Here is a 144,179-nt window from a genome sequence, read left to right on the forward strand (position 1 = left end):
CATGTGCTGCAGTGTAAGTCACTGTGCGGACACCAGCGCAGCGGTCACCCCGTACAGGAAGGACAGTGTGATGCAGCTCCATGTTCTCTACAATACTCGCAGCATCCTGAAGGTCCACAGTGAAATCGTCCTGTGGGCGTGCCCCCTTTATCATTCATTTTGGGGTTTTGGTGTATGATTTTCTTTTGTAAACAGTCACCAGTGAGCCGGCAGCCCGCGAGGAGCAGCCGGCGGCCCGCGAGGCATGGTCAGTGAGGAGCAGCCGGCGGCCCGCGAGGCATGGTCAGTGAGGAGCAGCCGGCGGCCCGCGAGCCGTGGTCAGTGAGGAGCAGCCTGTGAGGAGCAGTCGGTGGCCCGCAAGGCGTGGTCAGTGAGGAGCAGCCGGAGGCGTGGTCAGTGAGGAGCAGCCGGAGGCCCACGAGGCGTGGTCAGTGAGGAGCGGCCTGTGAGGTGCAGTCGGTGGCCCACGAGGCGTGGTCAGTGAGGAGCGGCCTGTGAGGAGTGGCCTGTGAGGAGCAGTCGGTGGCCCGCGAGGCGTGGTCAGTGAGGAGCAGCCGGAGGCCCACGAGGCGTGGTCAGTGAGGAGCAGCCGGAGGCCCAGGAGGTGTGGTCAGTGAGGAGCGGCCTGTGAGGAGCAGTCGGCGGCACGCGAGGCGTGGTCAGTGAGGAGCGGCCTGTGAGGAGCAGTCGGTGGCCCGCGAGGCGTGGTCAGTGAGGAGCAGCCGGAGGCCCACGAGGCGTGGTCAGTGAGGAGCAGTCGGCGGCATGCGAGGCGTGGTCAGTGAAAAGCAGCCACTGGCCCGCGACAGGCAGTCAGTGGCCAGTGGTTTATGTGGAGTAGTCAGACATTCTCACACCAGTCACTAGTTTTGTAGTCCCTCCTCGCCGCGGGCTGTGATCCCCTGGACTGACTGCTGTGCTGCCCCTATAGTCACACAGTAGTATTACACGTCCTGTGCGTGCTGTGGCATCCTGGGAGTTGTAGTTTCATTTACAGCAGACTCCCTTTCTGTAGACGCGCTTATAATGTAATGCAGCTATCGCCCGGAAATATCACGACACTCACAGCTATCCCGTCACTGCATTCAGAATATCCCCTCACGACGCAATCTCCTTTTTTCATACCCCTCTTTTTGGCGCCTGTCCTACACTAGCGTCCACTGTACCGGAAACGGAAGTCCATGCGTTCCACCCAGTCCTCTGCAGGAGTTTACCTTTGGAACTTCCGGTTTCTAGTTGCTCGCTTCCGGTGTATAATGTCGGACTCGGAGAGCGATGAGGAACGGCCGTTTTCCATCACAGGGTTTCTGTTCGGGAATATTAACGAGGACGGACAGCTGGAGGATGACTCGGTGCTGGACAAGGTGAGGAGCCGCTGCGGGGCGTGTGTCCGACACTCCAATGAGATTGTGCACTCAGCATAGCAGGATGACAGCGCTGTGCTGGGGCTTGTAGTGCACATGTCTGCACCGGCGGTCGGGAACAGTTTTCAGCATGATGCTGTGGTGTCTGTGCTGAGGTCAGGGGGTCCTGTGCCCATCACAGTGCTGCAGTGGGGAGTTACTGCCATCACTCCTGTGTTGTCAGCCTCTTACAGGATATCATGTTACAGTGACTACACCATACCTATTATCCAAAAAGTCTGTTGGGGGCGCTGTCGTGCGGAAGGCTCCCATGAGGATCTGTGAGTTGCCCTGATCAGAACAGATCTGGATGGGCGTATACTGGTAGGGGAGGGGATAGGATGATGGTGGCAGGTAGATGGATGCTGTAGTGTGGTGGGTGCAAAAAATCCTGAAAGGCTGAAAACTGTGAACCCCTAGATGTATCCTGCTTATAATGGAGGGAGCACAAGTCTGACTCCAGTGCAGAAGCTTTGGCTGTCTTCATACCATTAATGGGGGTCTCTGGGTGTCAGTATGGTAGGTGAAGGGGGGTGCTGGATGGATTGTAACCTTCTTTCGGAGCTGAATGTGCTCTCGTTGATAAATGTTGGGGACGGCTGGTTTAGGTGATGTTAGCTGTCTCTTTGCCAGCAGCGATCACATCATCATCACAGCGAGACTCATCGTGCAGAGAATTGTCACAACTAGATCAGATGAAAGGAGATGCCCACCGCATCTTTTTTTCTAAAAATAAAATAACCAACAAGTGCCCAGATAATGCACCAGATGATCTCCTGTTCCCCTGCAGAGTGACCTGTCCCCTGCCCTGACCAGTCTGGATTAGTAGATTCCCCATGGAATAACCATTCGGAATCTTGTGCCACGTGTGGTGCTTTTCTTCTGTTGTTCCAGAATATTTGTGAATAAATGAACAACTGGATGTCACCATTCGCTGTGTCGCTACATAGTCGGGTCCTGGCAGTCCTGATTGGACAGTGCATGCCCGTACAGGGGGACACATATCCAGTTGTCAGATGTTTCTAGGAGGAATGACAGAGGAACGCAATGACACAGAGGTCAATCAAAAGAGAGTTGTTGCTGCACAGGGAGTACAATATTTGACCAGGCCATGTTTGGGCAGCGCAGTGGACAGCACACAGAGAATTTGCATCCTATGAGCAATTTACAGACCAGAATACTGCATGTGATTGTGGGCTGCTCCATCACCCGTCCGCAATGCCAACTAGTGCACAGACCAAGTTATCTGCAATTGTCAGATATTCATATCCCGATTATTACAATGGCCCAAACCTGGCATTAACCAGACGTCTCAGGAGAGGTGACAGGCCTTCTTTACTATTTGGTGCACTATATACACCTATATCTGACCTTGTAGTTGGACGTCTTACCACTCTTACCTACAGGAATGGTAATTGGATTAGTTTACTCATTTTCAGTGCAGTTGGAGCCATTTCCTCTCCAGTGTCTCCTGTGGACATTGCATTTTTATCACATGAGATACAAATATCTTTTACTAAGACGTGACTGTGTCATATTTTTAGGAGTCAAAGAAGCACCTTGCAGGGTTGGGAGCTCTTGGCCTTGGAAATCTTATTACAGAAATCACATCCAGCGCGGACGACACCACAGACACCGAAGGGGTGAACTTGGATGAAGACGGTAATGGCATTGACACAAGGCATTCTGTGTATGTCAGCGGTGTATGTACTATTCCCGAGTAGCATACTTGTAAAATTGTAGGGGTTGTCCAGTAATGAAAAAATACCTAAATAAACTTTAAAGGGGTTGATGAACTTTCCATAAGACAGCTCATCAATATGAGATCTTTTAGGGGGACAACACCTGGAATCCCCCCCCCAATCAGCTGATCTCTGCTCTGGCCACCGCTGTATGTAGGCAATGGATCGCAGCTTTATAAATTGTTTAGTAGCTGCTGTTTACTTCCCATTCACTTTCTACTATAGTTCTAACAAACCAGCTGCAAGTATCCGCTCTAGTTCCCGGCTCATTATTTCCACTTTGTTTTGTGTTCGACATAGGGGAATGTTTCATGTTATGTGTGTGAAGGGGCCTGGCTGCACAATAGCTAACCCAGTCCCATTCTTAGTCTTCGCTTGCCAACACCAGAAGCTATGTAATGTAATGGCTACAGATCGAAGGGGAAGCTGCTGAGACTCGGGACCAGAGTTTCTATCTGAATATCGGCATCTTTCGACATTAAAAAAAAATTAGGCAGCTGAATACTTACATGAAGATGTGCTCTCCGCAATTTTTTTTTTGTTATTAAACCTCTACATATATAATTTTTATTTTGCGAATTATAGTCTTTCTTCTTGTAAGTCCCACTGTCTCTATTGTGCAGGTTGGGTTAAGAGCACTGATGACGCGATCGACTACTCTGATATCAATGAAGTGGCTGAAGATGAATCTCGAAGATACAGGCAGGCTATGGGAAGTCTCCATCTCTCCCGAAGAGCAGGTACATGCTATTGTCATCGCAGGTGATGTGACCATAGAATTAGATGTGCTAGTTGGGGTTTTGATGGAATTTGTGCTCTAATTAGATGATGATGACGACGACTATGATGCGGACTGTGAAGATATTGATTCCAAGCTAATGCCACCTCCACCTCCTCCACCAGTGACCTGTAAGAAAGACGAGGAAAAGGGAGCAGCACCAATAAGTAAGTGATCATGGATATAGAGATACATGATCATGGATGTGTGCATATATATATATATATATATATATATATATATATATATATATATATATATATATATATATATATATATATATATATATATATATATATATAATCTGTGGTGGGAGAGTCTGGAGGCCACCTCACCTGTATGAGGCCTTCAGAGGTTTACACCAAGAACTTTGATCTAATCCTATCTCCTACTTCTGCCCTGTTTCACACTATGCAGTCTCACATAAAGAGAAGCTGCTGTGTACATTCTTTTCCCCTCCATTTTCTCAGGGCAATATTTACTCTTATCAGCTTCTTTTTGGGACTAAATTAAACTGTTACTTCAAAAGGTGAAAAAATACTACAACCCCTGGCAAAAATGATGGAATCACCGGGCTCTGAGGATGTTCATTCAGTTGTTTAATGTTGACCGAACTGTAAGAAACCGCCTAATGGAAATGGGATTTACATACAGAAAAGCTAAACATAAGCCATCATTAACACCTAAACAGAAAAAAACAAGGTTACAATGGGCTAAGGAAAAGCAATCGTGGACTGTGGATGACTGGATGAAAGTCATATTCAGTGATGAATCGCGAATCTGCATTGGGCAAGGTGATGATGCTGGAACTTTTGTTTGGTGCTGTTCCAATGAGATTTATAAAGGTGACTGCATGAAGAGAACTGCAAATTTCCACAGTCATTGATGATATGGGGCTGCATGTCAGGTAAAGGCACTGGGGAGATGGCGGTCATTACATCTTCAATAAATGCTCAAGTTTACATTGATATTTTGGACAGTTTTCTTATCCCATCAATTGAAAGGAAGTTTGGGGATGATGACATCATTTTTCAAGATGATAATGCATCCTGCCATAGAGAAAAAACTGTGAAAACATTCCTTGAAAGAAGACACAGAAGGTCAATGTCATGGCCTGCAAATAGTCCGGATCTCAATCCAATTGAAAATCTTTGGCGGAAGTTGAAGAAAATGGTCCATGACAAGACTCCAACCTGCAAAGCTGATCTGGCAACAGCAATCAGAGAAAGTTGGAGCCAGATTGATGAAGAGTACTGTTTGTCACTCATTAAGTCCATGCTTCAGAGACTGCAAGCTGTTATTAAAGCCAGAGGTGGTGCAACAAAATACTAGTGATGTATTTGAGTGTTCTTTTGTGTGTTTGTTTTTCATGATTCCATAATTTTTTCCTCAGAATTGAGTGATTCCATAATTTTTTCCCTCTGCTTGGTCTGAAAAAAATTACCCTTACTGAGTACCACATTTTTAATTTTGATTTCCTTTAGTGTTTCTTAAAGCCCTAAAGTTGCCATTTGAAATGACTTTAGTTTTGTGCCATGTCTGTGATCTGCTTTTTTTCAACAACATTAAACAACTGAATGAACATCCTCTGAGCCCGGTGATTCCATAATTTTTGCCAGGGGTTGCACTTTCCCTAAGAACATAGGGGCTGATCCATTAAGGTGTTGCGCATGCCTGTCTTAATGAAGAGCTGTCAGGAGTACAGTGCGCCAAATTTATTAAGAGCCACTTAATGGATTTGGCATATTTTTCAGTAGCATGTCCTCACCCGAAATGCCATTGCAGCCAGAGACATAAGAAACACCATCACTTTTGCTGTATTTGACGGGCTGGTGCTGCCCTGCCCCAGCTCCACCTATTTTTGCGAAGCTACTTCACACTGTCGTGAAGATGTCACAGTTGCAAAAATTTTGCTCAACTACGCGTTGTGCAAAAAAAATTGCGACTTTTTAAAGCATTTTACACCAATTTTCTGGCCTAAAAGGTGTGTTGAATCTGGGCCAATTTTTTTGCAAATCCTATAAATATTCACATGCTGCAGAAGTTATGAACAAACCCTGTCTAGACAAGTTATCAACCATGTATAGAAAACCAGTCATTTATCTATAAAGTTGAGTTCTTTGTCCTTTCATGATGTGGACTGAACCCTTAAAGGGGTATTCCCACAATTCAAAAGTATCCCTTATTAATAGGATATGGGATAATTTACTAATCGCTGGGGGTCCATATACTTTAGAATGGGGCTTTGCAGAGTCGCATATGAGTGGAGCCGAAGTACATGTGCTTAGCCTCCGCTCCATTCACTGTTTAAGAAAGCTGCGTGCTAAGCTCTGCTATGTATAGGAGACAGCTTTCAATTGCGGTTATGCCTTTCTTAAAGCTGAATTCTGCTTGTTTTATGTAGCCTCTGAAGAAGGTGATGGAATTATTCTTCCTTCCATTATTGCACCATCTTCTGCTTCCTTGGAAAAGGTGGACTTCAGCAGTTCATCTGATTCTGAATCTGAGATTGGTCCTCAAGAGCGCGGACAAAGTGAGAAAAAGGAGCGAAAGTTGACTTTACCACTTGCTGGCATAATGCAGAGAGATGGCACCAAGCCTCTTCCCAGCGTCACTGAACTCTTCCCAGAGTTTAGACCTGGCAAGGTATTTTCTACCATTATTGTTATTTTTATGTCTCTACAAGCTCTTTTTTGGATGTTATGGAGCAGCACAGTGGCTCAGTGGTTAGCACTGCAGCCTTGCAGATCTGGGGTCCTGGGTTTAATCCCACCAAGGACAACATCTGCAAGGCGTTTGTATGTTCTCCCCGTGTTTGCGTGGGTCTCCTCCGGATTCTCCAGTTTCCCCCCCTACACTACAAAGACATACTGATAGGGAATCTAGATCGTGAGCCCCAATGGGGACAGTAATGATGTCTGTGAAGTGCTGTGGAATTAATGGCGCTATATAAGCCAGCAAAATAAGATATCTTTATAAGGACTTTTCATTGTGATGGGATGAAACTATTCCTTACATGTTACAGCTGATTTGTTTTCCGCCCACACTTGGCACGCAGGTCCCCATAACTTACCGTGTGAATGCGGTGCCTAATAGGGTGAGCAGTGATGCACATGATTCATAAAATAAGGCTATATCAATAGTAAACTGCGTTTATAGTGAGTGTTAGTTCTTCTAATCAGCAGTTTTATTTTGCCTACAGGTTTTGCGCTTTCTTCGACTATTTGGACCCGGGAAAAGCGTCCTGTCAGTTTGGCGCAGTGCTCGCCGAAAACGCCGAAAGAAGCACAGAGAATTAACCCAGGAAGTTCAGGCAAAAGAAGGTGAAGAAGCCGAGGCAGGGCCAGAGAAGAAGTCTTGTTGGGAATATGAGTATGCTCCAGCACCACCACCTGAGCAGTGCCTCTCGGACGATGAGGTACGACGACGTCCTGCGGCTTATCCTGATGACTGCTGCGCCTAGTCTTAGGAAAGCGGTTAATGAATGTCCTCCTTTTATCAGGCCGCCTTCTTTGTTAGGATCAGTGGATGTCTAAAAAAAATGTATTACATTAGTGCATTAATTTGTCACCCATTTGTATATTATACCCAGCACTTGTCTGAGTGCATATAATGTGTTCTGTTTAAATGAGCATATAATAAATACTTGCTATTATATTTAGAGGGTAGAGATTTCTTTCTAGTGTAACACAAGCAGATTTCTGTAACTGCAGCAACCAGAGCTTGCTCCATTTGCTGCAGTTTAACTATCTAATGCTTTTGTCAATCACTTCAATCAGCATTAAAATTACTTCATTGCCGGTGCACGTCCGCACCCATCAGCCCCCTGTGACGTGATTGTGGAAACTGATGGGTTATCATGGCAGCCTGGGGCCTGCCAAAGACCCCCGTAACTGCCACCGGAGTTCTGCTGTGAAACTCGGCTACAGGCTAAGGTTCATAGGAGAACCGTAATTTCACTATATACTGCAGTTTACAGTATACACGATCGGATGATTGCAGGTTTAAGGTTTATGTACATCACTGCGGAATATGTTAGCGCTATATAAAAATAAAGATTATTATTGTTATAGGGTTGCTAAAAAATAAAGTGAAAATTCTTGCAGCTACCACTGGAGGCAGCAGACTGATTGAGTTTAGTGTGTAACTATATGCAGTTTGCTCTTGTACTCCCTCTAGTGGCAGCTGGAGGTATTCTGCATATTTTTTGAGGAATTTCGATCTGTGTAAGGTTTTGACACTCAGTTTAAAAAAAAAAAGAATATTGCCTACAATAAACGTATAATAGTAAATTAAATAGCACAGAATTTTTAACAAATTTACTTAAAAAAAATGGTATTTAGGGTGGTATTTCATCTTATACATGAAAACATAACCTGGAGGTATCGTTACACTTTAGGCATCCTGTGTGTGTAAAAGAGGAGTGACACTATTCCTGGCCATCATATGACTTGCATCCTAGATTTTAGCACTTTTTCCCTCCGTTTTGAAGCCTCAGCGTTTCCTCTTTATGTCCCCTGGCTTTTTCTCCCCTACTTTCCTTCTCATTGGCTTTCCTAGCCCTGCAGACGGACTGTAGACAGATCTGAGCAGTTTGGGAGAGTGAATGATCAGTAACAGGCGACAAAGAAAAGTGACCGATAAGTGGAGAAAGAAGCAGATTTCTCTGATAAGAAACTTTGTAAAATGTCTTCTCTTCACTTGTACTATTGAATTATGAAGAAAAGTGTAGTTACTATTCAAGCTTCATCAATTAAACTTATTTTTTACAAATCAATTGAAATTAAACCAATTATCTGATGCTTTCTGCAGATCACCATGATGGCTCCTGTGGAGTCCAAGTTCTCCCAGTCTACCGGGGACACAGATAAGGTTGCAGATACAAAACCCCGAGTAGCAGAATGGCGCTACGGCCCAGCGCAGTTGTGGTACGATATGCTGGGAGTACCTGAAGATGGCAGTGGATTTGATTACGGATTTAAGCTGAGGGAGGAGAACAATGAAGACGATATTGCTCCTGATGCTGACAATGACATAAGCGACCAGGTTTGTGAATAAATCATTAAGCACCGATTCTAGGTCAAAATGTTGCTACATCAGGATCTTATAGATTTAGTTTCTATTTAGAAACTGGAGGAGTCCACAGAGACAAAATTTCAAGATGAACATTTCCTGATGGTAACGCAGCTTCAGTGGGAGGATGACGTGATCTGGAACGGGGAGGACGTGAAGCACAAAGTAACCAAGACACAGAGAGCCAGTTTAGCTGGTTGGCTCCCCTCCAGCATGACCAGGAATGCCACCGCTTACAATGCCCAGCAAGGTGCCACCATCTAGAGCAATTATGTCAGTAGTAGGAGAGGTAGTTACTTATTTGCTGATCTAAGGAGTCTTTCTTATTTTGTGCAGGACTGAATCGAAGTGGATCACTGTTAAATCTGCCAACGCCTTTAGTGCAAAAGCCAACCATTCCTGGTTCACTCATCTCTACCAAAGGGAAGGAAAAACACCCTCCCGAGCAGCAAGGTATAGTATGGATCATGGTTATGGGACAGGTGCAAGTCAGAAATGTTACTGATAAACTTTGAATACTTCCAGGAAAATATAGGGGTTTTTTATATTTAATCGGATTTAATGCATCCCATTAAATAATGGGATGCATTAAAAGAGGCATAGATGCTCATGAGGAGAACATGATTTTACCTCTATACAAGTCATTAGTGCGACCACATTTAGAATACTGTGTACAGTTCTGGTCTCCGGTGTATAAGAAAGACATAGCTGAACAAGAGCGGGTGCAGAGAAGAGCGACCAAGGTTATTAGAGGACTGGGGGGTCTGCAATACCAAGACAGGTTATTACACTTGGGGCTATTTACTGTGGAAAAACGAAGGCTTAGGGGTGATCTTTATTACTATGTACAGATATATGAGGGGACAGTACAAAGACCTTTCTACTGATCTTTTTACTCTGAGGCCTGAGACGGGGACAAGGGGGCATCTTCTACGTCTGGAGGAAAGAAGGTTTAATCATAATCACAGACGCGGATTCTTTACTGTAAGAGCAGTGAGACTATGGAACGCTCTGCCGCATGATGTAATGAGTGATTCACTACTAAAATTTAAGAAGGGCATGGATGCCTTTCTTGAAAAGTATAATATTACAGGTTATATATACTAGATTCCTTGATAGGGCGTTGATCCAGGGAACTAGTCTGATTGTCGTATGGAGTGGGGAAGGAATTTTTTTCCCTAATGTGGAGCTTAGTGTTTGCCACATGGTTTTTTGCCTTCCTCTGGATCAACATGTTAGGCTATGGGTTGAACTAGATGGACTTAGTTTTTAAGGTTGAAGGAAGACTATGTTACTGTGTATGTTCCTTGTGTAACTTTTCTGCACTGTAGCGCCATGAGCATACAACATTTCTTCTTATGATGCAGATTTTTTCACATCAAGGAGTAGTGTTGGCTGCATGCTGATGGCTAGTACTATAAGGGATTGTAGCTGCCACGTAGTCACGGCACAGTCAGACCTGGGCTAGACAGAGACTTGTGTTCAGATTGGGCTTTGTGTCATGCTAGGTATGGAAAGAACCCAGCTTACAACGATGGGAAAAGGGGAAAAGCCCAGCAACTAGGGAAAGAGGGAGTGGAGACCCCTAAGCCGATCACACAATACCCTGACTCCCCTATCGTTCCTAAATGTGTTCCCCACTTATCGCCGAGCAGGATACCTTAGCCCTGGCTGACCCTAGGTAGGGAGGGGGAGGGGTGAGCACTAGTCAGCACCCACTGCAACTAAAGATAAACCAGGGAAACAGACAAGGGGATACACTTAACTTTGAGAAGACACCAGAGAGATCACGACTTCAATCCACAAAGGAACTCAAAGGAGAATCTAGCCGACTACTTGAATTCAGACCTGAACAGAACAGAGGAATTTACTCTATCACCAGCTACTCTCTGGAGAAACTGAGTGTATTTAAAGATCCAGCAAGGGTGTGTCAATTAGCAGCAGAAGGTGGAGAACACCGCTGGGTCCTAGAGAGGGAGGGATGATGACAGGATCAAGAAGGTGTCTGCAAGGACAAGCGCAGAGACCTTCTACAGCCGGATCCAGAATGACTGTCTGTCAAACCTGACACACCCGTGACACTTTGATGTTGGGAATCTGTTTCCACAGATGTTTACTTTGCTTTTCAGCATCCATTGAAGAAGATCGCCCTTGGTTTTCAATTTTTCCCATTGACAATGAAGAATTGGTGTATGGACGATGGGAAGACAATATAATCTGGGATGATCAAGCCATGGACAGGATTTTGGAGCCTCCTGTGTTAACATTAAACCCCAACGATGAAAACATTATCCTGGGTTGGTAACTTTTCAAGTACATTTATCATATACTTGTCGTTAGGAATTCTTCTATATTCAAGTTATTTTATGAACAGAAATCCCAGATGAGAAGGAAGAAACTACATCAAATTCTCCCTCTAAGGAAAGCAAGAAGGAGTCATCTCTGAAGAAAAGTAGAATTTTATTAGGGAAAACTGGTGTAATCAAGGAGGAGCCCCAACAGGTAAGGGGGTCATCGCTTAAAGGGATATTCTAGACAGAGTCTCCTATTTAAAGCAGTACAAACAGCTACATTTTGTTTGCAATCTCATTGCTAGCTCTATTTTCTCTTGTTCTACATCTGTGGAACGTGGTGCCTTATGATGTTCAGACCTGTAAGGGCTCCATAGTTTATTACACTAGGACTCCCTTATTAACGTCATACTGACATAACAAAGCATCTCAGTCTGTACGAGTAATAATTGTGTGATGTGTCCTCTCACAGAACATGTCCCAGCCGGAGGTAAAGGATCCCTGGAATTTATCCAATGACGAATTTTACTATCCAAAACAGCAAGGCTTACGAGGAACATTTGGAGGAAACATTATCCAGGTAACATTATGCTCTCAATTCCTCACTAAAACATTGATGCTAGTACTTAACGTAGTGATCTTTGCTGCCGAGACCTGATTTGGGATTGAAGACATGTATAACATGACTATGGGTCTCCGTGGACCGCGATGTGCGTTAACCTATATCGGGAGGCATTCAGACATTGAATGCAGACATTGCTCTTGTTATATATAGAAAACTGTGGACGATGTATGCTCATAAATCATAATGGATGGTAACTATATTGAGAAGCATTGTTGGAGATTGCCTTTCTTTTTTATGGGTTATAACCTAGTGTCTTTACTACATCACTCATTAGAATAAGCTTCCTGCCGTATTCATTATCTTTATATAGATGTGACTAACATAAAGGTTTTCTCTGTTACTCACATTCATCCTTTCCTTTGTGTCAGCACTCGATACCGGCAGTAGAGCTCAGACAGCCTTTCTTCCCTACACATATGGGACCGATGAAATTAAGACAATTCCACCGTCCGCCATTGAAGAAATATTCATACGGGGCCCTGTCTCAGCCAGGAGCACACTCGGTGCAGCTTCTTCTTAAACACATCAAGAAGAAAGCAAAGGTAAATTATTAGGGCTTAATAAATCATATTATGTCACATTTCTTTCAGGTTTAAATCCACCTGACATTACCCTGTGCAGTAAGCAGGCGGCTGGGAAAAGTATCTCCTCTGTATTGTTCAATGAAATATTCAGCACAATATTGCATTCCATTTTTATAGTTAGTTTTTGTATTTAATCTCATCCTCTACTGGGCATTAGATGAGAGAGCAGGAACGCCAGGCGTCTGGTGGAGGAGAGATGTTTTTTATGCGCACGTCACAAGATCTCACAGGCAAAGATGGAGATCTCATTCTGGCCGAGTACAGTGAAGAAAACCCTCCGTTAATGATGCAAGTTGGAATGGCAACTAAAATCAAGAACTATTACAAGAGGGTACAAATTCTAATATTACAGAAGTATTTGTAAGGTTTTAGAAGAACCTTGTTTTCTGACCGTCTCAGTCTTTAATAGAAACCAGGGAAGGATCCTGGCGCACCGGACTGCAAGTATGGAGAGACCGTATATTGTCACACCTCACCGTTTCTCGGCTCGCTGCATCCAGGGCAACTTTTACAGGTATGTGCCACCACCCATGACAGGTCGGGGCATTTCCGGTCTGAGCTTTCACTAAACTTTTTTTTTTTCTTATTTTTAGGCATTTGAAAATAATTTGTTCAGATCTCCAATCTACTTGCACAAGATGCCCGAAACAGATTTCCTGATCATTCGAACCCGTCAAGGTTATTTCGTTCGCGATTTGGTGGACATTTTTGTAGTCGGCCAGCAGTGTCCTCTCTTTGAAGTTCCCGGGCCAAACTCTAAGCGAGCGAACACACACATTCGTGATTTCTTGCAGGTCTGTCCCTCCGATTTTTCTTCATTTTTTTATTTTTTATTTTATTTGCATATTGGCCAAATGATGGAGAAACCGTTTTGCTCCTGACCTGTTACAGGTGTTTATATATCGTCTCTTCTGGAAAAGCAAAGATCGACCGCGTAGAATTCGTATGGAAGACATAAAAAAGGCTTTTCCTTCCCATTCAGAGAGCAGCATTAGAAAGAGACTGAAACTCTGCGCTGATTTTAAAAGAACAGGTAATGTCTCACCCCTTTTATGTTTTGTATCCTTGATTGACAACAAGCTGATTTGTCACCAACAATCAAAGCTGAAGGGTGAATACAGCATTCATAGGAGGAGCTAGACATTCATGGCGCAGTGTGTACCCTTAGTGCTGCCGTCATAGTGAATATGACTATATAGTATTTTATGGTGGATACATAAAATTCCATTATTTTTTGCATTCTAGGGATGGACTCTAATTGGTGGGTGTTGAAACCAGATTTCCGCTTACCAACAGAAGAAGAGATTCGTGCCATGGTATCTCCTGAGCAGTGCTGTGCATATTACAGCATGATTGCAGCTGAACAGCGTTTAAAGGTCAGTAAGTTGTTAAACTGTAGTTTTGGAAAACCCCGGTCCCTGGGCTGCAGTTTGTTTTTAAATTCAAGTCTGTTACGTTCAGAAACTGTCTCAATTCTAATGCTCTCTGACTTGCCATTCACTCTTTTTGAGTGGGTGTTTATTCATTAGCATTTCGCCAGCACTATAGGGGCTGGATCTTCCTTTCCCTCACTTCCCAGCATACATTGTACCTGCCATGGTCCAAGGCCCTGTCTGCCCTGAACTAAAAGCCCTCATTTATTTTTTCTCACAAGAAGTTTGTCTTTCTGCCTCTGCTCTCCTGTTTGTCAAACACCCATCCCACATCCTGTAACCTGTCTCACTGTCTCGGCTGCTGGAAACAGATTACATAACAAACAGAAGGGAAGCACTTAGTTGGTCGGCACTTTGGAATGGGTTTTCAGGGGTAAAAACCACATTAGCGATGAAATTACATTAAAGGGGTTGTCTGGTCTTCTGATAAAAGTCTGCTGTCACTTTATGTGACTGCAGACTTCTGAATCCTTACAGTATGTGATGTGCATGCTGTCAAGATTCATCGGCATTGCTGAAGAAGAGCGGGTGTTACGTGACCACAAGTATGCAATTTGCATCCCTGCAGTCACATGCTGACTAGACATGCTCTGCTTCTCTCACTTGTATTGATCGAGGCCAGGCACGTCTAGTCGGAATGTGGCCTCTTGTATACAAATCTCATACTTGCAGCCACATGACCGGCAATACTGGTGAATCCTGCAGTTACATGGAGTGAGTATATACTTATCGGAAGACCAGACAACCCCTTTAAGGTGTCAGAAAATACTATGGGAATGGAGCATCAAGTTGTATGGATGGATTTTGAATATTATGTGGACTGTTAGCTACTGACATAGAGGTAGTGAGAACAGAGATGGGCAGCAGAATTGAGGAAACAATTTGAGGGACAATAATGGATTTGATGGTAGGCTAGAAGGCAGAGCAGTGTTATAATCCATGAATATACGTGGGAAGGACAATGGGAGGAAAATAATATTAGGTTGGGGATGATGTGCTTACTTTTCATTTAAATGATGAGTTCTAAGATGGTCCTACAGTGATTGTGATGGTGGGCTCTTCTCGTGAGGCAGATCTATTCTATCCATGTGTCTGCCTTATTGATTGGGCCATACAAGTATTCCAATGGATTATCATGTCCTTGCAGGATGCTGGCTATGGAGAAAAATCATTTTTTGCCCCAGATGAGGAGAATGAAGAAGACTTCCAGATGAAGATAGATGATGAGGTAAGTGTGAGTGGAAGACCCTGCTGGCCCTACGGTGCACACATCCTGCAAGTGTTGGCCTTTTTCCTTATCTTTATGATGATAAAGTAAGCCATGAAAAGTGAGAGTATTGTACTTTTATTGGTGGCTGGAACTCCAAATCCTACGTGATCACTTGTATATGGACAGGTCAGGACTGCACCTTGGAATACCACAAGAGCATTTATTGCTGCAATGAAAGGGAAATGTCTGCTGGAGGTGACTGGAGTTGCCGACCCAACCGGTTGTGGAGAAGGATTCTCTTACGTGAAGATTCCTAACAAACCAACACAGCAAAAGGTTAGACGTTTACGTACTACATGAGTCACATGGGGATTATGTAAACCTTCAGAAGATGTAGATTTGAATAGATTTGCATGCTTTTTCCGCTCTTTGTGGAAACATGAATGACCTACTTTCCTTCATATAGGTATAAGATACAATTATTAATAATGATTATTTAATGTCAGTGCATATAAGTGCTTAAAATAGATAATTTTATTAATGATGTAATTTTTTACTTCTCATAATAGCAAGACGATAAAGAGCCACAGCCGGTGAAAAAAACAGTGACCGGAACTGATGCCGATTTGCGTAGACTGTCCTTGAAAAACGCTAAACAGTTGCTCCGCAAATTTGGAGTTCCAGAAGAAGAGGCGAGTATGGAAATTAAAGGGCGATAATTGTCTGAGAACCATATGTGTCTGTGATGGGTAGGTTACTTGGAACTGATGAAGATTTGGAGGTTTCCTTGTTCCAATCAAATAAGTCAAACCGATACAATATTGATTATTAATCCACTGCTTGTTACAAAATATCGATCTCAATATGTGTTATGTTACACATTACATGTTTTATGTATATCCGTCTCTAATTATTTATATGGTAAAGTACACATCTTTACAAAGCAGCATCTTTCAGTCTTATTCTTTAATTTTCTTTACAGTTCATGGTTAATCTCTTTCTTGATTTATTTTATTCTCCAGATTAAGAAGCTGTCTCGTTGGGAAGTTATCGATGTTGTGAGAACAATGTCCACTGAGCAAGCACGCTCTGGTGAGGGACCAATGAGCAAATTTGCTAGAGGGTCACGCTTCTCGGTGGCAGAACATCAAGAACGATACAAAGAGGAGTGCCAGCGGATATTTGATCTTCAGAACAAGTATGTTGCCCGAATTTTGCTCTTCTACCATAAGTGAATTCGTTTCAAGCTTCTTCTTACAAGTTTTGTAATATGTTAAAGTTGAAAGAATCCATTAAGCTCATGGGTAGGCTAGGGCCACACACCCTTACTATAGCCTAGAGCAGGCTTCTCAGGGAGTGAGGCATATAATGTCAAACAGCTCTTATGTCCTGGTCTAACCTCCTGCATGATTAGAAAATAGAGCACTGATGACTATCACATTTCAGATGAGGTCGCTGTATGGGAAGGGGCAGCACAGCTGAGTTTAGCTGTGTCACATTACAAACCCTTCTATCAGCTCGCCTCCTATCATAGCACTGTCCACTCTGCTGTACTGTCCCCACCCCCACACTGCCTGTTCTGGAGATGAAAGCTCACAGTTGTCAGTAATCACTTATGTCTGCTGTGCTCAGGTCAACTTGTACTTTCTCTGCAGTGAGATCAGGCTGTCTTTCATATAGCTCACACATGAGTAGCCTATCTTTTCTGGGCTATTCCTGTGTGAAATGTAATGACACGCTGCTATACTCACTGTAGAGCAGTTATAAGTTGCCCTGAGAACAGCAGATATAAGTGATTACTGACATTTTTAATCTCTCAGCACCAGAACAGGCAGTGTGCGGTCGAGAGGCAGTACAGCAGAGGTGACAGTGCTATGAGAGGAGGAGAGCTGATAGGAGGATTTGTAATGTAACACAGCTAAACTCAGCTGTGCTGCCCTCCCCCCCCCCCCCCCCCCCCCACACTGACTAACTGACCTTATCTGAAAGGTGATGATCATCTGTGCTCTACTTTCTAATCATACGGAAGGTTAAACCAGGAGATCAGAGCTGTCTGACGTGTTTCACACACTGAGAAACCTGCTCTAAGCTATGATGGAGGTGTTCTTTTTTTTCTCTAGTGTGTTTCTTCCTTTTTACGATTGGTCAGCACCATACAGGGAGAGGAAGTACACGCCCCTAGTGAAAACTGTTAAACAACGCCCACTTGGACTTAGTGAAAATTAACTCATTAGGTGCCAAATACTTTGATTGCTAATATCTCGGCAACGGTGCATTTAAAAAATGTTTTATTCCATTTTGCAGCCAGTGTTATATTTTATCACCAGTTCAACATGAAAAATTTGGTGAAAGGTCCTCTTTTAAGGCAGGCTAAAGTCTTACTAGCATGGCTTCAACAAGGTGCTGGAAACATCCATGATATGAAGGCATCGTTTAGTTACAGCAGCTTTGTCACCTGCTTACTCATGCTTAAAAACTTCAGGTCAACCACATCCAATAGGTGCTTTACATGGGTGAGATGCAATTAGCCTAATTAGACCTAACATCAATATATTATGTAAAGGATTGACAGATCTCCGGCATAAATGATATCGCTCTAGTACTTGGCACCAACGTGTGATTGGCAGGGGACTAAGCGATGTGATCCTCTTTGATGGGATCCTCCCTGAAGTGATCCTCCCTGATGTGATCCTTACTCTCACCTTTCTAGGGTCTTGGAGTCTGCAGAGGTTTTGTCCACCGACACAGATAGTAGCTCCGCTGAAGATAGTGACTTTGAGGAGATGGGGAAGAACATTGAGAACATGCTGCAGAATAAGAAGACCAGTTCTCAGCTGTCTCGAGAGCGGGAAGAGCAAGAGAGAAAAGAGCTGCAGAGGATGTTAATGGGGGAAGACAGTGGGAATGACAAAGAGCGGAGCCGAAAGGACAAAAAGGACAGAAAGGGGTTTTGTGAGTATTGTTATTAAGGTCTTAAACTGCAAATAGGATAATATTCCCCCAAGCAGCAATTCCCTGCAGCGGCCATATGGCTGATTTCACTGAAAAATAGACTGGGATAACCGGAGCAGGAGCCGATGAGGTTTGAACATTTAGATAATGGTTCTTTAATTACTTTATAACAATTCCTGCTGTTGGATGAATTTCTGTGAACTGCTTGGGCAATATATCTGTCCATTCTGCAGACTACATCCATGTACTGGTTCATAGGGTAGGAATGAGTGCCATATTGTATTTTGTTGTCACCTTTACCACACCTAGCATTAGTTTTGCAGAACTTTTGAGCCTTTCCAAATTTTTATTTACTTAGGTAAGGACCCCCGATGTGGTCAGTAACTTATTCTCTTGGGTACAGGGGCGGGTACTCTAGGAGGCTCTCACAAGGATGATGACACTGCTTCAGTGACCAGCTTAAATTCAGCCGCTAGTGGACGTCGACTGAAAATCTACCGCACATTTAGGGATGAGGATGGAAAAGAATATGTCCGGTGTGAGACCGTGCGCAAACCAGCTGTTATTGATGCCTACAGCCGAATTCGTACCACTAAAGATGATGAGTTTATGTGAGTACTTCCATTTTCAGGGGACTCCCAAGGGTGTAATGACATTTTTGTGAAAAATTGCATGTTTTTAGATGTTACCTGACCCTGGTTAATCTGTGTTAAAGCCGGAAATTTGCCCTCTTTGATGAACAACATCGTGAAGAGATGAGGAAAGAAAGGCGAAGAATCCAAGAGCAGCTGCGAAGACTGAAACGTAACCAAGAAAAGGAAAAACTAAGAGGTCCGCCTGAGAAGAAACCCAAGAAAATGAAGGAGCGTCCGGATCTGAAGGTTGGTTGGTCAATGGAGAAAAGATTGTAAATTGCTCAGATGTTGAACGTGAACTAGACAGATAATTCCTACTAACTAAAGAATAGCATATTTAATGTACATAATGTCACCTGTTAAACCTATATCCTCGATCATCTGTCCTTTTATTTTTTTTTCATGCAGCTAAAATGTGGAGCTTGTGGAGCTATCGGACATATGAGAACCAACAAGTTTTGCCCATTGTACAACCAAACCAATGCTCCTCCATCGAATCCAGTTGCAATGACTGAAGAACAGGAAGAGGAGTTGGAAAAAACCGTGATACACAATGACAACGAGGAGCTGATCAAAGTGGAAGGAACCAAAATAGTTTTGGGCAAACAACTCATTGAAAGGTATGGCAGTGGCTAAAAAACACACAAGGCTTTGCGCTGTGTTGAAGAATATTCTTCTGTTTTTCACATTGCTTTGCGTTTTCTAGGAGAGTGTCGCAGTGTGACTTGAGCCCATTATCAATAAATATACTTTCTCTGTCGCTTAATTGGGGGTCACAGGAAACCATGGGTGTGTTTTGCTAACACGAAGAAAAACACTTGAAGAAAAAAGGCGGCTCCTCCACAGGCTACATCCGCCTACCTAACAAGTTTTGCTCAGTGTCACGAAGGAGGCAGAGACAGGTTTGGGTCTCGGACCTGTCTCCACCTATGTTATTTTCTACATTGTATTAATCTTTTTATCCTTTAGGTAGGGAAACAGAGCAGGTTGGCCTCTCTGTAATCCCGACTTAAGACAGAGAGAACAGTCTGCAAAGAGGCAGACGGTACCCTCTTTTGTCTGAATGGTAGGACCATCTCCTGACACAATCGGCGTTCAGGTAGTGGGATGGATCAGTCATTGCCTATTGTCTCCTTCCTGCTTGCCCCTCATAGCGTGGCATATTTCACAGAGCAAAGACTGATTCAGGGGGTCCAAGACCACAAAACAAAGCTCTTAAGGACAGACAAGTATAACTTCTTCCCCTGTTCTTCTACGTTGTGCTAGCTAGCCTTGGCCCGCACCCCCTGATGCCATCATGCGCCAATATCTTTCCATTCCTGATCCCCTTCTATTTGCGACATTCATGTTTTTCTTAGGGCGTACTCTCTCTGCCTGTCCTCAGAGGACCCCTGCTCTTCCCGTAGAGTTTCCTGTTGTTCTCAGGGCTGTGGAGTCTGTGTCCATTTTGCTGGAGTCGGTATAAAATGGACCGACTCCAACTCCTAAAATATATAATAAATTGAGTACAGTGGTTCAATGCAGTTTGTATGGAATATTTTCTTCATAAGAATTTGGGAAAGTTATGAAATGTCCTATAAATGTCTGTCCTATTCCTGATCTAAGGGTCTAGATGTTTAGCGGAGATGAATCTGTGCTACAGTAAATTTATCACTTAAACATGAGCCATGTATGAGGGAGTCTGATTCGGTGTCATGGAAATTGAGGAGTCGGAGGTTTGGCTTACTGACTCCACAGCCCTGGTTGTTCGCTTGACATTCTCTCTGTTCTGTTCTTGGTAGCGACTTCCCTGGTGCCCCTGCTGCAGCTGGGTCTCTAATTAAGTCCCCGGCTTTTGTTGCGGCCTAGCCCGCTCCAGCGGGTCATGCCTCCACTCTTCCCGCATGGGCTGTCTTACTCGACGGTCTCTTTTTTTTTCACGCCACGGTTTATGCCTGCCCCTTCCTCGCCTCTGGGTGTTGCCCTTTCTCCAGCACGCTCTCTTCAACAGGAGCTGGCCCCTTCCCTACAGGTGTCATTACAATCAGTGGCTGAACTGACTAAGGTATTTCAGACCTTGATTACCATTATGAATCGTCTGCCTTTCTATATTGCCTCCCCCGGTACTCTGACCACTGCCCAGTGTGAGACAGAACCACTAGCTACTCTACACCCACATAGCAGATCGAGTCAGCGTTCCAAGTGGCCTTGAGTGATTTTTCTAGGTCTTGTCCTCTTTCCACGCCTCCCAGAGTGCAATTGCCAACTGACTTACCTGTCTCCTGGGGCTCATTCACTGCAAAAATTGGACCATCATTCGGAGTCTGACTCAGATCTGGAGACTGATCAGGCGCTAAAGCTAAGAGATATGGTTAACAGTCTTGTTTGCACTATGATCCAATCTGTGAATGTAAAGGAAGCAAATCTCTTTCCTCCTGCAGAGACAGTGTCTTTCAGGATAGTTAGGTGTACCACCAAAAGTTTTTTGAAACACACAGTTCAGCAAAGTGCTAGACAAGGAATGGGCACACCCAGAGAAACATTTCACACAAGTGAAGACCTATGTAGCTAGTATACCCTGTTCCAGCAGCTCTCATCACGACCTGGTCTCCCTCTCCTTCAGTGGACCCCCCAGCCTCTCAGTAATCCATGATCACTACCCATCCACTCTGACCCAGCTTCTCTCAGGTACCCATGGATAGACGTGTGGCATCCTTACCCAAATCTGCATTTGATACTGTGGATTCTGCATTGTGCTCAGCCTTCCCTGCTTCCTGGGTTGCCAAAGTAGCTACTGGCTGGGGCAAACACCCACAAAAAGGCATCTTCTTCGGGCATCGACAACTGAGTTGACCACAGAGTAAGTTGCCTACATGAGCAAGTATCTTTGCTCAACCTCATTTGAAGCCACTGGCTGTTCTGCTCAGGCTTCAAGCAACATTGTTGTGGTCCGTTGCATACATTAAGTCATGGAATGCGGACTCCGCATGCAAAAGGTCCCTTATGGGCCCTCCCTTTCAGGACTCTTGACCTGTTCGGTACTAAGCTGAACAAGATCATCTTGGACGCCACTGGCGGCAAAAACAACCTGCTTCCACAGGCTAGACAGAGTGCCCTCTGTCAAGCGCAAATCACATTAGTTTTATCCCTTTCATCCTTCATTTTTATTCCTACTGCCAGAGTGGCCTGCCGCCCCTCAAGAAAAGAAGAGATCATCCTTCAAGCCAGCATCATCCTGGCATCCAAGCGGTCAGTTGGATAATTCCTCAGAACCAGAGGCAACAAGTTTTCCTCAGTATGACAGGGCAACCCCACCCGGGAGCCATCTTCAGATGGGCTGCCATCTTCTCGTCTAACAAGGTGCATGGCTCCCATAGATAACCTCTCTGTGACCCTAAGTGTCATTTTCTCCTCAGGATACAAACTTGAATTCGCTGCTCTTCCATGTGATCGATTTTTCCTATCTTGTCCCCCACACACTCTGTCCTTGATTTCCATTTCTTTCCAGGTCATCTTCTCCTTTCGCTGATTAGGTGTTATTGTTCTTGTTCCTCAACAAAAACACTTCAGAGGTTTTTATTCAAAACTTTTTGTTGTACCCAAGAAGGACTGCTCGGGCCAACCCATTTAGGACCTGAAACTGCCGAACAAGCGGGTCTGTCTACACCATTTCAGGATGGAGTTTCTTCAATTTGTCATAGCCTCCATGAAATTTCTGTGCTCAGTGGACATTCGAGATGCCTATCTGCACATTCCAATCAGTCCAGTGCGGAAAAGCTCCTCCTCTTCGCAGCCTATCAGTCTAATTTCTAGTTCATGGCATTCTCCTTCGGGCTGGCCATGTCCCCCAGGGTGTTTACAAAGGTCATGGCCATTTTGTGTTTTGGGAATTGTGGTCATACCCTACCGGGGTGTCATAGTTATTAAGGCTCTCTCTTACCCAGTGAACCTAGAGAGACTACAGATCACCCTGGGCATGCTTGCTTTAGATGGATTTTCAAAAACAAAGACCTTTCTGATTCTTGTTCAACTTATCGTCTTTTTGGAGACACTGTTCGACACGGTCCTTGCGAGAGTTTTACTGCCCAGAGGACAAGAAGTCTTCTCTCTAGATTGCCATCCACTCTCTTAAGGCGTCCCTCTCCATTCCCCCATCATTTCTGCATGAGCATCTTGGGCAAGATGGTGACTTCCATTTAGGTGATTTCTTTTGATCAGTTCTACCATGCCCCTACAGCTCGCCCTTCTCTCTCTTTGGGGTAAGACTGTCTTCTCTCTTTATCACCTTTTCCTTTTCACACACATCGCCCACGTCAAGCAGTCACTGGTCTGGTGGCAGGATTCACTCCTCATTTGCCTTGGCTCTTTTTTTTTTCCAATCTATTAGCAGATTGTGAAAACCGACATCAAACTTCTTCATTGGGGTGGTGGTGCAGAGGGAGGCCAGAAGTTTACCGTCCAGGGACACTGGAAGAAACACAAAGTCCTACTTTCCATCAACGTCATGGAGCCCAGAGTCATTTCTCTGTCCCTTGTCCATTGGAAGGAGCAGCTGTCAAGTCTCCCCCTGTCCTGATCCAGTCTGACAATGCCATCCGTAGCATACATCAACCATAAGGGTGAAACCCAAAGTAGTTCAGCCATGGCAGAGGGAGGTCTCACGGATCCTTGCACGGGCAGATCAAAGAATTCTGGCGATTTCAGTTAACCACATACCTGGAGTGGATATCTAGGCCGCAGACTTCCTAAGCCGTGAGAGGCTAATTGTGCAGACTTCAACCGGCCGTCTTTGAACACTTTTGCCTACCGTTGGGCACTCCAGACATTGATCTGATGGCTTTCAGACTGAAATACAAGGTCCCTCGGTTCATGTCTAGGTCTCGCAACCCTATAGCAATTGACTTAGGCACACTGGCAATCCTATGGTCCCAGTTCTTTTCTCATTTATTCCATCCTCTGCCCCAACTACCAAAGTTGCTCGAGATGATCAAATCAGAGGGCTTTTCGTCATCCTCATGGCACTGGACTGACCCAGAATATCTTGGTACGTGTTTCCGTATTCAGCCATCACTCGCTGGATTTGTTCTGCCATTCTGTAATCGTATCGGGCAAAGGACAGAGTGCCCCCCACTTGGGGCTATAATTCACTCAACCCAGGTGATGGGGGCTTCTTAGGTGGTTTGCCATCAGACTTCTGTTGTGTAGTTCTGTAAGGCCTCTACCTGGTCCTCTGTTCACACTTTCTCCAAATCTTCACACCTTCGTGTCAGCTGTCACAAGGCTGGGTAGAAAAGTGCTGCGAACGGCAGTTGCTCGGGTTTTGCCATTTTGTACCAACATTCCTCTGTTTTTCCCACCCCTGAGGACTGTTTTGGGAGGTTTCCTGTGTCCCCTAATGAAGCACACGAGAAAAAGAGAATTTTTTTTAGTACTTAAAGTAAAATATCTTTCTTGTAGCCTTTATTGGGGAACACCGCTCCCACCCCTTTTTTTTTGTCTTGTTAAGCGTGTTTTTGTGGTTATTCTACATTGTAGTTTCTTTTTTTGTTGATGGTATTCTAACTGCTTTTTCACTAACTGAGTAGCTTGGTGCCAGTAAGCAGGTGTAGCCTGCTGGAGAGGAGCCGACTTTTTCTTTAAGTGTATTTCTTAGTCACAGCAGTAAACGCCAGTGATTTCCTGTGCCCCCTAAGTGGCTATGAGAGATTTTATGGTAAGCACCAAAAATCCCCTTTCTTACATAGGAATTTATTCACACCTTACGTTTTTGTTTTCTTCTAGTGCTGATGAGGTTCGTAGGAAATCCTTGGTCTTGAAGTTCCCTAAGCAGCAGTTACCACAGAAGAAGAAGAGAAGAGTGGGAAGCACTGTGCATTGTGATTACTTAAATGTAAGACCTTTAACGTGATTCATCTGTTTGAAATGCATAATCTGTGTTTAAAAAAAAATTAGAGCCATAATCTATTCATGACCAGGCCATTCTTTCCCCCACAGTTGCTGACTAGGCACATTCTTTGTTATTTTCGTACATGCACTTTAACGGCTCTAACGTTTTTCTCGTTCACTTATTGTTTGCCAAAATGTGTCTGTTTTACAAATATTTTGATTTATTTTATTTTCACAACCATAAAAGACCTCTAAAGAAATTATATTTATATTGTATAACTTTTTTTTTTTTGACGGGGGTGGGGCTAAAACAGATTTGAACTGTCAGTCTCACTCCTATTTTTTCTCTTGCTGTTTTTTTTTTTTTTTTTTTCATTTATTTTACACACTGTACTATACGGTATTAAGACATTTGAGGGTATTTTAACATATTAATACATCCTTTTGTATTGTTGGTGTTCCTGTAATTGAGGCTGGTATATTGGGCCTAGTAAGAGGGAAAATTCAGCCTCATGCCTGCATAGCAGAGCTTACTGGGTCTCGTAGGACCCAGCAGCTCCTGATCTCGTTAAACCCAAACGATCATATGACCGCTGTGACCGAAGGAGGCAGCGCTGTCAGTGCTTTCAATACTGTATATGGAATGCTTTTTCAGCTTTCTGTATGCATTGATCAGAAAGGTAGAGACAGTAATAAACACTCTGTCTTCCCTATGGGGAGTCTGGCTGTGTCTGACAGCTGGTTACCTTCTGCAGCAGCTGTACAACCTTGTGCAAGCAGCTTACTCTGCATTGACATTTTTAAATGTCAGTGCAGAGTAAAGTGTGGACCGCCTGGACGTATAATGTTTATGGGCGGTTGGAGAGGGGAAGGTAGCATGCACTGTGTGTGCATCGTGTCACATTACACAGTCTCACAACAAATGTGGCATTTACAGTTCTGCACAGGTGTTTTTCTGCCTCATTGCCTTACTCACAGCAGTAAGTTTAGTGGTTTTAGGTGAACCACAATATGATGTGGACAATAATGCATGTGTCCAACACAGGGCTGTGGAGTCGGAGTCTGTATAAAATGGACCGACTCCGACTCCTAATATATAATAAATTGGGTACAGTAGTTCAATGCAGTTTGTGGGGAATATTTTTTCATAAGAATTTTGGAAAGTTATGAAATGTCCTATTCCTGATCTAAGGGTCTAGACTTTTAGCTGAGATGAATCTGTGCTACAGTAAATTTATCACTTAAACATGAGCCATGTATGAAGGAGTCTGAGTTGGAGTCGGTGGCATGGGAATTGAGGAGTCGGAGGCTTGTCTTACCGACTCCACAACCCTGGTCAAACACAGTATTGCCCTTTGATTTATAGGGTTTTTAGTGGCCTGTGTAATTCTTATTGTGAGTGCTATCCCTCTAACTGATATAGAAGCTGATAAGCATAGAATTACACTGGTGGAACAGTAGCAATAGTCCATCATGCAAATACCACGTCAGCTTGTAACAGTAATCTGCCGTTTTTAGCATCCTGTAATAGGGCTATATACATATTGCAGCAGATGTAGCTGTGTTTTCCTTGCTATTTACAATATTTCACTTTGATATGTGATGTCACTTTGCATATTCTTCACATGGACATGGTCTGATGTGATTGAAATGTAGAAAATACAACTTACATTGTGATCCTTTGCGTGTCCTTTCAGCGACCCCATAAGTCAATACATCGTAGAAGAACCGATCCCATGGTCACCTTATCATCAGTCCTTGAGTCCATCATCAATGACATGAGAGACATGGCCAATGTAAGTTTCATAATTTCATGGAGGGACAATGTAATTGCAGTAAAATCAAAGCATTAAGAGACTTCATTGTTTCTTTGCGGGTTAAAAAGGTGCAAGCAGCCTTTTAAAAGTCGAAGGCGAAACGTTGATATACAGCGAAGGAAATAATTATTTGATCCCTTGCTGTTTTTGTAAGTTTTCCCACTGACAAAGACATGAACAGTCTATAATTTTAAGGGTAGGTTAATTTTATGTTCAATCTGTTTTATTAAACATTTTACAAACAAGTAGTATATTATATGAAAAATTGTAACAATATATAGAATCATAAAAACATAGAAAATATTTAGTATTCAAAATGTGAATACCACTTTTAACAGTAAATCAAATATACCATGGTAGACAATAACAGTAAACATATGGCGAACGCCAACAAGGTATTCAAGAAAGAAAGTACCCTCTATATTATGTAGAAGAAAGATATAGGATAAGAAGAAGAGGGAAAGAAAGACCAGGGTAAAAAAAGGGGGGGGGGGGGGACAAGAAGGGGTTATGGATGAAGGGGAGGGGTCCTTTAAAATCATGTATATATTAATGCACAAATTCTTATGTAACTGTAAAAGTCAGCGGAACAAATTATGGAAATCAGGGGAGACCTGAAATAAAATCCATCCACTCCAAATCCTTCTAAATTTATCGTTTGTTCCATTGTAGTCTGCAGACAGCTCCTCCATTCTACACAGATTAACCATTTCCTTATACCAGTCTAATATGTCAGGGGGGTTTGTAAGTTTCCAAAACCGCGGGATTACCATTCGTGCTGCTGTGAGACAAAACCGAAAAATATCTCTTTTCTGAGTTCCTATTGAAGAAGGTAAAATTGACAAAAGAGCTATTTGAGGGGACCTTACTGCACTGTTTCCCGTGATTCGTTGATAACTGTCAAAAACCTTCTCCCAGAATGGCTTTATCTTAGAGCACTCTCACCAAATGTGAATCATAGAGCCCACCTCCCTCTCACATCTCCAACATACCTCTGAAACTGCTGGATATATTGCATGTAGTATAGAAGGGTAATGATACCATCTCGTAAGTATTTTATAGTTCTTCTCTTGTGCAATCTCAAGGGGTAGGTTAATTTTAACATTGAGAGATACAATATCCAAACAAAATCAAGAAAATCACATTGTACAAATTAGAGACATTTATTTGCATTTTGCAGTGAGAAATAAGTATTTGATCCCTCTGGCAAACAACACTTAATACTTGGTGGCAAAACCCATGTTGGCAAGCACAGCAGTCAGACGTTTTTTGTAGCTGATAATGAGGGTTGTGCACATGTCAGGAGGAATTTTGGTCCACTCCTCTTTGCAGATCATCTCTAAATCATTAACATTATGAGGCTGTCGCTTGGCAACTCGGAGCTTCAACTCCCTCCATAAGTTTTCTATGGGATTAAGGTCTGGAGACTGGCTAGGCCACTCCATGACCTTACTGTGCTTCTTTCTTTATCGCTTCATTGGTGGACACAGGACCATGGGTGTATGCTGCTGTCGCCAGGAGGTTGACACTATGCAAAAAAAGGAAAATAGCTCCTCCTCCGCAGTATGCACCCGCCTACAGGCACTAAGCTCACCAGTTTAAGCTTAGTGTCTGTAGGAGGTAGACCTGGATCTTTACAGATCCAACCCTGTTGTGTTTATTAACCTTTCTTTTTTCTTTTTCAGATACAGCATACTACGCCTGTACTCTTTGCAGTACTAAGTGGCCCGCAGGTCTCACTACGGCCTTCTGCTCGACCTGCAAACCTCCCGCCATGCTGGCACACCAAGATCCCCCCGCCGCTCAGGACGTGGTAACCCCCTCCCCTCCGGAGTGGGCTGTTGCTATATCACAGTCTGTCTCTGACCTCACCAAGGTTTCTCAATCGCTGGTGCAGGTCTTAGTACCCTTGTCAGAACATTTGCCTATGCTGTCCACGGCCACCAGCGCTCCGAACGTCCCCACAGATGATTCGCAGGCACCCCTGCCCCCTCCTCACAGGGGCAAACTGACAGCACGTTCTCACAAGCGGATTCACGCAAGCTCATCCTCCAGCTCTCCAGACTCCAAGATGCTCCCTGCGTCTCACACCTCTTCCCCGGAGGTCGCCCAGGGATCTAACTCTGCTTCAGATTCAGACTCTGGTTCTGACTCAGACCAGTATTCCAAGGTCCTGGGCATGATAGACAGCCTTATAACGGCTGTCAATCAGACTCTGCATGTTACAGAAGACGAGAGCCCTTCCCAGGACTACTCAGTTTCCTTCAAAAAGATTAAGCGTCCTGCACGCACTTTTTATAACCATGCAGAATTTGACAGTGTTTTTCAAAAGCAGTGGGAGCATCCAGAAAAGGGCTTTACAGGAAAGAAACAGTTAAACATCCTATACCCCTTTAACCATGACCTTGTCAGCAAATGGACGGAGTCACCATCTGTGGATCCTCCCGTCTCTTGCCTTTCCGCCAAGGCGGTACTGTCTCTTCCGGACGGTTCCTCCCTTAAGGATACCACGGATAGACAGGTTGAGGCCCTCACCAAGTCAGCCTTTGAGGCTGTGGGCACCTCCCTCTGCCCTTCCTTCGCCTCAACTTGGGTATCAAAAGCGGTGTCCGCCTGGGCCAAGCAGCTCAGACAGGGCATCCTGGTAGGCGCCTCCCTGGACGATCTGGCCGACTTAGCTGATCAGATCGGCCATGCCGGAAAATATCTACTTAGAGCGTCCCTCGACTCCGCTGCATGCTCAGCCTGGGTTTCCAGTAATCTCGTTGCCTTACATAGAATTCTTTGGCTTAAAGCCTGGAACGCCGACCCGGCTTCCAAAAGATCTCTAACTAATCTTCCTTTTCAAGGTTCCATGTGGAAAGAAAAGAAAGGGCGCATGTGTAGACTCACAGGGCTATTTAAATAATTTAAAAAGTGCCAGTACACTCACCTGTGATGGTTGTGTACGTCTACACAACCAAGATTAAGCGTGTGATTAATGAGGCTCCGGGTCACCTCTATTTGTAGTACCGTCCTGTCGGTGTTTGCCTCGCAACACCGTGCTCCTCAAGTGGTCACACGATCCTGCCGGACCAGATACCACGTCACCGCAGGTCCTCAGTAGTTTAACCCGGTGGCTGGATAACCGCAGGTCCTCACACATCCAAATAGACAAGGCTGCTCCTGCAGCTTTGGCTCCGTACGGAGATATTTCACAAGTAAACAATGGGACCCCACCTGATGAAGACGGCTTAGACCGTTGAAACGCGTTGTGGCAGTGGTATTGGAGGAAGAATAAAAGTCTGTTGCCATCTATTAAATTGTCCAGTATTCCTTTGGCGCTCCCTGAGACCGCTGCACCATTGTTTACTTTTCAAGGTTCCAGGCTGTTTGGATCCAAGCTAGATCACATCATCTCCGATGCTACTGGGGGTAAGAGCACCTCTCTCCCCCATACCAGACCCAAACGCCCTTTTCCTAGGAGATGCCCACTTCAATTCCGGTCCTTTCGTCAGTTCGTTCAACCGAACTCCTCCTCTCAAAAGGACCGTACTCCAGCACAGCGGGACAGTCGTAGACCTTCCTTTAGGCCCACGCCTAACTGGCGCCCAAAGAGTCGCTCCTCCAAGTCCTCTGGATCACGATCCAACAGGTTTTCCTCAGCATGACGGGTCACTCCCACCTGGGACTTCTCCCAGGGTGGGCGGCCTTCTCCTTCTGTTCACAGATTCTTGGCTCCCGGCAATAGAAGATGCCTGGGTAAAAGAAATTGTGACTTCCGGCTACAAAATAGAGTTCAATTCCAGCCCACGATCACGCTTTCTCAGGTCCCGCCCCCCACAACCATCTCTGCTTCCCGGTTTCCTCCAAGCCATCACCTCTCTTCTGCGCTCAGGAGTCATAGTCCCGGTTCCCGTTCAGGAAAGGTTTTCCGGTTTTTACTCAAATCTCTTCGTCGTCCCAAAAAAAGACGGCTCACTACGTCTGATTCTGGACCTCAAACAACTAAACTGACATGTACGCATCCGACAGTTCAGGATGGAGTCCCTCAGGTCGGTAATCGCCTCGATGGAGGCCGGGGAATATCTATGTTCAGTGGACATTCAGGATGCATACCTTCACATCCCAATCTGCGCGTCACATCAGAAGTTCCTACGCTTTTCCTTCAAGAACGCGCATTACCAGTTCACTGCCCTCCCCTTCGGCCTCGCCACAGCCCCGAGGGTTTTCACGAAGGTGATGGCGACAGTTATGGCCATTCTTCGAACAAGGGGAATTGTAATCATCCCCTACCTCGACGACCTGTTAATCAAAGGCCCCACGTTCAAGGACTGTCTCCACAGCCTACAGATCACCTTGAACACTCTCTCCCGGTTAGGCTGGCTGATCAACACGGACAAATCCTCCCTGGTCCCATGCCAACGCCTAACCTTCCTAGGGATGCAGTTCGACACGACCTGTGCCCGGGTCCGCCTTCCGAGGGAAAAGATAAACTTCCTACGACAAGCAATCCACATCCTCTCCGACCCAGGTCCACACTCCCTTCACCTATGCATGAGTGTCCTGGGAAAGATGGTAGCGGCCATGGAGGCAGTTCAGTTTGCCCAGTTCCATACCCGGTCCCTTCAACTAGCCCTTCTCTCAGCTTGGGACAAGAATCCGTCATCTCTAGATCGACGCATCAAGTTACCTCCTCAAGTAAGACGGTCGCTAACCTGGTGGTCCCGCCCTTCTTCCTTCAGACCCGGGAGATCATTCCTTCCGCTTCGCTGGCAGGTGGTCACGACCGATGACAGCCTCATCGGTTGGGGGGCAGTTTTCCTACAACACACGGTCCAGGGCCGGTGGAGTCCCCACGAAGTCTCCCTTCCCATCAACATTCTGGAGATAAGGGCGATTTACCTGGCGTTGCGTCACTGGCAGAAGATCCTGGCAAGGTCCCCAGTCCGGGTACAATCGGACAATGCCACGGCCGTGGCATACATAAACCATCAGGGAGGAACGCGCAGCAATCCCGTTTTAAAAGAGGTGGCAAGAGTGCTACTTTGGGCCGAGAAAACGGTCCCGGCAATCTCAGCAGTCCACATTCCAGGGGTCGACAATTGGCGGCCGACTTCCTCAGTCGGCAGGGCCTCGCCTCAGGAGAATGGTCTCTCCATCCCGAGGTGTTTCACCAAATCTGCTTGCGGTGGGGCACGCTGGACGTCGACCTCATGGTGTCCCGGTTAAACCACAAGGTCCTGTCCTTTGTAGCTCGGTCCCGCGATCCACTAGCAATCGCTCAGGACGCGCTAGTCATATCATGGTCACAGTTCCAACTGCCCTCTCTCTTTCCACCTCTACCTTTGATCCCTCAAGTCATCAAGAAGGTCAAGACAGAGGGAGTACCAGTTCTCCTAGTAGCCCCAGATTGGCCCAGACGCATCTGGTACGCAGATCTGGTAAATCTGCTTGTCGACTCCCCCTGGAGACTACCAGACCGTCCGGACCTCCTCTCTCAGGGTCCTATTCTTCATCAGAGTTCTCGTTCTCTGAATTTAATGGTATGGCCGTTGAGGCCGCGGTGTTGAAGACGGCGGGCTTTACTGACAATGTCATTCAGAACCTAATTAACGCCAGAAAACCCGCTACCTCGCGCATATACCACAGAACTTGGAGAGCCTTTTTTCATCACTGCGAACAAGATCAACTGATTCCTATGTCCTTTTCTTTGCCAGTCATTTTGGCTTTTCTTCAGTCTGGCCTAGAGGCGGGACTATCTCTCAGCACTCTCAAGGGCCAAGTTTCGGCCTTGTCCATTCTATTCCAACGTAGCTTAGCTAGCCGTCCTCAGCTCAGGACCTTTCTACAAGGGGTGGCCCACCTGGCGCCCCCCTATCGCCCTCTAGTGGAATCATGGGACCTTAATATGGTCCTAAGCGTCCTACAACAGCCTCCTTTTGAACCCATTCAGGACATTCCAGCCTCTCTCCTTTCCTGGAAGGTGGCTCTTCTGGTGGCTGTTACCTCTATTAGAAGGGTCGCAGAACTCGCAGCCCTCTCTTGTCGGTCGCCTTTTCTGGTATTCCATCAAGACAAGGTAGTGCTCAGGCCGGTGCCTTCCTTTTTGCCAAAAGTGGTTTCCGCTTTTCACATTAATGAGGACATCGTTTTGCCTTCCTTTTGCCCTGCTCCAGTGCATCCACGGGAGAAGTCTCTGCACAAACTGGACCTGGTCAGAGCTCTACGTGTGTACCTTTCCAGAACGGCCTCCCTTCGGCGCTCGGATGCCCTTTTTGTCATCCCTGAGGGGCATCGCAAGGGTCTCCCTGTTTCCAAGTCAACCATCGCCCGTTGGATACGTTCGACCATCTTGGAGGCACATCGCATCTCGGGCAAACCTCCCCTTCCCGGAATAAGGGCTCACTCCACCAGGGCGGTGGGGGCCTCTTGGGCGGTTCGCCATCAGGCTTCGGCCTCTCAAATCTGCAAGGCCGCAACGTGGTCTTCTCTTCACACCTTTTCCAGGTTTTACAAGGTCCACACTTATTCTTCAGCTGATGCCAGTCTTGGACGGAAGGTCCTGCAGGCGGCAGTTGCCGAAGTCTGACCTAGTCTGTGACTATCTTCTGTTCTCCCACCCAAGGGACTGCTTTGGGACGTCCCATGGTCCTGTGTCCCCCAATGAAGCGATAAAGAAAGAGGGATTTTTGGGTACTCACCGTAAAAATCTCTTTTTTGGAGCCTTCATTGGGGGACACAGCACCCTCCCTGTGTTTGGACCTATGTCCTGTTGGCCCTGTTGGGCATCTCATTTAGTTTTTCACAGTTGTGCCCCGTTGGGCATTACATAGTTCGTTTTATTGTGCTTCTTCTGCTCTAGCCACTAACTGGTGAGCTTGGTGCCTGTAGGCGGCTGCATACTGCGGAGGAGGAGCTATTTTCCTTTTTTTGCATAGTGTCAACCTCCTAGCGACAGCAGCATACACCCATGGTCCTCTGTCCCCAATGAAGGCTCCAAGAAAGAGATTTTACGGTGAGTACCCAAAAATCCCTCTTTTTGAGCCACTCCTTTGTTGCCTTGGTTGTATGTTTTGGGTCATTGTCTTGCTGCAACACCCAGCCACGACCCATTTTTAATGTCCTGCGGAGGGAAAGAGGTTGTCACTCAGGATTTTACGGTACATGGCTCCATCCATTCTCCCATTGATGCGGTGAAGTAGTCCTGTGCCCTTAGCAGATAAACACCCCCAAAACATAATGTTTCCACCTCCATGCTTGACAGTGGGGATGGTGTTTTTTGTGTCATAGGCAGCATTTCTCTTCCTCCAAACACTGCGAGTTGCGTTAATGCTAAAGAGCTCAATTTTTGTCTCATCTGACCAAAGCAACTTCTCCCAATAACTCACAGAATCATTCAGGTGTTCATTGGCAAACTTCAGACGAACCTGCACATGTGCCTTCTTGAGCAGGGGGACCTTGAGGGCACTGCAGGATTTCAAACCTTTAAGGCGTAATGTGTTACCAATGGTTTTCTTGGTGACTGTGGTCCCAGCTGCCTTGAGATCATTAACGAGTTCCCCCCGTGTAGTTTTAGGCTGATCTCTCACCTTCCTCATGATCAAGGATACCCCATGAGGTGAGATTTTGCATGGTGCCCCAGATCGCTGTCGATTGACAGTCATTTTGGATTTCTTCCATTTTATTACTATTGCACCAACAGTTGTCTCCTTCTCACCCAGTGTCTTGCTTATGGTTTTGTAGCCCATTCCAGCTTTGTGCAGGTCTATGATCTTGTCCCTGACATCCTTAGAAAGCTCTTTGGTCTTGCCCATGTTGTAGAGGTTAGAGTCTGACAGATTAATTGAGTCTGTGAACAGGAGTCTTTTATGCAGGTGGCTATGTAAGACAGCTGTCTTTAATGCAGGTAATGAGTGGATTAGGAGCGTCTAACTGGTCTGTAGGAGCCAGAACTCATAATGGTTTGTAGGGGATCAAATACTTATTTCTCATTATTTATTCTCATTATTTATCTAATTTATGCAATGTGATTTTCTTGATTTTTTTGGGGATATTCTATCTCTCAATGTTAAAATTAACAAACCCTTAAAATTATAGACTGTTCATGTCTTTGTTAGTGGGCAAACTTACAAAAATAGCAAGGGATCAAATAATTATTTCCTTCACTGTACGTGATTTACAAGTAACTCGCTATGGAGCCCCAGCCTAAAACTATCCTGCAATGCAGAATATTATCTTAACCATTCTAATGCAGAGATGGACAGAAAACTATATTGATGTTTTTTTTGGATTGCTTAGATGCATATTTTTTTTACGTGTTTTTTCTTTTGAAGACATACCCTTTCCACAGTCCTGTAAATGCTAAAGTAGTGAAGGATTACTACAAGATAGTGACAAATCCCATGGATCTACAAACATTGCGAGAAAATGTGCGCAAGAGAATGTATCCATCCCGTGAAGAGTTTCGTGAGCAGGTGGAGCTAATTGTGAAGAACAGCATCCTTTATAATGGTGAGGGAACTCCTAAATCATCTGTACGGTTTGATTCTATATTAGGAACCTTTTTTTATAATATATACATATTTTATTTTATTTTTTAAATTTAGGACCTAAACACGCGTTGACCCAAATTTCGAAAGAAATGTTGGATTTGTGTGATGAAAAACTTAGAGAGGTAAGCCGCTAACATTCTAATAATGATGATACTGATACAGAGAAGTCCTGAATGAATAACTGAAAAAAGTACTAAAAAGAAAATAAGATGGAAGAGTGGAAGTGTGCTGATAGTACATAAAACACGCAATACAGAAAAGCTCCAAAAAGGAGTCCCAGGAATTGTCCCAGAAAAAAAACAATAATCGCCAATCTTCCCTATAGGACTTGTGGTTTACAGTGAAAACTCCAATCCTTGTAGTCACAAGAACCGCTGTAGTGTGACTTAGCTATATGACTTCCCTGCTTGTACAGTTACACTTCTGAGATAATGCTGGGCCCCCGGTCACGCTAGTGATTTTCACCTCTGGTTAGTTTTTACAAAACTACAGTCTTTGCACTGGAAATTCTCCCCAAATGAGAGAATCATCTTGCAAAATTAATAAATAGGTGTGTACAATAAATCATAAATCCTACAACAAGAGTACCACACACCACAGAGAGAAAATGTATTTATTTAAATATATATATATATATATATAATATATATATATATATATATTCATATATATATATATATATTCATATATAGAGTGTGAAGATATCAAGGAAATATCAAATACATGAGTGGACTTGTAAGGGGTGAAGGTATAGTATAGTAGAATATCAGATCCTATAGTCAAGAAATAATGAATCAGTCCATAAAAAATGCATTGTAATAAAATATATACTCAAAGAAAGAGATCCATTTCAAGTGAAGTGCTAATGCATTCATACATATATAAACATGATTCTACATAGGATAAGACATGATCAGTATTGAAATCAAATACCCAGACCAACACTCACAATGATCGAGCCCCGATGTTCTTTTCGCACACGGCTTTCTCAGGGGGATGTCATCAATCATTATTTGACTATGTGATCTGATAATGTACTATACGCTCACCCCTTACATGTCCGCTCACATTTGATATGTCTCTATTAGAGATGAGCAAGCTGAAACTTTAAAACCGAACTTCTCCTGGAAGGAGAGAGAGAGATCGATCTTTGTGGCGTCTGGTCATTTTGCAAACAAGTTGAGAGTAGTCTGCTGAGGGTCTAATATAATGGATATGAATAGGTGAATGGGGGGAGAGAAAGATGCACAGTGGTGTGAAAAAGTGTTTGCCCCTTCCTGATTTCTTATTTTTGTGCATGTTTGTCACACTTAAATGTTTCAGATCACAAAACAAATTAAAATATTAGACAAAGATAACACAAGTAATCACAAAATACAGTTTTTAAATGAAGATCTTTATTAAGGGAAAAAGAAATCCAAACCTACAGGGCCCTGTGTGAAAAAGTGATTGCCCCCTTTCCCTCTTAAAACATAAATTAACTGTGGGTTATCCCATCTTTGGTTGCCTCCTTTCCCTCTTAAAACATAAATTAACTGTGGTTTGTCACATCTTTGGGAAGCTGAGTTAAATTTCCCTAGCCACACACAGACCTGATTACTGCCACACCTGTAATCAATCAAGAAATCACTTAAATAGGACCTGCCGGACAAAATGAAGTAGACCAAAAGATCCACAAAAGCTAGTCATCATGTTGTGATTCAAAGAAATTCAGGAACAAATGAGAAACAATGTAATTGAGATCTATCAGTCTGGAAAAAGTTATAAAGCCATTTCTAAAGCTTTGGTACTCCAGCGAACCACAGGTAGAGCCATTATCCACAAATGGTGAAAACATGAAACAGTGGTGAACCTTCCCAGGAGTGGCTGGCTGACCAAAATTTCCCCAAGAGTGCAGCAACGACTCATCCAAGAGGTCACAAAAGACCTCCACAACAACAACCAAAGAACTGCAGGCCTCACTTGCCTCAGGTAAGGTCAGTGTTCATGACTCCACCATAAGAAAGAGACTGAGATAAAAAGCATGCCTGTCAGAGTTCCAAGTCGAAAACCAATGCGGAGAAAAAAGAACATAAAGGCTCGTCTTAGTTTTGCCAGAAAACATTTTGATGATCACCAAGACTTTTGGGAGAATACTATGTAGATTGACGAGACAAAAGTTGAACTTTTTGGAAGGTGTACAGTACAGACCAAAAGTTTGGACACACCTTCTCATTTAAAGATTTTTCTGTATTTTCATGACTTTGAAAATTGTACATTCACACTGAAGACATCAAAACTATGAATTAACACATGTGGAATTATATACTTAACAAAAAAGTGTGAAACAACTGAAAATATGTCTTATATTCTAGGTTCTTCAAAGTATCCACCTTTTGCTTTAATGACTGCTTTGCACACTCTTGGCATTCTCTTGATGAGCTTCAAGAGGTAGTCACCGGAAATGGTTTTCACTTCACAGGTGTGCCCTTTCAGGTTTAATAAGTGGGATTTCTTGCCTTATAAATGGGGTTGGGACCATCAGTTGTGTTGTGCAGAAGTCAGGTTGGATACACAGCTGATAGTCCTACTGAATAGACTGTTAGAATTTATATTATGGCAAGAAAAAAATGATCTAAGTAAAGTAAAACGAGTTTCCATCATTACTATAAGAAATGAAGGTCAGTCAGTCTGAAAAATTGGACAAACTTTGAAAGTGTCCCCAAGTGCCGTTGCAAAAACCATCAAGCGCTATAAAGAAACTGGCTCACATGAGGACCGCCCCAGGAACGGAAGACCAAGAGTCTCCTCTGCTTCTGAGGATAAGTTTATCAGAGTCACCAGCCTCAGAAATCGCAGGTTAACAGCAGCTCAGATTAGAGACCAGGTCAATGCCACACAGAGTTCTAGCAGCAGACACATCTTTTCAACAACTGTTAAGAGGAGACTTTGTGCAGCAGGCCTTCATGGTAAAATAGCTGCTAGGAAACCACTGCTAAGGACAGGCAACAAGCAGAAGAGACTTGTTTGGGCTAAAGAACACAAGCAATGGACATTAGACCAGTGGAAATCTGTGCTTTGGTCTGATGAGTCCAAATTTGAAATCTTTGGTTGCAACCACCGTGTCTTTGTGCGACGCAGAAAAGGTGAACGGATGGACTCTACATGCCTGGTTTCCACCATGAAGCATGGAGGAGGAGGTGTGATGGTGTGGGGGTGCTTTGCTGGTGAAACTGTTGGGGATTTATTCAAAATTGAAGGCATACTGAACCAGCATGGCTACCACAGCATCTTGCAGCGGCATGCTATTTCATCCGGTTTGCGTTTAGTTGGACCATCATTTATTTTTCAACAGGACAATGACCCTAAACACACCTCCAGACTGTGTAAGGGCTATTTGACCAAGAAAGAGAGTGATGGGGTGCTACGCCAGATGACCTGGCCTCCACAGTCACCAGACCTGAACCCAATCGAGATGGTTTGGGGTGAGCTGGACCGGAGAGTGAAGGCAAAAGGGCCAACAAGTGCCAAGCATCTCTGGGAACTCCTTCAATATTGTTGGAAGACCATTTCCAGTGACTACCTCTTGAAGCTCATCAAGAGAATGCCGAGAGTGTGCAAAGCAGTCATCAAAGCAAAAGGTGGCTACTTTGAAGAACCTAGAATATAAGACATATTACTCTGTCGCCTCATTGGGGGACACAGGACCTTGGGTGTTATGCTGCTGTCCACTAGGAGGCGACACTATGCTTATCTGAAAAAGATTAAGCGTGGCTCCTCCTCTGCAGTATACACCCCTGGACGGCATCAGCCATCTTCAATTTTTGCTTAGTGTCACAAGGAGGCACACCTCAGACCTTCACTCGTCCCTCACTTCAGCACGGGATTACAGATGAAGAAAAGAGGGTCTCTATATAGACCCCCGGCATGGCTCCTTCCCCTGCCCCCTACTACGGGGTGCACAGTTGAAGTTGAGATGGCGTAGCCACCATGCTGCTCCTTCTCCGGCCCCTCGGGTCAGGCTCGAAGTTGAGAACCCCCCTCCTTCCCCAATTCCCTCGGTCTTGGTCCGAAGTTGAGGCGAGGACAAAGCCCCCTGACAGGTGACAGCGGCACCCTCCCTAATCCCCCTGGGGGTATTAGGTTGAGACACCATCAGGTAGGGCCTGGACGGCAGCATCTGCAGCTCTCACCAGCCAGCACCCTGCAGCCGAGAACCAGCAGCAATACAGGAACCCCAGCTTGACTGCGGGACCCTGTAGGAGCCGGGGGGAGTGCAGGCAGCCATGGCACACACAGGCACAGGCCTTCACAGGCCCTGCACCTGCAGCAGCTTTTCATGTTAAGCGCCTAAGGGGGACTCTTTTCAGAGACCCCCTTCCACTTATGTCCCCACCGCCATTCTGCCTCTAGATCCGGGGGTGTCCGGTTCTGATCTGACCCCCCCCCCCCCCCCTCCGGACTACCGCGCTGGCCCGGAGCCCTTTTGGGCATAGAAAACAAATTTACACAGCGGCTTCGGCCTTGCCGATGCCGCCGCCCATTTTCCGCCCCCCCCCCCCCCCCCCCCCCCCCTCCGGATGACGATTTTGACTCACTGCGGTGTCAGACGGGGCGGATCTAGGCTGCAGGGCGCGCATCTCCATAGCAACTGCCACCCTTGCAGCGTTCCGCCCCCCTTCTCCTTCATCTCTGCAAGCAGGAGAAGAGCTACGTCGGCCATCATAAGCTGCAGGACGCATACAGGCCTGCCAAGTCTCCGGGGAGGCACAGGACCAGGCTCTATCAGCGCTGTTCACAGGGGCACATTGGTGGGGTAAGTTCACAGTCTGAGTTACCTCAGCTGTGAATTTTATTACTCTGTATCCTCCTCTGCACAGTTAGCCCTTTTGGATAGCCACTCCAGGTGCACTATGCCGGGCTCAAAGTCTAAGAAAACCAAGCAGGACTGCTTTTACGCTTTCTGTACAGACTGCAGTAATGCTCTTCCCAGCGGCAGCACATATCCGCATTGCAAGGATTGTGCTCAGACTACTGTGCCGGAGTCCCAAGCAGCCCCTACCAACCCTTCAGTGTCTGATGCTACGCTGGAATGGGTCACTCAAATGTCACAATCTATGACACAGTCCATAGATAACATGACCTCCAAATTGCTTCAGGCTCTGCAAAGCCATACCTCGACTATGAATGCTACCCAACAAAGGGAAAGCCGGACTCAGTCACATACTGACCCAGGCACATCCATGTCAGGGTCAGGACGCAAGCGCACCCACAGGTCACGCTCATCTGCGTCATCCCATAGCACACGGTCATCCCTGTCTAGGGAGAGATACCGTAGTCACAGGTCATCTACACAGTCCCCTACCAGGGACCGACATTATATTTCTCCGCACCAATCCCCGTCCAGAGAAATCCCCCATTCTGAGTCACCTAGGAGACACCTTAGTGATACACAGGAGTCAGAAGGCATCTGCGATTCTGACTCAGACAAGGAAACTGATGGATCCCTAACTCCAATCCCACCTAGCAATGCAGCGCTAGTTGAGGACATAATCTCGTCCATACATCGGGTGCTGGACATCTCTGATCCGATCCCGGACGCACCACAAAATAAGATTTCATTTGAAGGAGCTCTGAAACCACCTAAGGTTTTCTTGGATCATCCAGAATTTAAATCTATCCTCACAAAACAATTCTCACCGCCTCACAAGAAGCTTAACAATCGCAAGTTTCTGGAGGCCCGTTACCCCTTTCCAAAGGAAACCACCAAAGAATGGGCAGACCCACCAGCAGTGGACCCCCCAGTCTCCAGACTGGCAGCACAGGCACTTCTTTCACTGCCAGATAGCTCAACCCTTAGGGATGCAGCAGACAGGCAGGTAGAAAGTATGGCTCGCTCAATTTGCGAAACCACAGGGGCCTCCCTACCCCCCGCGTTCGCTTCAGTCTGGGCAGCCAAGGCCATACTGGCTTGGGCAAAAAATCTACAAACCGGCCTCCAAGCTCCTGCCCCTGAACTGTCGGACAAAGCAGTTCAGATAGCAGCTGTGGCAGATTACATGCTTCATGCAGCTCTGGATTCTGCAAGGGGTGCAGCGGCCGCAATTTCACACGCCATCGCAATTCGGCGTATCCTTTCGCTGCGTGAATGGAAAGCGGACGCAGCCTCAAAGAAGTCCCTCACGCACCTTCCATACCTCAGCGGTCGACTCTTCGGTGAAAGCTTGGACACGATGATATCCAATGCCACAGGGGGTAAGAGTACCTCTCTTCCCCAACTGAAACCCAGGCGCAATTATAACAAGCGTAACCAAGCTCGCTTCCGATCCTTTCGGAACTCTTCCGGCTGGTCCGTTTCATGGCCACCACAAAATAACAGCCGCTTCACACGCAGGGAAGACTCGAGGCCAACACAAAAGTCGGACAAATCCTGGCAGTCAAAGGCAGGCCACTCAAAATCAAAGAGAGGAAAATCTAAGAATTTCTCCTCATCATGACTCACGGACTCAGGAAGACACTCCACCTGTAGGAGGCCGACTTTTACTCTTTCATCAAGTCTGGCTACCTATTACAGAAGACAAGTGGGTCAGGGAACTAGTGTCTTCAGGATGCTAAATAGAGTTCACTTCCAACCCACCAAACAGACTCCTTATATCTGTTCCCCCAAAATCGCCAGTAAAAGCTCGCGCCTTCCACCAAGCGGTCTCATCGCTTCTTCAAGCACGAGTCATAATACCTGTTCCCGCTGCCGAGCGCTTCCAGGGGTTCTACTCCAATCTTTTCGTAGTCCCCAAGAAAGGAGGAGGGGTACGCCCCATACTAGACCTAAAACAACTCAACAAATATGTACGAGTACGTCACTTCTGTATGGAGTCCCTCCGGTCAATCATTGCATCTATGGAAAAAGGAGAATATCTCGCCTCCATAGACATACAAGATGCATACCTGCATATACCGATTGCGCCTGCCCATCAGAGATTTCTCAGGTTCGCAATCGACCAGGACCACTACCAGTTTGTGGCTCTCCCGTTCGGATTCGCCACGGCTCCCAGAGTGTTTACTAAAGTCATGGCAGCCACCATGCACGTCCTACACTCCAGAGGCATAGTAGTCTTTCCATACCTGGACGATCTTCTCGTCAAGGCTTCTACCTTCAAGGACTGCGAGCTCAGTGTCTCTATCACAATCGACACTCTGAGTCACCTGGGTTGGTTAGTCAACCTACAAAAGTCATCACCAACCTCAAACCAGTCTCTGACATTCCTGGGAATGCTATTCAATACCTCCAAGGGCCTAGTGCTTCTCCCCAAAGACAAGGCACTGCCTCTCCGTCTAGGAGTTCGCACCCTTCTCGGCAAACCCCTTCGATCTCTCCGGTTTGCAATGAGAGTCCTTGGCAGGATGGTGGCAGCAATAGAAGCGGCTCCATTTGCCCAGCTTCACCTCAGACCTCTCCAACTAGACATTCTCAAGTCATGGGACAGGAACCCTTCTTCTCTCGACAGGAAGTTCCAGATGACGTCGTCAACCAGGAAGTCCCTTCACTGGTGGCTCAACCGGACCTCTCTAACAAAAGGGAAATCTTTTCTCCCAGGTCAATGGAAGGTCCTGACCACCGACGCAAGCCTAACGGGTTGGGGCGCAGTACACCTACACCACAGAGCACAGGGCAAGTGGTCCCCAGCGGAAGCAACCTTGCCCATCAACATCCTGGAGATTCGCGCCATCCTCCTGGCGTTGAGAGCCTTCCATCACTTACTGGCAGCCTCTCACATCAGAGTACAATCGGACAATGCCACGGCCGTGGCATATGTCAATCACCAAGGGGGAACCCGCAGTGCCAGAGCGATGCGAGAGGTGACACGCATCCTTCACTGGGCGGAGAAAACGAGCTCCATTATCTCTGCGGTCCACATTCCGGGTGTAGACAACTGGGAAGCAGACTTCCTCAGCTGGCAAGGAATAGACTCGGGAGAGTGGGCTCTCCATCCCGAAATCTTCCAACAGATCTGCCATCGTTGGGGCACTCCGGACGTGGACCTAATGGCGTCTCACCTCAATGCCAAAGTCTCCAACTTCATGGCCAGAACACGCGACCCGAGAGCGCTAGCGGCGGACGCCCTGGTCCAGGACTGGACCCAGTTCCAGCTCCTGTACATTTTTCCACCTCTCCCCCTGATTTCCAGAGTGGTGAGAAAGATCAAACAGGAGGGAGTTCCAACCATCCTAATCGCACCGGACTGGCCCAGGCGTACATGGTACGCCGACATCGTGCGACTCACAGCAGACGTTCCCTGGCGTCTTCCCGACCGCCCGGATCTTCTGTCACAAGGCCCGTTCTACCACCAGAACTTAGAGGCCCTCAATTTGACGGCGTGGCCATTGAGACCTGAGTTCTAACCCAGGCAGGTTTTTCGCCAGACGTCATTAAAACCATGATCAGAGCTTGAAAACCAACCTCTGCCAAGATCTACTACCGTACCTGGAAAACTTTCTTTACCTGGTGCGAATCTCGTAACCAGACCCCACTCCCTTATTCCCTACCCAGGGTGCTCGGTTTTCTCCAATCGGGTCTGGAAGCCAGACTATCCCTAGCCTCTCTTAAGAGCCAGGTGTCAGCTCTTTCAGTGCTTTTTCAAAAATGCATTGCTCATAAACCGCAAGTAAGAACATTTCTCCAGGGGGTTTCCCGATTGGTTCCCCCCTACAGAAGACCTCTAGAAGCGTGGGACCTCAACCTGGTGCTGACAGCATTACAGGAAACACCCTTTGAACCCCTTAGGGAAGTCCCACTCCATCTTCTATCCCAGAAAGTGATTTTCCTCGTGGCAATCACCTCGCTACGCAGGGTGTCTGAACTCACGGCACTCTCCTGCAGACAGCCCTTCCTGATTTTTTTCCAGGACAAGGTTGTCCTTCGTACGGTTCCATCCTTCCTTCCGAAGGTTGTGTCCAGCTTTCATCTCAACGAAGAAATTTCACTACCATCCCTCTGTCCGGTTCCAGTTCATAGAGTGGAAAAGGCTTTGCATACGCTTGACCTTGTCAGGGCACTGCGTATCTATGTGTCTAGGACTGCGCCCTTCCGGAAGTCTGATTCTCTTTTCCTTCTTTTGGAAGGCGGCCACAAGGGTCTACCAGCTTCCAAAGCTACCCTTGCCAGGTGGATCAAATCCACTATACAAGAGGCCTACCGCCTCAAAAATTCACCTATTCCCGCAGGTATTACGGCACATTCTACACGTGCGGTAGGGGCCTCCTGGGCCATTCGGCACCAGGCCTCGGCACAACAAGTGTGTAAGGCTGCCACCTGGACTAGCCTACACACGTTTACGAAACACTACAATGTTCATACCCAGTCCTCAGCAGATGCGAGCCTGGGCAGACGTGTTCTGCAGGCGGCGGTGCCCCAATTGTAGGGACCCGTCTACACAATATTCGTCCATTGCTTCCCACCCAGGGACTGCTTTGGGACGTCCCAAGGTCCTGTGTCCCCCAATGAGGCGACAGAGTAAAGGAGATTTTTGTGTACTCACCGTAAAATCTCTTTCTCTTAGCCTCTAATTGGGGGACACAGCACCCACCCTTTGCCCGTTCCGGGCCGTTAAGTTGAGTTCTCATATTGGTTTTCCTTTGAGTTCTTACATAGTTGCCTTCTTATAGGCATGGTTATGTTATCTATGTTACGTTCCTCCTACTGCTTTTGCACAAAACTGAAGATGGCTGATGCCGTCCATGGGTGTATACTGCTGAGGAGGAGCCATGCTTAATCTTTTTCAGATAAGCATAGTGTCGCCTCCTAGTGGACAGCAGCATAACACCCAAGGTCCTGTGTCCCCCAATTAGAGGCTAAGAGAAAGAGATTTTACGGTGAGTACACAAAAATCTCCTTTTTCAGTTGTTTCACACTTTTTTGTTAAGTATATAATTCCACATGTGTTAATTCATAGTTTTGATGCCTTCAGTGTGAATGTACAATTTTCAAAGATATGAAAATACAGAAAAATCTTTAAATGAGAAGGTGTGTCCAAACTTTTGGTCTGTACTGTATGTCCCATTACATCTGGCGTAGAAGTAACAAAGCATTTCAGAAAAGGAACATCATACAAACAGTAAAATATGGTGGAGGTAGTGTGATGGCCTAGGGCTGTTTTGCTGCTTCAGGAACTGGAAGACTTGCTATGGTAAATGGAACCATTAATTCTGCTGTCTACCAAAAAATCCTGAAGGAGAATGTTCAGATATCTGTTTGTGACCGTAAGCTGAAGCACACTTAAGTTATGCAGCAGGATAATGATCCAGAACACGCCAGCAAGTCCACCTCTGAATGGCTTAAGAATGACAAAATTAAGACTTGGATGGCCTAGTCAAAGTCCTGACTGAGATGCTGTGGCATGACCTTAAAAAGGCGGTTCATGCTTAGAAACCCTCCAATGTGGCTGAGTTACAACTATTTTGCAAAGATGAGTGGCCAAAATTCATCCAGAGCGTTGTAAAAGGCTCATTGCCAGTTATTGCAAACGCTTGATTGCAGTTGTTGCTGCTAAGGGTGGCCCAACCAGTTATTAGGTTTAGTGGGCAATCACTTTTTCACACAGGGCCCTGTAGGTTTGGATTTCTTTTTCCCTTAATGATAAAGACCTTCATTTAAAAACTGCATTCTGTGTTTACTTGTGTTATCTTTGTCTAATTTTTAATTTTGTTTTGTGATCTGAAACATTTACGTGTGAAAAACATGCAAAAGAATAAGAAATCAGGAAGGGAGCAAACACTTTTTCACCACTGTATATCTTTGTGGCATCTGGTCATTTTGCAAACAAGTTAAGAGTAATCTACTGAAGGTCTAATGTTATGGCTATGAATGGTTGTGAATAGTCTGCAGCCCCTTTATATATCTTACAGTGGGCTTCTCTGAGAGCCCATCTGTCAGTTCACTCCCAGCTCTCAAAATCAGTGATTGGCAGCATTATATATAAGAGTGTGTTGACCAGGGCATTAGTATCAAGCCATCAAAGCGAAGCCGCTCACAAAGAGTTGTTTTCATGAATTAATATTATATGAGGGTAAAACATCACTGAATGTCTGCACTGAGGCTTACTTATATTTGCACACATTTAGCACTGGAAAACTTTGCTAGGGAGCTTGCCCACTACAAACACAGGACGGCATCCCTGAGATGCGGGAGAGGGGTCCAGAAGATACAGAATCAGTAGTGTCAGGCTTCATGAATAGCCTTTAGACATTTTAGACGGTATCATGAAGTTTCTCTTTCTCGCAGTCTTTTAAATGAAAGGACAAAACTTTATATGATAGTTCAGTTATGGAAGTCTCTCTGCACCGGATGTAAATCCTTCCAGGCATGATACGATGATGTAGAGGAAATGACAGCAAGTCCTATGAGAGATCTGCATTATCCAACAATGTTCTACCTGTTCAAGAGTTTCCAAATTCCCCTTTACGCCCACAGCAAATATCCTGGTGATCTCATGCGGAAGTCACAGGACGCCTGCTTTAATGATGAGTTCTCCTAACATGGCTATTTAAGTCAGTCCTTGTATTCTCCATGAAATAACAACTCTGCGGCTTCTTTTCTTTGAGCTTTGTGTTGTGTCATTCCTCTGTTATTCCTCCTAGAAATTTAGGAATAAATATATATAACCAGTTAGATGTGTGTCCCTGCACAGACTTAGGCTATGGTGACATGTGTCGTGTGACTCTGAAATTGCAGCGACACATTGCAGCATTGGATATAATGATTTCCTATGGTGTTGCATCGTGACCTGCGATATACTGCGACTATGACAGTCACATATGTTGTCACATGTGTTGGATGTTCTGTCGCACATGACACACTTGCCATAGACTTCAGTTGCACGAAATGTGATTTACAGCCAAATTAGAGCAACTTGTCAGAGAGCGACTGTCATCTGACACATATCGCCCTGTGACCCCAGCCCTTTACTGTCCAATCAGTAAATAATGCTTTCAGACTGTAGGGATATGCCCCTTTGACAAGAGAAATGGCAACATGTGACTTGTATTGAAATCTATGATGAGTCGTGTGTGACTTGCGACCAACGACCTTGAAAATCCAACTCGTTCACGATGTTCAAAAGCATCCATACAAGTCTGAAGGGTGACAGAGACCTGTCATTTACTGGCTGATGTCTCTGAAGTATATAGGTTTATAAGAAATGCACTTTTGTTAACAGAAAGAGGACAAGCTAGCGAGGCTGGAGAAAGCCATTAACCCATTGCTGGATGATGATGACCAAGTTGCCTTCTCCTTTATCTTGGATAACATCGTGACTCAGAAGATGATGGCGGTGACAGACGTATGTTGTATTTTTAGTTTTCTCCACAATGTTAAAATACATACATATGTCTATACATTTTATTGTTGAAGTTGCCTCCGCTGGAGATGGCGAGATTTTTACTACACGACTTTAAATGTAGATAGAGATCCTTGTCCGAGGAACACTTTTCATTTGTTTTACTTTACCATAACAAGTGTGATGATTGTTGGTAAAATAGAGGACATAAGGGACAAACTTCTGTAAAATCCTTCTATTGGTCCAGATAACGTCTAACACCTTCCTTCTCATCTACAGTCATGGCCCTTCCATCATCCCGTCAATAAAAAGTTTATTCCTGATTACTACAAAGTCATTGTCAACCCGATGGATTTGGAGACAATTCGTCAGGTTAATTATTAGTTTATTTTATTTTTTGTGTTCTTCTAGTTTTATATTTTTAAACAACTCATAAACAGTTTAATAACTTATCTTTAACTGTCTGTGGCCATTGCATACACGTCTATGAAATAAGTAGATTGGGCTATAAACAGAATGTATTCTGCGTATGGTATAAAAAAAAAACAGCAGGAACAAGCAGAAATTTTATAGGAATTCTCCATGTCCTAATTAATAACTTTTTTTTTTATTTGTAAAACTAAATGATTGCATTTATTCTTGGTCCAGAATATTTCCAAACACAAATATCAAAATCGAGAAATCTTCCTGGCCGATGTTAACTTAATCTCCACAAACAGTATGAAATACAATGGTAAGTTATGGGTGATCACCCTATTTTCGGCTGTTCCAGTTTGCTTGTATGTCAGACAGAGCCAATGTGAAAGATGTGTAAAATTTATGAAATTTTGCTCAAATAAAATGTTGATGAGGAGGATGGGACTTTATCTTTAGTTTATTTTATACGTTTTGTGATGTTACTATGTTCATTGTGTAATTACACCATAACTTATTTTATTCACAGGGCCAGACAGTCCGTATAGTAAAACGGCACAGGAAATTGTCAATGTCTGTAGCCAGACTCTGGCTGAGGTAAGCTGTGTTTGGGGGATATTAAAGCCAACCACACAACACTATGACCCCAATTCAGCAAGACCGCCGTTTTTTCACACTGATCTTGACAAGGGGGCATGTAGGAGTCAGATGGAGTAGGATTAATAAACCTAAATGAATCCGGCACGTGCTTGACGACTATCTTACTCCAGTCTTTGACTGGAGTAAGATTCCTGGCGTAATGCCTCAGCTCGTCATGACTTAGACAAACTGTGGGGTCACGCCCCTGTCCTGTCCTAGCTCCGGCCATAGTGGAACATCCAAGCACAGGATACAACAAGTATTAAGGGGTAGGTGTGAATAGGGAAAAGAGGTCAGAATAAACCAATGGTGAGTGCCTATAAACTCGCCCTCAAAGATAACCCCTACAGTTTACACCACCGGAGGTTGGCAGCCTAGGAAAGACTCGCAAAAAGGTGCCCTCGCTCACCTCATCTCACCCTGGGAATCTCTAGGGGACCCTAATACACATAAACATCCGTATAAGCAAAAACTCCCATACTAAAAGGAAGACAGACATCGACAATAGAAAAGATAAGTGACTATCCCTTATAATTCAATCCTAAGATACACATGGTGCTAATACATATTTAAATGATTCCTAAATGCCGGATTTGTAACTATAATAAACATGATGCCATGGCTACTCAGTAATTCCTAGATGCCAAAACAGACATGATACCATAGCTACTCAGATCGATGCCATATAGCTACCAATCCACCGCAACCTCGACGTGTTTCCATATCATGGATAGTGCTTCATCAGGAGGGTGAAGGAGGTAGTAATTTATACAGGAATGAGGTGATGACGCATGGGTGAAAACACTTGTTAAGAACTTGCAAACGCAAACATTTTGTAGCTTTTGACTTAACTTTTGAGTTGCGCAAAACTTTTGCAACTTTTCAAAGCTTTTACTTCAGAATTCTGGCAATATTGCTTTGATGAATCAGGAGCCATATTGTTTGCTGATTTTTGGTCTTTGTTTCCTTTCCTTTCTGGACCAGTATGATGAGCACCTAACACAACTAGAAAAGGACATTTGCACTGCTAAGGAGGCTGCCCTAGATGACGCTGACCTAGATAGCCTAGATCCGATGACTCCTGGACCTTACACTCCCCAGGTCAGTACTTGTGTGTCTGGATATTTTCCTACATGACTGAAGCCATTGTGTAAGTTTTCATTGTCTGTCTTGCCATGGCTATGTTGCCTACCTATAAGGCATTTAACGGTCACATGACAGGTCTTAAAATGGAAACAAACAATCGTCTCATAAATGAGTTGTACACTACTTGGACAACCCCTTCTTAAATGGTCGTGTCTCCAAGTACAATAAGAAAACCTTATACCTTAACCTGGCGCCACCATTCCAGCGATGACAGTGCCAGGTTTCCCGGCGCTCATGTGACATTTTTCACATCTGCTGCCTTTGGTACTTCTTCTGTTGGGACGTCCACTCTAACTGAATATTGATAAGCAGCAGCTGATTAGTGATCGTCTGCAGTGCTCCGGTGACATGACAATGAGTGGTCGCTGATTGGGGGCTGCTCATCAATATCCCATGAGTGGATGACCGCTCTGATGAAATAATAAAGACAGCAGCTATTCAGCGATTGCTGATTGGCTGCAGCGTTCACATTACTTAACAGTGGTCATGTGAGCATTGAGAGTCCTGACGCAGACATCTCTGGCATGATGCTGATGCTGGCGATAAGTATAAGCTTTGCTTATTTTACTCCGGGGACTCGGGCATCTATGAAGGGGTTGTACAAGAAGTGGACCGCCCCTTTAGAGGACACATGGGACAGACCTATTGTTCATTATCGGGGTTGCTTACCCAGCAGGTTCCTTTGCTTGTTGCATTATGTTCCCAGCCATTCATTATGCATGTGTTAAGTTACAATCCAAATATGCAGCATACTGTGACGCAAGGTGTAGGAAACACTTAGTGCAACACAAAGGGAAGAGGGAAAAGGGTGAGTGGAGACCTCCTAGGCTGATCTAATATCACCCTGTCTCACTTAATGTCCCTATATTGGCTCTTCACCAATCGCCGCACGCGAACTTCGCCCTGTCTTTCCCTGGCTTTTGGCCCTGGTTAGGGAAGGGAGGGGGATGAGTGCTAGTCGATCCCCACTGACAACTAAAGACAACAAGGTGAAACAAACAAGGGAAGATTAGCCTAGCTTTAGTTGACTTCAGAGAGATGAACACCCATCCTCATAGCTCCAGAGAGGATGAAGTAATGCACTTGCTCCGAGCCTTCACAAAGGGAAATGTGAGTATCGCCGACACCTCCCTATAGCAGACAGCAGGTATTTATACACCCAGACCAGGGTGTTAATTAGCCAGAGGGAGGTAGCCGCTGGGTCCTAGACAGACAGCCTCTAAGAAGGTGTCTGTAATGCCAAATGTAGAGATCTCCTGCAGCCAACAGCAGGGCGACTGTCTGTCACTTCTGACACACCTGTGACACATACTGGTAATGTCCATTAGCATATGTAAACTTGTTAGTGTATTTTTCTATTACATGGCAGCCTCCTGACTACTATGACACAAACACGTCGCTGAGCATGTCCCAAGAAGCTCCTTTCTACCCAGATGAAAGCAATTTATCCGCCACAGAAGCCGCCACTGCCTCCCTGGAGAAGAGAAGCTTGGTGATAATATATTTCCTTTATTATATGTTTCTACACTAACACCAGGGATTATTTGTATCCTTTTATTTTTCACTTTATTTTTTTTAGTAGTTTTGTCATTCCTACCAAAAAAGGTATTGCTTGTGTTTTCTGTAGGGCAAGCTTACAGCCTGTATTCACCTCTCTGCAATTAAAGGAACCGGGATCACATTGATCATGCAGTCTTATCTGCTGGCAGGACATTAAAATACAAGAGGAGCTAAACAAAATGATGTGTGTTTGGGGGGGAAAAATAGTGTTGGATTTTACTCATTGAAAACGCTACACTTTTTATTCTTAAAAAGAATCCGTCACCAGGTTTTTGCTTCTCCATTTCAGAGTGACATGTATAGGGACAGAGACCCATCGGTGCAGATGTATCGGTCCTCTGAATGCTGAGCTCTGTAGAACACCGCCCACATCACTGATTGGCTGAAAGCGGCCAATCATCAGTGGGGGCGTGGATGCACTACCTGGAAGCAACTTTATTAGTCTTCTAGTGATAATGTCCCTCTGATACAACAGTCATTTTATAACAAACTACAGCAAGCAGCCCAATAAGTGACACATCACTTGAATCAGTGTCTCCGTCCCTACATTGTGCTGCTTTCAGATTGGGTAGCAAAAACCTGGTGACAGGTTCCCTTTAAGTGTTAAGTGGGTGGTCCTAATCAGTGATAGACAATTGGCTCTGTATGCCCAATTATACAAGGAAGACTCAAGCACTGACTAGACCCCTAAGAATAAAAAGTACAGAGATTTCAGTGAAAAAAAATTCCCATATACCTATATATAAATCTGTTCAGCTTCTCCTGCTCTACGACATGCTTCCCAGAGATTGCATAGCATTTTTAGGCTGACCAGTTCCGTTTAAGAAGAAAGGAATTGTTTTAGCCGTCAGTAAGAATCAGCGCTCTTGGACCTCAAACGTTAATATGTTTGTTCTTTATCTGCAGATGAGACTTGGAAGAAACCGTCTAGGGGAAGATGACTCTGATGTTGACATAGAAGGATTTGAAGATGATGACGATGGGAAACCTAAGACTCCAGCCCCTGTAAGTTTCTCCTAAAGGTGTTTTGCCCAGTTTTCAAACAAACTGACTTCATTACTTTTTTTTTTTTTTTTTTTTTTTTTTTTACTTGTTTCCCTTAAATTGTCTAAGGAAATTGAGGATATTGATGGAGACTTGGCAGAGGAAGATGAGAACATAGTGCAGCTGCCTCAGGCCAGTGTTTTGTATGAGGATTTACTGATGTCTGATGGTGAAGATGATGATGATGGAACCGATGAGGAAGGAGATAATCCCTTCTCATGTAAGTACATTGTGTTCATACACAGTAATGATCTGTGTAGTTCAGATTTACTTTTCATCATGTAGCCGATTTTGTCACTTAATTATCGTACTGTTCACATAGATATCGCAGGTCGGGGTGCACAACCCTCGGAGGCCGGCAGCTACTGTGCTGCTTTCTAACCAGTAAGCACTTTCCTTGTGTGCACAGGAGGGCGCTCACTGCTTGTTACAGCAGCAGAGACTGTATGAAAGGAGCCTGGATTAAGCAATCAGCTCTCTTCCTGCCGGTAACAAGTGCTGACTGATTACGGAGACGCTCCGATCACATCCCGGCTCTGTGTGGCCGCAGCTCCTGCACTGGTGACAGTCACTAGCTATGCTCATCCCGGATTCTAGAGCAGGAGGCGTAGGTGCTGAGGAAGAGGGATGATTCTCCCCCACCTAGTCTCTCCATGGCTGTCTCATTCCTCTTTATGCTGAGGATAAAGGCCCCGATTCATCAAAGCTTTTACACCAAAAAACTGCTGTAAAAAGCTGTGAACAGTCAAAAAAAACGTGTGCAACAATTTTGTGTCTTTTGAGGTTTTCATGCCATCTTCGGTCAGCTCTGACAAAGTGGGCAGAGCTTTTGGCGTGGTAACCCCTCCTCATCAAATTCACAATCAGAAGAGGCTTTCCTTATACCACAAATCATACTTCCGTCCCTGACTGAAGTAAGATTTGTGTCGAGGTGTTAGCCTCTTAATCAGATGCCTTGCACTCCACGCCGCACCTTCATCAAAACCAATGTGAAAAATGCCAGTGTTGATGAATTGGGGCCAAAGAATTTACTATTAATTGTATTTCAGTCACGGGCATTTTACCAACATCTGTTCAGTGGATTTGTGACCAAAGTATATGATGTGCTGCATGTAGCTAATATTTGAGTGTTGCGTGTTGTGCATGTGTCTGATATGTAAAAACCTGCTGACACGTTCCCATTCATTTTTATTGAGACCCCTTAAAATACAAAGATATGACGATTCGGCCTTCAGATCAAAAATGTTGTGCAACCCTGTCTTAGGGAATTTAATGTTGCCAAATTTTTAACTTTTCTGAATTCTTACTATTTTTGCTGATCTATTTTATTTAGCCATCCAGCTCAGTGAGAGCGGCAGTGACTCTGACATTGAGTCAGGAGGAATTCGACCTAAGCAGCCTCACATGATGCAGGAGAACACCCGACTGGGGATGGAAAATGATGAAAGTATGATGTCATACGGAGAAGGACTGGAGACCTCACAAGGGATGGAAGACAGCAACATCAGGTTTGTCTAAGAACATAATGTAATATTGCATGTGTTGAGCTCACATTAAACTATTCTTTAGCGCGCACGTCTACATTAGGAATAGTATATAAGAACTCTTAACAAACTGCAAAAAAAACTGATTTACCAGAAAATGACAGCGTCATCCGTACACCTCTCCTGTCATTTCCAACTCTGAATGAAACCTAAAGCAAGAAACAAAATGTAAAAATAACAGAGATTTCTGGATGTCACTGAGAAGGTGACACAAATGAAGTGGACCACATTGCTCCGGCAGACCCTTATATCTAAAGCCTTCCTAAGATGGAAGTAATGAAGCACAAGTACTGACACTTGAAGATCCTTCTTAAAAATAGATATCATTTATTAATCTCCTAATATAAGAAAGTTGTTTTTTTATAAAAGGTGACAAAGTTAAAAATTTACACTAAATACAAAAAATGTATAACATAAACAAATCAATGATAGTTTATCCAACACCTTGAATATTGCATTTATAGTCCATGAGGGGCCCATGCAATAAAATTACTCTGGATTTTACTTATTTGTTTTGTGTTTTTCTGTTATGCATTTGTTTCAGTTTAGTGTATATTTTTAACTTTGTCTCCTCTTATATGTCTACACTTATTTTAAAAGATTAATAAATTCTATCTATTTTTACTAGGGATCCACAAGTTCCGGTATTTGTATATTCTATTATTAAACAGAATTTGACCAGTCAGGGTATTATGTGGTTTGTCTCATTGTTATACACACGTACGTGATACACTTTTATCCTAAAGACACTTTCTCATTACATGTCCTATCTCCAGTGTTCGTCATGACCTCTGATCATTGGAGGTCCAGCCGCATTTAGGATTGCAGTGGTTTCATAGTTTGCACATTGTGTGGTCCGCAAAGTGCTGTGACCCAGGATATTCATTGTTTATTATGGGTGGGTTTTGTCATTCAAAACCTTTACAAGCTGAATCCAAGAATATGTGGCCATTGTTGCATAGGATAGGAGGGAAAGTTGTTTGACAAGTTTTGCCTATTTCTCCAGTTTGCATTATTTAGCACTACCTGCATGGGGCGCCTCACTTGCAATCTTCTCTTATAATAAAGTTAAAAAAAGGAGTTAATGTTGTCTACAAAAACAATCAAAACTGTGCATGGTTTATATATTGATTGTGTAGCACAGCCCCATTAACATGAATGGCATTGAGCTGCAGATCCCATAGACGAGCGTGTTTCCATTTCTGGAAAAAATAAACTGTATTTTTTTATCTTTTATACAAATCCTTTAATTCATTTCCTACTTATTATCTTAACATTCAGAGAAAAGTACTGCTTCCAAAACTGCTAAGTGAAAATGTTAGGCCAGATTCAGACGGACGTAATTCACAGTCTGCCTATGGACCGCAATGTCTGGACTGAACGCTGGTCTCCTGACCCGAACTTACAGTCTCATATGTGGCTAAGAGGCAGAAAGTTCAGGGCAGGAGATCCACGGTCAGTCCTAGCATTGCAGTTTGTGTACGGACCAGGAAATACGCCCGTCTGAACCAGGTCCAATAAAGATTATTTTATGTAAGCGGAAGTCCTATCTTGATTTGTGTTTTATAGTTATGGAAGCTATGAGGAGCCTGACCCAAAATCGAATACCAGAGACACCAGTTTTAGTAGCTTGGGAGGCTATGAGTTATCAGAAGAAGAAGAGGACGAGGAAGAAGAGCGTCATGGGCCCAATGTACTCCGTCAGATCCAGCTATCAGAAGACGAAGAAGACAGTGAAGAGTTTACATCAATTCATGGAGATAGTGACCTGGATTCTGATAATTAAAATAACTAAGAAATGTTCACTTGTCTCTCCATGTATGTAGACTATGTATTATAAATAAATTATATTAAGGTCTTTGTTTTTCATTACATTTGAACATACGATTTCACGCCATTAGTAGACTTGTCATAAAAACAGAATGGAGTCTGTGTGGCCAGAACTTCACAATATATGTGAAATTTAGCTTTTTCAAAGTCTTTTTTGTATAAATTCTTTATTTATGAATGTTGCATAAAAGAAACAGACTTTTTCAAGGTTTTAAGCAATTGAAGCAGCTCTGTATCAGAGGTGTGTTTACCTGAGGCCACATCCCGCTGTCTTGCACTGTTAATCTGTGCAAATATTGTCTGTGAGTTTCCAGTGTAATGTACAAAGTTTTTCATGTAATGTTTCTTAATAAAGCTCACTTTGGTATACTTAAGCTTTCACTTTTTCATACTACTTAGGTCTCAAGGAAAATAAATACAGACAAATATGTATGTGTATAATGTGTGTCTGTATATAATATATATATATTTTTTATTACTTTTTTTTTTTTTTACATGCAAAAATGAATGCCAAGCAGACGTACACAGATTGTGGCTTCCCTTGGCACATTTCTGAAATTTCCTATAACCCCAATCATAAAGTCTTTGACGTACTTATACAGTACTGTGCAAGAGTTTTAGGCAGATGTGGAAAAAAATGCTGCTAGGTAAGAATGCTTTCAAAATAGAAGTGTTAATCATTTTCATTTTGTTAATTGATCAAAATTAAAGTGAGTGAATATTAGAAAAATATAAGTTTGAAAGGGCAGGGCCCTCTCCCCTCTGTACCAGTCTGTCATTGTTAGTTTCTTCTCTGTGATCTATATATGTATTTTGTATGTAACCCCTTCTCGTGTACAGCAACATGGAATCAATGGTGCTAGAAAAATAAACAAAAATAAATCATTATTTGGTGTGATCAGCCTTTGCCTTCAAAATAGTATCAATTCCTCTTTGTACACTTGTACACCATTTTTGAAGGGACTCGGCAGGGAGGTTGTTCCAAACATCTTGGAGAACTAATCACAGATCTTCTGTGGATGTAGCTTGTGCAAATCCTTCCATCTCTTCATGTAATCCCAGACAGACACATTGTTGAAGTCAGGGCTCTGTGGGGCCATATCATCACTTCCAGAATTCCTCGTTCTTTGGAATAAATATAATTTTAATCTCATTGGCTGTATGTTAGGATGGTGGTTGTGTGCAGAATATAGTACGAAGAAGGATATACACTACTCCTCTTTTATTAGTGCCCACAAGGTGCAAAATCAATAATATAATAATTAGAGTAACACCTAGGCACAGTATAAAGTCCGTAGTCAACGATTTATTTGAAGTTTTCCAAATTTATTGCAAAATGGTTAGAAGTCTGTCTGACTAACGTTTCGGCTATCAAAAGCCTTTATCAAGGTTATCTGCATACAACAAATTTATCAATTGTTAGTATGTTAAACTAAAAGTAAAAAGGAATGCAAAAAGAATTAACAAACAGAAATACATCAGTCTGCATACAGTTGGCACAATGTGTACACAAAATATTGAAATAGCCAATATAAATGAATGCAGATGTGATGGTGAAGACACTGGAAAGAAATAAGGGCCATCACGTCCAGGTAAGATCCGTTCTGCAAACGAATCAAGTAATAAGCAAATAAACATAAATGTAATATATAATTAATGTAATATATGATTAAGAGGTCCTCTGCTATTGGGAAAGTGGAGACAAAGACAAAGAAAAAAAAGGGGAAAAAAGGAAAGAAAGGAAAAGAGAAAAAAAGAAAAGGGGGAACAGAAAAGAGAAGGGTACTAAAATAAAATGCAAACGATAACATAAAATCAAGTAAAAATTAGAAAAAATGGAAAAATTAGAAAAAATTAAAAATGAATAATCATATAGCAATATCATGAGGCAGGGAAGGATAATTACCTGTCCACTAAGGCTGGAGAAAATAAGGATATCTATAAGGAGCATAATATATATTATTAGTATATTCAATGGATAAAAAATCCAAAATAAATGAATGGATAGTCCCCAAGGTTATCTTAGCAGTACCTGGTAAATCCTGCATGATCCATATAATGACTGGTGGCCGGGTACGGGCGGTGTGTGATCTCTCATAAAAGACGCCGGTTTATATGGAGCCGAAGGCGGAAGTGCGTGCCCGGCAACGCGAGTCAGCTGTGCGGTGACGCGCAGAACGGAACTGCGCATGCGCCGGACAGGCAGGGCCGGAAAAAGCCGATAAGAGCCGAAGCTTAAGAGCAAGGCAGCCGGGACAGGGAGAGAGAACTGAACCGGGTATGCACAAGGCATTTAAAGAAATAGAAGAATGGAATAGAAGCAAAACCAGAGAGAAGGGGAACACAAGGAAAAAGGAGAAAAGAAGGGGAAAAAAAAGGGATTAGAAGACAGTACAACCTACAGGTGCCAGGGAAAAAGGAAAGAAAATAAAATAAACGGGAGAACCGATAATTAAATAAAGTAGTTGGGAAAATAACCAAATAATGAAAAGAAATGAATAGGGGGAAAGTAGAGAAATACTAAGGGGCCAAAAGAGGGAAACCACGAGAAATAAGGGAAATAGAGAAGAAAACAGAGGAACAAGGGGAAAAAGAAAGAAGCACAGATGGAAAAGGGAAAGAAAAGGAGAAAGCAAAAACATAATACTTGAAGGACCCTTAATTGACCTGTAAGACATAAAAGCAAGTGTAAAAGAAAATAATTTTTTTTATATATAAAAAAATTCTCACACACATTTTGTGGGTATATCAAAACTAAGATGGCATATGTAACAGGAGGTACAGTCCTAAAGGAGGAAAGAGGAAAGTCAAATAGAAAATTTCATATTCCCTATTTAGGCCATAAGGTTCCAGTGTATTCAATCTATAAATCCAATATGACTCTCTTTCTTTCAATCTGAGAATTCTGTTTCCACCCTGCCTAGAAAGAGGAACATGTTCCAGAACCTGGAAACGAAGCTGCGAAATATCATGCCCTCTCGAAATAAAGTGTGGCGGTATAGGTAACATTGTTCTCTTACATCGTATCGTAGATTTATGTTGAGAAATGCGGTCTCTGATATGTTGGAGGACATTTGATGAGGTACACGACAAATGACGAGTCACATGTAAAAAATCCGCTGATAGGGAATTTCTTTCCCGACCGGGGATGTGTGAACGAGTCACCTTTAGAAATATTGGAACAATGGAGACATGGAAATGTTCCCTTTCTCTGCGTAGCCAAAAAGGTCTGCGTGTCCTTAATCACTTTAGAGCCAATATCGGCCCTAACCAGCATATTACGGAGGTTCCGGGTTTTTTGTGACATATCCGGGGTGGTTTCTGAAATTCAGATATGTTGGGGTAGGAGTTCCTTAAAAGTGCCCAATGGGTATAAATGGCTGTATGAATGGCACGCATTAAAGGGTGATAGGTATTTGAAGAACCTAGAATATAAGACATATTTTCAGTTGTTTCACACTTTTTTGTTAAGTATATAATTCCACTTGTGTTAATTCATAGTTTTGATGCCTTCAGTGTGAATGTACAATTTTCATAGTCATGAAAATACAGAAAAATCTTTAAATGAGAAGGTGTGTCCAAACTTTTGGTCTGTACTGTATGTGTCCAGAAAATTAATTTTATGGGGGTGAGAATGTAGCGTAAAAGTTAAACTCAGGACCGCAAGGTTGACTACATCAAAAAAAGCATCCAGTGTGGTTTGCTCACCATGCCAAATGAGAAAAATATCGTCAATGTATCTTTTCTCTTCTTTTTGCCTTTGTCTCCACTTTCCCAATAGCAGAGGACCTCTTAATCATATATTACATTAATTATATATTACATTTATGTTTATTAGCTTATTTATTACTTAATTCATTTTCAGAACGAATCTTACCTGGACGTGATGGCCCTTATTTCTTTCCAGTGTCTTCACCATCACATCTGCATTTATTTATATTTGCTATTTCAATATTTTGTGTACACATTGTGCCAACTGTATGCAGACTGATGTATTTCTGTTTGTTAAAGAGGTATTCCCATCTCCAAGATCCTATTCCAATATGTAGTAGGTGTAATAATAATAATATTACCAAATACCTCCAATTAGAAATGTAATATAGTATTTCTGATTCGATATTTCTCTTACCTTATGTGCAGGCATCGCAGGACCTTAGGTATCCATGGTTATGACCACTAGCATCTAGCTAACTAACTGTGACTTTATCAGTGGACGTAACCATGGATACCTAAGGTCCTCCGATGCCTGCACATGAGGAAAGAGATAGTAAATCAGAAAAAATATACTACATTTCTAATTGGAGGTATTTGCTAATATTACTATTATTACACCTACTACATATTGGGATAGGATCTTGGAGATGGGAATACCCCTTTAATTTTTTTTGCATTCCTTTTTACTTTGTTTTGTTTAACATACTAACAACTGATAAATTTGTTGTATGCAGATAACCTTGATAAAGGCTTTTGATAGCCGAAACGTTGGTTAGAAGTCTGTCTTACTATTTTGGCAATAAATTTGGAAAACTTCAAATAAATCGTTGACTACGGACTTTATACTGTGCCTAGGTGTTACTCTAATTATTATATGGTTTTATGCAGAAAACATTTGGAGGCAATCAGACGCCTCCCTGATGGAATTGCATGATGGCTAAGTATCTGTATTTCTCAGGATTGAGGACACCTTTAATTCTCACCAATTCTCCAACTGCATTTGCTTAAATGCAACCCCAAACTTGAAAGGCCCCTCCTCCATGCTTCACTGATGCCTGCAGACACTCATTATTGTACCACTCTCCTGTTCTTTGGGAAACCAACTGTTTTCAGTTATAGAGAAATATGACACATTTTGACGACTCAGTCCAGAGCACCTGCTGCCATTTTTTTCACCCTAGTTTCTATGTTTTCATGCACAGTTGGCCTCCCTTGGCCTTGTTTCTATGCCAAAGGTATGGCTTTTTGGTGGCAATTCCTCCATGAAGACCACTTTTGGCCAATTTTCTCCAAACAGTAGATGGATATAACTAGGGTCTTACTGGCTGCTGATAGCACTGCTGAGCATCTACTATAGGTAACAAGTAATCATGATGTGTCTTTCACCTGCTGCACTCTTTCCTTTGCCATCCACTGTGTCTTTTGTCTTCAGTAATGCCCATTTTTTGGTTCTTCAAAAATCTTGAACAGCACATTTTGCTTTGAAATCTTTGCCGGGGAAAGACCATGTTGATGAAGTATATATCTTTTTGTTGTGCTCAGCCTTACTATGGTGTATATCCCCTGACGATAATCCTACAAAATCCTTTTACCAGAGGTTGAGGAATTGACCAAGGAATGGGACCACCTCGACGGGTGTTTCCAAAAACACAAACCCCTGCATACTCTTTCCTCCTCACCTGATCTTACATCAAAATGGGCATCTGCATTCATTCCATCGACTCTCCCGTGTATTGGCTTGCAAAGTCTACTACTCTCGTGCTAGCATATAAACTGCTTTTGCTAAATCTGGTTTTGCAACTGGATCAGTTCTCCTAACAGCCTTGGCAACCACCTGCAGATCCAAGGCAGTCTACTGATGGGCCAAATAACATAGCCATGAAATTCTGACCAGGCCCCAGCAGAAGAGCTTTGCTACTCAGATTGCCGATGCCGGAAGATCTCTCTATTCAGCGTCTCTGGTGACTAAATATTCCTGCCAAATAGCAGGTAACATTGTGTCCATTCGCTTTATTGCTATGGCTAAGATTTGATAAACTGACGTCCAAGAAGGCTCAGGCCACCATTCCATTTATCATTCCTCTGTTTAAAATAGTCTTCCTGAAATTATTTCAGAAGCTAAGCACAATAAGATTTCACTTCTTCACAGTCCATGTCCAGCTGCCCAGAAAACAGAACTTGATTTCCTTTTGGCACTTCTGCTAATTTTCATCCCCCTTCCTGAAGAAGAGCAAACCATCCATTCCAAGCCCATTCTCTTTTTGTCAACTTCTCGTTCAGTATGCTGGCACTGACGCTCAAAAAGCCTCCTCGGCCTAAAAGAGGCTCCTTCAGTTATTCATCTCTGAGCTTTAAAAAAAAAAAAATTCTCAATATTAAGGATGCAGTACCATGAGTATAGGGCCTGCCATTAGGAGGCGGACACCAGGTAGAAAAATAAACTGTGGGCTCCATCCATTGGGCTTTACTGTCTCTTAAGACACTAAATATTCAGTTTTAGCAAGGTGTCTGTAGCAGGCAGACATTCAGATTTTTTTTTTTTTATGTTTCTCATGGGGATGTCCCCCACACATTTCCAGTGACGGGACACAGAGTGCACCTGCACCCTGAAGACACCACTGTGCCACCAGTCACTTATTCCTCCTTGACTGCTGCTGCAATAGAGTGCCACTGTCTCCTTGGCTGTGGGAGGCCACTGAGGAGTTATCCAAAAAATCACCAGCCCCTACTCCTAGGCCTAGCTTATGCATAGGAAGATAAGCTTGTCCCTTAGCACATCTCCTGGGGAGTGACCTTTTATCACCAGCAAAATAGTTCTTCCGATACTCTGAGGCAAGACTGGACACAGGGTATCCTTCCGAATCCATATCTGTTAGATTCAGCCTCTTCTAACTGATCTCCCTGGGTTGCGGCAGGTGCCCTTCTAGGCTATCTTCTTTTCTTCCTTTTTAGGCTGCCCCCTCCAGCCCCCTTTTTTTCAAGTTAAGCTACTCCAGCATCCACATTAGGCATCCTGTGCTCGATCCAGGATAACTGTTATGCAGATCTCTGTTGCAGTCGCAACCTCTTTTACTCGTATTGTGAAAAAGTCTACCATGCAGTCAGTCTGGCTCCTTCTGTTCCCCTGGCCACTCAGGACCTCTTGGAGCCCCTCAAAAAACAAGCCTTTGTGAATTGGTCCACGAATCAGGCTTTAGGTTCCCCACAGATTATGGTCAAGGGCTGTCGCTGATTGCTGCTCATACGGGTTGTGATGAAAGCCGGCCGGTGGGTGCAGCTCTCTGGCGCCCCCTTACCTCTCAGGTCAGTCAAGGTACTGCACCTAGAGAAAGTAGTGCCAGGAAGCTGCAACCAGCGCAGGGAACACGGTAGTGTGTTATCCCTTCAACGTCACTAAACCGTAACGTCACTACACAGCACAACTCGCTAGCGCCCTCTTAGCCTCAGGTCAGTCAAGGAACTGCACCTAGGATAAGCGGTCGCCAGGGAGACTGTCCTGTAACCTACTGGGTATCGGGGCCCTCTGTAGTGAGGGCGGTATATATATCTTCCTTGGCCGCGCCAGGAATATATATATCTGAACCTCCGACCGTCACTACCAGCCTTCCCCAATCCCCAGTTGGTATGCTGCCACCAGTCCCTATTTTAGATATACGCCCAGTCCGTGAATGGGCCTATATCGGGTCAGGAACCAACCCTGGGTAGCGTTTTTGGCTTGAGCCGAGCTCACACGGACGTGCGTTCGTTATGCAGAATAAAAGGCAGGCCCACAATTACTTGAGGTAATTGATTATAATAATACACTAGATACACGATATACAACTAAATATACACAGGTATAAGGTCAGGCTAAACTATACAACAATGGAATACAACACACAGAATCACCACAGCATATCAGTTACCGGTTTCTTGATTTTCTTGTGACGCAGGGAGAGGATTCTGCGGTCGCAGGCACGGTTCTTTGTTACAGGCTGAGGCCTACCACCGCATGGTCAAACTGCTCCTCCCCTTGGTGGCCTCAGCTGGTGCTCAGATGTTCAGCACACCACTCTTGGGTCAAGACTGACTTGTCTCTTGTCTGTCCTGCTATCTTACCTGCCCTGTCCCGCCCACTGCTGGTGAGGTCAGCTGACTCAGTCTCCACCCTCAGGTCTAACTTCGATCAGAAGCCCAAATTCTAAGGAACCCAATAACTTCTTCTGGGATGGTCTCAGGATACCCACAGGGGTTCCCACGGATTCGGGCCGCCGTAACCGACCTTTTGATATCAATTATGATACCATACGGTCCTCAGGAATGGCTCAGCGCTATATCTTGGCTTCCAGAGCACGTACAAACGTCTACCGCGGAGGCTTGTGTGCGCAATGGCTCCGGGACGCCGTGATATTTTTTTATTGGCCCATCCCACGCAACATGCGTGTACTATTCATGTTTCTATATCTTATGCCTCCATGCTTGTGACAGACAAAGAAACTAGTCCTATGGGACAAATGGTCAGGTACAGATAGACGAAGCACCCCCCCCTGCTGGCTGTGTTTCCTCTCGAAGTCTTTGAAGCTCCTAGCATTCAAGTGTTAAGTAGGCTTCTTATCTTACAGGAGCCTGGATGGGGGGAAACTATCTAGTTGACGTTTTAACAGAAGGTCCCAAGGGTGGGGGCTGCTGAAGTGTGGCCATCCCTGGATATGATTTATCATTACCAAGATGGCGGCTACAGGTTCATCACACCTCCCCCTATACGAGGGCGCGAGGGGGTAGCACATTCCTGTGTTCCCCCGTGCGTCCTTCTGCACCCTCCCCTTGCCGGGATAACCCGTCAGCGTTACCGTGGTCACGGCCTCTTCTGTGGCGAATGGAGAAGTGGTACTGCTGGAGAGCGAGGCTCCAGCGTAGCAACCTGCCATTCGACCCAGAGACCGTGTGTAACCAGCTGAGGGGGTTGTGGTCCGTCTCCACGGTGAAATGGCTCCCGTACAAGTAGGGCTGCAGACGCTGCAGGGCCCATACAATTGCCAGGCATTCTTTTTCCACCGTGGAGTAAGCCACCTCCCGGGGCAGTAGCTTCCTGCTCAGGTACAAGACAGGATGTTCCTGGCCTGTCGTGTTGACCTGACTTAGCACAGCACCGAGGCCAAAGTCACTGGCGTCGGTCTGTACCACAAACGGCCGGTCGAAGTCGGCAGCTTGCAGTACAGGGGAGCTACTTAGGGCGGCCTTGAGTGCCCCGAAAGCTGTCTCGCAGGCGACTGTCCAGTCGACTGCGACGGGCAGCTTCTTCTTGGTGAGGTCCGTCAGGGGCTTGGCCAGGGTGCTATAGTGTGGGACGAACCTCCTATAGTACCCGGCGGTCCCCAAGAAGGACATCACCTGCTTTTTGGTCCTAGGAGTGGGCCAGGATGCGATGGCATCCACTTTCCCAGGTTCTGGCTTCAGAACCCCCCCGCCTACCCGGTGACCCAGGTAGAGGACCTCACTCATGCCCAGCTGGCACTTTTCCGGCTTGATGGTCAAGCCTGCCCGGTGGATCCGACCGAGCACCTGCCGCAGGTGCTCTAGGTGATCCTCCCAAGTGGGACTGAAGACTGCAATATCGTCCAAGTACGCAGCCGCGTACCCTTCAAGTCCCTCAAGCAGCGTATTGACCATCCGCTGAAAAGTGGCAGGGGCATTCTTCATGCCGAATGGCATCACTGTGGACTCGTACAGTCCAAAAGGGGTGATAAAGGCAGAGCGTTCCCTTGCCGCGGGGGTCAGAGGAATCTGCCAGTACCCCCGGCTCAGATCCATGATGGTCAGGTACTTAGCCCCGGCCATCCGATCGAGCAGGTCATCGATGCGTGGTATGGGGAACGCATCGGTGGCCGTTACAGCGTTGAGCCCCCGGTAGTCCACGCAGAACCGTGTAGTTCGGTCCTTCTTTGGTACGAGGACTACAGGCGAGGCCCACGCGCTGCTGGATGCCTGGATCACCCCCAGCTTCAGCATCTCGTCTATCTCTTGGCGCATGTTTCCCTGCACCTCGAAAGAGACCCGATATGCTGAACGCCGGATCGGCGGGTGATCGCCAGTGTCCACGTCGTGGACAGCCATCTCAGTCCTTCCGGGCAGGCTGCTGAACAGCCCCCGGAAGGGGTGCAGGGTGGTCCCCAGCTGGGACCGTTGGTCCTCCGTGAGCTGGTGGCCAACCCCCACATCCTCGATGGACCCACCCGCCTTGGCTTGGGTGAGCAGATCCAGGAGGGTTTCTACCTCTCCTTCCTCGGGAAGGTTGCACACTGGGTGGGCAGTCGCTTCCCGCTCATGATGAGCCTTCATCATGTTCACGTGGAAGGCCTTCCTCCTTCCACGGGCGTGATCCAGGGTGACCAGATAGGTGACGGCATTGAGTTTCTGGTGCACGAAGTAGGGACCTTCCCAGGCTGCCTGAAGCTTGTTCTGTGGTACGGGGACCAGTACCCACACCTTTTGACCCACCTGGTAGGTCCTCTCACAAGCATTCTGGTCGTACCACCGCTTCTGGTCGGCCTGGGCCTGGGCCATATTGTCCTGCACCAGCTTTGCCAAGGCCATCATCCTGTCCCGGTGGCGCACGACATACTCGATGACCGACACCTCGGGGGTGGCCAAATCCCCTTCCCATGCTTCCTTCACCAGAGCCAGGGGGCCCCGTACCCGTCGCTCGTACAGGAGCTCAAAGGGGGAGAACCCCGTTGAGGCCTGCGGAACCTCCCGGTAAGCAAATAGGAGGTGTGGGAGGTAACGCTCCCAGTCTCTCCCGTGGGAGTCGACCAACATCTTAAGCATCTGCTTTAAGGTGCCATTGAACCGCTCACACAGGCTATTAGTCTGTGGGTGATACGGGCTGGCCACCAGATGTTGCACCTGCATTTGCTTACAGAGGGACTCCATCAGCCGCGACATGAACTGGGTCCCTCGGTCGGTGAGCATTTCTTGGGGGAAACCCACTCTGGAGAAGATCTCCAGTAAGGCGGTAGCCACCTTGTCGGCCCGAATGGACGACAAAGCTACCGCTTCCGGGTACCGGGTGGCATAGTCCACTACCGTGAGTATGAAGCATTTCCCGGAGTGGCTGGGAGTGGACAGAGGTCCACTAAGATCCACAGCGACCCTCGAGAAAGGCTCTTCGATGATTGGCAGAGTTACCAGTGGGGCTTTGGGGAGTGGCCCCGCCTTCCCCACCCTCTGACAGGTGTCACACGAACGGCAGTAGGCACCCACCGCGGCTCCCATCCCAGGCCAGTAGAAATGCTGAGCTATCCTGGCCTTGGTTTTAGCGATCCCTAGGTGTCCGGCCATCGGAATCTCGTGTGCGACCCGCAACAATTCCGCCCTGAACGGATAGGGTACCACTAACTGTCGGTCCCTGGGCCACGCCTCCGGTGAACCCTGCTGGACCGTTACCCGGTACAGCCGTCCCTGGTCCCAGACCACCCGCTCGCAGTCTGACTCCATGGGAGGCTGTGCCGCCTGTTCCTTGAGAGCTTTCAGGCTGTCGTCTGCTTCCAACGCAGCCTGAAATTCCTGACTTGATGTGGCCAGAATCGACGAAACTGCCACATCCTCTGTCAGCCCCTCCGGGCATGTCACCTGGCCGCTGTCTGATCCGGCAGACACTTGGTCAGAAGTGGGGAAGCCGTCGGACCTCTGCAAGGCTCCTTGGGCTCCGGCGCTCCCACTCCTGGTGACAGCGGCTATGACCGCTGTGACCGTGGGTAGTGCCCGCTTCCCCTCTGTTTCTGACCAAGCCGCCCGATCAGGCAGGCTTCCTAGGCCTTTGGACATCTCGGATGTGGGGAACTCCTGCCCTGGGGTCTTACCTGGCGGCTCCTCTCTTGGGACACCCCCACCCCCCATGGCCTGTTCCTCCCCCTGCAGTGGGCCTATACTCAGCAGCCTGGATACCCCTGGGAGCCCTACACTGCCGGTAGCTGCCCCCCTCTCCATCCCTGAGCTTCCCTCTACAGAATCCTGCCCACCCCCTCCCTCACCGGAGGACAAGAGGTCACGGCACGCCGGCTGAGCACCTCTGCGGGCATCCCCACACTCCCCACCTGCTTTCACTAACCCTGTTTGTGTTGTGTCTGTGCAGGTGTTACCCTCAGGTTTCACTCCCTCCTCCTCAGCAGGACGCACACTACATACAACATGGTTGGCATTAGCAGCTGACAAATCAATACACTCTTGGGGGGCCGAACTTGGGGGTTCAGAGGGTACATACTGCGATACTAGACGCCCCAAGTCGGTCCCTAATAAAACATTTGCGGGAATATTTGGCGTTACTCCCACCTCCCGCATCCCCCTCCCGGCACCCCAGTCCAAATACACCATGGCAACGGGAAGGGCCGGCTCCACGCCTCCAACCCCGGAGACGGAAAGAGTCTTTCCTGGTACCAAGTCCTGGGGGGACACCACCTCAGGCCGTACCAGTGTTCGTTCAGCGCCAGTGTCCCGCAGTCCCATGACCGCAGAACGGCCTATGGTGACGGGTTGGATGTTGTCCAGGGACCTACCACCACCCCCTCCCACACACAAAACATTGGGCGCTCTCTGGGACTGGGATGGGGTCTTTTGGCGCTGGGGACACTCAGCCCTAAAGTGTCCTGGTTTGTTGCATAGATGACAACGTCTTACGTCTGGTCCTTGCCTGGAGAGGGCAACAGGGGGATACACCCCTTGTGTTCTAGGGGCCGGGGAAACAGGGGCATGACTGGGCTTACCCCCTCTCCAGGTGCTGCTGGCAGACTTCTTCAGCTCAGGCGCCCTGTTATTGGCATACTCGTCTGCCAGGGCGGCTGTAGCAGAAGCCCCTGTTGGTTTTCGGTCACGGAGGAACTGTCGGAGGTCCTCTGGGCAGTTCCACAAGAACTGCTCCGTGACGAACAGTTCCTGGACCTCCTGGCGGGTAGTAAGCACTAGACCCGAGGTCCAGTGCTCTGCGGCTCTCAACAGCGCCCGCATATGATCGGTCCAGGTGTCCTTGGGGCCACGCAGCAGGCTCCGGAACTTCTGGCGGTACGACTCGGGAGTGAGGTTGTACTGCCGGATCAGGGCCCGCTTGATGCAGTCGTAGTTCTGTACCTCCCCGGCAGGTAAGTCCCCCAAGGCATCCAGGGACTTACCCCTCAAACGGGGGGTCAGGTATCTGGCCCACTGATCCCGGGCCAGATGGTGCTGAAGACAGGTCCGTTCAAATGCCACCAGAAAGGAGTCCAGGTCCCCATCCTTCTCCAGTAGAGGGAAGTCCTCAGCTCGGACTTTGGACGACTTGGTCTCCTGATGGGTTGGTTGCTCTAGCGGAAGCCCCCGCTGGGCCAGGTCCAGTTGGTGCTGGCGCTCCGCAGCTCGCTCTGCACGCTCCGCAACCTCCCGGCGCTCTGCAGCTTCACGCTCCGCAGCCTCCCGGCGCTCTGCAGCTTCACGCTCCGCAGCCCGCTCCGCAGCCCGCTCTGCACGCTCCTCCTCCGCTGCCTTCTCTGATGCTGCCAGGAGGGTTTTGTAGACGGCATCGCCATGAGACTGGAGACTTGCCATAGCCGCTTGTAAAAGGGCTTGTGATCTGGACAGGCTGGGCTGGGTAGGTGGTGGGCAGCCCACTGCGGGACCGTATACTGGGGACTGGCTCCCTGAGGTGCCCGGGCTGGACTCCTCCTCGCCATGAGTAACAATGTCCTCCCCTCCTGCCACACGGACCGTAGCATTAGCCTCTTGCAGGGTCTTGCTCCTGGTGCCGTCTGCCATCTTGGTAACCGACACCGCTGCAACCCTGAGTTTGCACACACCTTGTTATACTTTTAGCCTGACCGTCTAACGTTGGGCTGACCTTAAGACTCCAGCAGTGGAAGTTACCACTGGCAGTCTTTAGTGCCTGGGAGTAGGGGTCCCACAACACTATTATTCTGCAATCCCACCGCTCTGCCACCAATGTGACGAAAGCCGGCCGGTGGGTGCAGCTCTCTGGCGCCCCCTTACCTCTCAGGTCAGTCAAGGTACTGCACCTAGAGAAAGTAGTGCCAGGAAGCTGCAACCAGCGCAGGGAACACGGTAGTGTGTTATCCCTTCAACGTCACTAAACCGTAACGTCACTACACAGCACAACTCACTAGCGCCCTCTTAGCCTCAGGTCAGTCAAGGAACTGCACCTAGGATAAGCGGTCGCCAGGGAGACTGTCCTGTAACCTACTGGGTATCGGGGCCCTCTGTAGTGAGGGCGGTATATATATCTTCCTTGGCCGCGCCAGGAATATATATATCTGAACCTCCGACCGTCACTACCAGCCTTCCCCAATCCCCAGTTGGTATGCTGCCACCAGTCCCTATTTTAGATATACGCCCAGTCCGTGAATGGGCCTATATCGGGTCAGGAACCAACCCTGGGTAGCGTTTTTGGCTTGAGCCGAGCTCACACGGACGTGCGTTCGTTATGCAGAATAAAAGGCAGGCCCACAATTACTTGAGGTAATTGATTATAATAATACACTAGATACACGATATACAACTAAATATACACAGGTATAAGGTCAGGCTAAACTATACAACAATGGAATACAACACACAGAATCACCACAGCATATCAGTTACCGGTTTCTTGATTTTCTTGTGACGCAGGGAGAGGATTCTGCGGTCGCAGGCACGGTTCTTTGTTACAGGCTGAGGCCTACCACCGCATGGTCAAACTGCTCCTCCCCTTGGTGGCCTCAGCTGGTGCTCAGATGTTCAGCACACCACTCTTGGGTCAAGACTGACTTGTCTCTTGTCTGTCCTGCTATCTTACCTGCCCTGTCCCGCCCACTGCTGGTGAGGTCAGCTGACTCAGTCTCCACCCTCAGGTCTAACTTCGATCAGAAGCCCAAATTCTAAGGAACCCAATAACTTCTTCTGGGATGGTCTCAGGATACCCACAGGGGTTCCCACGGATTCGGGCCGCCGTAACCGACCTTTTGATATCAATTATGATACCATACGGTCCTCAGGAATGGCTCAGCGCTATATCTTGGCTTCCAGAGCACGTACAAACGTCTACCGCGGAGGCTTGTGTGCGCAATGGCTCCGGGACGCCGTGATATTTTTTTATTGGCCCATCCCACGCAACATGCGTGTACTATTCATGTTTCTATATCTTATGCCTCCATGCTTGTGACAGACAAAGAAACTAGTCCTATGGGACAAATGGTCAGGTACAGATAGACGAAGCACCCCCCCCTGCTGGCTGTGTTTCCTCTCGAAGTCTTTGAAGCTCCTAGCATTCAAGTGTTAAGTAGGCTTCTTATCTTACAGGAGCCTGGATGGGGGGAAACTATCTAGTTGACGTTTTAACAGAAGGTCCCAAGGGTGGGGGCTGCTGAAGTGTGGCCATCCCTGGATATGATTTATCATTACCAAGATGGCGGCTACAGGTTCATCACACGGGTCTCATCCTAGAGCCTACTTTGAATGAATTCCTTGCAGCTCTGCATAGTCTGTCTCATAAAAGCCTGAGTATTCTCACACATATCCTCTTCAGCATCCTTAGACGGCTCTTAAGATAGAGCCCTTACGGACAGACCTACCTCCCCTCTTGCCCAGTCTGAATTCTCAGGAGACACCTCGGAGTCTGAGCAGAATGGAAAGCAGCCTTCAATAACGTAGGACCTTACTCATGCAATGAAGGACGTGCTCCTTCCCTGGAGGAGATTTCCCTCAGTCAGCACCTGTGGCAGTATATATCGTATACAAACAATAACTATTTTAATGATTAGATGACCAGCTTTCAGGAAATGGAAGCATCTCAATAGGTGCATGCCCTCAACCAAAAGGTATGTGGTGCTCTTCATCTTTCCAAAAAGTTCATTGATAAGTAGTCCATTTTTTACTCTGTCTTTCCACAGGTTTTAGGATTGACAGAAACCTTTCTTCTGTCCAATGCAGCGTTCTTCTATGATGCGCTGAATAAGAAGACTGGCACCTACTCCAAAGCAGCTTTTATATCGATGGGCTCCACTGTGTGTCCCGCTTTTGCCACATTTTGGGTGAGTAAGCCCTTTAGACTGCTACAACTATCATCTGGGCTCCAGAGAAAAACGTCCTGGACTTATCAGTTGCTGCATTGCTCAAAATTTATGTGCGAGGCTTCTCTTAAATGTGTACATTTAACTTGGGGGAGCCGCTCACTGCTTCGTATGGCTAAGATCTTGGGGGCTAAACTAGCTTCAGGAAAGCCTTTACCAGACATCTCTTTTATAGGGGGGTAGACTCAGGAAAGTGTCAGAAAAAAGATGGTTTCTGACGCCAGAGTACTTTTCTTCCTTACTACTTCAGGTGTTAACAACCATCCACCTTTAACCAGAGGTTTTGCTCCTCTGAGGGGTCTCCTCTTCATAATTAGGTGACAAAAAGTCCTTCATTCAAGCTAAAACCTTCCTGTCATGTGTGCTCCAAGGTCATTACGTCTTCCACTTCCAGACTTATGAGGGTCCCAAGACTTCACATGGAATCGGTGAAGTCAGTCGTCTTATCATCAGATAAAAAAAAGCTGCTCTCATCTGTGAAGATCCATGATACAAATCTTCACATTCCCATTGCCAGGTCACACCAGTAATTTCATCGCTTTGCTGTAGGTTCAATTTCAATTTGTCGCTTTCCCCTTTGAATTCCCTATAGCTCCTAGGATCTTTACCATGATACAACAATTTGGGCACTTCTTTGTACCAGGGAGATGGTGATCATCACCTACCTGGACAATCTACGGGTTCAGAGAGGGCAAGTTCCAACCTTCACGTCACCTTGAACTTTTTGGAGCTTTTTGGGTGGTTCCTTAACCATCATAAGTCTTGCCTCACTCCATCCCAGTTCATAGACTTCCTGGGAACGATGTTCAACACCCATTTGGGTTAAGTGTTTTTGTCCCAAACCAACTCTCCAGTCTTCTCCTGTCCCATCTTCGGATGGAGATTTCCTACTCCATTGCTTCTGAATGAAGGTCATGGGCAAAATGGTCTTATTCTTTGGGGCAGTCAGAGTCAGCCCATTCAGAGTATCAATCTGTGACTATAGAACAAGTTGTGAACAATATGGAGTTTCTCATATGCCTTCCTACTTGGTTCCTAAGGGGGGGTTCCTCCGAGTACTCCAGCTTCCTCGCTCACTTCAAAGACATACTGATAAGGAATTTAGATTGTGAGCGACAATGGGGACAGTGATGATGATGCCTGTGGAATTAATAGCAATATATAAGTGAGTACAATAAAAATAAATATGTCCTTCGTTCTCCATTTACGATGTCTGGTCACCAGAGGGGCCTCAGTGCAAAATATCCTGGTACTAAGAACTACAGGTACGTCTCACAGAATTAGAATATCATCAAAAAGTTAATTTATTTCAGTTCTTCAATCCAAAAAGTGAAACTCATATATTATACAGCGTCATTACAAACAGAGTGATCTATGCCAAGTGTTTATTTCTGTTAATGTTGATGATTATTACAACATTAACAGTTGTTAATGTTGTTACTTTAATGTTACTTTATAAGCGGCAATGTGGCATGGAGGCAATCAGCCTGTGGCACTGCTGAGGTGTTATGGAAGCCCAGGTTGCTTTGATAGCAGCCTTCAGCTCGTCTGCATTGTTGGGTCTGGTGTCTCTCATCTTCCTCTTGACAATACCCAATAGATTCTCTATGGGGTTAAGGTCAGGCGAGTTTGATGGCCAATCAAGCACAGTGATACTGTTGTTTTTAAACCAGGTATTGGTATTAGTGTGGACAGGTGCCAAGTCCTGCTGGAGAATGAAATTTCCATCTCCAAAAAGCTTGTCGGAAGAGAGAAGCATGAAGTGCTCTAAAATTTCCTGGTAGATGGCTGCGCTGACTTTGGTCTTGATAAAACACAGTGGACTTACACCAGCAGATGACATGGCTCCCCAAACCATCACTAATTGTGGAAACTTCACACTAGACCTCAAGCAGCTTGGATTGTGGTCTCGCCACTCTTCCTCCAGACTCTGGGACCTTGGTTTCCAAATGAAAATTGGAACTCTGGGACCTTGTGGAGTGTGTCAATGACTGCCTTCTGGACATCTGTCAAGTCAGCAGTCTTCCCCATGATTGTGGAGCCTACTGAAACAGAATAAGGGACCTTTTTAAACACTTTGGAAGCTTTTGAAGGTGTTTTTTGTTAATTATTTTAATTTACTGAGATAATGACTTTTGTGTTTTCATTGGCTGTAAGCCATAATCATCAACATTAGCAGAAATAGATACTTGAAATAGATAACTCTATTTGTAATGACTCTATATAATATATGAGTTTCACATTTTGGATTGAAGAACTAAAATTAACTTTTTGATGATATTCTAATTTTGTGAGATGCACCTGTATTATTCGAACTTTCTCACTGGTCCCTTTTCCCTCAACTGAGAAACCTTAGATCTCGGAGAGTGGTCTTTTATGTTTAATCTGTTTTTATTAAGATTTTCAATAAACACAAATGATGATGTAGAATGTAAAAATAATATATCAAGAAGTATAGTGTAGGCAATCATACTTAGCAAGTATCCCAACTAAAAGAAAACTTATAGAGCTTAAAATTACAACTTACAGCGTATTACAGCATATTTCAGTGCTTCATGTTTAGTTACATTTGGTGACTGTTAATAGTAGGAAGAAGATTTAGAGTTTTGTCATCAGGAAAGAAAGGAAACATGAAAGAAAGGGGAGCGAGAAAAAAAAGAGGGGTGTATCTTATACAGCTGTAAATATCGATTGAAATTCAGGGGAGTCCAAGAACAAAATCCAGGGACTCTAAATTTGCAGAAACTTATCAGTTGAACCATTGACTTCAGCGGTTAGGTCTTCCATTTTATGAAGATGGGTTATCTCCTACAATCATTGAGTTGGAGATTGAGGTGATTTCCAGTACCTGGGGATAAGTATGTGAGTGACTGTTAAACAAAATCCCAATAACCCCTTCTTCTGGAATTTGACAGACCCTGGGAGAACAGGTAACAAAGCCACCTGAGGAGAGTTGGCCGCCCTACTACCGCTGATAGCTCGATAAACTGAGAAGACAGCTCCCAGAATGGCTTTAATATGTTGCAACTCCACCACATATGTAGCATGCTACATCTCTCACTGCCATAGGGCCAACATCTATCAGAAACGGAGGGAAAAATAGTGTGCAGAGTTGCTGGGCAGCAATACCATAGAGCAATCAACTTGTAGTTTTTTTCTTGTCCAGCACAAGCTATAGAGAATTTGTGCGAGAATAAATATGCCTTATTCCAATCACCCTCTGAGATGTCAATCAGAGAGTGGTCTTTTTTTTACCGGATTCTGCATTAGGTGAAAGACTAGTTTAAATTAGTCAAAACCCCTTTTGCAGCCTATCTGAACTACCAAGTTCCAATCTAAACACATATACTTTGTCCACTGGTGCTACTAACACTATACACCTAAATTTATCAACTGCAGCTGAATAGTATCCTCATTCCACCAGAGAATTGCAAAAAATATACTTATACGCTGATTACAAACTTTGGATACCATCACCAACCATAGTACGTTTGGACCCTCACTGGCTGTGAACAGGTAGGCTAATCCTTGGTTTCATGTGTTTATGAACTTTATGTGCATAACATTATATTATTCTGAATTGTCAGTTTGTACAAATCATTTTTTTTTTAATTATAAAGTTCCAATCTACATAGCTAAAGTTTGAGACCAAATTGCCCACTTCACTTCTTGGGAGAGGTTCAACCTTGTTTACCTCTTACCTTCCCAGAGGGCAAAGGATATTCCAGCAGTTTTATACCTCCAGATGGGTCTCATAGGGCATGATATTCCAATCTTGTCAACCTGCTTCAGGAAGTACCTTCCTTTCTTGAAGGTATTTCACCACACTTGGCCAGATTCTAAGGTCTTGAGGTCTTCCCAATTCTGTCATCCAGACAATGATAAATAACAATAAACGAAAATCAAAGTGTACAATTGTACAGGAAGGTCCACTTCCGCTAGTTCAAGAGCCGTAGTTTTCTTCCTCTGGTTTGCTTCACTCCTAAGTGTCTGTCCTTTTTCCAATTAAGTTTGGAACAGGGTCTCAGTCTGTCTTTCTTTCTTCTTTTCATTCTTTTCCAGCATATTCTAGCTTTTCACTCTCCGGTAAGACTTTTTTTTTTTTTTGTAGATTGTGGCTTTTTGAATTCTTTGAGGACCCATTGTTTTATTTTTCTTGAACCTTGCTCCATAAATCTAGATTTATGGTGGTTTGCAGGAATGATCTGTTGCACCATATATTTTCTGTGTTGGAAAGTGATTACAATTCTAGCCATTTTGAGACTTGGAAAGATAGTGATTTTCTTTTGTTTCATTACTACAAACCGAGTTCTGTCAGTGTAGCTGTGTTAGGGCTTGTTTATTAGTGAGCTGAATTGTACCTTTTCTGCTTCAAAGAATGCATTGTTCTGCTAGGTAAACAAGTAGAACATCGACAAGGTTGATAACCTAGCACAGTGTGAATGACAGTTGCACATAGCATACATAGCACTGCACAAACACATTCAAGAAAAATACAAATACGCAAATTGAGTGACAAAAAGGAGACATAGGCTATGTGCCCACGATGCAGAAAAGCTCCGGATTTTTTCCTGAGCGTTTCTGCATCTCCCTGGCAGAAAAAACACATGCGGATTGTACATGCGGATTGTACATGCAGGTTGTACATGCGGATTGTACATGAGTTTTTCCTGCCAGGGACATGCGGATGTGAAGCGTTCTTCACTTGCATTTCCGCATGCGGGTTGTCAAGCGCTTTTCCAAGCGATTTTAGCATCACTTGGAAAAGTGCTTGATTATTTGGTCACACTATATAAATCCATGCAACCGGCATGGATTTATATAGTGTGACCAAGTTAATAGTTAAAAAAAAATAAATAAAAATTGTAAAAAAAACGCATGCGTTTTTTCTGCCAGGGAGATGCAGAAACGCTCAGGAAAAATCCGGAGCATTTCTGCATTGTGGGCGCATAGCCTAAAGGTAAGAGCTAAGTGAGAGAAAAAAATAAAGTTAAAAAGAGACTAAAAAATAGGAGGGAGCAAGAGAAAGGTTATTTTCGCAGGTTAAAAAAAAGAGTAATATATTATGTGTATACACAAGGAATAGCACTGTTCCTGGCTATTAATTACATTTATTACCACAAAGAATTTTTTTACCAGGATGTATTATAATAACCCAGTAAAACATGAAGTACCAAAAATAATTTTAAAATAAATATTTTATTTTAGACACGTTAAAATCCAGAATTAAACCATAAAAAGAGAAAGGTACCAAACATGAGGAGGCAGGAGAAACAATATTAAAATCTTTAGGAAAGCTTGAGTAGTCTTATAATGATTTAATTATGCTGTGGATGAAGCACTCATCATAAAGAAAGAGGTATAGTAGTGTTATATGTAACAGCATGGAGTGTCAAAAAGGAATCAATTTATGCCACACATTGGACCGAATCAACAGGGCAGCAGTGCTATAGCATACTGGTGTTCTCGTGCACAAAGGTGCATAGATCAGCACTATTTATTAATTGCATGACCAGCACCTGCGGCCGAAGTGATCGATCCAGTGCATATAAATATATAGAAATCTCCTGCTGTCACCAACACCTAATACTAAATGAGTACATTCAATACATAGGCATATCTAAACAGTAAAGTGTAAAGTACTTATTCCATACCAATGTAGATACTCCTGCTTCCTGCCCCGACGCGCACGTTTCGCATTAGCTTCTTCGGGAGGCGTGTCATACTGAGGGGTGTGCTCGTTTTTTATGTGGCAACCAGCCAATGAGGCTACACTGTACTTGATTCCTAAGATACACAAAAACACGCTGGACCCTCCAGGGAGACCGATTGTCTCCGGAAATGAAAGTCTCTGTGAGACTATAAGCAAGATTGTGGATTTTTATCTTAAACCACTTGTTTCTGAATTACCTTCATTTGTTAAGGATACTACCATGGTCCTACGTCGCCTTGACAATATACAACTAAATGACAATATGCTGATTGTGACAGCAGATGTAGAGGCCTTGTATACCTCTATAAGACACAGTGATGGCCTCATGGCGGTCTCCTGGTTTCTTCAATCCAGCAATATTGATCACTCTCTAACTAAATTAATTTTGGTTTTGCTGGAATTCATACCAACTCACAATGTGTTTACTTTCAACAATAAAACCTATTTACAGCTACAGGGGACCGCCATGGGGGCATCTTGTGCTCCCGCTTACGCTAATTTATTTATGGGGTTTTGGGAACGTCAAATATTGCAAGACGAAACAAGGCCTAGTATCGACAAAATCCACAACTGGCTTCGTTATATTGACGATCTTATGTTCATTTGGGAGGGTTCCAGCGATGAATTGAAAGTATTTATGGATAGCCTGAATTGCAATGAATACAATATCAAGCTCACATATAAATTTGGCAGAACTGCTGAATTTTTAGATATTCTTATTTCTACTAACCCAGATGGCCAGTTATCCACCACTTTGTTCCGGAAATCCACAGCAACAAATTCCTTGCTTCATGCATCGTCATCACATCTACAATCTACCATCAATGGCATTCCAATTGGACAATTCTTACGCATTAAAAGGATCTGTTCAAATGACGAACAATTTGAAATACAATCACATGAACTATCGGAACGGTTCAGGGCCAGAGGGTATAGCCATCGAGCAATTAAGAGAGGCTACCAACGTGCCAAAATCACTCCTAGGAATTCTTTGCTCTATAATAATCAACTCAGCAAAAAATCATCTGTGGCTGACAATCAAGTACGCCTGATTACCAATTACCACTCTCAATAGACGGAATTTAAAAACATAATCTTGAAGCATTGGGATGTCCTCTCCACTGATCCAATTCTCAAACGAATCCTACCTGACTCACCACAGATTATTGCTAAACGCTCTCGTAATTTAAATGACATTCTGGTCCATAGCCATTATGAACCAAAGGCCCAGAAGACATCTAAATACAAAAATGGCTTTTTTCCTTGCGGTCTATGCAAGGCTTGTGGCAATTTAATCAAAACAACAAACTTCAGAAACCATGATGGGTCTCGGACATTTGAAATTCGCCACCATATCACCTGTGCATCCAAGGGTGTCATCTATCTGGCCGAATGTCCCTGCAATAAAATCTATGTTGGGCTGACCAGTAGAGAACTCAAGGTAAGGACTCGTGAGCACTGCTTAGACATTGAGAAAGCCAAAACTAACACTAATGACTCCCTTCTTAAAACGATCCCCAAACATTTTAGGAGGTATCACAACTGTAATCCTCATTTATTAAAAATTAGGGGCATTGACGTAGTCACTATGGGCATTAGAGGGGGTGATTTACACAAAAGATTAGCAAAAACCGAAAGTAGATGGATATATCGGTTGGGTTCTCTGGCCCCTCAAGGCTTGAATGAGAGTTTTGGATTTGGGGTCTTCCTGTGAGTTATATGAGTTATTTGAGATATATGAGATTTGAAACCGTATATTTGATGTGTGCTGTTTGTCTTGATTTTAATTTTAATTTTTTTTAATCTTTAGTATTTGGTACCTGGGGTTTAGCAAATATGGATGGAGATGAGACTGTGATGCGCAGATGCCAACCATTGTTGATGTACGAAACGATGAAGAATCTGGATAGAATAAATTATTATAAACCTTTTCTTTGGACTATTTATAATATACCTTTTGATTGGCGTTTTTGCATCGTCACCCTATAATGTTTATGTGATGTGATTATGGTATAGTCACTTTATATTGTCATTGCACTGTATTTTTGTATAAAATTATACATACGTATATCACAATATCAGCATTTATTCATCTGTTTACGTTTGCACTGTCACTTTATATTATCTACTCTGCAATTAATTTATTTCACATTGTCACTTTATAATGTCTAGGTGTTGTGAGTAACACATTGCCACTTTATAATGTTGACTTTATGTGAGTAATGTACAGTCACTTTATGTAGTCATAGCATTCGATTTCCAAGTATATAATTATATATGTACATTATGACATCAGCACTTGTTTATATTTTTTTAGTTCGCACTGTCACTTTATACCACCATCCGTGTTATTAATCTATCAGCTAGATTATTATCTGCTGATTATTTGCACATTCATTCGCGGTATAAGTATTTAAGCCACATTCGCTTTGAATTTATGCTTTTCTCCTTTTTTTTTTTTTTTTTTATCTTTATTTATTCTTTTATTTCTATATACACATCTATTCAGCTTCATATCATTCCCCTCTTTATTTATTTATTAATTTTTCTTCTATTTGTTCTTATTTCTACTTCATTCACTTCATTCTTTATCGTTCCAATCTATGATCTGCTCTTCATGTGGTAAGTGCGCGGACTGTTGCGGCCCCGAGTCCTGAGTACCGTGGTCTTTTAATGCGGATCACGCCTCGCTTTCACTTACTGTTGGGGACGAGAGCGTCATCCAGCATGTGACCGCCGGTCACGGGACTCCTTTCCTGGATGCCGCCTCAGTCTTTGCACGCGCCATTGGTTCCACGCTGTTAGCATCATTTGTTTCGTCTCCGCCCACTATCCCCTCATTGGCTGGTTGCCACATAAAAAAACGAGCACACCCCTCAGTATGACACGCCTCCCGAAGAAGCTAATGCGAAACGTGCGCGTCGGGGCAGGAAGCAGGAGTATCTACATTGGTATGGAATAAGTACTTTACACTTTACTGTTTAGATATGCCTATGTATTGAATGTACTCATTTAGTATTAGGTGTTGGTGACAGCAGGAGATTTCTATATATTTATATGCACTGGATCGATCACTTCGGCCGCAGGTGCTGGTCATGCAATTAATAAATAGTGCTGATCTATGCACCTTTGTGCACGAGAACACCAGTATGCTATAGCACTGCTGCCCTGTTGATTCGGTCCAATGTGTGGCATAAATTGATTCCTTTTTGACACTCCATGCTGTTACATATAACACTACTATACCTCTTTCTTTATGATGAGTGCTTCATCCACAGCATAATTAAATCATTATAAGACTACTCAAGCTTTCCTAAAGATTTTAATATTGTTTCTCCTGCCTCCTCATGTTTGGTACCTTTCTCTTTTTATGGTTTAATTCTGGATTTTAACGTGTCTAAAATAAAATATTTATTTTAAAATTATTTTTGGTACTTCATGTTTTACTGGGTTATTATAATACATCCTGGTAAAAAAATTCTTTGTGGTAATAATTGAGTGTTCGGAAGTACTATTAATTTATCAATTTGGACACTTCTTGTGAAATTTATTAATTACATTTGTATTTTTTACAATTTCCCCACTTTGCATGCTCTATCTATATTTCTAGTTGTCTCTAAGCTAGAGGGTGGCGACTAAGTGCCAAGACATCTCTCATACACTGAAAGCAAAGACATGAGAAATTCTTGTTTTCCTTGCTCTATGTAGCACATGTTCAGAAGTAGCAGTACACACAAGACATTATACAGCAGTACTGAGCAGTGTAGCTGTGAATCTAGCTCATCAGAGAGCTACAAACACTAGAAAGCAGCAGCATGGACTGTGTGTTTGTCTTCATTTTCTGGACTCTCATTCTTGCCCCTTATCTGTACATTGACTTCAATAGACAGCTGTAATGTAATCCATCAGTCACCACCATAAATAAGATAAATTTTAGCTGGTTTTGCGAGTGATTTATGAGTTTAGGAAACAGGGTGAGGAGAAGAAGTGGCTCATAAGTGGTGAAAGAAGCATATTTCTCTTGTTTTACATATGCTGTAACTATTTATGCTATGTTTGTTGAAATTACATTGATCCTTAAAAAGTCTAAGTCTCAAATTGGGATGAACAAGGAAAGGTAAGGGCTTCAGACCTTCTTAAAGTGGTTAGTAGCATCATATAATACTCTAGTGAGACATTTATTGACCATGCAGTTATCTATTTTTACTTTTACAGCATTAAGGCTATGTGCCCACTATGCGTTTTTTAAGCATTTCCGCAGCGGCAATTCCACAGCAGAAACACTTAAAAACCACATGGTAGAAGGCCTGCCATGTTCCCCAATGATAATCCGCATGTGCTGTTCACATGCTGCGGAAATTTCCTCTGCGGATTATCATTGCGGAGAAATCAGCAGCACTACCAATTATTTTGCGGAAGCGCGGCGCTTTTGCCGCCATTGACTTGCATTGAATCGCTTAATATCCGCATGACTACATGTGCACAAGTGAATATTAAGCGATTCTATGTGCGGATGGTACCGGGTTTGGAGAAGAGGAGACTCTCCTCCAGACCCGAGTACCATAGTACCTGTAAAAAAAAATGAATTTAAAATAAAAAAAAACATTATACTTACCTTCTGATGGCCCCCGGTCTCCTTGGTGATGCATCCTGGCTTCCCGGCGGCTCGCGATGGTCTAAAAGGACCTTCCATGACGTCATTTAGTCATGTGACGGGTCACGCGACCGCTGACATGACTAAATTACATCATGGAAGGTCCTTTTACACCAACCACTGCGAGCTACCGGAGAAGGAGACCGGGGGCCATCGGAAGATAAGTATAATGTTTTTTTTTATTTTTTACCATTTTTATTCTTTTTTTTAATTAACTTGGTCACACTGTATAAAATCCATGCTTGTTGCATGGATTTATATAGTGTGACCAAGTTGTCAAGCATTTTTCCAAGTGATGCTAAAATCGCTTGGAAAGCGCTTGACAACCCGCATGAGAAATCGTATGTGTAAAACGCGTGATAAACACTTGTCCCTGGCTGAAAAAAACAAATGTAAAATCCGCATTTTTTCTGCCAGGGAGATGCAGAAACGCTCAGGAAAAAATCCAGAGCATTTCTGCATCATGGGCACATAGCCTAAAAGTCAGTATGGCTGATTGCTTGACTAATGATTTGTTTCACTGATAACAATAAATAAGTGAGATTTAGGAGTCTGTAGTGTAGCAATGCTGCCAATGGATCCATTCAAAATGTTCAGGAGGAAGCAAATACGACTGAACAAGCACACTCAGAAATGCGAAACCTTTCCTATGGCCACCATATGTGTCCCATGTGGCTGGACTACTACTGAAAGAGGTGGCAGGGTATCCTGGGACGGCATACACTATCCTATTCGGAGTAGGTTTCTGTCAGATAAAACTTTGTCATGTTCAGAGAACAATGTGATATGATGTCCAGTGAGGTATCACAGCCCACTGTTTAATGGGGAGATTACAGTTTATTTCCTATTTCGTTATATAAGAATGTTTACAGCTAATATTTTGGATAGGATCATAATCAATCTCTTGGTCTTAGTACATAGTTTATAACAAGGACTAAGCTAGAATTTTATTAATTGTAAACTACATGTAAATCTTAAAGACTGCATTTTTGTACACTTGTCTATTCCCTTGCCTCTAAATTGTGTGTTGCACCATTTAAAAATGTTTAAAATACCAATACAAATATTTGAACAGGAAATAATTTCTAAAGTAATAGGTGAAATGAAGCAAATATGCTCAAATCGAGTATGTTTACTGAGCGAGTCATTGGGTCTAATTAGAGAAAACCAAGTGGGTGAGTTGAAGAAATGTAAAATTCTTTATAAAAGGGATGTCATTTTAAGCTCATACATTTCAAAAGAGTATAGGCCAGAAAGCGATAACAGATTGAGGATTTGGGAGCAACTGTGCTCTCTCCAAATACAGCAATTCTGCCACTGTATTTACTGCAATCACTGTCCAGTATAAATGACATGTTAACCTTTTTTTTTGTGGCTACAAATGATTACCCAGATAGAAAACATACAGAATCCACGGTGCGATCTAGCACTATTCTAATGGAATATTATTTAATTAGAGAAGTTCTGAATCCTGTCTTGGAACCTCTATGGAGGTCTCTTATTATACTGTTAAGCTGTCAGGGGCCCCTGGCCTACATGGATATACAGTGCTGTGCAAATTAATTGGGACAAAGCATTTTTTAAGTAAAATCGTAAGCTGGTTACCAGTCAGTGATTCAAACCAGTTTTAACTTTTTTGAACAGGTGTGAGTGTACAACCGTGAGTAACAAAATGTGGTTTGACTGGTTTTAGTCAGAAAATAACAGCTAGCTGCCCCCTCAGCTTCAGTTGAGAGCTTGTTTCTGTGAGGAGTGGTTTAGTGTACTTTTTCTCCATGCCACAATTCTAAGTGTGTGAAGAAATTCCTGGAAGAAAATAAAGTAAAAGTGCTGGACTGGCCTGGCAATTCCCCAGACTTAAATCCTATAGGAAATTTGTGGAGCATTGTGAAGAGACGTCTTGGCAAAATGGACTGTACAACCAAAGAACGCATGATAAACAGCCATACAAGTGTGGTTCCATGATGAAGAATTGAAGAATTTATGCAAAAACTTGGTAGAATCAATGCCAAAACGCATTGAAAATCTCATATCTGCTAAAGGAGGACATATTTCTTACTAAAATTAGTATGTAACAGTGCATTATAACATTTTATTATTAAATGTAAAAAAATATGTTTTTTTTGGCTTTGTCCCAATTAATTTGCACAGCACTGTAGATAGGTGGACACTTTAAATCAATTTGTGGAAAGGAGGAACATTTCTAGTGATGGCAAATTTAGGCTATGTTCACATGCAGCATTTTTTTCTGAAGCCAAAACCTGATTTCTTGGCAGTAAAAAAGCTGCGTTTTTTGGGGTGCAGATTACATGTGTGTTTTGTCTACAGTACATGTTAAATAAAGTTAGTTTTATTCTGCCAAAAACACTTCAAAGACGTTGTTGCTTTTTTTTTTGTAGTGTTTTTCCACTTTCTCCTTGCTTTCTATGGGTGAAAAAAAAAACACTGCAAAAACTGTGAAAGAACTGACATGCTGCGGATTTCAAAAACACTTCAGTTCTCAAATTCAGTCAGGAAAAAAACAAACCAGCGAGTGCATGAGATTTCTCATAGCTTTTGCTGTTACTGTAAAAAAAGCAACTTTTAATTTGCATTAAAAAAAAGAGGCAACCCCCCCCCCCCCCCCCCGCTGCATGTGAACATAGTCTCATATAGTTTTTTTTGTGTTTTAATACTTTTTTTTTTATCCCACAAGGGGAATTGACCATGAAATTACTTGATCGCTCTCACAATACTCTGCAGTGTGTGTGTGGCCTGGACCACATGGAGGGCTGTGAATTTGGGGGTACAGGCTGTATGCCACAGAGATGCCAGACAAACCGTAGCAGCCAGAGAGCAATGCTGGGACATCAGGAGTAGGGTGCATTCACACATCCATGTGGATCCATTTGTGAAAAACAGGCCTTTTAGTTTTTACTGTTTCTTTATTTTCAGTATTTTTTCACTGAAAAGAAGTGCTTGCTTCTAAGTCAATAAAAAGAACATACAGGTGCATCTCACTAAATTAGAATATCATCAAAAAAAGTGAAGCTCATATATTATATAGAGTCATTACAGAGTGATCTATTTCAAGTGTTTATTTCTATTAATGTTGAGGATTATGGCTTGCAGCCAATAAAAACACAAAAGTCATTATCTCAGTAAATTAGAATACTTTATAGCAACAGCTTGAAAAATGTTTTTTTTAAATCCGAAATATTGGCCTACTGAAATGTATGTTCAGTAAATGCCCTCAATACTTGGTCGGGGCTCCTTGTGCATCAATTACTGCATCAATGCGGCGTGGCATGGAGGCGTTCAGCCTGTGGCACTGCTGAGGTGTTATGGAAGCCCAGGTTGCTTTGATAGCAGCCGTCAGCTCGTCTGCATTGTTGGGTCTGGTGTCTCTCATCTTCCTCTTGACAATATCCAATAGATTCTCTATGGGGTTAAGGTCAGGCGAGTTTGCTGCCAATCAAGCACAGTGATACTGTTGGGTGTAAACCAGGTATTGGTACTTTTGGCAGTGTGGACAGGTGCCAAGTCCTGCTGGAGAATGAAATTTCCATCTCCAAAAAGCTTGTCGGCAGAGGGAAGCATGACGTGCTCTAAAATTTCCTGGTTGACGGCTGCGCTGACTTTGGTCTTGATAAAACACAGTGGACCTACACCAGCAGATGACATGGCTCCCCAAACCATCACTGATTGTGGAAATGTCACACTAGACCTCAAGCAGCTTGGATTGTGGCCTCTCCACTCTTCCTCCAGACTCTGGGACCTTGATTTCCACATGAAATGCAAAATTTACTTTCATCTGAAAACAACACCTTGGACCACTGAGCAACAGTCCAGGTCTTTTTCTCCTTGGCCCAGGTAAGACGCTTCTGGCGTTGTCTATTGGTCATGAGTGACTTGACACAAGGAATGCGACACTTGTAGCCCATGTCCTGGATACATCTGTGTGTGGTGGCTCTTGAAGCAATGACTTCAGCAGCAGTCCACTCCTTGTGAATCTCCCCCAAATTTTTGAATGGCCTTTTCTTAACAATCCTTTCAAGGCTGCGGTTATCCCGGTTGCTTGTGCACCTTTTAATACCACACTTTTTCCTTCCACTCAACTTTCCATTAATATGCTTGGATACAACAGTGAATAGCCAGCTTCTTTATCAATGACCTTTTGTGGCTTACCCTCCTTGTGGAGTGTGTCAATGACTGCTTTCTGGACATCTGTCAAGTCAGCAGTCTTCCCCATGATTGTGAAGCCTACTGAAACAGACTAAGGGACCTTTTTAAATGCGTAGGAAGTCTTTGCAGGTGTTTTTTGTTAATTATTCTAATTTACTGAGATACTTACTTTTTTTGTTTTCACTGGCTGTAAGCCATAATCATCAACATTAACAGAAATAAACACTTAAAAAGATCACTCTGTTTCTAATGACTTTATATAATATGAGTTTCACTTTTTGAATTGAAGAACTGAAATGAATTAACTTTTTGATGATACTCTAATTTTGTGAGAAGCACCTGTATATCTCCACAGCATGTTAAATATAGATAAAGAGTCCAGAAGAAACACAGAGGAGTGTATAGCATAGCAATAACATTAGTCCATGATGTATATATAGTAAGTGTTACGGGTCCGGGTGGTGGAACCTCTGTGCTTCGGTGCAAGGAGGGACCAGAGGGGCGTGGCTAAGTGCCTACTCGGCCTGACCAAGGTCATACGGCGGCTTAGTCGACTCAGTGAACCAGAGAGGGACCGGGCAAGTGGACCAGGTGCCACTCTGGGACCGACCTTGTGTGAGAGCAGATGACTCCCATGGGTCAGATGGCAGGAACTGACCGGTACAGCGGATGAGCACGGCAGGAAGGCTGACAGGTGGTCTGGGTAGATAAGCAGGCTGGTTCGGCAGATAGCCAGCCGGGTGCTACGGGTAGGCAAGCAGGCGGGCACGGCAGGTAACTGGCAGGTGCTCCGGGTAGGCTGGCTGGCGGGCACGACTGGTAACAGGCAGGTGCTCCAGGTAGGCAGACTGGCGGGCACAGCAGGTAACAGGCAGGTGCTCCAGGTAAGCAGACTGGCAGGCAGGACTGACAGGCAGCGGGACCTGAGGGCTGGAGCAAGTGTTTAGCACATGGAACAACAACCTTGCACAGGCACCTCCATTTTGGAGGAGGTGGCTTAAATAGGGGAAGTCCTCCGGCCATTGGCCAGGGACTCTATAGTACTCGCGCGTAGCCCCTTTAAGAGGGAGGGAGCGCGCGCCCTAAGCACAGTGCCCAAGAAGCTGTGCGCGGTGCGCGCCACAGCAGCAGGGGAGCAGGAAGACGCCGGACCTGGACCGCGACGGTGAGGGGAACGGCGTCTCTGCCCAGCAGGAGGCAGAGACGCCAATGCTAAAGTACCCCTCCCCCTTACGCCCCCTCTTCTTTAGGCCCATAAGAAATTTTTTAAGAAGATGAGGGGCATGAATGTTCTCCCTGGGTTTCCAAGACCTCTCCTCAGGGCCAAACCCCTTCCAATCCACAAGAAAGAAAGTCTTTCCTCTTACCCTCTTGGTGGCCAAAATGTTTTCTACTTCAAAGACGTCCTCAGCAGAGACTGGAGCTGGAGTGGTACCTGTAGAGAAAGAATTAAGGACAACAGGTTTGAGGAGGGATACATGAAAGGAGTTGGGAATCCTTAAGGTGACCGCGAGTTTCAGCTTGTAAGCCACGGGATTGATTTGGTTCAGAACCTCGAACGGACCGATGAACCGCGGACCCAACTTATAGGAAGGTATCTTGAGATGAACATATTTAGAGGAAAGCCAGACCTTGTCTCCCGGACGGAATTGAGGCGGATTCAGACGTCTCTTATCAGCATGCTTCTTCATTTGCTCGGAGGACTGAAGAAGCGCAGATCTAGTGTCTTCCCAAATAGCCGAAAATTCGCTGACCAGAGACTTCGCGACAGGATTGTCCACAGAAGAGGAGATGGGAAACTGAATCCGAGGGTGTTGACCGTAGACCACAAAGAGCGGGGATTTAGAAGAAGACTCGCTCTCATGGTTGTTCTAGGAGAACTCGGCCCAGGAACTTAACCCGATCGTTATGGTGAGCGTTGACAAAGTGCCGAAGAAAGCTGATAAGGACCTGGTTGATACGTTCCACTTGACCATTGGATTGAGAAATCCAAGGAGACATCCAGCAGCTTACACGTAGCTCTCCAGAAGCGCGAAGTGAACTGAACCCCGCGATCAGACACAATGTGGAGGGGTAGGCCGTGAAGACGAAAGATGTGATGGATGAAGTCCTTAGCCAGCACAGATGCAGACAAAAGACCAGGCAGAGGGATGAAGTGGGCCATTTTAGAAAAGCGGTCAGTGACCACCAAAATGACAGTACAACGGGCATAAACAGGGAGATCCGTAATGAAGTCCATAGCAATGTGTTGCCACGGAGCGGAAGGCACGGGGAGAGGAAGGAGACGGCCGGATGGAAGGTGCCTGGGAACCTTGCTATGGGCACAGGAGGAACAAGCGGCGACGAAGTTCGCAACATCCTTGCGCAGCGAAGGCCACCAGTAAAGTCAGGCGATGAGCAGAAAGGTCTTCCTCTGGCCAGCATGACCAACTAGTTTGGATGAATGGCCCCAGAGTAGAACCTTTTTACAATCCGGAACCGCTACAAAGGTCTTACCGAGTGGAAGATGAGACAGGTCAAACGGAGCCACAGTCATCACTTTGGTGGGGTCAATGATATGTAGAGGCTCCTCCTCTTGGTCAGAAGACAGGAATGAGAAGGATAGAGCGTCAACTTTTATTTTCTTGTCCGCCGGGCGGTAATGCAGAGTGAAGCAGAATTGGGCAAAGAATAGAGACCACCTGGCCTGACGCGGATTTAATCTTTGGGCGTTCTGCTAATAAGCGAGGTTTTTGTGGTCAGTGTAGATGACCACTGGGTGCAGAGCCCCCTCCAGCAAGTAGCGCCACTCCTCCAGCGCTAATTTGATGGCCAGCAGCTCACGATCTCCTATGGAGTAGTTGCGCTCGGACAAGGAGAAGAGCTTGGAGAAAAAGCCTCAGGTTACCATTCTCCCGGACGAGTATTTCTGGGTGAGCACCGCTCCGGCTCCGGAGGAGGATGCATCAACCTCCAGGAAGAACTGCTTGTTGCAATCCGGACGGTCTAGCACAGGAGCGGAGGAGAAGGCTAGTTTTAGGGAGACGAAGGCCTCCTCCGCTTCGGAAGTCCATTCCCTGGGATTTGCTCCTTTACGGGTGAGGACGGAGATGGGAGCAGTCCGGGAGGAGAAATGAGGAATGAAGAGGCGGTAATAATTTGCGAAGCCCAGGAATCGCAGAATCGCCTTCAACCCCTCCGGACGGGGCCACTTTAAGATGGCAGAGACCTTCTCGGGATCCATCCGCAGACCAGTCTCGGAGATAATATAGCCCAGGAACGGTAGATAGGTCTGCTCAAAGAGGCATTTCTCGAATTTAGCGTATAGGCGATTCTGCCGGAGCCTTAGCAGAACCTGATGAACATCCCTCCTGTGTGAGGGCAGATCCGGAGAGAAGACCAAGATATCGTCCAGGTACACCACCACGCAAGAATACAGGAGATCACGGAAGATGTCGTTAACCAGCTCCTGGAAGACAGCTGGAGCATTACAGAGACCAAAGGGCATTACGCGGTATTCGTAGTGACCATCCCGTGTGTTGAATGCCGTCTTCCACTCGTCTCCCTGGTGGATCCGGACCAAATTTTACGCCCCACGAAGATCGAGCTTGGTGAAGATCTTCGCGCCTTTAAGGCGGTCAAACAGCTCCGAGATGAGAGGCAGGGGGTACTTATTTTTTATGGTAATCTGGTCAAGACCCCTGTAATCTATACAGGGACATAGAGAGCCGTATTTCTTCTTGACGAAGAAGAATCCTGCTCCAGCCGGAGAGGTGGATTTCTGGATAAATGCCCTAGCAAGATTTTCCTCTATGTACTCCATGGTCCGGGTCTCAGCCAGCGACAAGGGGTGGATTCGCCCGCAGGGAGGATAAGTACCAGGTACCAGGTCGATGGGGCAATCATATGGCCTATGAGGTGGTAGTGTCTCAGCTTGCTTTTTGTCGAAGACGTCCGTATAGGACCAGTAGGGTACCGGCAGACCAGGTAGATTAGTCGGAGTAGACGGGGGTCGAGCTGGACGAACCGGAACCAGACAGGACTCATGGCATTCCTGACTCCAACGGAGCACTTCACCAGATCTCCAATTCAGGACAGGCTCATGTCTTTGTAACCAGGGTAGACCAAGCAAGAGGGGGTGAGAGAGACCGGACAGCACATGAAAGGAGATTTTCTCTGAGTGCAGCATTCCCACCTGAAGTGTTACAGGCTCTGTGACGAGCAAGATGGTCTCACGAAGAAGCCTCCCATCCACGGAGGCAACTGCCAACGGTTCAGCCAGACGTACAGTAGGAATCTGATACCGCTCCACAACAGCCTGATGAATGAGATTCCCAGCGGCTCCAGAATCCAGATGGACAATCTCAAAGAAGCGGGTCTCACCACTGGAAATAGAAACAGACAGAGTCAAGGATGGAGAGGATTTACTCTTGTCTAGGACGACCTCTCCGAGCGGTCCTAGACACTGGAGTTTCCCGGCCTCACCGGGCAGGAACGGTTCAGATGCTCTTTACTGCCACAGTAGAAGCAACTCCCCTCGGCTTGACCATCTTGGTTTGGTAAATTTGCATGGGCTCAGGGAATTGCTGGTTGCGAGGCTGGCTTTTGGAATGCAGGAGCGAGATGCGGAAATCTTCACTCCCGTTTAGTCTCCTTAGCACATTCCAGAAAACGGATGTCAATCCGGGTAGCTAATGACACCAGGTCGTCCAGGGTGGAAGGGATGTCACGACCGGCTAGCTCATCCTTGATCCGTCCGGAAAGACCCTCCCAGAAGGTGGACACCAGGGCTTTGTTGTTCCAAGCAAGCTCAGATGCGAGGGTTAGGAAACGTATGGCATACTGGCCCACGGAGAGACTCCCTTGGCGGAGACGGAGAAGTGAGGAGGCAGTAGAAGATTTTCGTCCGGGCTCATCAAAGACCTTCCGGAAGGCAGCGAGGAAAGCCAGAAGATCGGACACCAGGGGATCCCCTCTTTCCCACAGAGGGTTTAGCCATGCCAATGCCTCTCCGGTGAAGTGAAACATGATGAACGCCACCTTGGCCCGGTCGGAGGTGAACTGATGTGGCAGGAGTTCAAAGTGTAGCGTGCACTGATTTAAGAAGCCCCAACATAAGACGGGGTCACCACCAAAACGTGGAGGCGCAGAGAGCCGGGGTCCAGAGCCGGGTGCCATAGCGCCAGTGAGTTGAGGTGCTGCCGGAGCAGGTACCGCTCAGCTAGAGACAGACACAGACGGGGTGGACAGCATGTCCAGGCGGGAGTTGACAGTAAGCAGATAGGACAGGATAGTTTCCTGTTGGGATCTCTGACGTGAGACCTCCTGGTACAGGTCAGAGAGCGAAGGAGCCTGGGGGCCACCGGTTTCCATGGCCTGTGCAAACTGTTACAGGTCCGGGTGGTGGAACCTCTGTGCTTCGGTGCAAGGAGGGACCAGAGGGGCGTGACTAAGTGCCTACTCGGCCCGACCAAGGTAACACGGTGGCTTAGTCGACTCCGTGAACCAGGGAGGGACCGTGCAGGTGGACCAGGTGCCACTCTGGGACCGACCTTGTGTGAGAGCAGGTGACTCCCATGGGTCAGATGGCAGGAACTGACCGGTACAGTGGATGAGCACGGCAGGAAGGCTGACGGGTGGTCCGGGTAGATAAGCAGGCTGGTTCGGCAGGTAACTGGCAGGTGCTCCGGGTATGCTGGCTGATATGACTGATAACAGGCAGGTGCTCCAGGTAGGTAGACTGGCGGGCATGGCAGGTAACAGGTAGGTGCTCCAGGTAAGCAGGCTGGCGGGCAGGACTGACAAACAGACTGGCAGGCAGGACTGACAGGCAGCGGGACCTGAGGGCTGGAGCAAGTGTTTAGCACACGGAACAACAACCTTGCACAGGCACCTCCATTTTGGAGGAGGTGGCTTAAATAGGGGAAGTCCTCCGGCCACTGGCCGGGGAGTCTATAGTACGGCGCGTGCGACCCCTTTAAGAGGGAGCCCGAGAAGCTGTGCCCGAGAAGCTGTGCGCGGTGCGCGCCACAGCAGCAGGGGAGCGGGAAGATGCCGGACCTGGACCGCGACGGTGAGGGGAACGGCGTCTCTGCCCAGCAGGAGGCAGAGACGCCAATGCTAAAGTACCCCTCCCCCTTATGCCCCCTTTTCTTTAGGCCCGCAAGAAATTTTTTAAGGACTGACAGGCAGCGGGACCTGAGGGCTGGAGCAAGTGCTTAGCACACGGAACAACAACCTTGCACAGGCACCTCCATTTTGGAGGAGGTGCCTTATATAGGGGAAGTCCTCCGGCCAATGGCCGGCGACTCTATAAGACGGAGGACGCGCGCCCTAAGCACAGTTAGGGGAAGCTGCGCGCCACAGCAGCAGGGGAGCGGGAAGACGCCGGACCTGGACCGAGGCGGTGAGGGGAACGGCGTCTCTGCCCGGCAGGAGGCAGAGATGCCATGCTACAGTAAATATAGATAGTAGTTCTTGTAGCATAGCTGGGAAGGATTAGATACACCAGTAAGGTTTTGCTAAGAAGCAGGAAGTAGCTTCATGGAGGGGCAGTCTCTTTCAGGTTTGTCAGTCTGCTGTGGAAACTGAGCAGACTGGATGTATCTTGATGTTGAAGAGAGAAACAAGCCAGAATCTCTTTGAGAAGAGTGTGCACAGGCTGTGTGCACCAAGCTGCAAGTATCAGTGGTTGCTGTAGACAATAGCAGTTTTGTTTGACCAAACTGGAGCTAGCTCAGCGGTGTCTGAAGTAGTTATGGTCTATATTGTTTAGTTAGCACCTGGACAAGGCTAGGGATTTATGTTTATGGTTTTGTTATTTTGGTGCTGTGCAACACAATCAAAAACACGTGTTTGGACCAAAACTGCATTGCCTGTGTGAACAGTACCTAAGGCCTAATGCTTACCAGAGCGAGTGAATCTCTACAGTAGTTACAAGTAATAAGCATGAATTACACATAGGGGAGTAGTGAAAAGACCCCTAATCTGGATAGGATGATGATCCATAGGTTCCATGTAGAGCAAAGTATTAGATGTGCATTGTGCTTCCCTGCTCCTCAATGCATGTTTCACCCTTTCTTCATCAGAGGGCATCCTCTGTTTGAAATCTCAGCAGTGACCTGTCATTCACAGATTGGAGGCAAGCAAAGGGGCTGGGAATCACAGTCTGGGAGGAGAGAACCAGTGCACATTCTGGCCCCTAGGCACCAAAATCTAATTAGCAGAATACCATAAATGGTGATTAAAGAAGAATGACAAAGCGCTTTTAAAAGCTATTATACCCCTTCACGATTGTATAAAGTGGGCAAGCTGAGATCCGCGGAATGTCTGAGTGATGGAACAGTAATGCAAATGTTCTAGGAGTGTGGGGTACTCAAAACTATTGGTGGAACTATTCTGGAATTTAATGAGGACAATGTAGGTGTACCAAGAATAAAATAATACATCCTAAGATTTATCTGTGTAAATTAGTTACCTACAAGTATTCTGATCACAACCTGTATAAAATATTATGCAAAAAAGTTATATTATTAAACAGTAACTGTATACTGTGTGCTCAATTATTAGGCAATTTGTATTTTTGATAATTCATTTTATTATTGAACAGCTCCAGTGCTGTCGGTCAATCCAAAAGGTTAATAAATATGGACCGTGAATATTTAAGAAAGTAAAAGTGAGATTGTCTTTTTTTGTCTATTTTTTTTTTCTATGTTGGAAAAACTTAATTTTTCCCATCTCAATTGTTTTATTTTCATCTGTAAAATTGAGAATAATAAATCAAAATGTACAAAAATATATTTCTGATATTTAAAAAAAAATGTCAGTGACTAATACAGCCACCCTTCTTTTCAATAACAGTCATAAGTTCCATCCATGGAGTCTGTCATTGTTTTAATCTGTTGACGATAAACTTTTTGGGCAGAACCAACCACAGTCTCTCAGACACTGAGAGGTGAATGTTTTCCTTCACAGTAAATCTCCAGTTTAAGAAGGGCCCAGAAGTACTCAATAGAGTTTAGGTCAAGTGAGGAAGGGTAATATCATCCTTCTTTCATCTGTAATATCATCTGCCTTTACTGACAGCCAAGCAGTGGAGACTTTGATGCTGCAATGGAGCATTATCCCACATAAATATGGCTTTCTTGAAAGATTCAGACTTTTTCCTGTGCCACTGCTTGAAGAAAGCGTCTTCTAAAAACTGGCAGTAGGTTTGGGAGTTGATTTTGAGTCCATCTTCATCCTGAAAAGGTCCAACCAGCTCATCTTAAATAATACTGCCCATAGCAGTACCCACCTCCACCTTGCTGGCTACTGAGTTGAAGTGGAGGTCTCTGCCCGTTGCTGATCCAGCCACGGGCCATCTATCTGGTCCATTTTGAGTCACTCCTATCTCACTATTTCAAAAAATGTTTTGAAAAATCTGTCTTCAGATATTTATTGGCCCAGTCTTGGCATTACAATTTATGTGTCTTGTGCAGTGGTGGTGGTTGCATCATGGCATGGCCAAACATTCTAGTTCACCTCCCCACCTGCTTGTTTTCGCTCAATCTCCCTCCTCCTCTTCTTTGATTGACAGCTCTACGCTTCATAGAACCAGAGATGGGTGGAGATAGATGGAAAACAAGCAGCTGGAAAGGTGTATTTAAATGATTGGCCATGCAATGGTGCACCAATTGCCTGTACTTGGCTTGGAACAGTCATTCTGTGCTGACAGAGTCCCTTTAAAACGGAATATGCTAGGCCAGATAATGCTATTAATCTGCAGATAAAGGGTTAATTTGTGTGTTAATAGGGTTCATAATCTGTCTGGCTACTGTACTGAAAGTGCGGCACCTGGGAGAAAACGAGCTTTATTACTCCTGGGAACCACCGGCTTTCAATTAGGCGTGCTGGAGCGTCTTCTGTTATCACACACTATACTGAGAAGGCTGGCTGTAAGCATGCCCCGGAACTTTGACTGGCAAACGGCTCTGCAGCATATCAATGCAGAGTAAGCTGTCAGTCAGTGCTGTGAGCAGTGACTGTAATTGCTTCAGGCACACCTGGATGGCTGAAAGCCGGTGGCTCCCGGGAGGATAAAAGCTTATTTTTTCCCATGTGCCGCAATTTCAGAACAGTGGCCAGGCACCCTCATAATGTTATTAACCTGCAGATTAAACTTATATCTGCAGGTTTAGTAGCATTATCCAATCTGTCAGATTCCCTTTAAGTTAAAGAAAAATGTCCCCAAAGTTAGACAACCCTTTTAGCATGACACAATGTGGAAAAAGTAATGGGATCTGAACGTTTTCTGAATGCACTGTACCAATTTTAAAAAAATTGCCTTTCTATGCATTGCTTACATTTGTGATAATAGAAAAGGTACTAAGTTTATTGAGACAAACGAAAGAAAAAATAATGCATGATGAACCAAATAAATTATTACATATAGAGATAAAAATCGTACAAAATACAAAATTTACATGAACCACAAAAGTTATAAAAAAGTATGTGAAGCAGCCAACATTCAAATGCTACACCACATGGTAAAAAGGCTAGCAAACTACAAAAATGGTTGCTGAGGGATATTGAATAATACATAGAGTGACCACATGCTTAGTGCATACATATGAAAATACAAGGCAAATGTAGTAAAATGCAAAAAAAAAAAAATCTAAGGCTGTGTGCCCACGATGCGTTTTTGGTGCGTATTTTGGTGCGTATTTGCAGCGCGTAAACGCTCCAGAAACGCATTGCATACCGTATCCCATGACTTCCTATGACATTCTGCAAGTTCTGTGCACATGGTCCGTATATTTTCTGCGCAGATTTTACTCGCAGAAAAAATACGGACATGACCAATTCTTGTGCGTTTCTGCATGCGTATTTGCCTATACAATGCATTGGAAAAACGCATGGCAAATACGCATGCAAATACGCGTCAAAAACGCATGTAAAAAATGCATGCGTTTTTCTGCCAAGGAGATGCAGAAATGCTCAGGAAAATTTCTGCTTCATTTCTGCATCGTGGGCACTAAGCCTAATAGCCTGACAATAGATTACACAGCATGGTAGCTCATAGATTATAACAACCTGTTCATATACCAAAGATATAGAGTATGCAAACTCAAAAGCGGGCAGTAAGTACAATGATTTTGCTGATAGATGGTAAAACAACTAGCGTACCAAACCAAAACATGATGGCAATGGATATATGTTTACCGAAGTGTGGGGTAACGCCAGGAATCCCCAACACCTCCCTCCCCCAGAAGAAGGCACGGTGCGGAAACCTGCACTGGAGATTCTTGGCGTTACCCCACACTTAGGTAAACATACAGTGGCGACAAAAAGTTTTGCTTTTTTTTTTTTTTTTTTTTTTTTTTTAAAGTGTGATTACTTCTGTCTGGTTGTTGTGATGCCATTTTTCTGGTGATGAATTGAAAGTGCATGAAGTTGTCATCATGCAACACCTTAATTTTAACCAAAATGCTTGTTAATATAGGAATGGTCATTTAATTTAAAAAAATGACAAAAGTTTTGCATATGCTATTTATTGATTACAACGTAGAGAGTAATTCATTGTTTACATAGACTGTACAATATCTTCAGAAATAAATGGAAATGTACCAAAGTTATTATTTAATTAGTGGTCCAAAGTAATACAATAAAACATTGTTTTTCAACTTCCATGTTGCAATTTCAAAGAAGGGACAGAATAAACAGCATGTGCAGTAATAAAGGCACCCCTAATTAATACTTGGTTGCACACCCTTTGGCATTGCTGACTGCATCCAAACATTTCTTGTAGCCATCTATAAGCTTCTTGCACTTCTCAGCTGGAATTTTCTTCCACTTTTCCTTTGCAATTTGTTCAAGTTCTTGAATGTTTGCAGGGTTCTTTTTCCCAATGGCAGATTTCAGCTCACCCCAAATACACTGCTCAAAAAAATAAAGGGAACACTCAAATAACACATCCTAGATCAGAATGAATGAAATATTCTCATTGAATACTTTGTTCTGTACAAAGTTGAATGTGCTGACAACAAAATCACACAAAAATCATCAATGGAAATCAAATTTATTAACCAATGGAGGCCTGGATTTGGAGTCACCCCCAAAATAAATGAAAGTGGAAAAACACACTACAGGCTGATCCAACTTTGATGTAATGTCCTTAAAACAAGTCAAAATGAGGCTCAGTATTGTGTGTGGCCTCCACGTGCCTGTATGACCTCCCTACAATGCCTGGGCATGCTCCTGATGAGGTTGCGGATGGTCTCCTGTGGGATCTCCTCCCTGACCTGGACTAAAGCATCCGCCAACTCCTGGACAGTCTGTGGTGCAACGTGACGTTGGTGGATGGAGCGAGACATGATGTCCCAGATGTGCTCAATCGAATTCAGGTCTGGGGAACGGGCGGGCCAGTCCATAGCTTCAATGCCTTCATATCGCAGGAACTGCTAACACACACCAGCCACATGAGGTCTGGCATTGTCCTGCATTAGGAGGAACAAAGGGCCAACCACACCAGCATATGGTCTCACAAGGGGTCTGAGGATCTAATCTCCGTACCTAATGGCAGTCAGGCTACCTCTGGCGAGTACATGGAGGGCTGTGCGGCCCTCCAAAGAAATGCCACCCCACACCATTACTGACCCACTGCCAAATCGGTCATGCTGAAGGATGTTGCAGGCAGCAGATCGCTCTCCACAGCGTCTCCAGACTCTCACATCTGTCACTTGTACTCAGTGTGAACCTGCTTTCATCTGTGAAGAGCACAGGGCGCCAGTGGCGACTTTGCCAATCCTGGTGTTCTGTGGCAAATGCCAAGCGTTCTGCACGGTGTTGGGCTGTGAGCACAACCCCCATCTGTGGACGTCGGGCCCTCATACCACCCTCATGGAGTCAGTTTCTAACCGTTTGTGCAGACATATGCACATTTGTGGCCTGCTCGAGGTAATTTTGCAGGGCTCTGGCAGTGCTCCTCTTGTTCCTCCTTGCACAAAGGCGGAGGTAGCGGTCCTGCTGCTGGGTTGTTGCCCTTCTACGGCCCCCTCCACGTCTCCTGGTGTACTGGCCTGTCTCCAGCCTCTGGAAACTACGCTGACTGACACAGCAAACCTTCTTGCCACAGCTCACATTGATGTGCCATCCTGGATGAACTGCACTACCTGAGCAACTTCTGTGGGTTGTAGAGTCCATCTCAAGCTACAACGAGTGTGAAAGCACAGCCAACATTCAAAAGTGACCAAAACATCAGCCAGAAAGCATTGGTACTGAGATGTGGTCTGTGGTCCCCACCTGCAGAACCACTCCTTTATTGAGGCGGTCTTGATAATTGCCAATAATTTCCATCTATTGTCTATTCCATTTGCACAACAGCATGTGAAATTGATTGTCAATCAGTGTTGCTTCCTAAGTGGACAGTTTGATTTCACAGAAGTTTGATTTACTTGGAGTTATATTCTGTTGTTTAAGTGTTCCCTTTATTTTTGAGCAGTGTATTTTCAATGGGATTGAGGTCAGGATTTATTGCTGCCATTTAAAAAAAAAAGTCAATTTTTTTTCTTTCAACCATTCCTGTGTACTTTTGGATGTGTGCTTTGGGTCATTGTCTTGCTGGAGGACCCAATGATCTTCGACTCAAACCAAGTTTTCTTACACTGGGCAAGACATTTCGCTCTAAAATCTCTTGATAATTCTCTGATTTCATGATTCCTGTGATGCGATCAAGGCCTCCAGTACCAGATGCAGCAAAGCAACCCCACAGTATTATGGATCCTCCACCATGCTTAACTGTTGGTAAGGTGTTCTTTTCCTTATTGCACCATCTGTAAACAAACTGTTGCTTTACATTGCCAAAAAGCTCTATTTTTGTTTCATCTGTCCACAGAACATTTTCCCAGAAGGATTGTGGTTTGTCAAGGTACTCTTTGGCAAAGATCAGTCATTCCTTTTTATGTCTTTTCTTCAGCAATAGTTTCTTCCTTGGCCTTCACCATAAAACTGCGCTTGGTTTAATGTGCGGCATATGGTACTTGTTGAAACCATGACCCCAGACTGTTCCAGGTTGGCCTTCAGGTCTTTGGATGTTTGACGTGGTGTTTTTTCCACCATTCGCACCAAGGTTCGATGACATCTTGTCACGCCAGGTATGGGGAAGACTTAGTGCAACACAGAGGGAAAAGGGAAAGGGGGGAAGTGGAGACCTCCTAGTCTGGTCTAGCGTCCCCCTGTCTCAACTATCGTTCCTATATTGCCTCCTCAGCAATCGCCGCACGCGTGCCTCGCCCTACTCTCCCTGGCATATGGCTACCGCTAAGGATGGAAGGAGATGGAGTCAACCTCCACTAAACTCTATAGACAACAAAGGTGGACAAAACAGGGAAAATGGCTTAGCTTTAGATGAACTCCAAATAAGCACACGGCCTCAAGCTCCAGAGAGGCCGAAGTACCGCTCCTGCTAAGCTTCACAAGTAGAAATGGATATAGCCGGCGACTCCCTCTCAGACACACCAGGTATATATACACCCAGGCCAGAGAGCTAATTAGCAAGAGAGAGCTAGCCGCTCGGTCCTAAAGACAGCCTCTTATCTAAGAAACTGTCTGTAATGCCAAACGTAGAGATCTCCTGCAACCCACTGCAGGGCGACTGTCTCTCACCTCTGACACACCCGTGACACATCTCTTGTCAATTTTCCTCTTTCCCCCACCTCCAGGGAGGTTCTTGACAGTTCCATGCTTGGCACACTTCTTAATAACATTGCGCACTGCTGAAACTGGGATACCAAGGTCTTTGGAGATGTCCTTATACTCTTTGCATGTCTTGTGTTTGCTAATAATAGCAGTTATGATGTCCTCAGACAGCTCCTTTGTCTTCACTATTGTGACAAAGGAACAGGGCCTACCATGTGGCTTTTGAGATTTACCACAGGTGAGTCAAAATGTGTTTCCATACTAAATTAATGTAAATGGTGCCAATACCAGAGACACAGCAAGCTTTAGGTTTTTCTATTTTTTCCTCCCGTTGTTTTTTGTTTTACATTATTGTTTATCATTTGCTCTTTTGTATTTACCACGAGTCTCTATACAAAAAAACTGTTTCACTTGATTCATTTTTTTCAGGAGATATTCCACATTATGCACTTAAACTTCATGGGTGCCAATAACAATGAGCAGGACTGTTAGTATTATTCAATGTCCCTCAGCCACCATTTTTGTAGTTTGCTAGCCTTTTTACCGTTTGGTGTAGTGTTTCCATGTTGGCTGCTTCACATACCTTTTAATGCAATTTTTGTATTTTGTACGATTTTATATCTCTATATGTAATAAACATTTATTTGATTCATAATGCATTGTTATGTTTCCTTTGTCTTTATATACACAGATGCAGAACCTTATCTAGTGTTAGTTTAGATGGTACACTTTTTCATATAAATCATTTTGATTATTTATATTAATATCAATTTTGTACCTTGATCAATTGTTTCTATTGGCGTATACTAAGTTTATTGGTAGATTTTAGTTTTTTCTCCGTTTTAGAATCTCATCTAGATCACCTGTCTGGCTCTATTACAGGTTATATGTACAAATGCTGCTGAGCTTAATAATGATTAACCAGGATATCCGTAATTCAATTGTTTTTACAAGGTACAAAGCTTTGTAGGTTTGAATAGCTCTGGAGTACATCATAAGATTCATTATAATGTGGTAACACAATAGGAATTACATGACTATGAGGTTACTTACCTAGGGGCTGTAAGTATGCCTCCTTGTCATATATATAGGCATATAATAAATATAAATAAAATAAAAATATATATATATAAATTAAGATACACCAGTGAGGGGAGGAAGAGTTAGGAATTTGCTACACCATGAAGTGTTGGTGTAAAAGAAAACCGTTTGCTCTTGAACAATGTTATCTGTTAATATATAACGTAACTTATCTGATGCCTTTTTTGTATCTCTATTGCTTAAAGACCTAATAAAGAAGGATTGAAAAAAATCAGGTGCACATGTCACCGCTGCGGCCGCTGATTGGCTGCAGTGTTTGGTCAGCAACAGAAGGAAAAGAGATGGAGAAGTCGGGATCTGTAGGTGAACATGAGATATTTTTTTTTATTTTATTTTAATACCACACTGGGTCCATATATAAATCGAAAGCGTGCTGAAAAATGCCCTATAGTGCCAGTATCACGTGCAATTTTTAATGCAGTTTTTTTTTTTTTAACCAAAAAAAGGAGTAGATCCAGCAGGAAGGAGCTGAGTAAATCCCTCCTTTACATTACTTTAAATATTAGTATATATTTTCTATCCATTACTAATAATCCACTTGTGCCGTAGCTCAAAAAACTGCATCAAAAACCGTCACAAAATCTGATTCCAGCCTAAAGGGCTATTCTTACCATACACCATGACATCACGCAGATCCTAGAGCAGGGCTCGCCTCTTGTGTCTGTAACTCCCATAGACTTCAATGAAGAAAACTCCCTCAACTGCCCTTTTGATTTTCCATATTAATCACTTGATAACTTGCCAGTAATGCGTACCCTGGGAATACCCGTTTATTAATACCACGCTGAGTGAGAACAGTGCTCGGAAGTCCTGTTTATTTTCCAACATTCAGCAGATACAGAAGCGGCAACTTACAGAAAGTGAGGCTGAGCATCCGAGACAGTACAAGAACTTACCTGTACATTTACATAACATGTTCATAACCTCAATGTTTTAAAGGTCAAATTATAAAATAAATCTATTTCATCTGTAAAAACTGGGCAGCCAAATGTTGTTAAACAGCGTGCAGTTTTTATGAAGTTTTTATCATGAAGTCTACTGGAGGAAAAACTGTATAGAACTTCTAATAAAGACATATTAGTAAGCTGACTCAATTCATGTTCCAAAGGGGTTGTCTGAGACAAAACTATTGAATGGGAGACAAGGCACAGCATCCAGCAGCAGCCATTAAACAACATACAGAGCTGCTGTGTTCCTCTCTGTACACAGAAGCAGATAGTAGCTGTGGATCGGCCATCAATAGTTTAGACCAAGACAACTCCTTTAAGATAATATGTAAAGTGACTATAAGGCCATGTTCACACGTTCAGTATTTGGTCAGTATTTTTCCTCAGTATTTGTAAGCCAAAACCAGAGTGGGTGAAAAATCCAGAAGTGGTGACGTGTTTCTATTATACTTCTCCCCTGATTGTCCCTGATTTTGGCTTATAAATACTGATGTAAAATACTGACCAAATACTGAACGTGTGAATGTGGCCTTACAGGACTGTTTAGGCCAAGGCCCCACTATTAGTATTTGAACAATCAGAGAAAAGTTATAATAGAAACCAGTTACCAATTCTGCATTTATCACCCACTCCTGGTTTTGTCTCCCACTCCTGAGAAAAATACTGATCGACTACTGACCAAATACTGATAGTGGGGCCGTGGCCTTAACCCCTTACTGGCCTGGGACGTATTAGTACGCCCCAGGCCATCACCCCCGGTTCAGCAAGGGCTCCGGCAGTGAGCCCACACTGAACCGGGCACATGGGTAGATTGGTAAATGAATAACATGCTGCCATTGTCTGTACATAGTGATTCAATTGTATAGTGCCAAGTACTGCTCATATAAGAGGGTGGCAGCCCACTCCTGCACAGGGGCCCACCGGAGGATTCTCCTGCTCTCCTGTAGGCCAGTCCGAGCCTGTGTACGAAGCATCCAGAGATGTCTGCGCCGGCCACCATTAGTACTTGCCAGTCCTCAGCTGCTGCCACTTCTGTGTGTGCGGCCGCCCACCTATAGTTAGCCTGTCAATAATTTTGTATCTATATGGTTGGCAGCATGTGGCCCCTGAGCCATAGGTTGTGTAACCCTGCTCTATACTTTACAATAGAAGTCAATGGGAAGGCTCACAAGATGGTGGGAATGTGCCCGGGTATCTTTATATGAGGGTTTTTTGTTGTTGTTTTTTTTTTTTTACAAAAACACCTTGTGCTTTCTTCATTGTTGGGGGGGTTAAAAAAAAAGTCCGGAAAACGCCAGTAACAAAGACGTCACAAAAATGCTGAAAAAAACAGTATAAAAGGAATGTCAATGGTCAGAAGTGTTGAGAGTGCTCAGGAAATTCCTAGAAAACACTAAGAAAACGCATATCAAGTTTACAAAACTCCAGAGAAAAGGGGCAATTCCTGAAGCGTCTTCCGCTTGAAAAAGGCGTGTTTTTGGCCACCTGAAAAAGACGTGGTGTGCAACAACCCAAATGGGAAGGAAATGGCACAGCTGGCAGGAAAAGTCAGAAAGCATGGCTACGATGGAAACCATAATGCCGTGACAGGTCTGTGACTGGAGGGCCCCGGGTACTGCCTCATCTTATTGATACCGGAGCCTGTCAGGCATTCTAATTTCTGTCCTTGGGATTATAGTAGTAATATATACTACCAATAAGAAACAGGCTTACTTTACAGCCAGCATCAAACAGAAATCACTTCTAACATTAGTGAGAGCGTCAGCCCATACTGACGTCTATCTTCTACCATCCACCATTACTAATCAGTCGCCATTTTCTTTGCATAGTTTACAATTCTACGTAATTGCAGCTTCCCACAACAAACATGGCCGCCCGAGCTCTCGTCTGCACTGAGGCGCCTCCCTGCGCATGCTCGGCTGGTTCTGTTTGTCGCAGTGCACAGAGCGGAAGGATACATTGCGTTTTTCTTAAAGACGTAACAATTTACATTTTTAAAGCTCCCAAGTATAGAATCATTATTTATTTTTAAAAACTTTCGAGGAAATTCGCTTTCTAATTGTTCTTAGCAACCCTTCGCTATTGAAATCACCAAATCATTCGCGCAAGAAGCTAGTGCCCTATTTTTCCTGAAAATAGATCCGGCGTTGTAGCTAGGCGCCATTTCACCGTTCTGAGGAGGCCGGAGTAGGGTCGTGCACGGACTCGCACCGTCGATATGGCTGCGTCAGTGGGCAGTGTGGCTGATAGCAGCACAGGTAGGATGCGGCAATAGATGGCTGCGGAATGGCATGTGGCCTCAGCCCAGACCGGGCGTGGGGGCGAGAGCCCTCCATGGGCGCGGTGTCCTCAGAACAAAGCGCCGTGTGGCTTCGTTCAATAGCAGGATGCGGTGTACACGGCGGACGCCGCCATTGTGTGTATGTGAGGCCATATACCGAGCCGTGCCGGCCAGCGGGGGGTTACACTAGGCGGATCAGCTGGTATCACTGTACAGGAGGGGGCGATGCCACTGCATATACTGCACCCTGGGGAGATGGCACTGTATGTATATATATATATATATATAGCACTGTATATAGGGGGAGATACTGTATATACTTGACCATGGGGATATTGCACTGTATATAGGGGGAGATACTGTGTGTGTGTGTGTATATATATATATATATATATATATATATATATATATATATATATATACTGGACCATGGGGAGTTGACACTGTATATAGGGGGAGACACTGTATGGAACCTGCACCATGGAGAGATGGCTGTGTATATACTGGACCATGGGGAGTTGACACTGTATATAGGGGGAGTTACTGTATATATACTGCACCATGGGGAAATACTGTCTATATACTACACCATGGGGAGATACCACTGTCTATATACTGCACCATGGGGAGATACCACTATATAGGGGGAGATGCTGTGTATATACTGCATCATGGGGAGATCACACTGTATATAGTGGGAGTTACTGTATATATACTGCACCATGGGGAGATACCACTGTATATAGTGGGATTTACTGTGTATATACTGCACCATGGAGAGATACCACTATATATATATATATATATATATATATATATATATATATATATATATATATATATATATATATATATATATATATAAAGATACTGTATATATACTGCACGGAGGGGGGATACCACTGTGTGTATATACTGCACTGTATACAGGGGAAAATACTGTGAATACACTGCACATTGGGGTGAGATACTGTATACAGGGGGACATACCGGTTTATATACTTCACCTTGGGATGAGACCACAGTGTACAGGTGGGGATACTGTATATATACTGCACCAGTGTGTACAGGGCAGGGGCAATGCCTGCCGTCATGTGAGAGTAGAGAGGTGGATATTAGTGATGTATGTGGTGGGCGCAGTGTCGGGCACTATTCATGTTTTGTCATTTAGTAATGCTGAGGATGGCACCGCTGCAGGTTACTATTTGCTGTCATGTGCCAGGATGCCACGTGTCGCCTGGCTGCCCAGGATGAGAGGAGCCAGGTCACACACTGGCTGCCTGTTATTGGGGCATAAGACATGGCAGGGTACATCCCCAGTCATCAGTGCTTTTGGAAGAATGAGTGTGGCACCTGGCATGACCTAATGACTTTCTCCGCCCCTGATACAGAGCCCCGAAAATACTAATGTACTTAAATGTCATATGATGGCAGTAAAATGAAAAGCGCTTTAGAAAATCTGTTGGTTCTGCTATGTAAATAGCATTTTGGGAATATTCTCAGGACCCAGCAGTGGTCAGATCATTTAATAATGAGGCTTGTGCACCTGTGATTTGGTGGCTGCTGGTACTAACATAAAGGGGGTCACACACTGTAGATAATGAGGGGTCTACGTACAATCCAGTGGCTTCAGATGTTGTGACACTACATACTCCCATCACCTCTTAGTCGGGTGCTGTCAGAACCTTCTGGGAGTTGTAGGTACACAATAGCTGGGAGTGCCGCAGGTTTCTGGTCCACGATATGGGTGTGGGGTTATTTGCAGCCTAGCTGTATGTCCTCTGGCACAATACATGTACGCTAGGCTGATCTTATATACCGTATGTTTGTCAGTAAAGTAGAAGATCATTGCACTTCCTTTATATATAGTGCTCGAGCAGGGTCCAACGCCTGTAAACATGTAATGCAAGAACTCGGCACTCAGAAGGTAGTTTCAAAATTTAATAACCATAAAGAGTGTGTTTACACAGAAGACGTTTCGGTCCCATAGACCTTCATCAGTACACTCTATAACAATATAACCAGAGAAAATCCTAAATACAATAAGTACATTGTGGTCTTGTAAAATAAAAGAAATAAATAATAGAGTAAATGGCTCAATCCTGAGCTCATATTGCAAGACTAAGGGCCATAAAGTTATAAAGAAGATCCCCTAATCATATTTTATAGTATAGGAAAAATATATTAAATAATGAAAAAGGAGACGGAGGGAAGAAAAATCAAGGGGGAAACAGTAGTATGGGAGGAGGAGCATACCTGTAAGGCTGTGTTTTTAGAAGGGATAAGTGTGGGACTCAGTGGTGGTGGCGACGGCTTCTCTCCAGCATTGGTTTCTTTTTTTTGCTCTTTTTAGATTCCAAATAAAGTGAATGAAAGTGAATTGTAGACAGAACAAACTAAAGGGAAAGCCTCGACTTTCTGTATGTAGCTTATGGTGTAATAGTAACTTGCCTAACAACTTACCTTATGGTGATTAAGTCTGGACATAACTGGCCTTTCTTGCCATAGGCCTAGGAGTTTTGCAGGTGGATCCTCCATACGGAATTCCAGATCCCTGCTCCCTGGACAGCACCTTTAGCATACCCACAGTGTGCTGAATAATATGAAAAGAAAAAGCATACTTTCCTTGTGGGCCAGCACGGCTCTGAGTACTGTGTCCTCCAACCATCTTGAGACAATTTAAAGGATTGCTTTAAGCATGTCCACTTCTTATACGTTTAGGAATCACACTGAGAAGTGGTGTGAAGCTACAACTACCGTATACAATTGCTTTCATTCTAGGAGTCCTGTTCAGGGTGTCTCTAGGAGTTGAAAAGTTTTAAAGTAAATCGTTACCAGATTTTTATTACCCCACTTGAGAGGAGCATAATGTAGTGGCAGAGACCCTGATTCCAGTGTTGTCTCACTTACTTGTCTGCTTGCTGCAGGTTTGATAAGGCTACCTTCACACGGCAGTATTTTGGTCAGTATTTTACATCAGTATTTGTAAGTCAAAACCAGGAATGGAACAATCAGAGGAAAAGTATAATAGAAACAAGTCACCACTTCTGTATTTATCACCCACTCCTGGTTCTGTCTTACAAATACTGATGTGAAATACTAAACGTGTGAACTGTCAACGTAGCCTAAAAATCACTCTCTGCTGCAGATCCAGCAGTTCTCTGAATGCTGAGCTCTGTATAACCCCGCCCACACCACTGATTGGCAGCTTTCTGTGTACACTGTGCATAGGCAGAAAGCTGCCAATCTGTGCTGGGAGTGGGACAGGGTTATACAGAGCTCATGAATATGGAGGACTACGTGGCTGCAGGTTTACTAGTCCTCTAGTGACAATCTGCTGGTAATACAGTGCTTTTATCAAAGGTGCAACAAGCTGTCCAGAAAGTGACACATCACTGGAATCAGGGTCTCTGTGTCTCAGAAGACCTCAGTGCAACTATATGTTAGAAAGTCAGCCATCCTTTTAATCTCATGAGCATGTAATCATTGATTAGAGCCACAGTGGTGGTAATGTATATAGTAAATACGGATTCTTGCTCTCATGTTACTGAAGGGTCTTTAAATAAAAACAATCAACGTATTCATTGCTTTTAATAGTTTGTTTTACGCTCTAATAATCAAGCATAAAATGGGGGAGACTTGGAGAAAAGGAATATAATACTGCATTCCTTGGTGCTAGTTTTGGTCAATCTGTGTGCCTGTGACTGCACAGAATGTGAACAGGATTTGTTTTCATATTCTTAATGTACAGCAGCAGAAGGCGTCCAGTAGTCTGCTCTGCTATGGATCCTCCTGAGAATCGGCGTCTTTGTCTTTTACAAGCGATAATCCCTGCATTTTACATAAGGAAATTTGTTTTTCTTTTCCACAATAGGTTCATATTTGGTACAGACTTCTGTGCAGAAAATCCACAGCATAATAACTTGTAAAGTACGTGCTAAGTAGATGAGATTTCAACAACTAACATCAGATGCGGATCTTAAAGTCTGTTCTTTGTCTGAAATTCAGTGTGAATTTCACCCCTTGTAACAATTTGCAAACCAAATACTCAATGTGTGAACCATTGGGAAGCCATCATCAGAAAATAATGACCTATTGCAGGTTTTTGTTAATTTTCTTTATTTTTTTTTTCCTATCACACTGTATTAAAAATAAATAAAAAAAATCTTGCAATTTTCCTACTGGCCACTTTTTTTTTCCTGTGTCGGGAAACAACACATGCATCTAGCCACAGGAGTCAGGCCCTGACCCTATCTTTTGTCTTAAAGTGTCTTAATGAGCCTGTGGCAAAGCTCATTGTGAAGGGAGAGGGGAGCAGGGGAGCTGTGACCTTGCCTATTGTGCATGGCTGATCCTGTGTTGTATATAGAGGGGTTACCTGTCTCTGATAATAAAGAACCTGCTGAAAAATATTTTCCCCTCCCCCATGACAGCACACCTTGAGAGGATCCGCCCCACCAAGGACAGGAAACCGTCTGAAATAAAAGGGCGGCACCTCTCCCTTGCTTCAGTTGGTTTCCTGTCCTTGATGGGGAACCTGTCTGGAAGAAAGAAGACTTACCTGGGGCTGTCCCGATGTGGAAGAGCGGGCACTGGCCTGTGCACCGGGTTCAGTATCCCAGAAGCGCCGTCCGCAGCTTCCCCTGGGGTCTCTGCGCCGAGCGGGGCGCACGCGGTAAGGCAGGCTCTGTCCTCCCAGAGACCGCGGCGCCGTCCTCCCCCTGCAGTGTGGAACGCTTCCAGGTATGACGCGCCTGACGTCACGGCGCAGGGCACGCTTGGAGCGGCGCACTGGGTGACGTCAGGAGGCGGCGCCGATCCAAGATGGAGCGTCCATCGGAGCGTCCCAGGCCGGTTTTTTTCAACGGAGCTCCGGCCTGAGGAAGGGGGAGGGCCCACAGACCGGAGGAGGCTGGATGGCCCTATATTTAAGGGGGGGGGGGGAGCTATCCTGGAAGCGTGGTGCGCTTCTGAGACATGGCTGATCCAGATAGCCAGGAGCAGCAGCTTACCCCCCCACCTCAGCAACAGAAAAAGCAGAGGGATGCATCGTATACAGACAGCCGCTCGAGTAATCGTAGTGGCAGCCGCAGGAGTAAGGCTTCGAGTGCCTCGGGACCATCCAGAATGGAATCTTCGGTTCCGCAACAGCCTCCGAATCCGGTACCCGTTTGTGACCTCCGGGGGTGAGTGAGCTTCGTGAATGTCACTGGTTAGTAACGGAAAGTCTCTTATGTGCTTCCTTTTTTTAGGAGCCTAAGAAGAGTAGTGCCAAGCAAAAGCATAGAATATGTGCCCTTTGCCAGGCTTCTCTCTCAGTAGAGTGGCAGAAACCACTTTGCCAGGGCTGTGTGACCAAAACCATAGCTGAGAATTCCCGGGATTTTGCTGCAAATTTAAAGTCCATGGTACATACAGAAGTTCAGGGGTCCCTGAAAGGGTTCCTTAGAGGAAAGAAAAGACCCCGTAGAGAGGTTTCCTCCGTCTCAGATTCCTCCCAGTCCGAGGAGCAGTGGGATTCATCGTCCTCTTCCTCATTGGGGGGCGGTAGACCCTGCTTCCCCATTGAGAATACAGACAGACTGGTTAGGGCAGTAAGATCAACCATGGGTCTGGAGGAAGAGAGAGCATCTAAATCCCGGGAGGATATCATGTTTGCGGGCTTGGGAGAGAAGAAGAGACGCTCATTTCCGGTTAACAGTAAAATTCAGGGCCTCATTGACCGGGAGTGGAGGAGACCTGAGAGATCAGGGGCTTTACCCTCCTTCTCCAAAAGAAGGTATCCCTTCGAAGAGAAGGATGCGGAACCTTGGGATAAGATCCCCAAGGTGGACGGGACTGTGGCAAGGTCATCGAAAAGATCTTCCCTGCCCTTGGAGGACTCTGGCGTCCTAAAGGATGCACTGGATAAAAGAGCTGACTCCTTCCTGCGCCACATGTGGGAGGCGGCGGCAGGCGGCCTAAAACCAGCGGTGGCTAGCACCTGTGTGGCGAGGTCCTTGATGGTGTGGCTCCAACAGCTGGAAGACCAGCTTAAAGATAAAAAGGTCTCCAGACAGGCAATACTTGCAGAGCTACCTCTAATACAAACAGCATCGGCCTTCCTGGCAGACTCTTCAGCTGACTCGGTCAGACTGTCAGCTAGGGCAGCGGGACTATCCAACACAGCCAGGCGGGCCTTGTGGCTCAAAGGTTGCCCAGGCGACCTACCTTTGAAACAGAAACTGTGCTCCCTCCCGTGTTACGGTAGACTCCTGTTTGGCCAAAAGTTAGAAGACGTGTTCGAAAAAGCAGGCGATAAAAGCAAACGGTTCCCGGGATTTTCGGGGGAACCAAGAAGATTCAGTTTTCGGAGGAGAAAATTTAACCGGGGTCGTCCTCCGGGAGACAAAAAGAGATGGGAAGCAAAGTCCAAAAAAGAATCGGGCTACATGTTTGGAGGACCATCCTCGAGTTCGAAGAGATCCTCCCAATGACGCCAGGCTGGAAGTGGGTGGAAGGCTTTCCCACTTTTTTTCCAGCTTGGGACGCGATAACAACAAACCCCTGGATTCTGAAAATTATCAGTGGGGGCCTGAAGATCCGGTTCAGCCAGACCCCCTGGCGGACCTTTGTGGTTACCCCCCTACGAAAGGTCCAGGAAGAACAATTAGCCCCGGAAACAGAAGTGTTAGGGTATGTGCACACGATGCAGAAATGCTCAGGATTTTTTCCTGAGCGTTTCTGCATCTCTCTGGCAGGAAAAAACGCATGCGGATTGTACATGCGGTTTCCTGCCAGGGACATGCGGAAATGAAGCGGTCTTCACTTTCATTTCCGCATGCGGGTTGACAAGCGCTTCCCAAGCGATTTTAGCATCACTTGGAAAGTGCTTGTCAACTTCACACTATATAAATCCATGCAACCGGCATGGATTTATATAGTGTGTGAATGTCAAAAAATAAAAAATAAATCTATACTTTACCCTCTGATGGCCCCCGGTGTCCTGCTTCATCGGTCCCGGCTGCCGGCAGTGAAGACTTTAGGACCTTCCGACGTCAGCGTCACGTGACCCGTCACATGACTCTGACGTCAGCGAAGGTCCTTCTTCATTCAACCGCGAAGTGCCCGGGAAGCCGGCAGGACGCAGCGCGGGCCGTCAGAAGGTGAGAATATATATATTTTTTATTTTATTCTTTTTTTTTTAATGGTACCTGGGTCTGGATGAGAGTTCTCTCATCCACACCCGGGTACCATCCGCACATTAGACCGCATGAAAAGCTCATCAACATATACAGTGATGCGGATTCCATGCGGTCTAATGCAAGTCAATGGCGGCAAAAGAGCAGCGTTTCCGCAAAATCAATTGACATGCTGCGGATTTTTGACCGCAGCGTTTACGCTGCGGAAAAATCCGCATCATGGGCACAGCACATGCGGATTTCCATTGGGGAACATTGCTGCCCTTCTACCATGCGTTTTTCATGCGTTTCCGCGGCGTTTACGCAACTGCAAAAACGCCGCGGAAACGCATGAAAAACGCATCGTGTGAACTCAGCCTTAGAGTTAGTAGGAAAGCAGGTCCTTCTCGAAGTACCAGCAACACAGAGAGGGAGGGGGTTCTATTCCCCACTATTCATGATAAAAAAAACAAACTGGTCCTTAAGGACCATCATCAACCTCAGGAGTCTGAACCAAGTAGTAGAAAACCAGACTTTCAAGATGGAGTCAGCAAGCTCGGCAGTGAAGCTCTTACATCGCAACTGCTTTATGGCTGTAATAGACTTGAAGGACGCATATTATCACGTCCCAATCCATCCGGAGTATCAGAAGTATCTGAGAGTAGCCCTGTTTATTCAGGGGAAGCTGAGGCATTTTCAGTTTGCTGCCCTACCCTTTGGCCTCTCCATTGCCCTGAGAATATTTACGAAACTAATAGCAGAAGTGACAGCCTTCCTACGGATCAAGAATGTAGTGATCGTGCCATATTTAGACGACTTCTTGATAATAGGGAAAACAGAAGCCCACTGCTCCAGTCAGCTCCTAGTGGTCACGGAAGTGTTGCATCAGCTGGGGTGGTTAGTAAATTTCCAAAAATCAAGACTAACCCCCTCCAGGACTCAGACCTTTCTGGGTCTAATCCTAGACTCTCGTCGCCAAACCTGCTTCCTCCCAGAGGACAAAATCTGCAGGTTGATTGCCTCTCTCAGACATCTCCGGAGCTTGAATGGCTTTCGAGACTAATGCAATGTCCCTCCTGGGTTCTATGACGGCCTGTATCCCAGCAGTAATGTGGGCCCAGGGGCATATGAGGCGGCTTCAGTGGGAGGTCCTGTCAGCACAGAGGTCCTGCAACGGGCATTTAGAAGGCAGGCTCTCTCTCTCCCCAGAAGTAGTAGATTCCCTTTCGTGGTGGACAGTCAGGGGAAATCTGACCGCAGGCGTTCAATGGTCCAGACCAGTAGATCGGGTAATTACGACCGACGCAAGCAGTTCCGGATGGGGGGGGTCATCTGGCAGAACTCTCAATACAGGGTCACTGGGCTTACCACGAGAGGGGAGCATCCTCAAACTTAAAGGAGCTTTGGGCAGTAGAAAGATCCCTCAGGGGCTTCCTCCCTCACATCCAAAATCACCATGTCCAGGTCAGGTCCGACAACCGGACAGCAGTAGCCTATGTGAATCACCAGGGAGGGACAAGGTCACGCACTCTGATGGTGGTGGCAGACAGGATCCTTGGTCTAGCAGAGCGAAACCTCCTATCCCTCAGCGCCCTTCACATAAAGGGGGTAGAAAACGTGAAAGCAGATTTTCTAAGCCGCCATACCCTAAGACAGGGGGAGTGGGGGTTGAACCCGGAGGTCTTCCATCAGATTGTCCAGTTATGGGGGCAGCCAGACATAGACCTGTTCGCCACAAGGGCAAACAGAAAGGTGCAGAGATTTTGCTCCCTAAATCCGGCAGAAAATCCCCATGCCGTTGATGCCCTCCAGATTCCTTGGGGGTTCAGGAAGGCCTATGTCTTTCCGCCATTAGTGATGATTCCAGTAGTGGTGAGGAAGATCCGGGAGGAAGGCGCCAGGGTGATTTTGATAGCCCCTTTTTGGCCCAAGAGGCCTTGGTTCTCTCTGCTTCGACTAATGTCTGTGTCAGATCCCTGGATTCTACCAGAGAGGCCGGACCTTCTCGTGCAGGGACCAGTATTCCATGCCCAGGCCAGGGGGTTCCATCTTTCGGCATGGAATTTGAGAGGTCGCTATTGAGTAGCAAGGGGTTTTCACCAGGCTTAGTTTCTACTTTATTGGGGAGTAGAAAACCAATTACAACCAAGATTTATAGCGGAGTTTGGGGTAAATTCCTAGAGTTTATAGATATCCCGCTATCGAGTAAACCTCCGATCAGGGGGATCCTGGAATTTCTGCAAAAGGGGCGGAACCTGGGTCTAGCTACAGGGACCCTTAAGGTTCAAGTTTCAGCTTTGGGAGCACTCTACAATTGTAATCTGGCTGGGAATAGGTGGATCTCGAGGTTTATCAAGTCCTGTGCCAGAGCTGGACCGGTTAGGTCCATGGGTGTTCCTCCTTGGGACCTGAATTTAGTCTTGAACGCTCTTACTAATGAACCATTCGAACCCCTACACAAGGTTTCTCCAAAAATTCTCACCCTTAAGACCATCCTCCTAGTGGCCTTAACGTCAGCCCGTAGGGTGGGTGATCTGCAGGCCTCTCGGTTAATCCTCCTTACACACAAATCTTTGAGGATAGGGTCACCTTGCGGCCAGATCCAGCGTACCTTCCCAAGGTGGTATCTAGATTTCACCGTAGTCAGGAGATTGTGCTACCCTCGTTCTGCAGCAATCCCAAGAACCCAGGGGAAGTCAGGTTCCATAGCCTAGATGCTAGGAGGTCCCTTCTACAGTACATTCACATGACTAGTCTGTGGAGGAAAGACTGTTCTCTGTTCCTGGCCTTTCAAGGGTGTAGGAAAGGTCACGGGGTGTCCAAGGGTACCATCTCTAGGTGGCTCAGGGAGGCCATTTGCTTAGCCTATACGTCCACAGGGGTTCCAGCCCCGGACAATGTGAGGGCTCATTCCACCAGAGCCGTTGCAACCTCCTGGGCAGAGAGAGCAGACGTCTCAATCGAGCAGATATGTAGGGCTGCTACTTGGTCTACACCATCCACCTTCTTTAAGCACTATCTGTTGGATCTGTCCTCTTCTGATCTCACCTTTTGGGAGAAGGGTACTTCAGGCGGTGGTCCCTCCCTAGGGTGCTCATAAATTCTCCAAAATTCTCTCAAGGTATGCTGTCATGGGGGAGGGGAAAACACCAAGGTTACTTACCGGTAGCCGGTTTTTCCTGAGCCCATGACAGCACCCGTAGTCCCCCCCCCCTCCCCCCTTATTTTTTCTCTGTTTCTCACACCCTGGTGTGAACAGTTTGGGGTGGTGTGTATATGTATATTGTGGTGTTGGTTATGTGCCTAACCTGTTTAGGGAGGTCCTCTCAATGCTCTGTAAACAACTGAAGCGAGGGAGAGGTGCCGCCCTTTTATTTCAGACGATTTCCTGTCCTTGGTGGGGCGGATCCTCTCAAGGTGTGCTGTCATGGGCTCAGGAAAAACCGGCTACCGGTAAGTAACCTTGGTGTTTTTTCTTAATAAAAATCAAAATGTGAAGAAAAAAAAAAATTGCAATTTTTTTTAAATACATGTAACACAAAAACTTATGTAAATAGTTAATTTTCTGATAACTTCCTTTTAAAGGGAATTTGTCAGAAGGAGCCGCTCCCCAAAACTTTTAAATGATGTTTCTCTCTGGTAGTTGTTATCCACACCTTTACTTGTGTAATTTTGTTCCTCCCTAACTGGAAAAAAAAAAAAAACGTTTTAATTAATATGCAAATAAGGCTTAAGTGCTCTGGGAGTGTCAGACACTTCCCAAGCTTATCTCTCTCTTCCCTGATCAGACCCACCTTCCTCTGCTTCACTGGACTGACAGCTCATTGACTGAAGTCAGTCCTGTGAAGCAGAGGAAGGTGGGGCTCATCAGGGAAGAGAGAGAGCTTGGGAAGTGCTTTGACATTCCCAGAGCACTTTTATGCACTCTCCATATGAATTAAATCAGTATTTTTTTTTTTAGTCAATGACCATCAGATTGCATAAGTAAAAGTGTGGGTGACGTTGTCTTTCAGAGAGCAGCATGACCCATATAAATAGTTTAAAGGAGTAGATCATTCTTACGATTTTCCTTTGTGCATGTGAGCAGTTTCAGAAACTCCTTCACATGAATGGGATGTAGATATAGCCACGGAATCTACACTAAAATAAATGTGGAAAAATAAGTTGCAATGTGAAGATATTCTTTCTTGGCTCGTCATATTCTTGTAGCTTTATTCCGATGTATTTGAAATGTATTGTAATATCATTTTACATTGTCTGTATGGAAATAGTGTACGTTTGTCTTTCTCCCCTTCAGCACTACCATTCTGGCATCCGCTTTTTTTTTTTTTATTTTGCCATGTTTCTTCATTAGTGCCTTTTATTTCCCTAGAGTGTTCCCCCCCCCACTTTGACCACTGCAGTCATGTGGGTCAAGACTAGTGCATTTGTCACATTAGTATTACTAATTTTGCTTAGCCAAAATAACTGTAGTGCCTTTCGTTTATAATACATTTATCAAGGGTTATCATCATTCTTCAGAAGCACTTGCTGGCGGGTGGTACGATCCTGGAGAATTGACAGTTCAGTGGTGGTGTTGCACCGCTTGTCTGAACTGTGCGCTCTCCGATGCTGAAAGCAGAGCTAGCTTTGCCTCTGCAGCATTAGAGGAGTATGGAAGTTAGCCAGATCCAGCGCTTACAAGCTGTATGAAAGAGCTTGTACGCAATGCTCTCCTTTCCTTCTACCAAGCGTTTTTTAAGCGTTTCTGCAGCGGTACTGCTGCTGTGGAAACGCTTAAACGCATCGTGGGCACACAGTGCCTAAGGCTGTGTGCCCACTATGCGTTTTTTTTAAGCGTTTCCGCAGCGGCAATTCCGCTGCAGAAATGCTTAAAAAGCGCTTGGTAGAAGGTCTGCAATGTTCCCCAATGATAATCCACATATGCTGTGCACATGCTGCGGAAATTTCTTCTGCGGATTATCATTGCGGAAAAATCCGCAGCACTACGAATTATTTTGCGGAAGTGCTGCTTTTTCACCGCCATTGACTTGCATTGGAACGCATGGAATCCGCATCACTGCATCTGTACATGCGGAATCCATGCTTTCAATGTGCGGATGATACCCGGATTTGAAGAAGAGGAGACTCTCCTCCAGACCCGGGTACCATAGAACCTGTAAAAAAAAGAATAAAATAAAAAATAAATAAATATACTTACCTTCTGATGGCTCCCGTTGTCCTGGCTTGCCGGCAGATCGCAGTAGACTAAAGGACCTGCGCTGACGTCATTTAGTCATGTGACGGGTCACGCGACCGCTGACGTCGGCAGGTCCTTAAATCTACCGCGAGCTGCCAGCAAGCAGAGACGAGGACACCGGAGGCCATCAGAAGGTAAGTATATATTTATATTTTTTTTACCATTCTTTCGGTCACACTATATAAATCCATGCCGGCTGCATGGATTTATATAGTGTGACCAAGTTGTCAAGCACTTTCCAAGTGATGCTAAAATCGCTTGGAAAGCGCTTGTCAATCCTCATGTGGAAATGCAAGTGAAGAACGGTTCACATCCGCATGTCCCTGGCAGGAAAAACGCATGTACAATCCGCATGCGTTTTTTTCTGCCAGGGAGATGCAGAAACGCTCAGGAAAAATCCGGAGCATTTCTGCATTGTGGGCACATAGCCTAAATGTGCACGCAGCCTGAAAACACTTACTCATAAGGGGACACTTATTATATGGTCGGTCACATGTTGCTTTTTCTTATAGATGGGCACTAGGGAGTGTCATGGCCTGCCATTAGTTCAGTGTATTGCTTTAGGCTCTTTTCATGGCACTAATGACGTATTTGAAACCATTCTTCATTTTACTTGCTTTGCATCACTTTTTAGTTTACGTCATTGTTTTTTTTATATTTTTTTCCTCCATTTTTCTAATTTTTCCTTTCCCCCTGGATGTTTGATGATTCTCTAGAACCAACGAAACGTATGCTTTCCTTCCAAGGGTTAGCGGAGTTGGCTCATCGTGAATATCAGGCAGGGGACTTTGAAGCCGCTGAAAGACATTGCATGCAGCTTTGGAGACAGGAGCCTGACAACACTGGAGTTTTACTACTTCTATCTTCTATTCACTTTCAGTGTCGCAGACTAGACAGGTCAGTATGTTATTCCTGTTCTATATATATGTGGGGTTCATGAAAGTATACTGTGCGTAGTATAACTACCAAAAAAGAACAAAAGACCACACAAATTTATATCCATAAAATTGTGTTACTTTGTAAATAATTTTATATAAAAATATGATCGGAAAGAACAGCAAAAAAGCATATTCCACAAAAGAACAAAGACCTAATTAATGCAGAAGCTAAGACAGGGAAATAACCAAGGCTATTCCTAAATTGTATGGTAAATGGTATCTATAATCTAATATAGTACTACTGATCATCACCGATGCCCAAATACATAGATGAGTTGAATAAAGGAATCAAAAAGAGTGGCACCATATCTGTATTATGATAATATAAACGTATGTTAATCGTATGGCCGACCGCTTAAACAGTATCAGCATAGTGGAATATATATCCGTAAATTAGTCCTTATATTAGTGTTTGTATATTATATAATTAGTAGCTGAGGCATGAGTAAAGAAATATATCTACCGTATTTTTTGGACTATAAGATGCATCGGATCATAAGACGCACCTAGGTTTTAGAGGAGGAAAATAAAAAAATAAAAATTTAAGCAAAAGATGTGGTCATGATGCACTTTTAAGGGGGAGGGGGTCTTCTGCTGACACTGGTATAGGGGTAATGTCCCCCAATTCTGACAATATCCCCCCATCCTGGTATATATGCTGCCCCCCTTTCTTTTATATGTGGTCCCCATCCGGGTATGCCTGGCATCCCTCCATCCTGGTATGCATGGCACCCCTCATCCTTATCCTGGTATGCATGGCACCCCTCATCCTTATCCTGGTATGCATGGCACCCCTCATCCCTATCCTGGTATGCATAGCACCCCCTAATCCCTGTCCTGGTATGCATAGCACCCCCTAATCCCTGTCCTGGTATGCATAGCACCCCCTAATCCCTGTCCTGGTATGCATAGCACCCCCTAATCCCTGTCCTGGTATGCATAGCACCCCCTAATCCCTGTCCTGGTATGCATAGCACCCGCTAATCCCTGTCCTGGTATGCATAGCACCCGCTAATCCCTGTCCTGGTATGCATGGCACCCCTCATCCCTGTCCTGGTATGCATGGCACCCCTCATCCCTGTCCTGGTATGCATGGCACCCCTCATCCCTGTCCTGGTATGCATGGCACCCCTCATCCCTGTCCTGGTATGCATGGCACCCCTCATCCCCATCAGGCTGCACATTTAAAAAAATAAACACTCATACTCACCTCTCCTCTCCTCCAGCGCTGAGTCCGGTCTGCCTGCACTGATCTCTCCATGTGAGCCGCGCATGACGTCACTGCCATGCGCGGCTCACATGGAGAGATCAGCTGCTGGAAGTCACTGCTCCCCACGCCGGGTCTGTGTGTGCGGGGAGCAGTGACTTCACTCTCCTTCATAGCCGGCACACAGCTGCCAGCTATCTCCTGTGCCCGCTCATTAAAGGGCATGAATATTCACCCTCTCCCCACGTTCATGGGCGTGGAGAGAGGTTGAATATACATGCCCTTTAACAGCGGGCACAGGAGATAGCCGGCAGCAGCCGCAGCGCAGCTACACTGTATACCGCTATTAAGGAGCATGAATATTCATTTTCTTTAGCAGCGGGGACAGTGTAGGCGGCTGCTGCCTCCTGTGCCCCTCTCCTCCACCGATACCGCTCCCCCCACACCACACATAAATATACCCCCCCCAACATTCGGACCATAAGACGCACCCCCCATTTTCCTCCAAAATTTTGGAGGAAAAAAGTGCGTCTTATGGTCCGAAAAATACGGTATATATAGATATCTTTGTTTAGCTGTGTATTCGTACCCCAGCTACTAGCTCCATTGTTTTTCTTATATGTAAATGAGCTGTTCAGGACTATGGGCCGGACACTGATCTGCATGAGAATCTGTCTCCAGAGATTATTCTAAATGAAAGGGGAATTACCAGTGTGAGACATGTAGCTAACACAGAACAGGAGAGCTGAACTGTGTCTTCATATAAACTCATTTGCTGCAGCTCACCGCTCTGCTGTATGGCACCACTGGCTGCCTGTGAGCTGGAAGCTGAGAGGAACCTGCAGATGTCAGGTATAATCACACACAGCTCTGCAGTGAGATCAGGAGAGCAGAGAGTGGCCATCACACTGGTAACTCCTCCTTTAATTTAATCTATTCTCTGGAGGCAGAGTCTCATGCTGATCAGTGTCCAACCCATACTCCTGAACAGCTTATTTACATATAGAAAAATGTGGATTACTCTGGAATAAGACATCGGATTGCAGGATAAAGTATCATTTTATTCAGTTTCCTATGACCAGCATGCCCATAGAGACGGCTTAGGAGGATTGATCATACTGACAGATTCCCTTTAAAAGGGTACTCTGGGGAGCTAAAAAAAAATTGTACTGTTCCTGCACTCACACTATAAAGATGTGATGCCCAGTGCACTTCAGTTATCTTTAGAACCCTTGTAATTCCATGTGACAGGAGCTGCTCCTCACTGCTACCCCCTCCCGTCTTGGACATTACATCCCACACTAGTGTGCAGCTCCTCAATGTGAGTAGCAGCCAGTTTCCTGATAATAGCAGGGGGCATGACCTGTGGCAGGCTGTTCATAGCTGGCCGCCCCATGATATCTGTTTCTTATTTAGTCCAAGAACAGGGTGCGTGCTCCCTTCTAGTAGCAGTCATGTCAACAAGAAGATGCAAATACACGCTGTGATCCTCTGCTGTACAACTCGGGACAGTGCATAATGTATACTGCCATGTGTCAGGCATGGAGCAGAGGCAGAGCACTGAATTGGTTTATTCAGTACTGTCATTGTCAATCCCCACCTCCCCCATATCAACTTGATTGCTGCAAATCTATCACTAGATTGTCAGGTGTCTTCTCAGCCTGAGGATAACATCCAGCTGTCTGCTGCAGCACCTGTCAGAAGTGGTATGAACCCCCCAGGTCACATTACACTGTTCCTTATACTGTGCTCCAAACATACATGAGCTTATAAAATATCCATCCATCCAATATTTATCTAGGGAGTGAGGGGGAGCCATCTATTGTCATAGTCAAGCTGTGAAACAAAGATTGATCATGGCAGTACTGAATAAACCAATGCAGTGCTCTGCTGGGAGCAGCCTGCAACAGGCCACACCTCCTGCTATTATCAGGAAACTGGCTGTTACTCACAGGGGAGAGCTGCACACTGGTGTGTGATGCAATGACCCAGACGAGGGGTGAGCAGTGAGGAGCAACATTTTTTTTAAATGTTGTAAGCTTTAATTCTAAGCAAATTGATGGGGGGTCATAATCATGAGACCACCACAAATCGCTCAAAAGACCTCTTAGACGTGCGCAGCTCAGGAGACCGGAGCGCTCAGTAGAGTTCGAATGCAGAAGAAAGTCATAGGCTTACTCCTGCACTCGTACTCCGCTGTGTGTGTGCAGTCAGGCAGGAGCTCTGTAACTCCAGAATGGGCAACTTTCAACATGTTGTCATTTTCTGATAATCGCCTCCATAAGGCTGTGTGCCCACTATGCGTTTTTCAAGCGTTTCTGCAGCGGCAATTCCGCTGTAGAAACGCTTAAAAAGCGCTTGGTAGAAGGTCTGCAATGTTCCCCAATGATGATCCGCATGTGCTGTGCACATGCTGCGGAAATTTCCGCTGCGGATTATCATTGCGGAAAAATCCGCAGCATTACCAATTATTTTGCGGAATCGCGGCGTTTTCGCTGCCATTGACTTGTATTGAATCACTTAATATCCGCATCACTACATGTGGATATCATGCAGTACAATGTGCGGATGGCACCCGGGTCTGGAAAAGAGGAGACTCTTCCAGACCTGGGTACCATAGTACCTGTAATAAAAATAAAATAAATAAATAAATATAAATATATATATATATATATATATATATATATATATATATATATATATATATATATATATATATATATATATATATATATATATATATATATATATATATATATATATATATAATATACATTATACTCACCTTCTGATGGCCCCCGGTGTCCATAGCGATCCGTCCTGGCTCACCGGCAGCTCGCGATGGTCTAAAAGGATTAGCCATGACGTAATTTAGTCATGTAACGGGTCACGCGACCGCCGATGTCGGCGGTCGCATGACCCGTCACATGACTAAATTACGTCCTTTCAGGTCCTTTTACACAACCGCGAGGCATCGGGTAAGGAGACTGGGGGCCTTCGGAAGGTTAGTATAATATTTATTTTTTACCATTCTTTTACGGTCACACTATATAAATCCATGCGTTGCATGGATTTATATAGTGTGACCAAGTTGACAAGCACTTTCCAAGTGATGCTAAAATCGCTTGGAAAGCGCTTGACAACGCGCATGCAGAAATGCCAGTGAAGAACGCTTCACTTACGCTTGTCCCTGGCAGGAAAAACGCATGTACAATCCGCATGTACAATCCGCATGTACAATCCACATGTGTTTTTTTTTTTCTACCAGGTTGATGCAGAAACGCTCATGAAAAATCCGGAGCATTTCTGCATCGTGGGAGCTTACACAATAAGCTCTTTGCTTTCTTAGCTATCTGGGGAGCAGCAACCTGTAGGAGTATACGCCAACACAGGCTTAATGCCGCACTGCATCCTCTCCTGCATCCAATGTTACATTCTTTTGTGAAACAAATTGCCAAACAAGCTAACAGAGCAACTCACTAAGCGTTTTTAAAACCTGGTCATTCTTTATTAATATACTTTTATTGGATGCTAGAAGGAAAAGAAAACAATTCCCACAACCTTTCAGTTTGTACAACATTTGGATACCGTCATTAATTTGTTGTCCTCTCTAACAAAGGAATGGGACTTTGTCTACCTAAGGGCCCCGTCACACTAAGCGATGCAGCAGCGATCCCGACAACGATACGACCTGTCAGGGATCGTTGCTGCATCGCTAATACATCGCTGGTGAGCTGTCAAACAGGCAGGCTCACCAGCGATCAGGGGAGCAGCGATATCGTGGAAAGAATCGTTCCACGATGTCCTGCTCCCGTTACCAGCCTGCTGCAAGCAGGAGCAGGCTGGTAACTATGGTAAACATCGGGTTACTAAGTGCGCGTGTGCCCCTAGTAACCCGCTGTTTACCATGGATACCACTCTGCTACGGTGCGCGAGAGCCTCCGCGCACCGTAGCAGAGTGGTATCCATCGTAAACAGCGGGTTACTAAGTGCGCGCTTGCCCCTAGTAACCCGATGTTTACCATAGTTACCAGCCAGATCGTTGGTCCCGCTGGTCACACACAGCGATGTGTGCTGGCCAGCGGGAGGCCAACGACCAAAAAATGGTCCAGGACACTTTGCAACGATCAGCGACCTCACAGCAGGGGCCTGATCGTTGCAAAGTGTCACACACAGCGACATCGCTGGTGAGGTCGCTGGTGAGTCACCAAAACCGTGACACAGCAGCGATATCGCTAGCGATATCGCTATGTGAGACGGGGGCTTAAGGGCTTCTGTCAAATACCAATTTGCAGCTTAAGATTTGGAAACCAGGCTTTTTCCCCTCCCCTTGATTCTGGTTTTCCTCTTATTTATATTTTATACATTAGGCAAAAATGTATCTCAATATTTTTCATTTGACATTAATATTTACATGTCATTCTAAAAGGTTTTAACTGATATTTTTGAAAATGTAATGGAGAGATTTATATAAAAAAGAAAAAATGGAGATGATGGCCTACAGCAGTCTCCTGGCTGTCATGGTTTACCATCGGCACTGCGCGATCGTGATTGCTTAGGTGGGTGAGAAAACACTGACACCCTGGGTTTAATCACATGTCATTGCCAATTGTTGACAGCAGCATTTAAGTGGTTCCATTGCTTCTATTAGTGGCAGGTGTAACACAGCTGGTATATGCTTGTATGGAGCGGGCTTAGCTCCTGAACTCACTTTATACATGTACGCACCCAGCATCCGCTGTACTTGTATGGCAGATGTTGGGAAGGGAATAACATAAATCACAACATGTAAACTTATACTTTAACATCTTCTCAGAACACTGGAAACGTGGCAGATTTATATATATGTTCTGCCGATTTCCCTGAGAAAAGGGGAAAAAAGGTGATGTTTTGTTCCATGAGATCACTGTAGTCTCATGGGACCAGCAGCCATCACAGAAGGTTGGTTTATACAGAGACTTGACAGAGTAACTCTCATGGGAACCTCCAAAGTGCCAAGGATGTAAGAATAGTGTTTTTTCATTATACTATAACATGCTTCTGCATACAGTAATTTTTTTGTAAGCGTTTGCTTATTTTATTTATGTTACAGGTCAGCACATTTTAGCACTTTAGCAATTAAGCAGAATCCCTTACTTGCTGAAGCCTATTCCAACCTGGGAAATGTTTATAAAGAACGAGGACAGCTGCAGGAGGCCATTGAGCATTACCGGCATGCACTACGGCTGAAACCGGACTTCATCGATGGATATATCAATCTCGCTGCTGCTCTCGTGGCAGCTGGAGACATGGAGGGTGCAGTGCAGGCCTATGTGTCGGCTCTTCAGTACAATCCTGTAAGTTATATACTACAAAATTATACTGGAGTGCATTTTACATTATAAAGTCCTGTGATCATCATGGATTTGGCTTCTAAGACCCCCAGCAAACAGCTTATTTTGCCAGAGAATGTTATAGCTAGATAAATCTTTTCTACATTTTATCCATGTTTACCAAAGCAAGGCTAACTCTGAAGCCTAGAAAGGGGCTTTGTGTTTCATCCACGTTGGATGAGACAAACCTCAGAACACTATACTATCTTTATTTTGACTAACAGATGAATTCCACTTTTTAGCTTATCGCTGATTTATCATTTTGTCCTTTCTTTTTCCACTCCTTTTTAAGTGTTTTTTTTTTTTTCTTCCCTTGCCAGGATTTGTACTGTGTGCGCAGTGACCTGGGTAATCTGCTTAAAGCCCTAGGTCGCTTAGAAGAAGCAAAGGTACGTTTCTAGTTTACTAATACTAAACTTTTCTATTGCAGCATCAGTGCTCTGAATCATCAGTTCGGCCACAGATTAGCTTTATACAGTGTTTACTGCGGTGTGTTATTGCAATCAGGCTATAAATTAAGAAGCGTGACCCAAGGAGTACTGTGTAATGTGCAGTACCTCCATATACTGAGGAGCTGGCCATCTGTTTGGAAACCTCCATATTGGTTTACCAATCTGCAAAGATTCATCCTAATTTTTACCATGACTTAAATTGTCAGCCATTACAATTGGTCTTAGTCCACTAGGTCATCTCAGCTGATGAACTTAGAGGCACTGCAAACCCCAACCAAAGAGCCCACTTATTTTTATTTAACTCCTCTGTTCCCGCAGTACATGTTTCTTCTTTATGGAAGAAAGGCTGTTAGAAAAATAAAATAAATCTGACCGTTAAATACTTTTACCATCATAAATAAGATGGTTTATTTAAGAAGGATTGAAGCTGGTTTTGTATTAAGAAAATGGACTGATGGAAAGAAAAACAATGGTATATGAAGGTGGCTTCTAGCAGTTAACGTTCAGAGAAAACCATCATAACTGAAATGTTATTGAATACTTTTTACAGCTTTGCACTTGGTTGTGAACTGTAATAGTGGATTGCTGGAGTCTTGTTACAAGCCACCTTGTGCGTCTTGCGCCGCTAGGGAAAGGAGTTGGGAGAAACGCGAGGCCAAGTGTGCAAATCCTCTGTTACTCCAAACCCCACGCGCATGCAATCGCGTGGAGTGGTAATGCAGTGTAGCTGTCCACTTGTCACGAGACCTTACCATAGTGAGTACATTACATTGATGATGATGGGATCTATGATCCAGGGTTACCTGTAGTCTAAGCTTTAGAGTTAGTGTTAAGTCAACTTGAATTTTTTTTTAACCTTTTGTGGTTCTCAGCCCATCAAATGGACAGCTAACACATTGCACTTCACAGCTGCTTTAGCGTCACTGGCATAGGAGCAAACTGCGCCTGCATAGGATGCTGATTTCTTTATTTCAGACTTCTGGAGACACCTAGTGTGAGAGACTTTTCTTTGGCAAAGAATTAAAGAACTATTTAAATCGAATATGACTTTCTTTGTAATCGGTGCATTTCCAGTATCAAGCCAGCTGTTTCCTTGTAATAAAACCAAATTTCCTCATCTGCCTTTGAGAGCCTTTCTTCCAGCCATCCACTTTGCCACCACCCCCTGAACTTCCTGCATGATAAACATGAAAGCCAGCTTTGTCCTTGTCTAAAATCATAGAGCATATCCAAAAGCATTTCACTTGCTTTGTTGAGATCTTTTACTAATGATATTGTTTTATTTTCTCTTCTTGTTTTTGGTTTTTACCACTGATATTGTATTTAGAAGGTTTCAGGTGGGTGAAAACTGCTATTCCATGCGTAAGGTGCCTCGCTGAAGGGAGCTCGAGGCCTGGATCTAGGCAGACATGCACCTCCTCCTCTTCCAGCAAGGAACGCACTGAAAAGTCACATGAGAAATATGGTAACGGGTTTGTAACTGCCACAACAAAACCATTTGCTCCATGCCTGAATCCTTCTGTCTTGTGGCTTCGAAAAAAACGGCTTAAAATGTTTTATTTACAAGCAATTAAGTACAAAATTATATTCCACCAGCCACAATTCTATTAAAGGAAAATATACTATATAAGCAAAATTGGAGCTAGTTTAGTTGTAAGCTTCTAACTCTTCCAGAAGTTCATTATTTTTTTTCCTTTTTTATTTCTTCTTTGTTTGGACTGAATCGTTCTGCTCCTCATCATGCGCTGTGAGCCTGCAGTAACGCAGAGGCTGCGCTGCGGATCGCGCTTTGCGTGAGGAGGAATCCAAGTGCTCAGTCAATTTGATGGTTAACCCAGAGTCTGTTAAACAGGGGGTATGCTTCCATTGCGGGAGGAAAGGATTGGGATTTCATTTGGCCTTTTTTTGATATTCTTTCTATACCATGGGTCAATAAATCAAGTTGGCTGTTTACTTTTGCGAGCGCGTCGTCGATTTGCGGCATTAGCGCTGTTTAGCATGGGAGCGCGTGCGATTTTTGCGCTTGCATTACAGGGACCTAGACCTGCTTGCAATTTTGTCCTTTCTGGTTTCTGTGCCATCTTCTGCTTTCCAGTTTAGTTGACTCCGTATTATTGAGCTAAGTCTTAATATGTCCTCTAGTAATAATACAATAAGAAGAGCTTATGTCAAAGTAAACCGTACAATTAATGTAACTGAATTGATAATAATGGCCTAACTCAGAAATGATTGCTTGCATTCGGGTGTGGGTTTGCGCTAGCGTAGGATTCATCGACTTGCGCACTCGTTGAAGCGCTGGCGAGCCTATACTGCAGGTTCACTTTTTGCGGTTTGGAGAATGTATGCTGACATTTTTTTTTTCTTGTTTTTTTTTTTTCAAATATCCCATCCTTCTCTTCCTTTCCTCTGCTTTAACCCCTCAAGGCTTGTTACCTAAAAGCAATTGAGACACAGCCAAACTTTGCAGTTGCATGGAGTAATCTTGGGTGTGTATTTAATGCACAAGGAGAGATCTGGCTTGCGATTCATCATTTTGAGAAGGTATGTGCTGCCTTTATAAGCTGGCAGAATTGTCAAACTGAAGTGGCTACTTATGTTGTATCTTGTCTGTTTTAAAATATTAGCATAATAAGTAAAAAGTTTTGTAGATGAGTTGTTCATGGTACAAAGGGTTGCAATTGGAGATAGAAATATAACCTTTTTTTATTTTTTTTTTATTTTTCTCTCTCCCATACAGTATTATATTCAATGATAAAAATTGTGTTTTCCTTATTAAATGTATGTTCACATTTCTCCACAAGTGTTCCAGTTGTAAAAACAATTAACTCATTGCATCCTGGGGCAAATAATCTATATTCAACTCCTAGATGTTTCCAGTTCAGACTAAGGGCTCTTAAATCAGAACAATCACTAAAATTGGTATCATATATATTAAAAGAAAAAGTAATAAAACCTGATTTGACATAAAATTAACAACCTGATACCAAAACTGAGCAAAAATCATTTTCATGTTAACAGCCTATTATGCAAGTAAAGACTACCACCAGGAAGTTCCCATGCTCCTCTGCTTTGCCAACGTCTCTTTCCCATGATTCATAGCATAAAGGGGAAAAAGTGAGTTAGGCTGAGTTCACACGATGCGTTTTTCATGCGTTTCCGCGGCGTTTTTGCAGTTGCGGAAACGCATGGTAGAAGGGCAGCAATGTTCCCCAATGGAAATCCGCATGTGCTGTGCCCATGATGCGGATTTTTCCGCAGCGTAAACGCTGCGGTCAAAAATCCGCAGCATGTCAATTAATTTTGCGGAAACGCTGCTCTTTTGCCGCCATTGACTTGCATTAGACCGCATGGATTACGCATCACTGTATATGTTGATGCGCTTTTCATGCGGTCTAATGTGCGGATGGTACCCGGGTGTGGATGAGAGGACTCTCATCCAGACCCAGGTACCATTAAAAAAAAAAGAATAAAATAAAAAATATATATATATATTCTCACCTTCTGACGGCCCGCGCTGCGTCCTGCTGGCTTCCCGGGCACTTCGCGGTTGAATGAAGGACCTTCGCTGACGTCAGAGTCATGTGACGGGTCACGTGACGCTGACGTCGGAAGGTCCTAAAGTCTTCACTGCCGGCAGCCGGGACCGATGAAGCAGGACACCGGGGGCCATCAGAGGGTAAAGTATAAATTTATTTTTTATTTTTTGACATACACACTATATAAATCCATGCCGGTTGCATGGATTTATATAGTGTAAAGTTGACAAGCACTTTCCAAGTGATGCTAAAATCGCTTGGGAAGCGCTTGTCAACCCGCATGCGGAAATGAAAGTGAAGACCGCTTCATTTCCGCATGTCCCTGGCAGGAAACCGCATGTACAATCCGCATGCGTTTTTTCCTGCCAGAGAGATGCAGAAACGCTCAGGAAAAAATCCTGAGCATTTCTGCATCGTGTGCACATACCCTTACTCTGTCAAATTTTTGTTATCCCTTGCACCAGGGATAATGCCCAGGAAACTCCCTGGATCTTAGATCAGACCTGTGGTCGATTCTCCAAAAGCAGGTACACAAACAAAGCACAGATCATGATAAATTCCCAAGCACTGATTAGGCAGGAATGTGTTGCTATCAGTCAGGATTTGGCCCAGAAGCTGATATCCAGCTGCCAGGGCAAAGGGCAGAAGTCTAGAAATATAAGAGTCAACACTGTAAATATTGAGTCTTTGCATAAACTGGATTTTATTTGTCAATAAAAGTGTAAAAACTTGTGACCTGTTTTATAGTTTGTACTTCAGTAACCTTAGAAACTTCTGACAAGAAGATCTAAACTCTTTAAGGATATGTTCACACACGTTTTTTGCTGCATATTTTGCAGCAGATTTTTATGCAAATTTTCAGCTGCGTCTAGCAGTACCAGTAAAGTGTATTAGAAACCAGAATTCTCTGTTCACACATGTTGCTTTTTGTTTGCTGCGTATTTTCCGCCTTGCTTGCGTTTTTGGAAAATAGAGCATCTCCCTTCTTTCAGCTAAATTTTTTTTCAGCGTTTTTGATGGCAAAATATGGGTTCTATTTTGTGATTAACCATCTTGTCTTGGTCACTGAGATGGTTGTTTGTATTGGGAGAGTTTAAATTAGTGATGTGTAAACATTAGCTGACCTACATGGGAGATTGAACAATACCTGTGGCCCAGTGAGGTGTGAAATTGAATAATGCCTGTGCAAATACAAACTCAATGCATTGCCAGTGTCTAAACTATTCCAGAACAATTCACCTCCTCCACTATGCCAAAACCAGAATATTTTTTCACAGAACTTTATGTACATAACTAAATAAAGACAGGACAGTGAAAAAAACGCAGGAAAACCTGCAGTTTTGACAGTTTTCCTGCCAGAGAAAAAGTTGTCAGCAGATTTAGCTGCAGAAAAAAACACAACTTGTGTGAACATAGCCTAAAGGTGCAAACCTTGTGAAAAACAAAATTTGTTTTAGTGAGGAGAAAATGTATCTCACGGAGGGCAGACAAAACAGGGTGTAGACACAAGGAGGAAAAGCACATTGATTACATTTTGAAATGGTGTTCTCAAATTGTTAAATTGCTTTAGCATGAAAATAAGCAAGTTTGCAATTGACTTGCTTTTTCTATCTGCTGTAATTCACCTGCAGTGACCGCTTTTATCTTTATAGTGTAGAGCTGGTTTCCATAGAACTAGGCCTCTAGTGCCCGGCTGAGAGTGCGCAGTAGTTACTTTCCTGGAGTAGGGTTAACTTGTAACATACCAGCCACCTCTTTCTAGCCCACTGACTTCTATACTGCAGTTATCTGCTCACTTGCCTCCCTCTTTTCCCTTTCATGTTCAGGAGGGAAAGTTATAAATCACCAGCCCAGAAGCTTTCACACTGGGTCTGCTAATCATGGTGCTTACTAAAAGCCCTGCTATCTCTGTGTGTAAAATAAATAAATAAAAAAAAAAATACAAGGGTAACAGTCCACACAGCAGAGCAAACAACTGAGCTGAATGTATTAGAATAGAACTTGTGCTGGATTTTATATTTCTAATATTACAGTTCTACTATTCATCAGAGCTTTCACTCGAAGAGAGCCCACCCTGCTAGAAATTAGGAAGTAAGGAAACTAGGGAGACTGTGTTCATCTCAACTGCTCAAGAGACAACTTTAAAGGGGTTCTCCAGGGAGATTACAATAATTTTTTTATGGCCATGCCTTCATAAACTATTAGGGTGACATGAATAATGCTGTGTCCCACTCTCACTACCTGTTATTCTGTTTGACACTGTAGTTGCTCCTCACTGCTCCCCCTCCCTTATGGGACATTGCATTGCCTGCTCCCTTCTAGTTGCAGCCTGCCCCTTGATACTATTTACTTGTATGCAGTCCGATATTGGGGGCATGCTGCTGCTACTAGCAGCCGGGAGCAGGCCACACTTGTCACACCAATATCGGACTGTATACAAGCAGATGGTATCGGGGCATGCTGCTGCTACTAGCAGGGAGGAGGCCATACCCCCTGATGTGTGACGTAACTTCCCATAAAGGAAGGGGAGCAGTGAGGAGCAGCTGCAGCGTCACACAGGATTACAGGTAGTGAGAGTGGGACACAGCACTATTAATGTTATCCTAATAGTTTATAAAGATATGGCCATTACAATATTTTTTTATCTCCCCGGAGTACTCCTTTTAAGTACTGTTTTAGAGCTGTGCTAAAAGCAAGAGAAGACAGCTGCCTCTTGGATACACATAGATCTCACCCAGCATGTAATACTTGGAGGAAAACTCCCACAATAGAAATATGTGAAACTTGTATAAGGCTGCAAACTGCATTATTTTTTTTAGCATGGGTCACCTATACTTCATGCATTTTAATATTTTTAGACTTCAACTGTTTTGCAGAATACCATAGGTATAATTAGCATAGGGAAATATCAATAGGCTCACAGAACCCCCCTAATAAAATGTTACGTTTATTTGATGTGTATTAGAAGCTGAAAATGCTACTTTAACGATGGCTAATTGTTATAGATAAAAAAATTTTTTTTTTAGAACCAATCCAAATACTCTGGAGTATGGGTGGTAGATAGCACACATTGGGACCTACGTATTATAAATGATAGGTAAAGTATTTGTATGTAGATAAATAACCCTATTGTACCCTTAAGCTGAGGATTGCATGGCCACCGAGGTTGGCACTGTAGGGTGTAAAACGTATATGGCTCCTCGTTGACTGTCCCTTATCAGCCCCATAGAGTCCCTGTGTTCATAATGTAATTCATTATTCTATCAGAATACACACCATAGATTTAAAGATTAAATATGAAAAAGTGGTGTCTTAAAGAGTAACCGTCAATTTTTATTGCATAAATCATTAGTATATATGAAAATAAGAAACTGTGATCTATCTTATCTATCTCCTTCTTTCTCCTCCTGGACTTTATCGTTCCTAAAATTCTCAATTCCTGGGTAAAATCTGTATTCAGTGAAGACATGTTTACATTGCTGGGATAGGGGATGAGAAGGGAGGAGTGAGAGGCAAAGCTTCTATATAGAACCTTATACAAACTTACTGTCATCTCCTTTATCAGGAATGGGAAAATTTGTCTTCACTGAATACAGATTGTCCAGTGTTCATTGTCCCATGAATTGAAGGGGATAGAAACCGTAGTACAAAGTTTATAATTTTCAAGTGTACTATTGATTTAGAAAATATAAATGACAGTTACTCTTTTAAAAAAAAAAAAAGTGACAAAAGGCGCCAATACAAGGTAAATAAGCACTCTGCCACAATAATACACCAGTGATTGCACTCTGCAACGGACCAATGACACCTGTGCTGGGAGACTTTAAGATAATGTGTTATAATCAATCCCCAAACAGACACCATCTAATTGTATCTGAGCCTTGTATGGGCCAATTCCATCATAACGTCCAAAGGACAGAACAATACACTCAGCTAAACCTGATTCATTGACTGTCCAGCCTTTCCTTGATTCCATCAAAAGATCCTCTATGAACCAGGTATATTAAAAGTTGATCTAGTAGTAAATTTATCGTCTATATGTTTTTCCACGTCCCTATTTTGGCCGCCTAGACTCTGATAAGTCTGATGACCACACTGGAAAGTGTGCTGGTAGGGTTATCCATTAGCCTTCTTAAAGGGGCATTTTCAGCTTTTAATGCATTTCAAATGTGTTCTGTGAGCTTACTGGGCAAGTAAGATGGGTCTGTTGTAATATTTGTACTCAGTTCTGATTGATTTTTTTTATTATTTTACAGGCAGTAACACTTGATCCCAATTTTCTTGATGCCTACATTAATTTGGGAAATGTCCTTAAAGAGGCTCGTATATTTGACAGGTAAAATGGTTCTTCCAGAAACTTGTAATTGACATTTTGGTGTTTCTCCTGTACATTTAGTGTAAGACTTGTAGAATTCCACTGTTGTTTTTTTCCTCCCTATAACATCTCAGTGCTTCTTGACACCTTCCTCATTTGTATCAGATCTAAAAATGTCAAAAGTTGTGTATTATGTAGGTCTTCTGTTCAGTATTTTACAAAACAAATATATAGTACAATCCAGCTACCAATGTTACAGTTCATTGGTTTGTTTATACATCTAACACCTCTGTATAGAGTGAGAGCTATTCTAACCTGACATCATAGGCAAAGTGACAATCACTTTAACAGTAATAAGGCTAGCAGGTCAAGTTTGCCAAGTGGGCAGGAATTTACCTTGAACTGCCCCACGCTTTACCTGTGCCAGCCATGTGGCCAAAAACCACACTGCTAAAGCACAGATGCTATAAATCTATCCGGGTAATTGTTGCCTTTCACCTTTTGCACTTGCATTCTTAGTAATCTTTACCAGTGGATACCAATAGACTTTCCCTTTTGTAAGTGAATATTTTGTCTTTCTCTTTGTCATTCAGAGCTGTGGCTGCATATTTACGAGCTCTTAGCCTCAGCCCAAATCATGCTGTGGTTCATGGAAATTTGGCTTGTGTTTACTATGAACAAGGGCTTATTGATCTTGCCATCGACACGTACCGAAGGGCTATAGAACTTCAACCTCACTTTCCTGATGCTTATTGTAATCTTGCCAATGCTCTCAAGGAAAAAGGCAGCGTAAGTAGAAACTCAAATATTACTTGGCGTTTCTCATTCATGAATCCGACATCTGAATATGTCCGATACTCTTTATAACTATATTTTTTAAAATAAGGTTGTCGATGCTGAAGAATGCTACAATACTGCTCTTCGCCTATGTCCGACTCATGCGGATTCTCTGAATAACTTGGCCAACATTAAGCGAGAACAAGGAAATATTGAGGAAGCTGTGCGTCTCTATCGGAAAGCTCTAGAGGTAGATTCTGGTCAAGTTGTTCAAAATGCTTAGTATTTTTCATTTTTTACAAAATTGATCTGTAAAATACATAATATTTTGCATTTTAGGTCTTTCCAGAGTTTGCAGCAGCTCATTCCAATCTGGCCAGTGTTCTGCAACAGCAAGGAAAGCTCCAAGAAGCTTTAATGCATTACAAGGAAGCCATTCGGTAATTCGGGCTTGCATGATATATTTTGGTGAAGACTTTTTTTTTTTTTGCCTCGGTGCTCAAGCTTTCTTTTGTTTTCAGAATCAGTCCAACATTTGCTGATGCTTATTCAAACATGGGTAACACATTGAAGGAGATGCAGGACGTCCAAGGAGCACTGCAGTGCTATACCAGAGCTATCCAGATCAATCCAGCATTTGCTGATGCACACAGTAATCTTGCATCCATTCATAAGGTTAGAAAATGTTAAGTCAGTGCTTAAAATATCTACATTCTTAAAAGCATTTGGAGAGGGACTGTGGTTTATTACTTCTAAATGTCATTCTTGCCCCTTAGGATTCTGGTAACATACCTGAAGCAATAGCTTCATACAGGACTGCTTTGAAGCTAAAACCGGATTTTCCAGATGCATATTGCAACTTGGCACACTGTCTTCAGGTAAGAGAACATTTTTTTTTCCACTTAAGGTAAAAGGTTACAGTATTTTTTTCTTCCAGATTAGTGTTTAAAGGGACGCTGTCAGTCGATTCATGCTGCCAAACCACAGGCAGTAGGAATCACAGCCAGGCTGGAGTCATGCTTGTAAAAGTGTAAGCACTTGAAATAACATTGATCTCCTTTTAATATCAATTAAAAAATGTCCATGAATGTGTGGCCACCTCTTTATTACAGTTATTCGGGACCAAAATCAGTCCGTTGACCAGATTAATGGCGGTGCTAGTGGCTGGACCACCTTTGATGACATTTAATTTTTTTGAATTGTTGAACATCATTTAATATTTTGAATTGTTGATTTTTTTGTTTCTAATTGCATCTTTTAAGGCTTTTTATTACGTGTTTTTTCATTTTTACAGATTGTCTGTGATTGGACGGACTATGATGAGAGGATGAAGAAACTTGTTAGTATTGTTGCAGATCAGCTGGACAAGAACAGACTTCCGTCTGTACATCCGCACCATAGTATGCTGTATCCATTGTCTCACGGTTTTAGGAAAGCTATTGCCGAAAGGCATGGAAACCTGTGTTTAGACAAGGTAGCAGTGGCATTTATTTTTTTTGGCGGTATTGCACAACTAAAGCAAGAAAATTAATGTGGTATACTTAACTATGGATATATGTTAAATCTGTTAATGATTTATGCAATGTCTTGCAGATCAACGTTCTTCACAAGCCACTCTATGAACATCCCAAGGATTTGAAGGCCAGTGATGGCCGACTAAGGGTGGGTTATGTCAGCTCCGATTTTGGAAATCACCCCACCTCTCACTTGATGCAGTCGATTCCTGGCATGCATAACTCTGATAAATTTGAGGTAAGAAGTATACATTTCTGTTCATACATTTAGTGTTAGTGCAACACAATGTGAGATACATATGTGGCTTTCTTTAGTAAAGCAGAGCGACATTATAGTAACTGCCTTGTGTTTTCCCAGGTCTTCTGTTATGCTCTTAGTCCTGATGATGGTACCAATTTCCGTGTGAAAGTTATGGCAGAAGCAAACCACTTTGTTGACTTGTCCCAGGTGGGAAATCTTGCTGCCCTTGTTCATGTGTGTCACGTGTATCATTTTTTTTTTCTCCATAGGATTTGGATTATCCTTTAAAATCTAAATTTGTATTTTCTAGATTCCTTGTAATGGGAAAGCAGCTGATCGTATAAATCAGGATGGAGTCCATATTTTAATTAACATGAATGGCTACACCAAAGGAGCACGAAATGAGCTATTTGCACTAAAAGCAGCCCCAATTCAGGTGTGTAAGGAGATTAGTGCACAGTCTTATTTTATATATGTCTAAAATAGGATCTTTAGTTTTAGAATAATGTAATTTTGTGATTACGCATGATCATTGTATCAGTGGCATTGTCCTTGATGTTACTGAATTTTGATATAGTTGAAATATACCCTATCGTTTTAGTTCTGTGCAAAGATACCTGTTTTTGAGGATTAATATACATTGTTACTGTGATTTGTAAATGTAATAAAGGTAGGAGCAGCAGTATTACTTGTTTCTATTGGTTAGTCATTTGAGTTGCTTTGATTTAAGGCTATGTGGCTGGGATATCCTGGAACGAGTGGGGCACCATTCATGGATTACATTATTACCGACAAGGAGACATCTCCAACTGATGTTGCTGAACAGTACTCTGAGAAAATGGCATATATGCCCAACACTTTTTTTATTGGAGATCATGCCAATATGTTCCCCCATTTAAAGGTACAATATTTATGCAGCATACACTATTAAACTATACGCCAACATTGTTTTGTGATACTTTTCGTCAGTATCTGAAAAACAAATATTAATTTGTGCTAATTTCTTGGAATAATTTTTGTTAACAGTGTTGCTATCTAGTTTTTGACATTGATCAACAAACCTACTACAATAGCTCAGCCCTTTTATTAATATCCCAGATCACTTTAGTAATGCAATGTTGATTAAAGAAGCACTTCTCCTCCCATCAAAGTTCTAACAATATATTAAGAGGTTAAAATGTTCATGGGAGAAGTGCTTCTTTAAGGTCCTGATCTGGAACAATATGGTTACAAAAGCTGTCTCCAGCAAGAGTTGTTCAACTTTACAGACTTCTTTACTTACACTTCTTATGTGTTACAGAAAAAGGCAGTGATAGACTTCAAATCCAATGGCCATATCTACGACAACAGAATAGTTCTAAATGGGATCGAGTTAAAAGCATTTCTAGAAACTCTCCCTGATGTCAAAATTGTAAAGGTAAGATCACATTTAATTTGTGCTTCATATTCCCTCCCCTTCTTCCAACATTGCCTCTTGAGTTTTACTGACCCATTTATTGTGGCTTATTGAATGAAACACAAAGGATTTTTTTTTCTCCTTGCTGCTGAAAGGAGAGCAGGCGTTGGTGGAGACTGTGGCAGTTCTTTTTTTTTTTTCCACTAATCTTCAAGGAGTGCATGAAGATGATCATCAAAACTATGTTTTTGGATTATTTACCATGAAATGAAATCTGTCAGTGTGGTCAAGCCGTCTAAATGAACATGTAGGTCACAGGAAGCTTAATAAAATGATACCTTGATATCTGTGATCCGATGTCTTATTCCAGAGAAATCCACGTTTTTCTTAATTTGTAAATGAGCTGTTAAGATCTATGGGACGGACACTGATCTGCTTTTAGAGCTTGTTATAAAATGAAAGGGACGTTACCAGTATGAGACCTCTAATGACTGACAGCCCACTCTCCTGATCTACATGTCTCACACTGGTAACTCCACCTTTTATTTGCAATAAGTTCTGGAGGCTGATTCTCAAGGAGATCTATGTCCGGCCCATAGGTCTTAACAGTTCATTTACCGTATTTTGCTGACAGTAAGATGCGCATCGGACTGTAAGATGCTCCCCAAATTTTGGGGAGGAAAATAGGGGAAAAAAGGATTTTTAATGGGAGTCCATTTTATAGTCATAATCTCTTTAGCTTACCTAAGGGGTAGAAGGGGGCATGGGGTCACAGGAGGCAGGGAAGGAAGCCTGTGGCGGCGACAGAAGTGGGGTGATACTGCAGGCCCTGGCTGAGGGAGACTGTGTCCCGGGCTGCTAGGAGGGGTGTCGGCGGTGAAGTAGAGCAGAGTGCATTGATTTTTCAGTGGTGGGCTTCAGGAAGATGGCCACCGGAGGCGTCGCTTCCAACGGCCGATTTCCTGAAGCCCACCGCTGGGAAATCAATGCACTGAGCGGCGACACTTCTCCTGCCTCATCGCAAACACCCCTCCCTCCAGCCTAGGACCCGCAGCCTCGCACCGCTGGTACACCCCCCCCTCCTCCCAGCCAGGGCCCACACCATCGCTGCCAGCTTCTTGCGGCAGGGACCCTGCCTCCTGTGACCCCGCTTCAATGCTACCTTTCCTCTTTCCCGGTAAGCTACATTCGGACTATAAGACGTACCCCCATTTTCCTCCCAAATTTCTTTGGGAAAAAGTGCACCTTACAGTCTGAAAAATAAAGTACATATTCGGATAAAACATGGATTTCCCTGGAAAAAAATATCGCATTGCAGGTATCAAGGTATTGTTTTATTCAACTTCCGATGACCTGTATGCCCATATAGGCTGCTTAGGAGGGTTGATCCCCTTTAAGCCGGCCATCTCTCCCATACACATGAACAGCCAAGGGCTCCTGCCTTCTCTATGAGAAAAGTAGTCTCAAGACATTTCTGGCTATGGCTAATCTGGTAAATAGTCGGGAGATCCAGCTCAGCGCAGTAACACATCTTCAGCTTTATTGGTGCATTGTTAAAATAACTTCACATGCATCTGTAGTCCATAAATTAGAACATCAATGCGTTTCTGGTGTGCTCTGCACTCTTACTGATGATGTGACTCATCTACAGGAGAATGAAGTTAGTCATTTTGAAATCTGACCTGCCCAATTGACATCTCTTCTGATGATCAGTTGTCTGGGGCCTTAATACACATTAGATTCGCCCGGGCATGTTGATATTGGCATTATTCTAATTTTTATGGGGACGTTTAGCCTTTTTCCAGCTTTCCTTCCTGTGCACAATTGATGATTTTTATTCTTTACCTTTTGCAGATGAAAGGCCCAGAGAGTGGAGACAGCGTGGATAGTAACTCTGCATTAACCATGCCAGTCATCCCCATGAACACCATTGCAGAAGCAGTCATCGAAATGATCAACAGAGGACAAATCCAGATAACCATTAATGGATTTAATATTAGCAACGGCCTGGCTACAACACAGGTGAGTGCACCTAAGTGGTCTGTGCCTTATTGGAAAGGTAGAACAATGATGAGTAAAACATTTCTTTGAGTGTTACACTCTGAAGACTATTTCACTTCCTCCCAGATTAATAATAAAGCGGCTACCGGTGAAGAGGTTCCTCGTACTATCATTGTTACCACACGCTCGCAGTACGGCCTGCCAGAAGATGCTGTAGTGTACTGCAACTTTAACCAGCTATACAAGATTGACCCTCCCACGCTGCAGATGTGGGCAAATGTAAGTAGCAAGAATAGTGATAGTGTGAGGAGACTAAAAGCAGTACATGGACATGATCCCTGTAGGCTGCAAGATACATTAGGACCGATTTCAAATACCAATTATATATTCCTATGAATACTACAATTGGTGCTGATCGTGGATATGTATTTCATAAGTATGTTTTCTTTTTTGTTTCGTTTGTAAATGAAATGTGGCAGCTCTTTGATAGAAGAAAAAAAAGTATTCCTAATCTTCCATTGCAGATTCTAAAGAGAGTTCCAAACAGTGTTCTGTGGCTGTTACGGTTCCCTGCGGTAGGAGAGCCGAACATCCAGCAATATGCCCAAAACATGGGGCTGCCACAGTCCAGGATAATTTTCTCTCCAGTTGCACCTAAAGAAGAACATGTCCGAAGAGGGCAGTTGGCAGATGTGTGTTTAGATACACCATTGTGCAATGGGCACACCACTGGAATGGATGTCCTGTGGGCAGGGACGCCAATGGTCACCATGCCAGGTAAAAGACTATTTCACTAAAGCTTTGTGATGTTTCTTTGTCTTAGATCTTTCACAAGATAATATTTATTGGTCTGTTAGTGGAAATCTAGCCACTATTTTTACTGCGCAGGCACTTCAGTCAGCGGAGGGTTACTTTAACTTACAACAACTCATGTTAATGTGAGGTTGGACTTATATGTATGTGTCTGTTGTAGGTGACACGCTTGCATCTCGTGTTGCCGCTTCACAGCTCACCTGTCTTGGATGTCCAGAATTAATTGCTAAAAGCAGACAAGAATATGAAGATACCGCTGTGAAATTGGGCGTTGACCTAGAATTGTAAGTAATATGGATGAGCGCAAGATGAAAGTGTTGTTTCATGTGGACTCGCTTACTTTCAGTGGTACAAAGGTGTTTTTGTATAGACATATTCACAGATAGAGAGAGAGAGAGAGATATATATATATATATATATATATATATATATATATATATATATATATATAGCTATTTTTTTAACCAACGTTTAAAAAAACATTTGTGCAGTGAACAATGAGTTGCTTTTGCTAGTTATATCGAGTGGCAATCTTATTCCACATGTTCATTTTAAAGCACCCAGATTCTTATTGAACCCAACTTCTGTCACCATAACTTTATGATCAGTATAAGGTCCAGACCAATAGAGTAACGAAAGGACTCAGCATTTTGCCTTTAAGAATAAGACAAGAATGCAGACTGTGCTTAAATTGTGATTTAAAGGGAATCTGTCAATGATCCACTCCCTCCCCCACTAAAACTGTGTAAAATAATGTTGCTGTCTGTAAGATGTCATTCACACCTATTTAATTTATATGCAAGGAAATGCAGATACTTGGGAAATTATTTTACACTCCCAGAGCATTTAAGCCTCATTTCCATGTAAATTAAAAAAGAAACTTTCAAGTCAAGGACCATCAGATTGTATAAGTAAAGTTGTGGATGATATTCTCTTTCAGAGAGCAGCATGACCCATATAAACAGTTTGGTGTAGGGGACAGATTCCTTGAACAGGCTAGAAAGGGGGGGGGGGGGGGTATTCATGCACTTTGATCTAACGTGAATCCTTAAAGGAGATGTCTGGTCCAAAATGATAAGTCTGCAGTCACTCTCTGTGACTGCAGGCTCTTCAATCCCTCAGCGCATGCACTGTGCCCTGTGAGGATTCGCCGGTTTCTGAGCGGGTATCGGAAGTGATGTATGCGATATCCAGACTACTGGGCGCGGCCTTGCTCCATAGAAATGGATTGAGTGGGGGTGCTGCCGTTACCTGCTCAGAAACCAGAGTGACTGCAGACTTTTCATATTACACCTGACAACCCCAGGCCTGCAATATCAAATTGGTGGGAGTCCAACTCCTGGCACCCTCACAGATCAGTTTATTAAAAGTGCCTCGGCATGCCTTGTTTACCAGGTAGTGCACCGTATAATTTGTATTGGCTGTATCTGGTATAGCACATAGGTCACACAAGCATACCACTCAATCTGTTCGGCGACGCCTTTACAATTTCAAGCCATTATAGAACATTTAAAATACAATAGATATCTAACATCGTGTTTTGTTTTGTTTTTGTGCAGCCTGAAAAAGATCCGTGCAAAAGTGTGGAAACAAAGGATATCTAGTCCCCTCTTCAATACCAAACAGTACACTATGGATTTGGAGAGATTATACTTGCAAATGTGGGAGCATTTTTCAGCTGGTAATAAACCTGATCATTTCATCAAGCCGGTGGAAGTCACAGAATCTGCGTAACCGATGTTTCCACAGTGAGGTCACCGTACTGGGAAGACGCGTCATTCAGTTGTTGTTTTTTTTTTTTTTTTCCTTTTGTTTCTCTTGCTAAACTTACAGGGAATCTTGCAAATCAGCCATCCAGTTACAGCTTCACAGGCACACATTTGTTCTTGAGAAAATTTTTAGTTTTGTCTTGCGATATGCATATTCCAAATTTTGGGCTTTTAAACATGAGTTTGTGTGTCTGCTAGCTCGAAACATTACTCTCAGCTTGAATCTTGTAGCTAACTGTGCAGGTTGAAAGTTAAAAACAAATCACAAAGCATCATTAATGGTGTTCTAGTCCTTTTTTATAGGTTTTATAAACCACTTGTAGCCTTTTAACGTCTGGCATTTTGTTTACAAGCAGGCCTGTTTGTGTGCGCTTTGGTATAAATGATGTCTCCCTTCAGTTATGTGCTTGATTTGGCATTTCCTCAGCCTGTCCTCACAGTATCCTGTGTTATCCCATTTCATGAATTCTACGAATGGAAAGTGCACAGCCAAAATGAACTGCGCTGCCGTCCCTTGGAGGATTGTAAAGCACACATATTGCAAATTCTGATGGTGTCCCATGTATTTAATGGACTAAATGCGATATATTCGGTGTATTTACTTGTACTTGCACGCAGTGGACTCCTTAAAGTGTCTCATACAGAATCCTGATTGGAAAATGTTTCATTCATTGACGTTGTATGGATGTAACTCCTTGGTTGTGTGGAAAATAAGCATGTGCCGCAGCAGATTAGATAAGTTAATGCGATTCTGCACCTTGCCTATTTGATTTAATAAACTCAGTTGGCTTTTCAGCTGTAAAATCGACTCTTTATTCATAAGTATGAATTGTATTTTTTTTTATGTTCAGCAAATGTTAAGAGGAGGTTTTCATATTTTAATGTCTAGCCAAGAAAATGAAAAAAATGTTTTCCTTTACTCTGTCCCCTCATTGGGGGACACAGGACCATGGGTGTTATACTGCTGTCCAATAGGAGGCGACACTATACATAATCTGAAAAAGATTAACCGTGGCTCCTCCTCTGTAGTATACACCCCTGGACGGCGACAGCCTTCTCCAGTTTTTGCTTAATGTCGCATAGGAGGCACACCTAAAACTTTTACTCCGTTTTCTCCGCTGGGATTACAGATGAAGAAAAGTGGGTCTCCTGCAAGACTCCCGGCATGGCTCCTTCATGGCATGGCGTTGCATGGATTTATATTGTGTGACCAAGTTGTCAAGCACTTTCCAAGTGATGCTAAAATCGCTTGGAAAGCGCTTGACAACCCGCATGCGAAATCGCATGTGTAAAACCTGTGACAAACGCTTGTCCCTGGCTGAAAAAACACATGTAAAATCCAGATGCGTTTTTTCTGCCAGGGAGTTGCAGAAACGCTCAGGAAAAATCCGGAGCATTTCTGCGTCGTGGGCACAAAGCCTAATACTACAATATGGGGACCTGGATGAGGACATTACTACAAATTAAAGCATGAAAAAATATTTTGCCACAAAATGCTCTTTTAGATATAAACTAAACAAAAAAAAGTGCACATTTATCTATAACAACCCAAGCTATAAAACTGTACTATGACCCATACAATGCATGCCATTTAAAAAAATAAATGCCCAAAATGTTAAAAAAAATATATATATATCTATCAAAAGGAATATAGAAAAAAATTGTATAATTTAAAAATGTCACTGTCCTGAAAATAATGTGCCCCCCTCTCCACCCGAATTCAAATTTTTTCTATGTGCGGCCTATATACCCAGCTGAGTTTGATAACTGTGGTCTAAAACATCTGGATAAGCAAAGTTAAGGAAATTTTTTTTTTCAAAAATGTAAATAAGAAAAACAACTTAAAGTGGCGTGCAACATAGAAAATAAAGAACAAATACTAAAGCCACTAACAAAGATAAAATAACTGAAGAAACGGCAATAAGTCGAGGCCATGCTGGGAAAAACAGGAATTTTGGTTACTCGCCGTAAAATCTCTGAGTCTTCATTGGAGGAGACAGGAAACCATGGGGTGTATGCTGCTGCCACTACGAGGCTGACACTATGCACAAAAAATTAGCTCCTCCCCAGCAGTGTACACCCCACCGATTGGCACCAAATTAATCAGTTAGTGAGAAAGCAGTAATAGAAGCAACACGTAACGAATAACAGAAGGAGCTACACAAAACCTAGAGGAACATGCACAAAAAAAACCCTACTGTAACGATTGAAAAAAAATTCAATACAGTAGTCAAACTTGGGAGGCTGCTGTGTCCCCCAATGAAGGCTCAGAGAAACAGATTTTACAGTGAGTAACCAAAAAATCCTGTTTTCTCTATCGCTTCATTGGGAGACACAGGAATCAATGGGATGTCCCAAAGCAGTCTTTAGGGAGGGAAACAGCACAAACTCCATTCAGGGCGGAGAACTTTCCACTACCGCTTGTAAGATTCTCCTACCTCGGCTGGCATCTGCCGAGGCATAGGTATGGACCCTGTAGAACTTTGAGAACGTGTGAATAGAAGACCATGCTTTGCAAAGCTGTAAGGTGGATGCTCGATGGCTAACTGCCCAGGAGGCACCCACCGCTTGGGTAGAGTGGGCCTTAATCCTTGGGGGAGGTGCTCTGTTGTTAACACAGTACACCTCCAAGATGGCCACCTGGATCGAGCGAGCAATTTTAGCCGTGGAAAATGGAAGGCCTCTTTGAGTACCCTTAGGGATTACAAAGAGAATTCGTCCTCCAGGAGGGGGTGGTCCTGGAAAGGTAAATGCGAATCACTCTGACCAGGTCCAACCTGTTCAGTGAACGCTCCAGAGGTTGAATTGGAGATGGACCGAAAGAGGGGAGGACGTTATCCTCATTGGGATGAAAGGTGGAGACTACATTGGCACGAAAGGAAGGAATAGCCCGCAACACCAACCTTGTCCTGGTGCAGAATAAGGATGGGTGAGCGACATCAGAGAGCTGCCATCTCTGAAACCCGCCTGATGGAAGTGATGGCCACGAGAAAAACCACCTTCCAAGATAGAAAAGGCAGAGAGACTTCTTGGAGCGGTTCAAAGGGGGACTCCTGAGAGCCTCCAGAACCAGGTTGAGGTCCCAGGGATCTATCGGGGAACGATATGGAGGAGCTGCATGAGCCACTCCTTGAAGAAAGGTTCTGACCTGAGAAAGTGGAGCTAAATTCTTGAGGAAGAGAATAGACCATGCAGAGACTTGGGCCTTCAGAGAGCTGAGAGCTAGACCTGCATCAAGCCCTGATTGAAGAAAGGCCAGAACAGAAGGGAGAGAGAAAACTGGTTTGAAAGCCAATAAAGAAAAGAGATGTTGAACATGAGCTCAAAAGGCCCAAGATATAAATAGAAAAATTCTTTAGTAATAAATAAGGTTACTTGGTGGCACAAAAACATGGGTGCCCAGGATACATAAAATACCTGAAAATATTACAACATTGGTTAAAATTACATAGCCTGAACCACCAAAAGAGAGAGCTGTACATGAGTAAACAACAAAAAATTGTATAGTACATGAAAAGGATTAGCATAGCCAGTCCAATGGGAAAAAAATGCCTGAAGATACGTATTGGCCATAGAAATTAGAATATACAACATTGAAGTATGTTAGATTTTTGCTGAGTGATGTGAACAAAGTAAAAATATGTGCACACTGCCAGACCACTGGGAAGTCGAGGTGAAGTGTGTAAAGTAATTAGAGGTCTATATATGTGTGATTGAGAAT

General features: G+C 44.3%; 2 protein-coding genes and 1 long non-coding RNA gene across 5 annotated transcripts; 2 read left to right on the forward strand and 1 right to left on the reverse strand.

The window, feature by feature from the left end:
- The first annotated feature begins 1,199 nt into the window (after positions 1-1,199).
- TAF1 (TATA-box binding protein associated factor 1) lies at positions 1,200-56,318 on the forward strand. The gene is made up of 40 exons (XM_073641006.1): positions 1,200-1,364; positions 2,948-3,065; positions 3,769-3,885; positions 3,971-4,090; positions 6,328-6,569; positions 7,126-7,341; positions 8,736-8,969; positions 9,051-9,246; positions 9,333-9,449; positions 11,126-11,293; positions 11,371-11,498; positions 11,760-11,867; positions 12,281-12,454; positions 12,654-12,827; positions 12,906-13,010; positions 13,090-13,290; positions 13,388-13,529; positions 13,742-13,872; positions 15,077-15,157; positions 15,326-15,475; positions 15,709-15,831; positions 16,162-16,337; positions 17,850-18,091; positions 18,495-18,702; positions 18,807-18,972; positions 19,135-19,346; positions 24,487-24,595; positions 26,289-26,387; positions 34,724-34,901; positions 34,997-35,064; positions 47,134-47,256; positions 47,533-47,625; positions 47,902-47,986; positions 48,197-48,264; positions 49,291-49,407; positions 50,822-50,944; positions 51,919-52,017; positions 52,126-52,276; positions 53,390-53,564; positions 55,170-56,318. Exons 1-40 carry the CDS (start codon positions 1,257-1,259, stop codon positions 55,384-55,386), a joined length of 5,862 nt encoding a protein of 1,953 aa, XP_073497107.1. The 5' UTR covers positions 1,200-1,256; the 3' UTR covers positions 55,387-56,318.
- On the reverse strand, positions 55,178-57,591 carry LOC141154684 (uncharacterized). Its single transcript, XR_012247461.1, has 3 exons — positions 57,463-57,591; positions 57,337-57,368; positions 55,178-56,555 (listed from the first exon to the last, which is right to left on the reverse strand). It is a non-coding gene; the product is annotated as an uncharacterized lncRNA (long non-coding RNA).
- Positions 57,592-103,460: 45,869 nt separating this feature from the next.
- OGT (O-linked N-acetylglucosamine (GlcNAc) transferase) lies at positions 103,461-141,262 on the forward strand. 3 transcript variants are annotated; one of them, XM_073641008.1, is made up of 22 exons: positions 103,461-103,705; positions 116,844-117,024; positions 123,365-123,608; positions 123,965-124,033; positions 126,521-126,637; positions 131,889-131,968; positions 132,541-132,736; positions 132,834-132,974; positions 133,064-133,164; positions 133,246-133,399; positions 133,501-133,602; positions 134,019-134,198; positions 134,318-134,476; positions 134,597-134,686; positions 134,790-134,915; positions 135,210-135,380; positions 135,780-135,896; positions 137,730-137,897; positions 138,003-138,155; positions 138,401-138,653; positions 138,850-138,973; positions 140,249-141,262. In XM_073641008.1, exons 1-22 carry the CDS (start codon positions 103,666-103,668, stop codon positions 140,421-140,423), a joined length of 3,141 nt encoding a protein of 1,046 aa, XP_073497109.1. In that variant the 5' UTR covers positions 103,461-103,665; the 3' UTR covers positions 140,424-141,262. The 3 variants fall into 3 exon arrangements, with proteins under 3 accessions (XP_073497109.1, XP_073497110.1, XP_073497111.1); XM_073641009.1 differs by having other exon boundaries at positions 103,462-103,705; positions 116,874-117,024; XM_073641010.1 differs by lacking the exons at positions 103,461-103,705; positions 116,844-117,024; positions 123,365-123,608; positions 123,965-124,033 and adding an exon at positions 125,424-125,561.
- The last annotated feature ends 2,917 nt before the right edge of the window (positions 141,263-144,179 follow it).

Source organism: Phyllobates terribilis, unplaced genomic scaffold, assembly GCF_046119375.1.
Source record: "Phyllobates terribilis strain yellow unplaced genomic scaffold, ASM4611937v1 Scaffold_7__3_contigs__length_470593459, whole genome shotgun sequence".
Classification (NCBI taxonomy): Eukaryota; Metazoa; Chordata; class Amphibia; order Anura; family Dendrobatidae; genus Phyllobates; species Phyllobates terribilis.

Coding starts and splice junctions, on each gene's coding strand:
- OGT (XM_073641008.1), top strand. CDS start 103,666: ATGGCTGCGTCAGTGGGCAGTGTGGCTGATAGCAGCACAG. Junction 124,034..126,520: donor GTCGCTTAGAAGAAGCAAAG/GTACGTTTCTAG, acceptor TAACCCCTCAAG/GCTTGTTACCTAAAAGCAAT. Junction 132,737..132,833: donor CTCTCAAGGAAAAAGGCAGC/GTAAGTAGAAAC, acceptor TTTTAAAATAAG/GTTGTCGATGCTGAAGAATG.
- TAF1 (XM_073641006.1), top strand. CDS start 1,257: ATGTCGGACTCGGAGAGCGATGAGGAACGGCCGTTTTCCATCACAGGG. Junction 3,886..3,970: donor CCATCTCTCCCGAAGAGCAG/GTACATGCTATT, acceptor TGCTCTAATTAG/ATGATGATGACGACGACTAT. Junction 11,868..12,280: donor TTGGAGGAAACATTATCCAG/GTAACATTATGC, acceptor CCTTTGTGTCAG/CACTCGATACCGGCAGTAGA.